We start from the raw sequence: 144,179 nt of genomic DNA, 5'->3' as shown, positions 1-144,179 counted from the left end.
GAGGAATCGCAAAAATGCCTGAAAGAATCGCAAAAATCCCTGAAAGAATTCCAGGAAAACATAAATAAACAAGTAGAAGCCCATAGAGAGGAGACACAAAAATCCCTGAAAGAATTCCAGGAAAACATAAATAAACAAGTAGAAGCCCATAGAGAGGAGACACAAAAATCCCTGAAAGAATTCCAGGAAAACACAATCAAACAGTTGAAGGAATTAAAAATGGAAATAGAAGCAATCAAGAAAGAACACATGGAAACAACCCTGGATATAGAAAACCAAAAGAAGAGACAAGGAGCTGTAGATACAAGCTTCACCAACAGAATACAAGAGATGGAAGAGAGAATCTCAGGAGCAGAAGATTCCATAGAAATCATTGACTCAACTGTCAATGATAATGTAAAGCGGAAAAAGCTACTGGTCCAAAACATACAGGAAATCCAGGACTCAATGAGAAGATCAAACCTAAGGATAATAGGTATAGAAGAGAGTGAAGACTCCCAGCTCAAAGGACCAGTAAATATCTTCAACAAAATCATAGAAGAAAACTTCCCTAACCTAAAAAAAGAGATACCCATAGACATACAAGAAGCCTACAGAACTCCAAATAGATTGGACCAGAAAAGAAACACCTCCCATCACATAATTGTCAAAACACCAAACGCACAAAATAAAGAAAGAATATTAAAAGCAGTAAGGGAAAAAGGTCAAGTAACATATAAAGGCAGACCTATCAGAATCACACCAGACTTCTCGCCAGAAACTATGAAGGCCAGAAGATCCTGGACAGATGTCATACAGACCCTAAGAGAACACAAATGCCAGCCCAGGTTACTGTATCCTGCAAAACTCTCAATAACATAGATGGAGAAACCAAGATATTCCATGACAAAACCAAATTGACACAATATCTTTCTACAAATCCAGCACTACAAAGGATAATACATGGTAAAGCCCAACATAAGGAGGCAAGCTATACCCTAGAAGAAGCAAGAAACTAATCGTCTTGGCAACAAAACAAAGAGAATGAAAGCACACAAACATAACCTCACATCCAAATATGAATATAAAGGGAAGCAATAATCACTATTCCTTAATATCTCTCAATATCAATGGCCTCAACTCCCCAATAAAAAGACATAGATTAACAAACTGGATACACAACGAGGACCCTGCATTCTGCTGCCTACAGGAAACACACCTCAGAGACAAAGACAGACACTACCTCAGAGTGAAAGGCTGGAAAACAACTTTCCAAGCAAATGGTCAGAAGAAGCAAGCTGGAGTAGCAATTCTAATATCAAATAAAATCAATTTCCAACTAAAAGTCATCAAAAAAGATGAGGAAGGACACTTCATATTCATCAAAGGAAAAATCCACCAAGATGAACTCTCAATCCTAAATATCTATGCCCCAAATACAAGGGCACCTACATACGTAAAAGAAACTTTACTAAAGTTCAAAACACACATTGCACCAAAATATACAAAGAACTCAAGAAGTTAGACCGCAGGGAAACAAATAACCCTATTAAAAAATGGGGTTCAGAGCTAAACAAAGAATTCACAGCTGAGGAATGCCGAATGGCTGAGAAACACCTAAAGAAATGTTCAACATCTTTAGTCATAAGGGAAATGCAAATCAAAACAACCCTGAGATTTCACCTCACACCAGTGAGAATGGCTAAGATCAAAAACTCAGGTGACAGCAGATGCTGGCGAGGATGTGGAGAAAGAGGAACACTCCTCCATTGTTGGTGGGATTGCAGACTGGTAAAACCATTCTGGAAATCAGTCTGGAGGTTCCTCAGAAAATTGGACATTGAACTGCCTGAGGATCCAGCTATACCTCTCTTGGGCATATACCCAAAAGATGCCTCAACATATAAAAGAGACACGTGCTCCACTATGTTCATCGCAGCCCTATTTATAATAGCCAGAAGCTGGAAATAACCCAGATGCCCTTCAACAGAGGAATGGATACAGAAAATGTGGTACATCTACACAATGGAATATTACTCAGCTATCAAAAACAATGACTTTATGAAATTCGTAGGCAAATGGTTGGAACTGGAAAATATCATCCTGAGTGAGCTAACCCACTCACAGAAAGACATACATGGTATGCACTCATTGATAAGTGGCTATTAGCCCAAATGCTTGAATTACCCTAGATGCCTAGAACAAATGAAACTCAAGACAGATGATCAAAATGTGAATGCTTCACTCCTTCTCTAAAAGGGGAACAAGAATACCCTTGGCAGGGAAGGGAGAGGCAAAGATTAAAACAGAGACTGAAGGAACACCCATTCAGAGCCTGCCCCACATGTGGCCCATACATATACAGCCACCCAATTAGACAAGATGGATGAAGCAAAGAAGTGCAGGCCGACAGGAGCCGGATGTAGATCTCTCCTGAGAGACACAGCCAGAATACAGCAAATACAGAGGCGAATGCCAGCAGCAAACCACTGAACTGAGAATAGGACCCCTGTTGAAGGAATAAGAGAAAGAACTGGATGAGCTTGAAGGGGCTCGAGACCCCATATGTACAACAAAGCCAAGCAACCAGAGCTTCCAGGGACTAAGCCACTACCTAAAGACTATACATGGACTGACCCTGGACTCTGACCCCATAGGTAGCAATGAATATCCTAGTAAGAGCACCAGTGGAAGGGGAAGCCCTGGGTCCTGCTAAGACTGAACCCCCAGTGAACTAGTCTATGGGGGGAGGGCGGCAATGGGGGGAGGGTTGGGAGGGGAACACCCATAAGGAAGGGGAGGGGGGAGGGGATGTTTGCCCGGAAACCGGGAAAGGGAATAACACTCGAAATGTATATAAGAAATACTCAAGTTAATAAAAAAAAAAAAAAAGAAATACAGGACAACACAGATAAACAGGTGAAAGACCCACCCCATGAGTCTTAACTCAGAGCTGCAATAGGCTTGAACAAGCCCAGGCACGCCCAGATCCCTAGGGCCGAGTCACCATTAAAATTAATAGACCATATAAGGAAAGGAATACAGAACAGACTAGGAGTACCGGATCTGACTCACAGGCCACCTGGCAGGAAGGGAAAAGCCCCTAGCCCCCGACATTCAGGACGTCCCAGCCCGCATGTACTCTCTTACCACGTTACAACCTCATTCGAATATGATTCAAACCTGCCAATGTGTGTAGCTATACCTTATTACCTCATCATGTGAGATAACCAATCATATGTGAACATGTCTATATGCCTTGTTTAAACCCACCAATCCCCGTAACTATGCATCTGCTTCTGTATGCCCGCTTCTGCTTCCCCAAACTCTATAAAAGCCCCATGCTGGAGCTGCTGGGCGCGCAAGTCCTCCAAAGAGACTATGTGCCTGCAGGTACCTGTGTTTTCCAATAAACCCTCTTGCTGATTGCATCCGAGTGGCCTCGGCTCAGTCATTGGGCGGCGCTTGGGTCTCCTCCTGAGGGAAAGGTCCTCTCCGGAGGTCTTTCACAGGTAGAAGGCATTAAAGAAGAAACATAAAAATCCCTTAAAGAATTATAGGAAAACACAACCAAACAGGTGAATGAATTAAACAAAACCATCCAGGATCTAAAAATAGAAATTGAAACAATAAAGAAATAACAAACGGAGACAACCCTGGGGATATAAAACCTAGGAGAGAGATCAAGAGTCATAGACCCAAGCATTACAACAAGAATACAAGAGATAGAAGAAAGACAAAATAAGAAATGCTAAGGGACACATATCAACAGAAACTGAGGAAATTCAAAAAGTCATCAGATCCTACTACAAAAGCCTTTACTCAGCAAAGTTGGAAAACCTGGATAAAATGTACAATTTTTCAGGCAAATACCAGATATCAAAGTTACATCAGGATCAGATAAACTATCTAAATAGTCCCATAACTCCAAAAATAGAAGCAGTTATTAAAAGTCTCACAACCAAAAAAAAAAAAAAATCCCAGGATCAGATGGGTTTAGTGCAGAATTCTATCAGATCTTCATAGAAGACCTCATACCAATACTGCCCAAACTATTCCACAAAATAGAAACAGACGGAGCACTACCAAATTCCTTCTATGAAGCCACAATTACTCTTATACCTAAACCACACAAACACCCAACAAAGAAAGAGAACTTCAGACCAATTTCCCTTAGGAATATCAACACAAAAATACTCAATATAATTCTCACAAACTGAATCCAAGAACACATCAAAATGACCGTCCATCATGATCAAGTAGGCTTCATCTCACGGATGTGGAGATGGTTCAATATACAGAAATCCATCAACATAATTCACTATACAAACAAACTCAAAGAAAAAAATCCACATGATCATCTCATTTAATGTTGAGAAAACGTTTGACAAAATTCAACACCCCATGAAGTAAAAGTCTTGGAAATATCAGGAATTGAAGGCCCATACCTAAATATAGTAAAAGCCATACACAGCAAGCCAGTATCCAACATCAAACAAAATGGAGAGAAACTTGAAGCAATCCCATTAAAATCAGGGAAATGAAATGCCCAATGAGAGAGGTGGAAAGAATGGGTTTCCTCAGAAACTCTTGTCTTTGAATTTTCCTAGATGTATTCAATAATTTATACTTATTTCAGTGCACAAAGGAATCAGACCCTGATTCTTCTCCTTACAGCCAATCAGCCCTGAGATATTTTTAGTCTGGAGGAAAAAGCTCTAAGTACCCAGATTTGGGTGATCAAATGTGGGTGAAAGAGGAGGTTTGTCAAGATGTTGGAGCTACCACATTCTCTGGTGGGAATGACTTACTTCTCTGGTTTGCCTGGATACAACCAAATAGGCCCAAAAGTCAATCAGGGAATAATTCTCCCTCCTTGATGCCTGGATGGTTTTCGCCAGACTCTCATCGAAATGCCACTCATTCTTCTCATACCGATGTTTCAGCTCCTCTTCCATCGCTTGGATATTTCCATTCTTAGAAGAGAAAGGACTGTAAGAGCTTGAAGGGGCTCGAGACCCCATATGAACAACAATGCCAAGCAACCAGAGCTTCCAGGGACTAAGTCACTACAAAAAGACTATACATGGACTGACCCTGGGCTCCAACCTCATAGGTAGCAATGAATAGCCTAGTAAGAGCACCAATGGAAGGGGAAGCCATTTGGTCCTGCCAAGACTGAACAGTGAACGTGACTGTTGGGGGGAGAAGGGTAATGGGGGGAGGATGGGGAGGGGAACACCCATAAAGAAGGGGAGGGGGCGGGCTAGGGGGACGTTGGTCCGGAAACCAGGAAGGGAAGGAAAATAACAATAGAAATGTAAATAACAAATACTCAAGTTTATAAAGATTAAAAAAAAAAAAAAAAAGAATGAACTCAGCGCCCTGGGAACAAAAAGTAATGATAGGCTCACAATCAGAATTTTGACCCAAGAAGCTAGAGAGGGAAAAAAGCATAATGACATTGATTAATTGATTATGACTATTTCCTTGGTGACAAACCAGGGAAAGGATGATTAACTATCATAAAGGAAGTTAGAGATGGTAAACAAGGGCTGGAGTACATGGACAGCTCAGACAGCCTCTGTGGGATTCTTCTAATTAATACATAGGCCGGGGGTGGGGGGGAGTCCCAAACCAGCAGATCCCTGCACGCAGCAGCTCTCTGCTCCCAAACCCCGTGGGAGAGAGACCTCACCGCCTGGTTAGGTGGGCACTCCTGAGGCTGCAGAACGGAAGAGACCACCAACACTGCCCACCCCTGCTCACATCCCTGGCCCAAGAGGAAACTGTATACGGCCTCTGGGTTCCCGTAGAGGAGGGCCCAGGAGCAGCAGGTCCGCTGCATCTGAGACACCACCAGAACCTGAAGGGACAGACTGGATAAACAGTTCTCTGCACCCAAATCCCATGGGAGGGAGAGCTAAACCTTCAGAGAGGCAGACACCCCTGGGAAAACAGAAGAGACTGCACTCTGCACACATCTCTGACGCCAAAGGAAAACACCAAACGCCATCTGGAACTCTGGTGCACAGAAGCTCCCGGAAAGGGCGGCGCAGATCTTCCTGGTTGCTACCGCTGAGGAGAGCTCTTAGGTAGCACCCCATGAGCAAACTTAACTCTCCGGACCACAGGTAAGACCAACTTTTCTGCTGCAAGTGACCTGTCTGGTGAACTCAAGACACAGGCCCACAGGAACAGCTGAAGACCTGTAGAGAGGAAAAACTACACGCCCGAAAGCAGAACACTCTGTCCCCATAACTGGCTGAAGGAAAACAGGAAAACAGGTCTACAGCACTCCTGACACACAGGCTTATAGGACAGTCTAGCCACTGTCAGAAATAGCAGAACAAAGTAACACTAGAGATAATCTGATGGCGAGAGGCAAGCACAAGAAACCAAGCAACACAAACCAAGACTAAATGGCATCATCGGAGCCCAATTCTCCCACCAAAGCAAACAGGGAATATGCAAACACACCAGAAAAGCAAGATCTAGTTTCAAAATCATATTTGACCATGATGCTGAAGGACTTCAAGAAAGACGTAAAGAACTCCCTTAGAGAAACATTAATAAACAAGTGGAAGCCTACAAAGAGGAATCGCAAAAATCCCTGAAAGAATTCCAGGAAAACATAAATAAACAAGTAGAAGCCCATAGAGAGGAGTCACAAAAATCCCTGAAAGAATTCCAGGAAAACACAATCAAACAGTTGAAGGAATTAAAAATGGAAATAGAAGCAATCAAGAAAGAACACATGGAAACAACCCTGGATTTAGAAAAACAAAAGAAGAGACAAGGAGCTGTAGATACAAGCCTCACCAACAGAATACAAGAGATGGAAGAGAGAACCTTGGGAGCAGAAGATTCCATAGAAATCATTGACTCAACTGTCAATGATAATGTAAAGCGGAAAAAGCTACTGGTCCAAAACATACAGGAAATCCAGGACTCAATGAGAAGATCAAACCTAAGGATAATAGGTATAGAAGAGAGTGAAGACTCCCAGCTCAAAGGACCAGTAAATATCTTCAACAAAATCATAGAAGAAAACTTCCCTAACCTAAAAAAAGACATACCCATAGGTATACAAGAAGCCTACAGAACTCCAAACAGATTGGACCAGAAAAGAAACACCTCCTGTCACATAATAGTTAAAACACCAAACGCACAAAATAAAGAAAGAATATTAAAAGCAGTAAGGGAAAAAGGTCAAGTAACATATAAAGGCAGACCTATCAAAATCACAGCAGACTTTTTGCCACAGACTATGAAAGCCAGAAGATCCTGGACAGATGTCATACAGACCCTAAGAGAACACACATGCCATCCCAGGTTACCGTATCCTGCAAAACTCTCAATTAACATAGATGGAGAAACCAAGATATTCCATGACAAAACCAAATTAACACAATATCTTTCTACAAATCCAGCACTACAAAGGATAATAAATGGTAAAGCCCACCATAAGGAGGCTAGCTATACCCTAGAAGAAGCAACAAAACAAAGAGAAGAAAAGCACACAAACATAACCTCATATCCAAATATGAATATAACAGGAAGCAATAATCACTATTCCTTAATATCTCTCAACATCAATGGCCTCAACTCCCCAATAAAAAGACATAGATTAAAAAACTGGATAGGCAACGAGGACCCTGCATTCTGCTGCCTACAGGAAACACACCTCAGAGAAAAAGACAGACACTACCTCAGAGTGAAAGGCTGGAAAACAACTTTCCAAGCAAATGGTAGGAAGAAGCAAGCTGGAGTAGCCATTCTAATACCAAATAAAATCATTTTTCAACTAAAAGTCATCAAAAAAGATGAGGAAGGACACTTCATACTCATCAAAGGAAAAATCCACCAAGATGAACTCTCAATCCTAAATATCTATGCCCCAAATACAGGGGCACCTACATACGTAAAAGAAACTTTACTAAAGTTCAAAACACATATTGCACCTCCCACAATAATAGTAGGAGATTTCAACACCCCACTCTTATCAATGGACAGATCATGGAACCAGAAATTAAACAGAGATGTAGACAGACTAAGAGAAGTCATGAGCCAAATGGACTTAACAGATATTTATAGAACATTCTATCCTGAAGTAAAAGGATATGCCTTCTTCTCAGCTCCTCATGGTACTTTCTCCAAAATTGACCATATAATTGGTCAAAAAAACGGGCCTCAACAGGTACAGAAAGATAGAAATAATCCCATGCGTGCTATCGGACCACCACGGCCTAAAACTGGTCTTCAATAACAATCAAGGAAGAATGCCCACATATACTTGGAAATTGAACAATGCTCTACTCAATGATAACCTGGTCAAGGAAGAAATAAAGAAAGAAATTAAAAACTTTTTAGAATTTAATGAAAATGAAGGTACAACATACCCAAACTTATGGGACACAATGAAAGCTGTGCTAAGAGGAAAACTCATAGCGCTGAGTGCCTGCAGAAAGAAACAGGAAAGAGCATATGTCAGCAGCTTGACAGCACACCTAAAAGCTCTAGAACAAAAAGAAGCAAATACACCCAGGAGGAGTAGAAGGAAAGAAATAATCAAACTCAGAGCTGAAATCAACCAAGTAGAAACAAAAAGGACCATAGAAAGAATCAACAGAACCAAAAGTTGGTTCTTTGAGAAAATCAACAAGATAGATAAACCCTTAGCCAGACTAACGAGAGGACACAGAGAGTGCGTCCAATTTTCAAAATCAGAAATGAAAAGGGAGACATAACTACAGATTCAGAGGAAATTCAAAAAATCATCAGATCTTACTATAAAAACCTATATTCAACAAAACTTGAAAATCTTCAAGAAATGGACAATTTCCTAGACAGATACCAGGTACCGAAGTTAAATCAGGAACAGATAAACCAGTTAAACAACCCCATAACTCCTAAGGAAATAGAAGCAGTCATTAAACGTCTCCCAACCAAAAAGAGCCCAGGTCCAGATGGGTTTAGTGCAGAATTCTATCAGACCTTCATAGAAGACCTCATACCAATATTATCCAAAATATTCCACAAAATTGAAACAGATGGATCACTCCCGAATTCCTTCTACGAAGCCACAATTACTCTTATACCTAAACCACACAAAGACCCAACAAAGAAAGAGAACTTCAGACCAATTTTCCTTATGAATATCGATGCAAAAATACTCAATAAAATTCTGACAAACCGAATCCAAGAGCACATCAAAACAATCATCCACCATGATCAAGTAGGCTTCATCCCAGGCATGCAGGGATGGTTTAATATACAGAAAGCCATCAACATGATCCATTATATAAACAAACTGAAAGAACAAAACCACATGATCATTTCATTAGATGCTGAGAAAGCATTTGACAAAATTCAACACCCCTTCATGATAAAAGTCCTGGAAAGAATAGGAATTCAAGGCCCATACCTAAACATAGTAAAAGCCATATACAGCAAACCAGTTGCTAACATTAAACTAAATGGAGAGAAACTTGAAGCAATCCCACTAAATTCAGGGACTAGACAAGGCTGCCCACTCTCTCCCTATTTATGCAATATAGTTATTGAAGTTCTAGCCAGAGCAATCAGACAACAAAAGGAGGTCAAGGGGATACAGATCGGAAAAGAAGAAGTCAAAATATCACTATTTGCAGATGATATGATAGTATATTTAAGTGATCCCAAAAGTTCCACCAGAGAACTACTAAAGCTGATAAACAACTTCAGCAAAGTGGCTGGGTATAAAATTAACTCAAATAAATCAGTAGCCTTCCTCTACACAAAAGAGAAACAAGCCGAGAAAGAAATTAGGGAAACGACACCCTTCATAATAGACCCAAATAATATAAAGTACCTCGGGGTGACTTTAACCAAGCAAGTAAAAGATCTGTACAATAAGAACTTCAAGACACTGAAGAAAGAAATTGAAGAAGACCTCAGAAGATGGAAAGATCTCCCATGCTCATGGATTGGCAGGATTAACATAGTAAAAATGGCCATTTTACCAAAAGCGATCTACAGATTCAATGCAATCCCCATCAAAATACCAATCCAATTCTTCAAAGAGTTAGACAGAACAATTTGCAAATTCATCTGGAATAACAAAAACATAGGATAGCTAAAACTATCCTCAACAATAAAAAGACTTCAGGGGGAATCACTATCCCTGAACTCAAGCAGTATTACAGAGCAATAGTGATAAAAACTGCATGGTATTGGTACAGAGACAGACAGATAGACCAATGGAACAGAACTGAAGACCCAGAAATGAACCCACACACCTATGGGCACTTGATTTTTGACAAAGGAGCCAAAACCATCCAATGGAAAAAAGATAGCATTTTCAGCAAATGGTGCTGGTTCAACTCGAAGTCAACATGTAGAAGAATGCAGATCGATCCATGCTTATCACCCTGTACAAAGCTTAAGTCCAAATGGATCAAGGACCTCCACATCAAACCAGATACACTCAAACTAATAGAAGAAAAACTAGGGAAGCTTCTGGAACACATGGGCACTGGAAAAAATTTCCTGAACAAAACACCAATGGCTTATGCTCTAAGATCAAGAATCGACAAATGGGATCGCATAAAACTGCAAAGCTTCTGTAAGGCAAAGGACACTGTGGTTAGGACAAAACGACAACCAACAGATTGGGAAAAGATCTTTACCAATCCTACAACAGATAGAGGCCGTATATTCAAAATATAAAGAAGAACTCAAGAAGTTAGACTGCAGGGAGACAAATAACCCTATTAAAAAATGGGGCTCAGAGCTAAACAAAGAATTCACAGCTGAGGAATGCCGAATGGCTGAGAAACACCTAAAGAAATGTTCAACATCTTTAGTCATAAGGGAAATGCAAATCAAAACAACCCTGAGATTTCACCTCACACCAGTGAGAATGGCTAAGATCAAAAACTCAGGTGACAACAGATGCTGGCGAGGATGTGGAGGAAGAGGAACACTCCTCCATTGTTGGTGGGATTGCAGACTGGTACAACCATTCTGGAAATCAGTCTGGAGGTTCCTCTGAAAATTTGACATTGAACTGCCTGAGGATCCAGCTATACCTCTCTTGGGCATATACCCAAATGATGCCCCAACATCAAAAAAAGACACGTGCTCCACTATGTTCATCGCAGCCTTATTTATAATAGCCAGAAGCTGGAAATAACCCAGATGCCCTTCAACAGAGGAATGGATACAGGAAATGTGGTACATCTACACAATGGAATATTACTCAGCTATCCAAAACAATGACTTTATGAAATTTGTAGGCAAATGATTTGAACTGGAAAATATCATCCTGAGTGAGGTAACGCAATCACAGAAAAACACGCATGGTATGCACTCATTGATAAGTGGCTATTAGCCCAAATGCTTGAATTACCCTAGATACCTAGAACAAATGAAACTCAAGACGGATGATCAAAATGTGAATGCTTCACTCCTTCTCTAAAAGGGGAACAAGAATACCCTTGGCAGGGAATAGAGAGGCAAAGATTAAAACAGACACAGAAGGAACACCCATTCAGAGCCTGCCCCACATGTGGCCCATACATATACAGCCACCCAATTAGACAAGATGGATGAAGCAAAGAAGTGCAGGCCGACAGGAGCCGGATGTAGATCTCTCCTGAGAGACACAGCCAGAATACAGCAAATACAGAGGCGAATGCCAGCAGCAAACCACTGAACTGAGAATAGGACCCCTGTTGAAGGAATAAGAGAAAGAACTGGATGAGCTTGAAGGGGCTCGAGACCCCATATGTACAACAAAGCCAAGCAACCAGAGCTTCCAGGGACTAAGCCACTACCTAAAGACTATACATGGACTGACCCTGGACTCTGACCTCATAGGTAGCAATGAATATCCTAGTAAGAGCACCAGTGTGAGTGACCCAAAGGCGGTTCGAGGCGGAGGGATGGTCAGGGGCGCAGCCGCTGCCTTCTCCAGCGCCAGCAGCAGCAGCAGCGGCAGCAGCGGCGGCAGCGACAACAGCAGCAGCAGCAGCGGCCTTGAGGCGCCACTGGATTTGCCTGCAGCCCGGGGAGCTCACTACAAAGCGGGCCCGAGCCTCTCTCTTGTCCGCGCTCATCCGCGCTCGGCTCCGCGTTCCACTTGGCCTCGCGGGGCTTGGCAGCTGGCGGGAAGGCTGCAGGCTCCGCCGGTACCTACGTTCAACCGGTGCTTGCGCCGCCCCCGCGTCCCGGGTGTCCGCGCCGGGCCGAGCTGGCGTTAGGCCCCCAGCAGTCGTCCGGAAATAATGCAAAAGGTGTCTCAAGGCTCCTGACCAGTGAACAGAGATTTGAGAAAGACAGCCAAGCTCATGTTTTCTCCTGATTAAGAAAATCATCCTTCCAAAGCCCCAGTAAAATATGGCGAACTCATTGTCTTAGGGTATAATGGGTCTCTCCCAAAGGGCGACAGAGGAAGGAGGAAAAGTAGGTTTGCTTTGTTTAAAAGACCTAAGGCAAATGGGGTGAAGCCTAGCACCGTGCACATTGCATGCACTCCTCAGGCCGCCAAGGCAATAAGCAACAAGGACCAGCATAGCATATCGTAGACTTTATCTCGAGCCCAGACAGTGGTGGTTGAATATACTCACGACAGCAACACTGATATGTTTCAGATTGGCCGGTCAACTGAAAGTCCTATTGATTTTGTGGTAACTGACACAGTTCCTGGAAGTCAGAGTAATTCCGACACGCAGTCCGTACAAAGCACTATATCGAGGTTTGCCTGTAGGATCATTTGTGAACGTAATCCTCCCTTTACAGCTCGGATTTATGCTGCAGGATTTGATTCATCAAAAAACATCTTTCTTGGGGAGAAGGCTACCAAATGGAAGACGTCCGACGGGCAGATGGATGGCCTGACCACTAATGGAGTTCTTGTGATGCATCCACGCGATGGGTTCACAGAAGACTCCAAGCCTGGAATATGGAGAGAGATATCCGTATGTGGGAACGTCTTCAGTCTGCGTGAAACCAGATCAGCGCAACAGAGAGGAAAGATGGTGGAAATCGAAACCAATCAGCTGCAAGATGGCTCCTTAATCGACCTCTGTGGTGCAACCCTGCTGTGGCGCACAGCAGAAGGCCTTTCCCACACCCCTACTGTGAAACACTTAGAAGCTCTGAGACAGGAGATCAATGCAGCTCGGCCTCAGTGCCCTGTAGGCTTCAACACACTAGCCTTCCCCAGCATGAAGAGGAAAGATGTTGTAGATGAGAAGCAACCATGGGTATATGTGAACTGCGGCCATGTTCATGGTTACCATAACTGGGGAAACAAGGAAGAACGTGACGGCAAAGATCGTGAATGTCCTATGTGTAGGTCTGTTGGTCCCTATGTCCCTCTGTGGCTTGGATGTGAAGCTGGATTTTATGTGGACGCCGGCCCTCCCACCCATGCCTTTAGCCCCTGTGGGCATGTGTGTTCAGAAAAGACAACGGCTTACTGGTCCCAGATCCCGCTTCCTCATGGTACGCACACTTTTCACGCAGCCTGTCCCTTCTCTGCACATCAGTTGGCTGGTGAACAAGGCTATATCAGACTTATTTTCCAAGGACCTCTAGACTAGCAGCTGTCCTCCAGGACTGCATTACAAGTTCATAAGCTAAGTGATTGGGTTTGCCGACCCCTTGTCCGTGTAAGTTTCTCTGCTCTGGTCATTTGCATTAAGATGAAGAATTTTTTTAAATATTTATAATAGCAATTTCTGAGAAAAATTTGGGAAACTCGAGCAAAGGAATATTTGAAAGTTCCAGACTTCTGAATTCTGAGTTTTGAAAATCTATTTTGAGGAGAAAAAGACATAGTCTAATTTGATGCCTTCGTTTAGTGTTCTTGAATCCCTGCTCACCCTCAGTGTTGAGAGGTCGTTCTGTAGAACTGAGGGTCTGTTGGTTCAAACTATGTTAGTTTACAATTTGTTGCAAACATTGTAAAATACAGCAACATGTATATTAATTTTCTATTTATCTTTATCATAGAAAATACCTTAGAATGTTGTGATAGGTAGCATGGTAATGATGGTGTCACACACTTGGTGTGAGTGGTAGGTTAGTGGGCACGCAGCTCAAGGATTTGCAAAGTTAAGGAGAAAGGTAGGAGAGCTCCCCCAGCCCCATACAAGTAGGGGATTTGATGAACTAGAATATTTCATAAAACCAGATAAACATTAATTACCATTGTCTAAAAGGTGTTTGTTTTTAACCACATTGAATTTAACCAGAAAATGGTTTTTTCCTTCATGTTTCTCTCAAGTGTAGTACTATAACAAAAGTTAATGCTAAGAAACGTTTTATATGCTCCTTTGAATATGCAATTAATCTAGATGATCTATTTTTCTCCCATGATAACTGATCTGTTTTTAGTGCCAGCAACATTTGGCAAGTTTATTTTTTTGGATATAAACTGTGGTTCATCTGTTCACTGTTTCTAAAAAAAAAAAAAAGGAAAAAAGAAAAAAAATTCTATGAGAAAGTGAAGAAATTAACAAGAAAATTACATTCGGACTATTGCAGGCATTAGAGCATCCAGAGCTACGAAGGGCTGGCTGCAGCAGCACCTCCCTTTGTAAGCCAGCAGACCAGCCTTAACTGTGGGCTTGACTCCTGTGAGCTGGCCTCAGTGTGACTCAGAAATGTTTGATTAGCAGATGAGAGAGCGAGGACACACCACGAGGGCTGCGTTCTCTTCCTCCAGCGCTGTGCAGGACAGTTTCTTCTCACCCTAGCCTTTTTAAATGCACCAGAAGTACAGACAGTTGCACTACACAAACCCTTTGAACACTTGTAGAAATCAGTCCACCGTAGATTAGACAGAATCACCTTCCAATCCTTTGACTTCTTTTCCTTTCATTTGAACAATTGTATAATAATTGACTATTGTCAAATTTTTGTCTGTGGTAGTATCACTTTAATTTATCTTAGTACATCAACGTTTTGATTTAAAAAAGAATTAAAACAACAAAAAAAGTCACTTAGAAGCCATGAACTTTTTTTTTTGATTGTCAAATTTTCTTGTTTTGAAAATTATCATTTGGGTTCACTCAGGAAATGCATGTCAAGATTTGTATTATAAGTTAGCTGTGATGTATCAGTAACTGCTGGTTATTACCCTTTTTTCAAGGAAATTTAATTGATTTTGAAGTTTTTTGGTCACAACCTCCGTGACTAGGCAAGGAAACCAAGTCCTGTGTTGTGTTTTGTCATTTCTGTTGAGGCTCTATATTGTAGCTTAATTTTTATTTGCAATTAATTTATTCAAACTAAGTAAATACTTTTCAAAATAGATATGTGAATTTGTCTGTGTGGGTTCCTTTTTGCACAGTTGGAAGTATAGGAGTTTCCGTTTACTGAGAGAGACACTGTAAATATCAAAGAGAAGTCGTCATGGCAGTGACAGCGTAGAGCCCTTGTGAGGTTCAGCCTGAGTTCCCCGAATTGTACTTGTGAAGATAGAGTCCATGTTCTTTCCAAAAGCCCTAAATTTTCTCTCCTATCGGCTGAGAAAAGAAAACACAAGATGGTTCATTTTCTATAAAGTTCAGGTTTTTAAACCTTGGGAAATATAAATCACGAGCTGGATCTTTTGTTCAAGCACTTTGAATAGTGCTTCTGCACTCTGTATTAAAGACATTCGGGACTGGACAGATGGCTCAATGGTCACGAGCCCTTGCTGCTCTTGCAGATGGCGGGAGTGTTAGACAACCCCGTTCTCGTGGCTTACACCGCTTGTGGCTGCCTCCAGCGAAGCGAGTGCTCCCTTCTGACCTCTGGGAGTGCCTGCACCTGCACCTGCACACACGTGCACACGCATGCACATAAAATAAATAATATAAAGAAGTGAAAAAAAAAGAGCACCAGTGTAAGGGGAAGCCGTGGGTCCTGCTAAGACTGAAACCCCAGTGAACTAGATTGTTGGGGGGAGGGCGGCAATGGAGGGAGGATGGGGAGGGGAACACCCATAAAGAAGGGTAGGGTGAGCGATTAGGGGGATGTTTGCCCGGAAACCGGGAAAGGGAATAACACTAGAAATGTATGTAAGAAATACTCAAGTTAATAAAAAAAAAAATACATAGGCCAATGAGAGCAAGATGGAAGAAATGTAATGTTAGAATTCTATCAGATTTCTGCTCTTCCTATATCACAGACACAGTCAGGCACCTACTAACAACATAGTCTCTGAGGATCTATTAATATATTTCAAGTTCCAGGAAGCTCCTGGTGAAAAGAGGTTACACTGAAGACATACATCCTGCTTTGCAATTGTTTCCATCATGGGGACTCAGACTGACTGCACCCTGTCTCGTGTGAAATCTTCTTCTGGGACCTATAAAACGGACCCTGACTTTCACACATGAGTCCTGACTTCTGTTCAGAACACACACCATGTTGCCTCTTTCAATCCTGAACTTTTCTGCTATCTGTATGTTGATGGCACTAATAAATTTCAGTTTGAATAAGAATATCTTTAGAACATTAATGTGTTTGAACTGGGACCCCAGTTGGTAGTGCTGTTTGAGAAGGTTTTGGAAACTTCAGGAAGTAGGCTCCTATACAATACATCACCAAGGATATGCTTTGAGGTTTCATACATTTACCTCATTTCTCTCTTCTTTGGTAGAAGATGTGATCTCTCATCTTCCTGCTCCAGCTGCCTTCTGCTATGCCTCACACACTACTATAGTCTCTCCCTTTAAAGCTTAAAACCCAAATAAACTCTTAATTCTGTAAGTCACTTTGGGCATAGTATTTCATCAGAGCAACAGAGAAGTAACTGATATAGTAACTCATGATGAAGTTCAAACCCCACAATCCAAGCCAGTGTCCCCTGGAATCCAACATCTGGGATCGAATCCTAATCCTACACTTGTCAGACAGGCAGATAGTATTTGTTTTTCAAATGAACATCTGTCAAATATGTGACCATTATACCATTTTCTAGCTTGGTTTCTACTGCTGTGATGAAATGCTAACCAAAACCAATTTTCAAAGAAAAAAGTTTATCTGGCTTACTGGCCAAATTGTAACCAAATATGAAAAAAAGATAAAGCATGAACTCTGACAGAGGAGGAATAGATGAAGTATACATGCCCATCTGATATTCAATTCCTCAGTTGAGGATCCTGTTTCCCAGGTGACTGGTTTGTGTGCTGAGTTGACAAAGATACCCACCAGCACAATCATCTTCATAATTAGGCACCAAAAGGAACAATAGGATCAGTCTCATTTTAGAGAGGCAAAGAGAGGCTAAGCATCTTCCTCGGAGATCACACAGGTATTGGAAGGGAACTAGATTTGTTTTCAGATAACCTATCATCTTTACACTTCTTACTTTCTTTATCTTATCTTACATAAACAAACTAAGAACATGGTAGGATAGGGAGAGGTTTTCAAAGGGGAACTCCTTATCAATTCCTGTAAGGAAATTTGATATCAACTGTTTCAGTGTTTAAGATTTTTTAAAATTTGTATCAATGTGTATGCATGTGTCTGTAGACATATGTATGCACAAAGGAATGCAAATGCTCATGGAAGCACAATTAATCCTCACTTCAAGTGTCAAGTGTTGTTTGATTGTGTGTGCATGTATGTGTATGTATATTTGTATATTTTTCTCTATCTATATGTACACGTGTGTAAGGATGAACAAGAAGCCAGGAACAAGTGTCAGATCCTTCAGAGTTACCATGTGTGTCTATGTCTGTGTTTGTGTGAGAGTGCTCATGCACATGCATGGGTGCATTTCTGTATGCACATGTGTGTGAGGGTACCCTCAGAAGCCAGAAGATAGTGTCAGATCTTTCAGAACTTGTGTAAGTGTGTGTTTGTGTGTGTGTGTGTGTGGGTGGGTGGGTGTGTGTTTGAACATGTTTCTCTGTCTGTATACACATTGTGTGAGGATGCTCACAAAAACCTGGAGTGTCAGATCCTTCTGAAGTACAGTTACATTACTGACAGCTCCTTTTCCACATGCACAGTCTCATTAGCACACATTGACACTCATGCATCAAAATAGAAATATGATGTAGACATGAAATATGCATCAGGGTCAACAGGATGGTTTGAGATGTTTTGTGAGTAAAGGGATCTGCTGCCATGCCTGATCAACTGAGTTTAATCACTAAATCCCTCATGGTATAAAAGGAGAACCTACAGTTCTTCTCTGACCTCCATCTGAGTGCTATGGCACATATATGCACATGTACATATACCTCTATGTTCAATAGATAATCATAATGAAATATTTAAAATATGTATCAGCTTTCAAAGACTTGATATGAAAAAAGAATTATCAATTATCAGTTAATTATCATTAATAACTTCTATATTATATGGTGAAGTACTCTTGCACCAAATACCTGAAGGAATTCTTTTGGGTGTAACCTATACTCCAGAGGATGATGCCTCACCCTCATGCACATGGAAGTACTAATGGGACTGAGTCATAATAAAAAGGGGAGCATGAAGTTGGGAAGGAGCTGTGTTGGAAAAGGCCTAGGGTAAGTGGGGAATGGATATGATAAACATATACTATATAAAAATATATGCACGTATATAGTTTTCAACTGGCTGAAAAATGGTTATTATAAAAAGAAGATGTACCTTTACAATTAATGTCACTGAATCTTTTTATGTCTTCAATGAGGCTTTTAGAAAATCAAATGGACTATAGGTGACTCAAGTTATATTTTTATTAGATATCTCCAAATTGATGCTTCCCTGTCACAGAAACGTTGTAAGATGAGAAATGTAATCCTCCTAACATCCCTGGGGATGGCGGTACATAGATGTGACAGCTGGGCTAATATTATCCCTAAATAATTCTCTGTTGGGGTTGTGTGAATGCTATTTGACTGCAAGGCCTGCCTCCTAGTCCCTATAGACACCAATGTAATGTTTAAGCTTTGACAGAAAGTCTATAATACCTATTTCAATAAAACCTCTGGAGTTAGTAAGAAAAAAGTATGGCTCAACCCCAGGCAACACGGCGATGATACTAGACATAATAGTGTATATCTGTGTGTGTGTGTGTGTGTGTGTGTGTGTGTGTGTGTGTGTGTGTGTTTTCTCATGTGCATTCATGGGTGAAAAAGAAGTGCACATGCACATATGTTGCATCCATGTGGAAACTACAGAGCAATATTAGGTGTCATTCCTCAGAAGCCATTTACCTTGGTTTTTGTTTTTTGTTTTTTTGTTTTTTTGTGGTTTTTTTTGGCACATGGTTGCTCACTAGCCTGGACCTCACCGATTTTCATACAATGCTAATTGACTAATGAACCCCAGAGACCCACCTCACTCTACCTCCCCAGTCTTGACTTCACAAGGCTCTACCACAATACCCAGCTTTTTTACTATGATTCTGTGGATCAATCTCTGGTCTTGTACTTACAGTTTACTAACTGAATTATCTTTCTAACCTTGTGATGTTAATCTTCATTGTCAGCCTGAGACAATTTAGAATCACCCAGGAGACACACCTCTGTGTGGCCTGAAAGGGCATTTCAGGAAAGTAGGAAGATACATCAAACAGTGGTTCTCAACATTCCTAATGCTGTGACTGTTTAGTACAGTTTCTTATGTTGTGGTGACCCCCAATCATAAACATGTCTTTGTTGCTACTTCATAACTGTAATTTTGCTACTGTTATTAATCATAGTGTAAATTTTTTGGAGATAGAAGTTTACCAAGGCATCACAACCTACATGTTGAGAAATGCTGACCTAGATGTGGAAGTTCCCAATCCATGGGCTGGTGTCTTGTACTAAATAAGAAGGATAAATGAGCAGTTCACCAGAATTCATCTCTCTATGCTTCTTTCTTTTCAGGTTTGTTTCCATTTTTCCGTTACATGTACACATATTCCTGTGTGTGGATATGGGCACAGGAGTATACCTGTGCCTGCAGAGACCAGAAAGTGTCATTGGAAAGCCACCTGACATGGATGCTAGGAACTGAACTCAAACCTTCTGGAAATGAGGTAAGTGCCATCTCTCCAACCCCTCTCTCTGCTGCTGGAATAAAGATACAATGTGACAAGCTGCCTTATTTTCCTGCTTTCATACCTTCCCTACATGATAGGACATACTCTATTGAACCAAAAACACCTTTACTTCCTTGAATTGCTTTTGTTGAGTATTTTTTATAACAAGAGGAAACAATAACTGATACAACTGATATGTCTCTGTAGGACTTGCCTCACCCTTAAATACTACATTTCTGCTATCCATTACCTCCAAGTACCACTTATTCTCTACACATTCAGTTAAAAAAATCTGTAGCTTTAACTGTTACTAGAAAAGTGCCAAGATTCATTAACAATGTCTGCCCTTGACTGAAAATCAGGAACGATTAGGAGTAATTAATAATGTCTGCCTTGGGCTTAGAAACAGGCTCTAAGACATGGATGTTTCTGAGCACTTTGGAATAATAAAGTCCCACATAGATTTAACACAACAGTCTCTCATAAAGATTAAAAGACCATAAGGAACAATATACACCCACCTAAAATGTAAACGTTGCCTTTAAACATGTAAAACCCTAGAAATGTGGCAGCAGCAGATTGAGAAGCAGAAGGAGATAAATGTAGTAATATAGAGGTTGATATGAACCAAAAAATATATTATATGCATTCTGGAAATATAAAGAACACCTTTTTGGGGCTGGAGAGATGGCTCAGCGGTTAAGAGTACCCGACTGCTCTTCCAGAGGTCATGAGTTCAATTCCCAGCAACCACATGGTGGCTCACAACCATCTGTAAAGAGATCCGATGCCCTCTTCTGGTGTATCTGAAGACAGCTACAGTATACTTATATATAATAAATAAATAAATAAATAAATAAATAAATAAATAAATAAATAAAAAGAACACCTTTTTGTTGTACAACTGATAAACTATTTAAAATGTAACTTTGGGCCTGGGAAAATGAGGAGTAAATAAAACTGCTTGCTAAGCAAGTATAGGACCAGAGTTTGAATCACCAATATTCATGTAAAAAATATTCATGGATCAACATACCTGCACCTATATCACTGGAGAGCAGGCATGAGCAGATCCTACATCCAACTTGACCAAAACTGTGCGCTTGAAACTCATAAAGAGGCCATGTTTCACAGCAATAAGGTAGATATAAACAAAGGAAGACACTTGACACCCCTTCCATGTGATCATACCATTTCCCAGGCTGAACAGAGGTTGAGTAAATAGATGAGTTGAAAAGAAACACCCTCTCTTCACTTCATAGAGGGCCCTTCCCTCTGTGCATTTACAATGCCCTCAAGCTGAGACCTTTCCTTAAGTTGCTTTTGTCAGGTATGGCCCCATACAGCATAAAATAAACAATAATCTTCTGTCCATTTAAGAAAAGGAAAATCAAAGGCAGCATGTATTTAGTGTCTGGAGGAAGACAACATCTCATGCTGATAGTAGAAAACATGGTATATCCTTACATCCAAATACAACACTTACCAAATGGACTCAGAGACCCCTGTGAGGTATGTGACAGCATCCAATAGGCCAGGTTCTTTCATCTCACTCAGCAACCGAAGACAAGCAATGTGGGCTAGAAGTCCCCCACCACAGCCCAGGACAGCAATGACTAGAGCCTGGGCATTGAAGGAAGGACAATTAGTGGACAATGTAATGAACAAGAGAACATTCTGGTTTTTGTGGGGTGATATCTGTCCCATGTTACTGCTCTTGTATGGTTAGTCTGCTCCTATTTACCCACAATTCCCTGCTCATCCTGGAGGAGTTGAGCTGCAGAACCTAGGGACAGCACAGACAATCCCACCAGAGTGGCCCTTAACTTGTACTCACCTGGTCAGCTTGAATGTTCACCTTTTGTAGACCTTGAACACCTTAGAACTGCTTTTGTGCTCAGCTGCCTTTTTTTTCTTACTGGAGTCCAGTGGCAAAGTAAACTCCAGAACTTCTGGAGAAAAGGGGAAAACAGGAAACTTCATAAATTTTTCAGTGAGAAAGAAAGCACAGAAATCACCTCAAGTGGTGTCCCCCAAAGAGCTATCTACCAGTTACAGATTGCTTAGGAGCAAAGGTGGTCAAAAGCTCTGCATTTAAGATGCGTATCAGATACAAAAAACATAAACAAAAGAGCAGTCAAGGGCTAGCCAAGATGACTTTTAAGGTAAAGGTATCTGCCAATCACTCCTAACTACACAGTAAAGGGAGAGAACTGACTTGTCCTAATTGTTCTCTGACCTAAACATGCACTATGGCACATGTGCTCAAGCATGTGGACAAGCATGAACTCACCCACATACACACAAAGAACAGATGATAGACTGATGAATAAATAAATATGTGTAATTTGAGCTGGAGACACAGGTATGTCTCTGAAGAAGCTGCCTCACCCATAATTAAAATCTACATTTCTGCTGTTACCTGCACCTACCATTCATTCCCCACACTGTTATTTCAAAAGCTTGTATAACTTTATCTGTAATTGAAAAGATGCAAGTTCAATTAAGAAAGGAGAGAGAGAGAGAGAGAGAGAGAGAGAGAGAGAAGCAAAGAAACAGAAACAAAGAGGTAAAGAGCTTGCTGAAAATAGCCAGAAATTGGCAACAACCTAGATGTCTCTCAAGCAAAGAATAAAGAAAATGTAAAACATTTGTACAAAGGTGTTTTTCTTTTTTTTTTTCCTTTTTTTTTTTCAGAGCTGGGGACCGAACCCAGGGCCCTGCACTTATATAAAGGTGTTTTATGCAGCAGTTAAAAACAAATAAAAAAACAATAAACAACAACAAAACCCAATAGCTTCACAAAATTTTCAGGCAAATTGATGGTCCTAGAAATAAAATCACTTGAGTGAGAGTAACCCAGACCCAGAAAGACATAGTATGTGCTCACTTGTAAGTGGGTATTAGTTATTAAGAATAATCAGTCCAGACCAGATAAAGAGTTCTCTGCACCCAAATCCCGTGGGAGGGAGAGCTAAACCTACAGAGAGGCAGACACACCTGGGAAACCAGAAGAGACTGCACTCTGCACACATACAGACGCCAGAGGAAAACAGCAAATGCCATCGGGAACCCTGGTGCAAGGAGGCTCCCGGAAAGAGTGGGGCAGATCTTCCCGGTTGCTGCCGCCGAGGAGAGGACTTACACAGTACCCCACGAGCAAACTTGAGCCTCAGAACAACAGGTAAGACCAACTTTTCTGCTGCAAGAAACCTGCCTGGTGAACTCAGGACACACAGAAGCAAAATTCCTCTAGGACCGGGCACTTCCTGTGTTTACCGGAAGTCCCACACCCGCGGATCCCGACCCGCAGCAGCTCTCTGCTCCCAAACCCCGTGGGAGAGAGACCTCACCGCCTGGCCAGGTGGGCACTCCCGAGGCTGCAGAGCGGAGGAGACCACCAACACTGCCCACCCCTGCCCACATCCCTGGCCCAAGAGGAAACTGTATAAGGCCTCTGGGTTCCCGTAGGGGAGGGCCCAGAGGCGGCAGGACCCCTGCGCCTGAGACACCGCCGGAACCTGAAGGAAACAGACTGGATAAACAGTTCTCTGCACCCAAATCCCGTGGGAGGGAGAGCTAAACCTTCAGAGAGGCAGACACGCCTGGGAAACCAGAAGAGACTGCAAGCTGCACACACATCTCGGACGCCAGAGGAAAACACCAAACGCCATCTGGAACCCTAGTGCACGGAAGCTCCTGGAAAGGGCGGTGCAGATCTTCCTGGTTACTGCCGCCACAGAGAGCTCGTGGGCAGCACCCCACGAGCAAACTTGAGCCTCGGGACCACAGGTAAGACCAACTTTTCTGCTGCAAGTGACCTGCCTGGTGAACTCAAGACACAGGCCCACAGGAACAGCTGAAGACCTGTAGAGAGGAAAAACTACACGCCCGAAAGCAGAACACTCTGTCCCCATAACTGGCTGAAAGAAAACAGGAAAACAGGTCTACAGCACTCCTGACACACAGGCTTATAGGACAGTCTAGCCACTGTCAGAAATAGCAGAACAAAGTAACACTAGAGATAATCTGATGGCGAGAGGCAAGCGCAGGAACCCAAGCAACAGAAACCAAGACTAAATGGCATCATCAGAGCCCAATTCTCCCACCACAATAAACATGGAATATCCAAACACACCAGAAAAGCAAGATCTAGTTTGAAAATCATATTTGATCATGAAGCTGGAGGACTTCAAGAAAGACGTGAAGAACTCCCTTAGAGAAACACAGGAAAACATTAATAAACAAGTAGAAGCCTACAGAGAGGAATCGCAAAAATCCCTGAAAGAATTCCAGGAAATCATAAATAAACAAGTAGAAGCCCATAGAGAGGAGTCACAAAAATCCCTGAAAGAATTCCAGGAAAACACAATCAAACAGTTGAAGGAATTAAAAATGGAAATAGAAGCAATCAAGAAAGAACACATGGAAACAACCCTGGATATTGAAAACCAAAAGAAGAGACAAGGAGCTGTAGATACAAGCTTCACCAACAGAATACAAGAGATGGAAGAGAGAATCTCGGGAGCAGAAGATTCCATAGAAATCATTAACTCAACTGTCAAAGATAATGTAAAGCAGAAAAAGCTACTGGTCCAAAACATACAGGAAATCCAGGACTCAATGAGAAGATCAAACCTAAGGATAATAGGTATAGAAGAGAGTGAAGACTCCCAGGTCAAAGGACCAGTAAATATCTTCAACAAAATCATAGAAGAAAACTTTCCTAACCTAAAAAAAGAGATACCCATAAGCATACAAGAAGCCTACAGAACTCCAAATAGATTGGACCAGAAAAGAAACACCTCCCGTCACATAATAGTCAAAACACCAAACACACAAAATAAAGAAAGAATATTAAAAGCAGTAAGGGAAAAAGGTCAAGTAACATATAAAGGCAGACCTATCAGAATCACACCAGACTTTTCGCCAGAAACTATGAAGGCCAGAAGATCCTGGACTGATGTCATAGAGACCCTAAGAGAACACAAATGCCAGCCCAGGTTACTGTATCCTGCAAAACTCTCAATAACATAGATGGAGAAACCAAGATATTCCATGACAAAACCAAATTGACACAATATCTTTCTACAAATCCAGCACTACAAAGGATAATAAATGGTAAAGCCCAACATAAGGAGGCAAGCTATACCCTAGAAGAAGCAAGAAACTAATCGTCTTGGCAACAAAACAAAGAGAAGAAAAGCACAAAAACATAACCTCACATCCAAATATGAATATAACAGGAAGCAATAATCACTATTCCTTAACATCTCTCAACATCAATGGCCTCAACTCCCCAATAAAAAGACATAGATTAACAAACTGGATACGCAACGAGGACCCTGCATTCTGCTGCCTACAGGAAACACACCTCAGAGACAAAGACAGACACTACCTCAAAGTGAAAGGCTGGAAAACAACTTTCCAAGCAAATGGTAGGAAGAAGCAAGCTGGAGTAGCCATTCTAATACCAAATAAAATCAATTTTCAATTAAAAGACATCAAAAAAGATAAGGAAGGACACTTCATATTCATCAAAGGAAAAATCCACCAAGATGAACTCTCAATCCTAAATATCTATGCCCCAAATACAAGGGCACCTACATACGTAAAGGAAACCTTACTAAAGCTCAAAACACATATTGCACCTCACACAATAATAGTAGGACACTTCAACACCCCACTCTCATCAATGGACAGATCATGGAAACAGAAATTAAACAGAGATGTAGACAGACTAAGAGAAGTCATGAGCCAAATGGACTTAACGGATATTTACAGAACATTCTATCCTAAAGCAAAAGGATATATCTTCCTCTCAGCTCCTCATGGTACTTTCTCCAAAACTGACCATATAATTGGTCAAAAAACGGGCCTCAACAGGTACAGAAAGATAGAAATAATCCCATGCGTGCTGTCAGACCACCACGGCCTAAAACTGGTCTTCAATAACATTACGGGAAGAATGTCCACATATACGTGGAAATTGAACAATGCTCTACTCAATGATAACCTGGTCAAGGAAGAAATAAAGAAAGAAATTAAAAACTTTTTAGAATTTAATGAAAATGAAGGTACAACATACCCAAACTTATGGGACACAATGAAAGCTGTGCTAAGAGGAAAACTCATAGCTCTGAGTGCCTGCAGAAAGAAACAGGAAAGAGCATATGTCAGCAGCTAGACAGCACACCTAAAAGCTCTAGAGCAAAGAGAAGCAAATACAACCAGGAGGAGTAGAATGCAGGAAATAATCAAACTCAGAGCTGAAATCAACCAAGTAGAAACAAAAAGGACCATAGAAAGAATCAACAGAAACAAAGGTTGGTTCTTTGAGAAAATCAACAAGATAGATAAACCCTTAGCCAGACAAACGAGAGGACCCAGAGAGTGTGTCCAAATTAACAAAATCAGAAATGAAAAGGGAGACATAACTACAAATTCAGAGGAAATTCAAAAAATCATCAGATCTTACTATAAAAGCTTATAATCAACAAAACTTGAAAATCTACAGGAAATGGACAATTTCCTAGACAGATACCAGGTACCGAAGTTAAATCAGGAACAGATAAACCAGTTAAACAACCCCATAACTCCTAAGGAAATAGAAGCAGTCATTAAAAGTCTCCCAACCAAAAAGAGCCCAGGTCCAGATGGGTTTAGTGCAGAATTCTATCAAACCTTCATAGAAGACCTCATACCAATATTATCCAAACTATTCCACAAAATTGAAACAGATGGATCACTCCCGAATTCCTTCTATGAAGCCACAATTACTCTTATACCTAAACCACACAAAGACCCAACAAAGAAAGAGAACTTCAGACCAATTTCCCTTATGAATATCGACGCAAAAATACTCAATAAAATTCTGGCAAACCGAATCCAAGAGCACATCAAAACAATCATCCACCATGATCAAGTAGGCTTCATCCCAGGCATGCAGGGATGGTTTAATATACGGAAAACCATCAACGTGATCCATTATATAAACAAACTGAAAGAACAGGACCACATGATCATTTCATTAGACGCTGAGAAAGCATTTGACAAAATTCAACACCCCTTCATGATAAAAGTCCTGGAAAGAATAGGAATTCAAGGCCCATACCTGAACATAGTAAAAGCCATATACAGCAAACCAGTTGCTAACATTAAACTAAATGGAGAGAAACTTGAAGCAATCCCACTAAAATCAGGGACTAGACAAGGCTGCCCACTCTCTCCCTACTTATTCAATATAGTTCTTGAAGTTCTAGCCAGAGCAATCAGAAAACAAAAGGAGGTCAAGGAGATACAGATCGGAAAGGAAGAAGTGAAAATATCACTATTTGCAGATGATATGATAGTTTATTTAAGTGAGCCCAAAAGTTCCACCAGAGAACTACTAAAGCTGATAAACAACTTCAGCAAAGTGGCTGGGTATAAAATTAACTCAAATAAATCAGTAGCCTTCCTCTACACAAAAGAGAAACAAGCCGAGAATGAAATTAAGGAAACAACACCCTTCATATTAGACCCAAATAATATAAAGTACCTCGGTGTGACATTAACCAAGCAAGTAAAAAATCTGTACAATAAGAACTTCAAGTCTCTGAAGAAAGAAATTGAAGAAGACTTCAGAAGATGGAAAGATCTCCCATGCTCATGGATTGGCAGGATTAATATAGTAAAAATGGCAATTTTACCAAAAGTAATCTACAGATTCAATGCAATCCCCATCAAAATACCAATCCAATTCTTCAAAGAGTTAGACAGAACAATTTGCAAATTCATCTGGAATAACAAAAAAGCCAGGATAGCTAAAACTATCCTCAACAATAAAAGGACTTCAGGGGGAATCACTATCCCTGAACTCAAGCAGTATTACAGAGCAATAGTGATAAAAACTGCATGGTATTGGTACAGAGACAGACAGATAGACCAATGGAATACAATTGAAGACCCAGAAATGAACCCACACACCTCTGGTCACTTGATTTTTGACAAAGGAGCCAAAACCATCCAATGGAAAAAAAGATAACATTTTCAGCAAATGGTGCTGGTTCAACTGGAGGTCAGCATGTAGAAGAATGCAGATCGATCCATGCTTATCACCCTGTACAAAGCTTAAGTCCAAGTGGATCAAGGACCTCCACATCAAACCAGATACACTCAAACTAATAGAAGAAAAACTAGGGAAGCATCTGGAACACATGGGCACTGGAAAAAAATTCCTGAACAAAACACCAATGGCTTATGCTCTAAGATCAAGAATCGACAAATGGGATCTCATAAAACTGCAAAGCTTCTGTAAGGCAAAGGACACTGTGGTGAGGACAAAACGGCAACCAACAGATTGGGAAAAGATCTTTACCAATCTTACAACAGATAGAGGCCTTATATCCAAAATATACAAAGAACTCAAGAAGTTAGACTGCAGGGAGACAAATAACCCTATTAAAAAATGGAGTTCAGAGCTCATCAAAGAATTCACAGCTGAGGAATGCCGAATGGCTGAGAAACACCTAAAGAAATGTTCAACATCTTTAGTCATAAGGGAAATGCAAATCAAAACAACCCTGTGATTTCACCTCACACCTGTGAGAATGGCTAAGATCAAAAGCTCAGGTGACAACAGATGCTGGTGAGGATGTGGAGAAAGAGGAACACTCCTCCATTGTTGGTGGGATTGCAGACTGGTACAACCATTCTGGAAATCAGTCTGGGGGTTCCTCAGAAAATTTGACATTGAACTGCCTGAGGATCCAGCTATACCTCTCTTGGGCATGTACCCAAAAGATGCCCCAACATCAAAAAAAAAGACACGTGCTCCACTATGTTCATCGCAGCCTTATTTATAATAGCCAGAAGCTGGAAAGAACCCAGATACCCTTCAACAGAGGAATGGATACAGAAAATGTGGTACATCTACACAATGGAATATTACTCACTATCAAAAACAACGGCTTTATGAAATTCGTAGGCAAATGGTTGGAAATGGAAAATATGATCCTGAGTGAGCTAACCCAATCACAGAAAGACATACATGGTATGCACTCACTGATTAGTGGCTATTAGCCCAAATGCTTGAATTACCCTAGATGCCTAGAACAAATGAAACTCAAGACGGATGATCAAAATGTGAATGCTTCACTCCTTCTCTAAAAGGGGAACAAGAATACCCTTGGCAGGGAAGAGAGAGGCAAAGATTAAAACAGAGACTGAAGGAACACCCATTCAGAGCCTGCCCCACATGTGGCCCATACATATACAGCCACCCAATTAGACAAGATGGATGAAGCAAAGAAGTGCAGACCAACAGGAGCCGGATGTAGATCGCTCCTGAGAGACACAGCCAGAATACAGCAAATACAGAGGCGAATGCCAGCAGCAAACCACTGAACTGAGAATAGGACCCCTGTTGAAGGAATAAGAGAAAGAACTGGAAGAGCTTGAAGGGGCTCGAGACCCCATATGTGCAACAATGCCAAGCAACCAGAGCTTCCAGGGACTAAGCCACTACCTAAAGACTATACATGGACTGACCCTGGACTCTGATCTCATAGGTAGCAATGAATATCCTAGTAAGAGCACCAGTGGAAGGAGAAGCCCTGGGTCCTGCTAAGACTGAACCCCCAGTGAACTAGACTGTTGGGGGGAGGGCGGCAATGGGGTTGGGAGGGGATCACCCATAAGGAAGGGGAGGGGGAGGGGGATGTTTGCCCGGAAACCAAAGAATTATTATTAAGTATTAAATAAATTTTTTAAAAAAAAAGTTAAAAAAATAAAAAAGAATAATCAGTCCATTGGTTGGGTGTAAATATCTGTATATGTCTCAGTCAGTTGCTTTTTGTGGCCTCTCAGAGGACAGCCATGCTAGGCTCCTGTCTGTCAGCACACTATAGCATCAGTAATGGTGTCAGGTCTTAGAGTGTCTCCCTGAGATCGATCCCAAGTCAGGCTGGTCACGGGACCACCTGTCCCTCAGAATCTTCTCCATTTTATGCCTAAAGTTCTTATATATAGGAATAATTCTAGGTCAGAATTTTTGACCATAGAATGACAACCCCATCCCTCCACTTGTTGCCCTGTGTTTCTACTGGAGGTAGATTCTACAAGTTCCCCTCTCCCCACTGCTTTGGTCATTTGATATAAGGTCCTTCTCTTTGAGTCCTCAGTCTCTCATCCCCCAGGTCTCTGGTACTTTCTAGAGGGTACCCCCATCTCCCACCCCAGTGGAGCAGAGACTGAGGGAATGATTAAGCAATAATCAGCCCAGCTTGAGATCCATCCCATGGGCATGCACCAATTCCTAACATTATTAATGATACTGTGTTACACTTGTAGACAGGAACCTAACATTATTGTCTTCTAAGAGGCTCCACCAAGCATTAAGTGAAACAGATGCATGTATCTACAGCCAAATGTTGCATGAAGGTCTGGGACTCTTATGGAAGAGATTGGGTAAGGATGGAAGGACCTGAAGGGGAATCCCATGGGAGGACTAATGGAATCAACTAACCTGGATCCCTGGGAGCTCTAAGAGACTGAGCCACCATTCAGAGAACCTACATGGGCTGGAACAAGGCTCTGGCACATATGTAACAGAATTACAGCCCAGTAGACTGACTATGGTATCTGTTTCCCACTGGGGCTGGCTTATCTATCCTCAGTGGAAAAGGATGTGACTAATTGGCAGATGATTGATGTGCCTAGGTAAGAGTATACCCAGGGGGAACCCAACCCTCTCAGAAGTGAAGAGGAAGAGAACTGGAGGAGTGACTCTCTAAGGGAGAACTGAGAAGGACATTTTAGACATAATTAATTAATAGCAGAAAAGAAAGGCAAGATTGTAAGAACCAGATGGGTTTAGACATCACAAGAACAGGGCCTACAAAACCAATTAGACGGGGCTCATAAGAACTCACAAAGAATGAAGTCACAGTCACAGAACCTCCATGAGTCTGCATGAGGTCTGCTGCATATACGTCATGATTGTTTAGCTTGAGGTTTTTATGGGGCTCTGAACAATGTGAGTGGCGGTGTCTCTGACTCTAAGGCCTGCTATTGGGATACTTTTTCTCCTACAGGGTTACCTCATCTAGCCTTGATATGAGGATATGTGCCTAGACTTATTGCATCTTGTTATACTGTGTTTAGTTGCTGTTCCTGGTAGGTCTGATGTTTTCTGAAGGGAAATAGAGGAGTGGCTATGGGGAGTTTTCTTTGATTACTGGGACCAACATGGTAGAAAAAAATTACTCCCCTAAATTATCATCTGATTTCCACATACATGCTGTGACGCTGGCACACCCACTTCATAAATACATGCATACACACACACACACACACACACACACACACACACACACTAAATAAATAAATAAATAAATAAATAAATAGTAATAAACACATTATAAGTTAATTATGTCTGTGATTTACTGCTTTTGCCCTGATTTGGGAGACTCTGCACAGCTCATCTTCCCAACTTCTTCCACTATTTTCAATGTTGCTGTGGTACAATCATGTCCTGCTTTGTGGTGAGAGAGTGGAGTTTTGAGGTCAATATTGGCTCTAGCTGTGGTTTCTGTAGGAATGAACCTAGATAGAAGAATAGCCCTTAAAGCACATTAATCTACCAGTCCAGAGTTACTTTGTAGTGAATAGCTGATAAATGTCATAATGTCATGGATTGAATTCAAATAGCCATTTAAAGAAACGGAAGTCTGGCTCAAGAAAAAAATATATAAATTATGTCCTTGTGGCAAGGTTGTTGAACACACATTGGAAGATTCTGTTCTTAAACCAGATGTTTCTGTCTTTTTACCATTGGCTCCTCAGCCCAGAGGACAATGGTTCCATCCAATTGTGGCTATTGCTATGGCTGCTGGTAGGATGGTAGCTTATCATGAACACACTATCCTCCTCAAGGCTAGTCCACACTGTTTCTCCTCCTCCTACCAGACTCACTGGTGTATACTTGGAATTGGGGTTCACCCCAACCATTAAAGTCAGAGGGCTCTAGGGCTGGCTGTGATTTATGACCAGTCATTGCCTTGCCCCAAACTAGAAATTCCTTCCTGCTGAAAGGTCTTAGATGTTTCAAGTCCTTTGTAGAAGTTGCTAGGAGATGGGCTAAGAGGCCCTGTGACCTGGACCTGTCCACTTTCCCCAAATACATTAATCCACCAAACACTCTTCTCTCCTGTGGGAGGAACAAATAAAAACATACAAATTGTACCAAATTTAGCTCTGGGGAAGGCAACTACCAACTGATATTTGCCATTCTTGGTGACCATAAGCAGTGATATAATTCATGAGTCCTACATAATAGTTGTTTTTAGTTTTGATGTAAAAGGTTGCTTTTATTCTATTTACCAATTCTTCCATTCCTGTACTAGCTGAATTTCTCTAGCAACTTAGCGGGTAGCTGTTGTCTCCAACAAGGACCCATTTGCCCCGGCTGACTGTCAGGGAGTCAGTTTACAGACAGCTTCAGTGACACAAACACATATAAAAGGAAAGACTGGTAAGAAGAGTGTGGTACTTACAGATCCTGATGATGCCCAACAGGCCTCATGCAGAGGAAGGAGATGGGGAAGAGTGGCAACTAGCAATATATACTGAGGGACTAGGTCGTGAGTTGTTTCAAAGTGGCAGGTGCACTTAAAAAAAGCCCAGCCTATGGAGGGAAGGCGAAGGGTGCTTTCTAGTTGTTATCTGTATTACAAGCTGACAGCCTTTGGGCATGGTAAAGGACTAACTAGAAACTGTGTCCAAAGGGAACTAACTGGAAATCTTGTTCCTGGGATCAAAGTCAAATTTACATTAAAAATAGGTAGAAGGATAAACACTCATGTCAGAGTTGTTTTTAAAATTGAAGTGCTTTGTGTCATCCCCCACGGTCACACTGACAGCATGTGTCATCCCCCACGATCACACTGACAAAGCCCAAGCTCACAGTGCCATTCACTATTCAAAGGCATGCTGTCTTTATTTTTAAAAAAATGAAGTGCTTAATAAAAGGTTTTAATCTCCCCAGCTCTTCTTAATTAAGATGTTATTTATGTTACACTTGCTATTCAGAACTGAGATTATTTTCTGTTACTTGTGTCCTTTTAGAAATGACATGGAAACTGCATCTGGGAAACTACAATGCAATGGTTCTTCAAACAAAACTTACAGAATGAAAACTCAAGTTGCCATGGTCCCCCAATGTGAATTGTGGAAATCTCCTGTGGACCCATTGCTACGTGATCTTTCCATGGCTATTGAGAGACAGAGAAAGAGAGAAAGGGAGAGAGAGAGAGAGACAGAGAGAGACAGAGAGACAGAGAGACAGAGAGAGACACAGAGACACAGAGACACAGAGACAGACAGAGACAGACAGAGAGACACAGAGACATGCAGAGAGAGAGGCAGAGAGTCAGTTTTCTCAAATGATAAAATAAATAGGTTATTAAATTGTAAGTTGTCAGCCTTAAGCACATGTACACACAGGCAACATTGATTAGACTAATGAGAGTGTGCCTCTGTGTGGCATATATATAACAATAATAATTAAAGAGATCACATATTTAAAAAAGATATACAGAAAGGATTGGAGTAGTAAGGTGAAGAGGTGAAAATGATGTAAATACAGTGATAACATAAAATTCTCAGAAAAAAAATCCTGATAGGTTGCAACCACAACAGGAGAAGGACAGAGGGAAAGGGAAGGGAAAGGGGGTAGGGGTGGGAGGAGAGGGGAACATGATCTGGCATTAGGTGGGGAGAAAAGGAATGAAGCCCTGAGGTCCAGCATAAAGAATGGAAACATGCAACTTTGGGAGGAAGGAGGTTGTGAGGACCCTCTAGAATGTGCCATAGACCTGGGAAGTGAGAGACTCTCGGGGCTCAAAGGAGGAGGGTGACCCTAAATGAAATGCCCTACAATAATAGGGAGAGAGAACTTTTGAACCTTCCTCCAGCAAAAAGACAGGGCATCAAGTGAGGGATTGGGTTACTATCCCAGTCAAAACTCTGACCCACAATTCTTCCTGTCTGAAAGAAATGCAGAGATGGAAATGGAGAAGAACCTGAGGAAAAGGTCCAGCGACAGGCCCAAAGTGGGTTTCAGCTCAAGGGGATGCCCTAAGATTTGACACCTTACTGAGGTTATGGGGTGTTCACGAAAAGGGACCTATCATGACTGGCGTCCAAAAGACCCAACCAGCTGAAAGAGTCAGATGCAGATATGTGCACCCAACCAATGGACAGAAGCTACGACTCCTGTGTTGAATAAGGGGCAAGCTGAAAGAAGCTGAGGAGGAGGGCGACCCTGTAAGAGGACCATCAGTCTCAAATAACCTGAACCTCCAAGATCTCTCAGACACTGGATCACCAACCAGGCAGCATACACCAGCTGAGATGAGGGCTCCAACACATAAATAGCAGAGGACTCCCGGGTCTGGGTTCAGTCAGAGAAGATGCACCTAACCCTCAAGAGACTGAAGGCCCAGGAAGTTTAGAGATCTGGTGGGGTCAATGGGGTGGGTATGATGGAGACATACTTGTGGATACAGGAGGGTGCCTGGGGGGACAGGGAGGAGGTAGTAGATGTAGAACTGTCACCAGGAGCGGAGAGGGAAGAGGGTGGGCCAGGAGGGGAATAAAATCTGGAGTATAAAAATAAACTAATAAATTAATAATAATAATAATAATAATAATAATAATAATAATAATTCCTGAATGGTTCATCATGTTCCAATAGAAGGACACATAGTCTTGAACATATAGGCAACACAAATGGGAATTGATGGGTCAGGAAAAATTAAAAAGAACTCAAAGTTAGGGAGATAAGGAAGGGTGGATGGATCTGGAAAGAATTAGGCAAGGGTAAATAAAGTCAAAGCACATTGTACAAAATTCACAAAAAATAAAAAGGTTTTAAAACTACATTTGGCTCTTCAGTCAAGGCTGGTTTACATCCATAGGAGGCCTCTCTTTTTCTGACAAGAGAAATAGTGGTAAAGGGGTGAAACAAAGAGACTGGGAGGAGAGGAGGGAGAAGCTACAATTGAGGATATAAAGTAAATGAAATAATAATAAGTTTTGTTCTTTGACAATTCCATGCATACAGATAATGTGATCTGATTATCTCCTTGCCATTCTCTTGTTTTCTTCCCCAAAACACCATCTCTTTACTCTTTACACATCTCCTTCCCATATTTACAAGTTTTTGTTTTGTTTAGTCTCAGCAATGAAGGGGGTGGGGGATTAGCTGGCCTTAACACTTACTCCTGACATACTGGCATCTAACACACTGTAGGAGAGAGGGTGTGACAGTACTCCTCACATGCCTACCATAGAGCATACACCAGGCTGTGAACTTCCAAACTCTGCTCTAGTTTAACTCTGTGAGATTGATGTTGCCCTTCTACCCTGTCCTCCATTCTCCTTTTGATGGCCCCAACATCTTGTTCTCTTATGCTTTCTTTCCCTTCCCTCTCTCTCCAGCCTTTCCCCGTTGGTCTTAATGACTTGCTCTTCACAGTCATTCACTTGGGAGCATTCTTGCTATCTGAGCTTTTCCTCTTTTCTTCCTTCTTTCTCTAAACGTTTTTTCTGTAGTCAGCAGAACCATGAGGTAAAAAGCATCCTGGAAACCAACTGCTGGCTCCAATGTCCCAGAGATCAACCACAAAGCCCCTGCCTGCTATGATTTCCATATAAAATCTCACCACAGGCACATGTGCTTTAACATTTGGTCCTCAGTTGATGCCACTGTTTTAAGAGACTGTAGAATTTTATGTAACAGGACCTAGCTGGAAGATGTAGGACCACCGGAGTGGACCTTCCACATTATGGGCTAGCATCCCTATTAGCCTAGCTCTGTGTTCATTGGACAATTAACAAACTGCACAGTTAATTCCAGCCCCCTATGATGGGGTCCCAGCACCAAGCCTTCCCTACCATGATGGGTTTAATCTTCTCAACAAGTTGATTCTGTCAGGTGTTCTGTCACAGTTATTTGAAAAACAGTTTTTGAGCTCAGATCCTTCACCTTGACAATTGGCAAGTAACTGTGATGTTCAAATGGTAAATGGGGAGCCTACCCAAGGAAACTAAGCTTGCCTCTCATCACACTCCTCCAACCTCTCATGTTCACTCCCTCTCCAGTTTTATCTTCTTTCTCTATTCCTCAGTCAAACACACACCACCAACATAGATACGTTGTAATGTCTTATGTTAGTCTTTGTTAATTTCTCAGGGGGAAGAAACGGCTACTCAAATTATCAGGGTCATGGTCCATTGCCTATAGGCAATTTCTGCCAAAAAAAAATCAATCAATCAAGCAAACAAACAAACAATAAAACCAGTTACTTAACTTGCTAGGCTTTCAAGATCATTGTCCACAAAATAGGTATTATGTTATTTAGTGTTAATTTCTCTAAAAAACACTTACCTTGCCAAGGTCTCAAGGTTATCTTCTGTAAATTTAAGACACTAATGTCTGTCTGATAGTGTATTTACCTTACAACCTAACTTACACTCAGTAAGCAACATCTTTGTGTAAACTGTTAATCATATCAATTATTACTTGGTAGCTGTAAAAGTCAAACATGGCCTCAGTGAATCTGGAGACAAAAACATGTGGTCCAGTGTAATACAGGATTCTGAAACCAGATTCCTTTATCTCAGAGGTCAGTGTGAAGACAATTGACATTCACTGACCATCATTAGGTGTCCCTTGTCTCATGTGCATCATTATAACTTAACACTTCACGGTCTCATATCCCAGCACCTGTGTACACCTCTATCTACATGTTCAAGTCCTCTTCCATAGAGAACCATGGTAATAGTGGATGAGCACCCCTCCACCAATCTTCTCATTTTAATTTGTTCATATCTGTAAAGTCCTCATTTCCTTCTAAGGTCATATATAAACAAACACAAGAGTTTGTAGCATAAACATTATGGGAGAAATAAACAATTCAACACCCAGCAGTCTTTAATGTTTATTGAGTCATCAAGAAAAGTAAAATTACACTGTAGAAAAATGGATAGACCTGGATCACATCATGTTAAACAAAATAAACCAACCCCAAAAACCAAGTATCATGTTTGTTTCATAAGTGTAGCAGGTATCTATCTTCACAATATCTTTTTTCTGTCATTTATTCATTGTTCATCTTATCTATCGACATTATATCTATGATCAATTTATTATTATCTATCTTCTCTGATTACATTGTATCTACCATCTCTTTGTTACCTATTTATCTGTCTTTCTCATATCCACCTTAATGTATTGTACCTGTCATGAAACTACAAAAAGGGTAATTTCTTGGAGGTAAAGAGGTCCAAAGAGTTGGAGAACAAGAAGGACATTGGGAGATGAAAAAGATGAATATTTAATTTGTATTTGTGCACAAATATCAATCTGTGCACACAAACAAGAGGAAGAGGAGATTATTTGAAAGGAGGAAGAAGACCCACAGGGGAAAGAAAGAAGGCCAAAAGGAGGTAATGGAAACAAATATAAACAAAGATCAATTATCTATGTGTATAAAATGCCATGATAAACATCCTTATCTGGAAAGTCATCTAAAAACAGTATGTTTTAACAAAAATAAACCTGCATTTGCTTGGGGAAAAATTAGTAATGCCTCTTGAAAACTTTCTCTGCACCAGAGCAGGACTAAGGTCTTGGGACCAGAGCATAGGCCCAATGCAAACCTATTCTACAGATGAATAAAGTGAGGAACTTGAATGAGGGAACTTTACTGTGTTCTTAGATTGTGGAAGTGAGACCCAAATCAGAAAAGATCCTTTAAGACTGACCATTGAGATACAGATGAAAGGATGGAAAGGGAACAAGGCAGACTAGCAGGAAGAAGGCACTGAGGCAGCAGATGAGACAGGCAAGGTGAATAGCTACCTGAAATACATTGAAGGGAAGATCTTGAGAGAGAACACAAGCCACAACAGCATGGTGGGAAGCAGAGAAATAAAGGATGCATCAAGGTGACAGAGGATACAGGAGATGGTGAAGAACTAATAATTGCATCATCAATCTGTTGGTAAGGAAGCAAGCACTTACAGAACAAGCCTTCTCGGAGTTATTTGGATTTTTTTATTGCCCTGAATAGACGGGCCATAATTTATGCTAAGGGCTCTCCATTAACAGCACAAAACTGGTTAAGACTTGGGGTATAAAATGAGTTGATATAGAATGAGAGACAAATTTAAGATGTTTTGGTTTCAATCAGTACATTCATTTTAGCCACATGGTTGACTTTGGTGATCACTGAGTTGTGTTCTAGCATTAGGGTACCCTGTGGCTTATGAACAAAACACTTTGCCACCTTTAGCTCTGGTAACTCATTGTCCTGAATGATGTTGTCAAAGACTTTCTCTGCAGGTCTCTGGACATTGGTTCAGTTATAATCGCTAAAGAAAATGCAATTTTATCAGTGGCATAGTTGAAGGGAACAGAGAACATCAAGCCAGGTGGACACTTGGGCCCTTGTAAAACAGTACACACAGTGCCCTGGAAGCTACAGTACTTCTTCACAGAGAGACAGCTAATGGTGGATTTTGGAGAGAGCACAGGGGGTGGTTCTCTGCAAGTAGTGCCTGAAAAAGAGGAGGTACAGGTCACTATTGATCTGCACAGGTAGCCTTGGCTCTTGAAGAAGACTAGAATATCTAGATCCATCTTCAGCCCACTGTGTGGGCTCAAAGAAAGCTACTTCTTCCACAAGAAACCTAGATGTAATCCCACTGCTTAGGTAGTATTTCTATTATCTATGCTTACTGTGTGAGTATTTGTTTATCTAATGATGGCAAATCTAGAGGCAACTGTTCAGACCTAAGGCAACTGCTCAGATCCAAGCAAGGAGTTAGTTATTACATCAAATATCATGTATCTGTCAGAGTGCACATCATATTTCATTCCATGTTTTCTGCATCTTCACACTAAGTCACCAAAAAAGAGTTTTCTTCCTGCTTGTTTTACAGGTCAAAGTCATTCAACTCCACATTATGTACATCTGGTTCCCTTTTATATGGAATTCTTTATATGATGCCACAGACTTCAGGACTAGTATTCTTTCCTTGTGCTCTGTAACTCTGATTTACCCAGTTCACAGTTTAACTGCTTGGTAACAAGAAAACTGAGTTCACTGCCTATGAGCAAGGGAGCTGTGAGAAACTGTTCAGCACTGCCATGTGATATGCAGAACACAGTAGGGAGGAGTGTGCCACCATCAAAACAGTGGCACCTACTTCAAGCTTTAAGGAAACCACAATAGTCTGAGAGAAGGAGCAGGTCCTCTAAAGATAAGCTCATTCGGGTGTGAAATTATCAAGGAAAAACTAAAAGTACTGCATTTTTTAAAGTACTGTTGTTGCTAAGCAGCAAAGAATACTTGCTGCATTTTCAGAGGAGCAAGGTTCCATTCTCAGCACATGCATTTCAGCTCACAATCATCTGTTACTCCAGTTCCCCATGATCTAAGGCACTCTTCAGCCTCTGCAGCACAAATAGTACACATGCATATATGCAGGTAAAATACATATTATACACATACACACACCCCACACACACATACACATATACATGTGATAAAAAAATCACTTTTAAAACCAAAATCATTAAAAACTTACTTTAAACTACTATTAGAACACTTGCAGTGACATCATGAAAGGAAAGCTGAGGAGGCTAAAACTGGCTGCATCCATCTGATCTGCCATTACACACTAAGCATTGGCACTGAACTGGAAGCTTCTATAGGACACCCACAGATCACATATGTGGCATGAGGGTGCCGTAGGGCAAAATGTTCGAGTACAAGACAAGAATAAATCTTACAAAGGATCCTTAAAGGTCATGTCTGTGTTGTTGAATATCCTGTACTCTGTCTCCGAAGTAGGCTGACTTGTTCACCCTTAGGAAGTTCCCATGTTTCCTAAGAATGAAATGAAGAGCAACTCTGAATGTCATGTAATAGACATATCTGCGGTCAGCAGTGAGTGAAGACTACTGTCATGTGAGGGCCTGATGGGGTAGTCATTCACTGAATACTCTTTAATTACAAAAAATTTCTCAGCCCTCTGCCCCTCTGGGCCCTCAACAAACATAGCAACCTACTCTACTCTGCTTTCTGCTTCAGGAATCTACCAACTCCAACACTTTACTCTCTGTCTTCTCCTGTAGACAGATGCAAGCTAAAGTGGGAAGAATGGTTTCTCACTTCCCATAACTGCTTAGGTTTTGGAAAGAGGACTAAACCTGGGTCTCATACACACTAAAAAAGTATTGTGCCATTGAACTACACCACCACTACCTCACTAGGGGATTCAAGACAGGGCATCTACCACTGAGCCACATACATACCTCCTCTAGGAAAAGGTGTCTATCACTGAACCAATTTCTCGGTGCCTTAATGGAGGATTCTAGGCAGTGGCTCTATTCTTAGATAAAGGCCAAGGCCCTCACAAAGGAAATTCTAGGCAAGACCTCAGTTTCAAACCACACCCACAACTCTCACAGCAGATTACTAGAACTTAGCTCTGAAACAAGATCCAACTCAGACATCAGAGCAACTGTAGCCTGACACTCACCCAGTGACTTCCCTCATTTCATTGACAATTTTTTCTTTGTTTTTCTGCACATTCTCCTTAGATACCCTCAGCAAATCTGTCACCATGCTCGGAGTGTATGAATCAGATAGTTTCATTGTCTTATATTTTTTTCTCCAAGTCTCAATGTCATCTGAAACAAACCAACATCAAGGAAAACATATGGCAAGTTAGGATTATTGTGGGAAAATTGTGCTAATGAAGGTTGATTTTAAGCTTGACCAGATAGTCTCTGGGCTCCGTGAAAAGTAGAAGAGTCCTTTCTTTGACAGGTTTTCTCCTTCTCTGAACTTGTCTGGAGAATTCTAAGCCCCACATGCTCACCTCAACCTAAGGAATGCCATGTAGTCTCAATTAGGTTATAGGACCAATTTTCTTATCCTCAAAAAACATCTTCACCCAGGACCTGAGGTAACTGAAATGTTACCCCATGCTAATGGTACATTCCAGATATCCTAAGCCATCCTGGATGTCCTGACCCTCAATGCCCCAAAACTTTTTAATCCTTAAATCACCTTAAGTAAAATGAAACTTCATATTGACAAGCAGGTCCTAGTGTGGTCATTCACTGTATATAAAAACAGGGCTTCTGAACCCCATGTTCCACATCTCTGTTCCCACTGCCTCCATGTGGTATGTATTGGCCACCAGTCCATGAGAGTGTGGAGACCCACTTACTGTGTCCATTTATTTCAGGGATTAATAAACTATTTCTGTAGACCAATCCAGCTGGCACACCACTTGGTGTCATCAATAAAGAGGTTATGCATTGCATTATGCAATGAAGCCTATGTCTTACTATCTATCTTCATAACTGCACAAAGAAAAGAGAATGTCTCTTTTTCTGTATTAACTTGTATTGTCTGAAGATATGGCTGATTTAGGTGAATAATAAATATGTCTTGATAGAAGAAAAAGGATTGAAGAAAGAGTGATCCAGAGACTGTCCCACCTGGGGATCCATCCAATATGCTGCCACCAAACCAAGTCACTATTGCTGATGCCAAGAAGTGCTTGCTGACAGGAGTCTGATGTGGGTGTCTCCTGAGAGGCTTTTCCAGATCCTTAGTGATACAGATGAAATGCTTACAACTAGTCATCAGACTGAGCACAGGGATTCCAATGGAGGAGTTAAAGAAAGGACTTAAGGAGCTGAAGGAGTTTGGTACCCCACAGGAAGAAAAATATATCAACAATCCAGACACTCAAGAGCTCCCAGAGACTAAACCAACAACCAAAGAGTACACATGGAGGGCTCCATGGCTCCAGCCACATATGTAGCAGAGGATGACCTTGTGGAACATCAATGGGAGGAGAGGCCCTTGGTTCTGTGAAGACTCGATGCCACAGTGTAGGGGAATGCCAGGGCAGGAGGCAGGAGTGAGTGGGTGGGTTGGGGAGAAGCCTCACAGAAACAGGGGGAGGGAGGGCATAGAAGGGTTAGGGAGAAGAAACCAGGAAAGGAGATAACGTTTGAAATGTAACTAAATAAAATATCCAATAAAAACAACAATATTGGGAAATGGCTCAGCACAACTCATACTGCTCTTTCAGAGGACTGAACTCTAGTTCCCAGTACCCATGTCATAACCATCTGTAATTCCAACTCTATCGAATCCAATGCCTCAGTCTTCATCAGGCATCTGCACTCTCATAAACAGTCTAACACAAACACACATATGTAACAATAATTTTTAAAAACAACCTCAAAAAAGGGGGGGGAGTAGAAACAGGTAAAGCCAAATGTGACTCATGGCTACAATCTCAGCACTTAGAAAGTTGAGGCAATGGGATCCTGAGTTCAAACCTCCCTTGGGTGATAATAGTGAGACATTATCTACAGGAAGAAAAAGACAAGCTTTATACTATGTCCCCTTTAAGGAATCCTGTTCTGAAAGCAGAGTGGTAGAGAGGTCCAGAGAGTCCAGTGTGGTAAATAGCAGAGCTCAGACTAACAGAATCACCATGCTATATGCTAAGCCACATACCATTGTTTATCCAGGACTGAATAATGAAGGTGGATGCCCAGGTGGAAGAAATGAGACATCCAGCTAGTACAAGAATGTTCCAAGAAAAGGAGGAAACAGGAAGAAATGTCCTCAACAGAATCTGAAATATGACACCTTTTTTGAGGCGACAGGTAGACAGTATGAGGCTTCGTACTCATTCTCTTGAGCTTGATATACTGCAATGTGGACCAGGTGTCCCTAAGATATAGCACTGCCAGTTCAATCCCATGATCCCTTGCCACATTTTGCTCACACATCTACCTCCACAGTTGTCTTTGTTGAAGAGAGGAAAGTGCATGACAACAGGTCCTGTTTCCCCTCTGAGGATGTAGCAGCTCTTCGGGGATTTGGCCAACTCCTTCAGCTGATCTTCACTCACTTCAGGAAAAGGGATTTTATGCTGGTGACAGTAGTCTGCTGTGACCCTGATGGTCTGAGAAGGGGGAAAATAAGTGGCCATGAGAAACTCTGCAATCTCAGCAAAGACCTCAGGAGTAGGCTGTAAAGTCCATAGTTGTTTTGGCTTTGGTTTGTACAGAAGAATTCATGCATTCAATGAAGGTCAAAGAACAGTTTCTGCAAGGGTTTAGAATAACCTTGTGGTCTGTATGAAAGACAATGTACTCAGATGAGGGGACACCCACAGATATTCAGAACAGTCAATCTTATTTTCTCCCTGAGAGGCTCCTAATTTTTATAAAATTTATTTATTTCTTCATTCACTTTACATCCCAATATCAGGAGCCCCAATCCGTCTCACACTTCTGCTTTCTCTCCCCATTCAGTCTTCACCTCCTCCTCTGAGAAGGTTACACACACACACACACACACACACACACACACACACACACACACACACAAACCTGCTGCACATCAAGTTACAAAGGACTAAAGGTACAGTCTCTCACTGAGAAAAGACAAGGAGACCCAGTTACAAGAACAGGTTCCATAGGCAGACAACAAATTCAGACAGTCCCTGCTCCAGTTGTTGGGAGACCTACATGAAGATCAAGCTGTACATACATCTTGTACATATGTTGGGGGGTGTCTAGGTGAAATCCATGCTCACTCTTTGGTTGGTGGTCCAATCTCTGGTAACCCCCAGGGGTCCAGTTTGGTTGACTGTGTTGGGCTTCCTCTGGAATATCTATCCTTTCACATCTTTCAATCCTTCCCCAAACTCTTCCACAAGACTCCCAGTACTTCATCTAACGTTTGGCCATGGTTCAGATAATCAGAACCAGCCAATCTCATTTCCTCTCTGAAAGACTCTAACATCTACCTCACTGGGAGAATTAAATGGTGATAGACAAAAGTCAGTTTCCATTACTGAATAACAGAAAAGGAAAGTAAACAACTGAACTCCTTTTAACTAGCCTAATTGCTACAATGGAAGTAAGTCAGTCAACTTTTCACTGCTGTAGGGAACACCCAAGACAATCAGCTTCCAAAGTAAAAGGTTGGTTTGGGGTCACAGGCTTACAGGTTCCCGGCTACATAGTAGGGGTGAATAACAGAGCAAAACTGCTTACGTGACAAAGTCAAGGAGGAGAAAGAGAAAGGATCAGGTTCTTTGAAAGAATGGGCCCAGTGAACTAGAGACCTCTGACCAGACCAGTGGTTCTCAACCTGTGGGTCACAACTCTTTTGGTTTGAGTCGCCCTTTCACAACGGATACCTAGAACTCTCAGAAAACACAGATATTTATATTGCAATTCATAATAATAGGAAATTCTAGGTATGAAGTAGCAATGAAAATGTTATGGTTAGGGGGTCACCATAACATGAGGAACTATATTGAAGGGTCACAGTATTTAGGAAGGGTGAGGAGCACTGCACTAGTTGCATCTCCTCAGAGTTCTAACACTCCCCAATCTCTACACCAAAGGACCAAGTTCTGAAAACATAAGTTTCTGGGGTACACTTCAGATCCAGCTATAGCAGCTAGCCAGAGAAACATAAATGTAAAATATTAATCTTTACCCAACATCAATACAGTTAAGAAGTTACAGAAATTTGCCACAAAGCCTTATGATCTGAGGTTAGGCAAATATACATATACTTTTATGGTTTTGTATGCATTTCTTAAGAAATGTCTATTATGCTAGTGTGGGTTTTAAAGACATATATATTAAATGCACTTACTTAGTGTCATCAAAATACAAGTTAGGAGATCCAACATGAGTCTGGAGGATTGAACTCAGGTTACCAACATGCACCTTTATCTGTTGAGTCATCTTGCCAGTCTGCAAGAATCTTCTAGATTTTTTAAAGTATGATACTTATGTGTGTCCATGCATAATGTTGGGGAAATGCATGCATGCCTAAGTGGCCCGAGACCACAACTGCCCAATACCCACTTCACAGTCATACCTTGAGTTTCTTCCTTCACAGCCCCATCTCTGCCCAAGGCCATCTCAAAAACATAAAAATTTCTTTTCAATTACCTCAAATGGGTCTCCAGCACTGAAGTCAAATGAGAGGATGAGATGAGCTTCACGCACAGGAGTCAGAATAAGTGGGTACGGAGTGTTGATGGCAAGACCAGCGTCCACCAGATGGAGAAACTCCCGGTTGCACATGGTCTCATCTGCAATATTACCTAAACCCAGGAAAAGAACTTGTCTAATCTGAGGCCAGAATGTAGGTATAGGATGTAGTTTTTGCAAACAGAGCTGTTGTCTCAGAGAGGTGAGCAGGGACCCAGGTCCAGCTAGAGTTCATTTCTGCCACTGTCTAGACATGGTTTGAGTGTGCTACTCAGAGTGTTATGCACTTGAAGCTTGGTCAGGAGTGTGAAGTGTAGGGATGGAGGAACCTTTAAGAGAAGGGACTTAGTGGAAGATGAAAGCATCAGCCTAGAAAGGATTTTTGTTGCTCATTGAATTAGCTCTGGAAAGAGCAAAGTATTTATTCATTTAGCCCTATCCATCCATGACTAGGTTTCTTGTACATGTGGCTCCTCCATCACATTATGTTGCAACCACTAGCACTATAATCCAAGGGTGAACAGATGGGACCACCTCATCTTCAACTTTCATCTTCTAATGTTATAAGTTGAATAAATCTCTTTTCTTTATAAAGTACGCAACCAGGAGTATTTTGTTATAACCACTGACCACTGAAAACAGAGTAATATAACGTCTCAAGGCATGTGTACAGCTGAGATTGTAGAACTCATATTCCTAAAGAACTCAACTTTTCCTAAACTACAAAGGCATCAAGGCTCACAAAGATGTTCATAGTAGTAGGTAATGTTATCACAAAAGAAGGGTGGATGAACTTAAAATATGTGGGGATTGGTATGGTCTTGAAAGAGGACATTATACAAGAAGACAGAAGGTTAAATCTTTTAAGGAGCCTTAGAGTAGTCAAGAGGCTCATGTCCATTCTTATGAATGAAGGATGTCAAATCATGAAAGGAGAAACTATGATAGATGTCCAAATCTATTCATAGTCAGAGGAATATGCCAACATGTGAAGAACATTACCATTCCTTCTGCTGATATTGAAAAGACCTCATGTCTCTCACTGTGAACCACTAAGATGGAGAAGTTCCATCACTCTGTCCAGCGAGTACCCTCCTATGTCTAGCATTTACAGGAAATGAATGAGCTAAGTTCAGCCCATGTTCTCCACAGCCTACTCCAGCCCATGAGGGATTAGAAAAATGAAAAGAGGAGATTCTCACCGTGTTTATAAAGGAAGTTGTAAACTGTTCCCCACTGCCACTCCCAAAGGCACATTCCAGTTTTTCTCACAAAAGTTAGAGCATCATAGAATAAATCTACATGCAGAAACCAAAAGTTACAAAGTAAGCATCATAGGATGGCACATGCTGTCATTCCTCTGCAATCCTATGGTGAAGCACAGAACTTCAAGGTGACAAGTTTTAACTGAGTGTAGAAGACCCACAGATGCAACCCAAAGATAGACAATCTTTCTACTCTGCCTGCCTGCGTCTCTTCCCCCTTCCCTCCCCCTTCTCTGCTTCCTCACACTCCTGCTATAATAAATAGTACATCCTCAAACCATGAGTCAAAATGAAGCAATCTAATTGGCTTCTGCCATGTACTTTGTCACAGGGGTTAAAAAAAGTGTAATGGACACCAGTGGGACAAGAGAGGAGGAGTTTGATGGTGCTAGCATTTACCCCCAATCCAGTTCCCGATACTCCTCAAGCTGTATGTGATGGGCTCTTGTGGCTTCTTCAAGTAATCCAACAGATAGTCCAGAAATTGCTCCTTCTTCTCTGGGGAAATCTCATTCCAATTCTGGATGATCTCAGCCATCTCTTTGCCAAACTCACCTGCCTCAAGAAACCAAGATGATTACACACTGAGGAAAAACCTGTACCACCTGCTGACAGCCACTGTTTAACCAACTCTATCTAACTCTTATGAAGACCTGGCAGTGGATTTTTCATAGAGCAGTTTCCTCTGAGAAAAAAAAACATTCCATCATTTAGGGAAGCCAATGAAAACTCAGGAAATACCAGGGCATCAGGGCTTAGTGGCATACACATTGAACTGTAGAAGGGGCAGTGAAGGAGAAAAGAAGGCCACAACTCTATGCAGGCCACCTGCCTGTTTGCTCTAACCCCCCACCCCACCACCACTCCCATTTCCTCATGCTCTCCACCTGATTAACATGCTCACAGTAGTTGGCAAGTATGTCCTCATGCACAAACCTGTCTCAGGACCCAGGGCCTGCTGCATGACACAGAGCTTATCCTTGATGCTAGGGTCATCCTGATCTATGGCATAAGCCATCAGTAAATCCAAGAACATTTCATCCACATCCATTTGTTCTGCATTTGAGTATGTCACTGTTTTAGCCCCTGTTAAGAAATAAAAATACCAACAATAAGAGAGTGGCACTACCATAATTGCTCTCCCCCACAAAAATCTCATCTGGACACTGCTGTATGTACCCAGTACAGCTTCTACCTGTTTTACTTGCAAAGACTCACAACAACAATTCCTTAAAAACTGCATGGTCCTCCTAGGCCACTAGCATGTACAGGACAGAGGCCCACCTCCCTCATTCCAAGTGGCACAGGAACACTCAAGATAGGTTTCTTAACCTCCCACATTACAGGTTTCTGAAACATTATGGATCTCTCTCTCTCTCTCTCTATCTCTCTCTCTCTCTCTCTCTCTCTCTCTCTCTGTGTGTGTGTGTGTGTGTGTGTGTGTGTGTGTGTGTGTGTGTGTGTGTACATATGTGGAGACCCTTTTTCTATGACTTTCTTTACCTTGTATGAACATGGAGTTTATTAATTCTACTCAAACACTAGGATCTGATCAGATCTTCAATATCCACTAATATGACACCAATTCTAATTCCACCAATGATGGAGGACATAGGGACATCCTGAAGATTTCTTGGACAGTCAGTCTACCCTAGTAATAAACTCCATGTTCACATAAAGTAGAGTCATAGAAGAAGATACCAGATATCATCTTCTGGACTCTACACATGTACACATGTGCAAATATATACATGAGTCACACAAACACACACAGAGAGAGAGAGAGAGAGAGAGAGAGAGAGAGAGAGAGAGAGAGAGAGAGAGAGAGAGAACATTGAGCAGTTGAGGCAGAAACAGCACTCCGGAATGTGACAGTAAGCATAACTGTGACATTTTGATACCTATGGTTGACTTATGCAACTTCTTATCCATGCCTTCATCAGTGGTTCAAAACAAATTGTGTACTTACCTCCTCTATGCAGGTATTTTTTCTTCAGTTTTTCATGCATGTCCTTGAAATAGTCTGTAAGAAGGGGAAAATGCACAATTTTTATCTGTACAAGACAGACTCTGGCTATGGTGTGGGATGTTTTACTTTTCTTCTTAGGTATTTAGCACAGTGTTTCATATTGACTGGACTGGTCTCAAACTCACTACATAAACAAAGATGTCCTTGAACTCCTGGTCCTCCTGCTGGGATAACAGACATATACTGTCTTAAGTTCTGTATTAAGTATATCCAAGGCAAGTTTCTCTATAGCAGTTCCTTTGTAAGACTGGCCACATTAGGCTGGAGCTTTACTGATACTGAATCTCAAGACCTAACTCCATGCCTCCCTCCCAACTCTGCCTCTAGTGAACCCACATTGGTAACTTGGGGCAATACACACCACTACAAAACAAGGCTCTTTCTTCTAAAGAGCAAGTCTAATTTAACTACTAAGAAAATAAAATATGACCTAACTTCTAAATCTAGCCAATGGATACAAAGAAATATTCCCTTTTTCCCCCTTTCTCTCATTCTTTCTTTTTTTTGGTATTGTTTTGTTTTTTTGAGACTGGGTTTCTACCTATTTTTTGGCTGTCCTGGAACTCTCTCTGTAGACCAGGCTAGCCTCAATCTCAGAGGATGACCTACCTGTACCTCTGGATTGTGGAGATTAAAGTGTGAGCCATCAGGCCTGATTCTAGACTCATTGAATTTGCATTTAACTAACACATGATAAACGTCATTTTCAAGGAGCACTGTAAAAACAAAAAATATGACTTGGCTATAAGTTGGTATTATGTGAAGAATCAATTCTAAGGAGTATTATATTTGAGTAATTATCATTACTTTCAGCAGCTACACTGAGGCAGGCAGCCTGGGAAGTCAAGAGATTCTTGTGTATATAATTCTCCTTCAGAAAGTTCTTTGCTTTTGCTGTAACTAGGACCTTGGAGAAAGAGATTTTTTGCCTTATTCAGGGCCTACACCAGGTCAGCTCACACAATATCATCAAACAATTGCCCAGCACTGTGGCACTAGATGAAGTCAACCATTTTTACCATGAAAGCTAAGGAAATCCGCAGCATTCCTGCCCACCTTCTTTAATCAAGTTTTAGGTACCCACATATATTCCGAACATTCATTGTTTCCTCTTAAATTTAACCTTAAACTGAGTACTCACAATAGGAACATTTTACTTATTTTTCACCTTCTGCCATTTGTGTGTATGTGTGTCATTGATGTAAGCCAAATTAGGGGGACATAGGTGTGAGAAGATAGACATCCAATGTGTGTATGTTGTGTGTGGGGGTTACTGTTTACCCTAGGAATTATCCTCTGGTGCTTTCTACATTATTCATAGATGCAGGGTATTCAATAAAATACAGAGCAAATCAATATGACTATATTAGTTCCTAGTTTGCTTAAAGGGTTCCCATGCCTCTGGGATCTTAGGTTGGATTTACAGGAAGGCTGTCATGCCCACCTGATATTTACATGGGATCTGGAGATCCAAACTCCGGTTTTCAAGCTTGCATGGCAAATGCTTCAACCACTAAGCTACCGCTCTAGCTCTACATCTTTAATTACCCCTGCCCAGAATGTGCCCACTTCTGAAATGCTTTCCCAAATAAATACTCACAACCTCTCTAAATGAGTGGTCACATTTTTTGAAAAGGTCATCACTTTGTAGTCAAGCCTGAATCTACTTCTTTATACTGGTAATAGGAGAGGCCTCGCTCATGTCACCCTTGGCTGTGGGTTTTGTTTTCAGTCACCAAGATGCAAATTCATTCTGTATGGTTACATTACTGGTGTTATATATTAGTCAGGCATTATTATTCTAGACAGGCTTTGCTCTAAGACCCATACACACAGTGGGTCATTTAAAATTCATCTCTAACACATGAGGCTGGGTATACTATTGTCTCCATTACAATAGACATTGTTTCAAAGAGGATTTGGCTTGCCAAACCATATATCACACTAATCAAAGCTTTGATGTGGCTCCAGGAACAAACTGCCATCCAGTCCTACATCAATGTTCATTGAATAGTGAAAGCAGCAAAAGAAGTCAGCATTCTCATGGCCCACTTGCTATCAAAAAGAAGCTTAAGTTGGAGACTGGAGAGATGGTTCACTTTCAAATGACCCAGGTTCAATTCCCAGCAGCCCTATGACAGCTTAAAACAACTCTAACTCCAATTCCAGGAATTCTGATGCTTTCCTCTGGCCCCTGCAGCCACAAGGCACACATGTGGTACATAGACAAACATACAGACAAAACACCTATATGCATTTAAAAAATGATATTTGGGGGTTAGTTTTTGTTTATTTTGTTTTATTTCAGGTATTTGTTGTTTTGTTGATTTGTTTTGACAGAGTCTTTCTATGTAGTCCTGGCTATCCTGGAATTCCCTATGCAGAATTAGTTGGCCTCAAACTCATAGAGAACTTCTTCCTTGCCTCCAAAATGCTGGGATAAAAGGTATACACCACTATGCCTGGCAAAACAAATAAAACTTTGAATTCAAGTGATTGTACCGTCCATTCCTTGGGATTGTTGTATGGATTATGTAATAGAACAGATAATAATTGCTAAGGTCTCCTGGTGCTTTTACTGATCAGGCATCATGCTGAGCTGTCTACAGGAATTCACTCTCTGAACCTTTACAACCACTGCTGTCATCATCAGTGTGGGGTGGACATTGCCACTGAGGTACAGAGAAGCAGGGTAACAGAGGTCGCTTATAACTTAGGCTCCCTTCACCATGCTACTACACAGCCATTCTGAGTGCCCTCATGGAGGCTTAAGAGAAAGCAGTCATGTCAAGACAATGGCAATACTTTCCTCTTCTGTCACAAGATAGAAAGTGCAGAGACGTTTCTTCAAAAGAGATATCTCTAAGATCAGTACCTGGAATCCCCTCAAATACTTACCCATAATAAATGCCTTATCTTCTTTAATATCAGCAAGGGCACTTCCCCATAAACCTGTTAAAAAAAGAGAAAAAAAACTAAGACTTCTTTTAATTGATGTGAACCAATAGGGTTATGTTATTGCATTTCAGCCCTGTTGCTGTAATAGACAGAGGCAGACATGAAATGTGTATAAAAGTCATGGGGTTAGCAGTTCTATGCTCTAGACAATGGTAGCTCAGATCCTGTAAATGGTAATCAGAGGAGTTATAGCCAAACTGAAAATATATAAAAACTATTATAAGACCCTACTTCACTGACTAGATAGATGAAAGTGCCAGTTTCAGAGGAAGATGATAGGGAAAAGTACCAGTCTTGTCTCTGTTTCTATCTATGCAGAACAAGGCTTCAGTGATGGTCTTCAGAATGTATCATAAAATTATAAGCTGACTGGCCATAGTTATGTACACCTATAATCCTAGAACTTGGATGCAAAAAAATAAGAGTTCAAGACTACCCTCAGTCCCATAGTTTTAGTTCAAGTTTACAATGAAATACATGAGACCCAGTCTCAAAGAACAGAAAATATTATTTGGTAAATAAATAAATATATACCAATCTTTGAAAACCTAGGACGTGCCAGTCCAGGACTACTGTTTTAGAGATAACATTGCTGTAACTCCCACAGCCACATTCAAAATCTGTTTATCAGAACCTGTAACCTTAGATTGGGGAATCTCCTAGAACATTTAGTAATTGGCCAGGTACCCAGCATCTCCTTCAAGATGCTTAAAGTGTTACTCTGGAAGCCCAGACACCTACCCTTTTTCCCCTAGCAATGAAGGAGTAGGGCAAAGCTACAATCTCTGGGAGGTCATTCTTGCCCGATATCAACTTCCCATCTCGACTGAACTCCATCTGATCCCATACTTACCTCTCAAGAAAGTCAAGTCTCTCTCAGGCTCAGGTCTAACCAGTTTTCCATTTTCAAATCTGCTTCCAAACTCTGTGATGGGGACATAAGCCCTAAGTGCAGGATATCCAGCATGATGAGGAGTGAATTCAAACCAGGAATCTGAGAAGGAAAAAGGAAGGTAAACTACAAGCTCTGAGCCTGAAACAGTAGATGCTGGATGTGGGAGCATGTGGAATGCCAACCAAGAGACTACAATATAGCAATGAACCAATTGATCTCAAATTATTGGGGATCCATCCCCATATGTCTAAGTGTCTATTCAGATGGAAACAAGTCATTATTTCAAGAGAATTCAGGATGTTTGGGAAGAGTGTAGGTATTCACATATTCTTCCCTAAATAACTGTCTTCCTTATGAGGGAAAGCCATCCTGTCCTAACCAGTACATAGCTCAGAAGAGACATGTATAGAGGAGATAAGGAGGAGGGGACCTCTTGATTAGCCACCAAGATTAGTCAGGTCCACTCTGATAATCAATGGGGTGACAGATGTTAAGACCAAATTAACCTTACCTCTGGACTGCCAGGGGAGGGTCTATGGAAACGAGAAGGTTAGCTGTTTGCACTTGAGAGGGAAAACCATACAAAGACTATGCTGATAAATTTCAACCTTCAACCTGACATAGCACAGATTACCTGCTAAAAGGTTTTAAATGACTAAGAGGTCACGATATTCTATGGGCATATCAGTGGGAATATTTCTTGATTTCTGATATGGAAAAATCCAGACCATTGTAAGTATCACTATTCCCTAGACAGAATCAATATAAATGGAAGTAAAGCCAGCCCAGAACGCACAAGAAAATAAGGATCCACATATCTGTTCTTGATTGTGGATGTGATATGTTGTATTCCTGACTTGACTTCCATATAACAATGACCATAACCTGGAATTGCAAACCTAATGAACCCTTTGCTTCCTAGTTTGTTTTTCATGACATTATCAAGGAGCAACACCAGTTGGAAAGAAATGGAACAATAATGCTAGGAACTTCTGAACTTTAGGATGCTAGGGTGAGAGAGCACCTGGAACATTGCCTGATGGATACTGAGCAACAAGGGCATACTCATCAAACAAATAAAGACATTTTATATTAAGTAAATTGGATAAAAAGGTCTTGACAGCAGGGCAAAGACTGTGGCTTGAAACACAAATGGAACTCTAGGAAAGCCAGCAGCACTAGGGTCATTATTGGAACCATTGAGAAGATGACAGGTAAATAACAATAATGCCACTGCATATCTAGCTTTGACCCCTCACCTATCCCACATTATAGCAGCTTGCTTCATCACCTAAAACAATTGTCAGCCCTCTGATGATTTCTGAGACTGCTTCGTTTGCTCTTTTATGATCTGAGCATCCTATCCTGAAAGCCCCCTTTCCATAAATCCTTGGCTCCTGGGCTTCCCAAGAGGCAGTCTAGGGGAAACATCCACACATTCCACCTGTCTATACATACATTCACTGTTCAGTGCCTTCCATTCCCTTGCCATCTCCACTCTGCTCCAATTTTTTGCTTACTTTGAACTTTTTTCTCCCTCCAATCATCCTGAAGGTCATCATCAATGGCTGCAAAGATGGGATAGGGCAACACTCCTTCTTCCACTTGCTTCTTGAAGCCGGACAAATTTGAATCATGAAGCTTTGAAGAAAAAAGCACCATCCAGATTGAATGGGGAAGAAGCACACAGTTTAGAGGAATACAGTTTTGTCTTTCCAAACTGGGTAGAATCCTTGTACACTGTGTACCTAGTTCCGGAATATAGTTCTTTCTTTCTTCTTCATCTAGAAAGCCTACTTCCACATGTGTGGAAGTCAGAGGACAACTTACAGGAGTCAGTACTCCATCAACCATGTGGGATTCAGAGATCAAAATTAGACCTTCAGGCTTGACTGTGGTGTCTTCCTTCACTGAACTATCATTATACCCCTCTGTTCTTACTTTTCAGTATAGAGAACAGACAAAGTAAAGTGAGGAACCCTTAAAAGATGTGAGTGGATAAGAGTCAGAAAGACCACTTCAGAGGAAAGTAGTCTCACAAGGTTAGAGTGAACACAGAGATAATGTCCCTATTTATCTGGCTGAAAGTCATCCTCCTTCAAGAAACAGTGCTAATCTGCCTCTGCCTCAAGGCACTGAACACCAGTATTATGTCCTCCATTTCTGTGAGTTTTACTATCTTTGATGCCTCAAATGAAGTGGAATCATATGAATGGCCTGTGTCACTTAGTATAATGAAGGGACCAGATGTCATATAAAGTATTCTTAATACTCACCTCACACAATTAAAAAAACATGAGAAGAAACAAAAGAAATTTCTGCAGGAGATGAATATGCATAGTACTTTGATTATGAGATACTTCGCAGGCAAGTGCATGAGTTCAAACTCATCAAAATGTGCTTGAAATATATTCATGTGTTGAGCTCTTTTTCAGTTATATTTCAACAAAGCCTTAAAAAATATGTTAAACTGTGAGAGTTAAGGAGGAAAGAAGGGGAAATGGAAACAGACTTGGGGAAGAGCAAGAGAGATCAAAGTATGGGGAAGAAAGAGAGGAGTTTGGAAAGAAGGCTTAGAGATTATAAGCATTTTCTGAGGACCAGGGTTCAGTTGCCAGCACCCATGAGGGAGCTCATAACCAGCGGTACATAAAGTTCCAAGGAATACAGTTCCCTCCTCCAGTTTCCATGCATGTAGCACACATAAATACAGGGGGGCAAAACACAAATATGTAAATAAAATAAAAATAATTTTAATGGAGAGGAGAGAGAAGAGTATGATTGACACAAAAGATAGTAAAAACCAAAAATGAACAGAGAGGAAGGCAGAGACAGATGGGGGGTGGAGAATACTGTAGGTATCTTATCCACTTTGACATTTTTAAATAACATCTGTTACCCTAAGACCGACAGTCTGGAAGGAATCTAATAGTATCATTGGAAACATCCAATTTCTTTTCTCTTTTTATGCCAATGTCACAGTCCAGGCTGTTTGTCCCTCTGATTTCTAAGAAAAGAACAATGTTCAACCCCATCCAATCAAACTATAAACATGAGAAGACATTCACTGGAGAAAGAACTCCCTTGGGAATGACTCCCCAGTGCTATCCTCACTCTCCTATGAGGAATGTACCCATGAGGCATTCAATCTGGTGGTCACAGACATTTGGATCATAATAGCCATCTGATTTGAATTAAGCTCATCAGGTGCTAGCTGGCTGGAGGGTCTGAGGTAAAGAAAATTGTACTCTGGGGCTGGGGAAAATATTTCCCACTAAGAACCTGGGGATTAGAACTAAATTGAGAATTCACAACAGAGAAATCTCAAATGGCTGAGAAGCACCTAAAGAATTGTTCAAAGTCCTTAGAGATCAGAGAAATGCAAATCAAAATGAACCTGAGAGTCTACCTTACACCAATCAAAACTGCAGGTGACAACACATGTTGGCAAGGATGTGGAGAAAGAGGAACACAACTCCACTGCTGGTGGGATTGCAACCACTCTCGAAATCAATTTGGAGGTTCCTCAGAAAATTGGAAATACACCTACCTAAAGACCCAGAAATAGCGCTCTTGGGAATATACCCAAAAGATGCCCCACCATGCCACCAGGCACATTTTCCATGACTTTTATAGGGGCCTTATTTGTGATAGCCAGTAGCTGGAAACAACACAGATGTTCCTTGAGAAAAGAATGGATACAGAAAATATGGTTCATTTACACAATGGAATACTACTCAGCTGTTAAGAACCAGGGCATCCTGAGTTTTTCAGGTAAATGCATGGAACTAGAAAATACCATCCTGAGTGAGGTAACTCAGAACCAAAAGGTTCTGTATGGTATAAAGGTCAATAAGCAAAAGGTCCCAAGTAAAGACACCTCAGTCCCACTTGGGACAGAGAAGAAAGCAATCACAAGGAGGGAAGGGCTAGGAGAGGGAAAGAGAGTTGGGGAATAGGGAAACATGATACAGTATTGTGTAGGGAGAAAGGAATGAAGACCTGAGGGCGAGCAAAAGAATGGAAACAGGCGACCTCGGAAGGAAGGAGGTTGGGAGGACACTCTAAAATATACCAGCGACCAAGGAAATGGTAGGATCTCAGGACACAAAGGAGGGACCTTAGGTGAAATGCCCTACAGTGAGGAGAGGGAACTTATTGGACCCATCTCCAGCAGAAAGAGTGATCATCAAGTGAGGGATGTGGCTGCTATCCCACAGTGAATGCTCTGACCCATAATTGTACCTGTCTGAAAAAAATGCAGTGATGGAAATGGAGAAGAGCCTGAGGAAAAGAAGGTCTAGTGACAGGCACAAAGTGGAGGCCCTAAGACCCGACATGATTACTGAAGCTATGTGGCATTCACACAAAGAGACCTATAATGACTTCCCTCCGAAAGACTCCACAAGCAGCTGAAAGAGTCAGATACAGATATGTGCACCTAACTAATGAACAGAAGCTTCAAACCCTCTGGTCAAATAAGGGAAAAGCTGGAGCAGGCTGAGTGGAAGGGTGACTCTATAAGAGAGCCAGCAGTCTCAAATAACCTGGACCCCCGGGATCACTCAGACACTGTTTCATCAACAAGGCAGCCTTCACCAGCTGAGATGAGGCCTCCAACACATATACAACAGAGGACTCCCAGGTCTGGGTTGAGTCAAAGAAGATGCACCTAACCCTCTAGGGACTGGAGGCCCAGGAACTTTAGAGGTCTGGTGTGGTGGACTGCAGGGAGGGACACCCTTGTGGAGACATGGACTGGGGAAATGTGGAACTATTCAGGGTAGATCAGGAGGACTACAATATCTGGAGTGTAAAAATAAATAAACAAACAAACAAACAAACATGGAAATGCAAAAACACCATTCTTTCTATAGTAAAGAATAAAATATCAATATGAAAAGAGAGAAAAGTAAATTCAAAATAAGAAGTGACTAATGACAGAGATGGAGAAACAGGTTCCTCAGAATCTCTTGTCTTTGAATGTTCCTAGATGTAGCCAATAATTTCTACTTATTTTACTGCACAAAGGAGTCAGAGCCTGATTTTTCTACTTACAACCAATTAGCCCTGAGATATTTTTAGTCTGGAGGAAAAAGATCTAAGTGCACAGATTTGGATGATGTGAAAGAGAAGGGTGGTCAAGTTGTTGGGGATGCCCCATTTTCTGGTAGGAATGACTTACCTCTCTGGTTTGCCTTGAAACAACCAAATAGGCCCAAAAGTCAGTCAGGGAATAATTCTCCCTCCTTGATGCCTGGATGGCTTTGTCCAGGCTCTCATCAAAGTGCCACTCATTCTTCTCATACCGATGTTTCAGCTCCTCTTCCATCCCTTGCATATTTCCATTCTTGGTATAGAATGAAGACAGTGCCCTGGGAAGAAAGAGAAGTGAAAAGTTCAAAATCAGAATAATGACCCATAAAGTTAGAGAGGGGAAGAGGCAGGATGATATTGATTAAGACAATTTCCCTGGTGACAAACAGGGTAAGGATGATTAACTGTCATAAAGGAAGTGAAAGGGCTGGAGTACATGGACAGCTCAGACAGCCTACATGTGATACTTCTACTTAATATATAGGCCAATGAGAACAAGATGAAGAAATGTAATGTTAGAATCTAGGAGACTGCTGTTCTTCCCATGTCCCAGACCCAGTCAGGCACCTACTAAGAGCATAGTCTATTAAAATCTAATTAGCATATTGCCAAGTTCCAGAATATCTCACCTGGAGAAGGGGGTTTACATTGAAGACACACATCCTGCTCCCTAACTGCATCCACAATTGGGAGTCACAGGCTGCACCCTGCCTCATGGTGAAACCTTTTTCTGGGACTTCCAAGAACCCTGATTCTGGCACGTGAGTTCTGACTTCTGCTTCATGAGGTCCCTTTTATCAATTCTTGAACTTAGAGCCTGAACTACTGGGATTCTCTTTTTAAAAATTCCCCCAACCCGCCCCCTCACCAATGAGTTTGGGGCTTTTTCACACTTTTTCTTCTATTTTGATTCAGTATATCTGGTTTTATGTTGAGGTCCTTGACCTACTTGGACTTGAGCTTTGTGCAAGGTGACAAAAATTGGTATATTTTCATTTTCCTACATACAGACTGCCAATTAGACTGGCAACATTTATTGAAGATGCTTTCTTTTTACCATTGTATATTTTTGGCTAGCAGCATTCAGATGAAGATATAGAACTCTCGCTCCTCCTACACCATGCCTGCCTGGATGCTGCCATGCTTCCACCTTGACAACGATAGACTGAAACTCTCAACCTGTAAGCCAGCCCTTATTAAATGTTGTTTTCATGAGACTTGCCTTGTTCATGGTGTTTGTTCACAGCAGTAAAACTCTAATGAAGACACAAATCTTTCACTTGTTTGGTTAGAGTTACCCCCAAGACATTTTATATTACTTGTGACTATTGTGAAGGGTGTTGTTTCTCTGTTTTCTATCTCACCCTGTTTATCATTTGTGTAAAGGAAGGCCACTAATTTGTTTGAGTTAATTTTATATCCGGACACTGTGCTGAAGTTGTGTATCAGCCGTAGAAGTTCTCTGGTAGAATTTTTGGAATCATTTATGTATACTGACATATCATCTACAAAGAGTAATACCTTTACTTCTTTGCCAATTTGTATCACCTTGATCTCCATTTGTTGTATTGCTCTATCTAGAACTTCAAGTACTATATTGAATAGATATGGGGAGAGCAGGCACCCTTTTCTTGTCCCTAATTTAATGCTTCAAGTATCTCTCCATTTAATTTGATATTGATTGTTGGTTTTCATATTTTTATATTTGTTTAGGGATGGGCCTTGCATTTCTGACCTCTCCAATACTTTTAACATGAGAGGTGTTGTATTTTGTCAAAGGCTTTTTCAGCATCTAATGAGATGATCCTGTGATTTTTTTTCTTTGACTTTGTTTAAATGGTTAATTACATTAATAGATTTTTGTATATTGAACCAACATTGCATCCCAGGGATGAAGCCTCCTTGTTCGTGGTGACTAATGGTTTTGATGTATTCTTGGATTCAGTTTGCTAGAATTTTTTGAGTATTTTGCACCAATATTTATAAGCTAAATTAGTCTGAAGTTCTTTTTCTTTGTTGGGTCTTTGTGCGATATCAGAGTAATTGTAACTTCAGAGAATGAATTAAGTAGTATTCTTCCATGTTGCCTGTCTCATTCCTGAGTCCTGAACTCTGCTGACATCTCTGTGTCAATAGCATTTGAACTGGGTCCTCAATCTGTGGCACTGTTTGAGAAGGTTTTGGAACATTCAGTCAGTAGATTCTTGCTGTAAAATGCATCATTGAGGATGAGCTTTGAGGCTTCAACCTTTACTCCAATTCTCTCTACTTTGTGTTGGGGTTGAAGATGTGATGTCTCATCTTCCTGCTCTAGCTGCCTTCTACTATGCCACAAACTTTCCCTTTGAAGCTAGAAACTCAAATAAACCCTTTCTTCTGTGAGTCATTGTGGGCATAGTATTTTATCACAGCAAAAGAGAAGTAACCCATATAGTAATGTATGATGAAGTTCTAATGCAACAATCCACCTCAGTGTTCCCTTAAAGCCCACACCTGGGACTGAATCCCAATCCTATACAGCCAAGCAAATAGATTTTTTTCAAATGAACATCTGTCAAATTTGTGACAATTGCACCATTTATCTAGCTTTTTTTCTATTGCTGTAATAAAATGCTAACAAAAACCAACTTTCAGGCGAAAGATTCTTTTGGCTTACAGTCCACATTATAAACCATTGCTGAGGGAAGATAAAGCAGGAACTCTGACAGGGAAGAGTTCATAAAGACTTCATGGAAGAGTGCTTGAACTCCATGGTTTGCTCAGCCTGCTTTCTTATGTAAACAAGGTCTAAAGTCCAGGGGTGACACTGTCTGCAGTAGGCTGGGTCCTCACACATTAAACATTAACCAAGAAAATACCATCATAGAATTGTCTACATGCCAATCTGATACCCAAATGCTCAGGTGAGGGGCCCTCTTTCCAGGTGACTATGATTTGTATTGAGTTGACAAAACACAACCAGAACAATCATCTTCATAATTAGCCATCAAATGGAACAAGAATATCATTCTTAGTTTAAAGAAGCAGGAAGAAGCTAAGTTCATCATCACGATCAGATAGGTATCTAAAAGAAACTGTATTTATTTTCAAATAACCTACCATCTTTACACTGTTAATTTTCTTTAGTGAATTATCTTTCTAGCCCTTGTGATATTAATCTTCCTTTCAGTTTGACATGGTTTAGAATCATCCAGGAGACACATCTATGAGTGGCCTGAAAGGGCATTTCAGGGAAGTAGGAAGATGCACCAAACAGTGGTTCTCAACATTCCTAATGCTGTGATACAGTTGTACAGTTCTTCATGTTGTGTTGACCCCCAACAAGAAAATTATTTTTTTAGTTCATAATTGCAAGTTTGCTAGTTATTAATCATAATGTAAATATTTTTGGAGATTTACAAAGGCATGACAAGCTGCAGATTGAGAACTCTTGACCTAAATGTGGAAGGCACCAATCTATAGGCCTGTGTCTTAGATTGAATAAAAAGGATAAAGTGAACAGATTGCCATAATTCATCTCTCCATGCTTCTTTCATTCTTTTCAGCTTTCTTTCTATTTTTAATTACAAGTATACATATATCTGTGTGTTGGTATTTGTGCACATGAGTATAGGTGCCTCCAGAGACGAGAATACTGTCAGACCCCCTGAAGAGTTATAGGTCATTGTGAAACCACTTGACATGGGTGCTAGAAACTGAACTCAGACCTTCTGGAAACAAGTTAAGTTCCATCTCTCTAGACCCCCTCTCTGCGTAAGAAATGAAGTTACACTGTGACAAGCTGTCTCAAGATCTTGCTGCCATGTTTTCCTTACTATAGTGGACCACACATCTGCAAATTAAACAAACCAAAAACCCTTTCCTTCCTTGCGTTACTTTGGTTGAGTACTTTCCACAGAAAGGACAGAAAATAATTGAGTACAACAGGTATGTGTCTGAAGGAACTGCCTCACCATTAAGTACTACGTTCCTTCTGTTACCTCCATGTATCATTCATTCTCCACACATTTAGTTCAAAACCTTGTATAACTGTATCTGTTACTGAAAATGTCCAAGGTTAACAATGTCTGCCCTGGGCTCAGAATAAAGCTAGAATGCATGAGCCCTTTAGAGTAAGAAATTCCTACACAGGTTTAACACAATAGTCTCTCATAAAGACTAAAATATCATAGGGGTTGTATTCCATAAACCTAAAATATAGACACTGCTGTTGAACCTGTAAAACCCTAGAAATGCTGAAGCAGCAGAGTGAGAAGCAGAAGGAGATAAATGTAACAATAGAGATGTTGATATGAAAAATTGCATTATATGCTGTTATGGAAATATAACAAACCCCTTTCTGTTGTACAATTGATACACTATCTGAAAAGGAACTTTGGGTCTGGGAAAAGGCTGAATAAATAAAACTGCTTGCTATGCAAGTATGGGACCCGAGTTTGAATCAAGAATACTCATGCAAAAAGTATGCATGCATAACATGCCTCTATCTGTAGCAATGGAGAGCAGAAACAGGTGGATCCTACATGCAGTCTGGCCAAAACTGTCTACTTGAGGCTTGTGAAGAGGCCATGTATCACAGCAATAAGAACAGATATGAACAGAGGAAGACACTTGATGTCTGCCTTGCTCTAACCTCAACATGTCTCCATGGGAGCGTCCACAGCCCACACAACCCAACACCCCAGACAAATCTCTGGGTATCTATGATGGTGTTCACAGAGACATTTAAAAAGGGATAAGAAGACACCCTTTGAATGCTATCATACCACTTCTCAGACTGGACCCAGATTGAACACATAGAAGCTAAGCTGAAAATCAGCACACTTCCCTCTGTTTTACATAGGGCCCTCCCTGCCATGACAATGTTCTCAAACTGAAAACCAATGTAAACCTTTCATTCTCTAAGTTGCTTTTTGCTGTTATTTTGTTACATTAAGAGGAAAGAAAATAAAACTGAGCAGTACAGAACAAATCCTATACTGAAATATCATACCATGGAGCATGAAATAAACAATTATATTTGTCTATTTAAGAAAAGGAAAATCAAAGGCAGCATGTATTTGGTATCTTGAGGATACACCATCTTATGTTGATAGTAGAAACCATTATTCCCTCTCCTCCAAACACAACACTTACCATGTGGATCCAGAAACCCCTGCGAGGTATGTGACAGCATCCAACAGGCCAAGTTCTTTCATAGCACTCAGCATCCCAAGACAAGCGATATGGGCTCGAAGCCCCCCACCAGAGCCCAGGACAGCAATGACTGGAGCCTGGGCATTAAAGGAAGGACAATTAGTAGACAATGTAAGGAACAAGAGAGTACCTAACGTCCTGTTTTCATGGAATGAAATCTGGCTGCTCTTGTATGGTTAGTCTGTTACTATTTACCCGCAATTCCCTGCTCATCCTGGAGGGGTTGAGCTATAGAACCTAGGGACAGCACAGACATTCCCACCAGCCTGACCTTTCACTTATACTCACCTGGTCTGCTTGGATGTTCAGCTTTTTTAGACCCTCCAACACCTTGAAACTGCGTTTGTGCACAGCCCCCTTTTCTTCTTCCTGTAGTCCAGTGGCAAAATAAACCCCAGAGCTTCCAGAGAAATGGGGAAAACAGGAAACTTCAGAAATTTGTCAGTGAGAACAAAAGCATAGAAATCAACTTGAGTGGTGCCCTCCAAAGAGCAAGTTTCTTAGGAGCAAAGGTTGTCAAGGGCTCTGCATTTAAGATGTGTATCAGATACTAACAACATAAACTAAAGAGCAGCCATGATGGCTTTTAAGGTAAGGTGTCTGTCAGTCACTCTGACGACCTAACCACACATTAAAGGGAGAAAACTCACTTGCCCTAGTTGTCTTCTGACATAAACATGCACTGAGACAATGTGTGCAATCATGTGGGCAAGCATGCACTCACCCACATGCACACAGAAAACAGATGATAGATTGATGTATAAATAAATAAGTTTAATTTGAGTTGCAGACACAAATGTCTCTGAAGGAGCTGCCTTGACTGTAATTAAATACTACATTTCTTCTATCTGTTACCTCCACCTTCCATTCATTCCCCAAAACGTTACTTCCAAAGCTTGTGTAGCTTTATCTGTTACTGAAAGTGTACAAGACTGATTGAGAGGGAGGGGGAGAGAGACATGGAGGAAGAGAGGGAGGGAGAGGGGAAAAAGGGGAGAGAGAGAGAGATAGAGAGATAGAGAGAGAGAGAGAGAGAGAGAGATTGCTGATAATAGCCAGGAACTAGAAACAACCTAGATTTCCCTAAACCAAAGAATGGATTTTTTTAAAAGTGGCTCATTTATACAATAGAATTTTAGTCAGCAGTTAAAAACAAAAACTAAAACAAAAATGTCTTCATAAAGTTTTCAGGCAAACTGATGGAACTAAAAAAGCGTGACCTGAGGTAACCCAAATCCAGAAAGACAGACATACTGTGTACTCACTTATAAATAGGTATAAGCTATTAGCAGACCCAGAAAGTCTAAATAACAAGAAAGTCTGTAGGGGGTGACTCATGGATCTCCCTGGAAGAGAAATAGGATAGATTTTTGTGGTGAGCTGGAGGTAGATAGAAATGGGACCAGCGGATCAGGTAGGGGACAGAAGGATGAATGGAGGGGCATTTGAGGGGCAATTTGGACCCTTAGTACAGGGAAAATGTCCAGGAATCTATGAGAGTTATACTAGTGAGGATTGCTAGTGATGGAGGATGAAGAAACTGAACCAGCCATCTCCTAGAACCAGGCAAGACTTATAGTGCTGAAACTGAAACACCAACCCTACAACCCTAGCCTAGTGCAATCGCAAGCTATGAGAGAGACCATAGCAGACACTGTCTGGATGGCCAGGAACTGGAAGTTGGATAGTCCAGAGACCTATGGCAGAATTAAACAGGACTGGCCAAATGGGGAGTGTCAATGAAATTATTCTAATCTAGTCATAGATTGGACACTAGTCCAATTGTACGTAAAAAGGCTTCACCTAGCAACTGATGGGAGAGGATGCAAAGACCCACAGCCAAACATTAGGCAGTAAGGAAAGAAAGGAAGGATTATAGGAGCAGATGGGTTAAGACACTGCAAGAACATGGCCCACAGAACTAACAACTTAGGGCTCATAAGCGCTTAGAGAAAATGAGGTGGCTGTCACACAACCAACACGGGTCTGTGCCAGGGCCACTGAATATGAAATGGTTGTTTAGCTTGGGATTTTTATGAGACTCTGAAGAGTGGGAGTGGGGGTGTCTCTTATTCTTGAGACCCTTTACCTTCTACTGAGTTGCCTCATCCAGCCTCGGTATGAGGATTTGTGCCTAGTCTTATTGCATCTTTTTACTCTGTGTTCAATTGCTATCCCTGGGAAGTTTGGTGCTTTCTGAATGGAAACAGAGGACAAGTGGATCTGGGGAACTAGGGTTTGATTCCTGCAGCCCACATGGGAGAAAAAACTACTGTCATAAGTTATCCTTTGATTTACACAAATGTGCCATGGCACAAACACACCATTTCTCACATACACAAAATAAATATCATTTAAAAAAACATTAAAAGTTAATCATCCCCATGACTCACCGCTTATGTTGTGACTTGGGAGACTCTGCACAGCTCATCTTCCTGACTTCTACCACTTTCAATGTTGCTTTCACCTGTGGTACAATCACGCCCTGCTTTGTGGTGAGATAGTGGAGTTCAGTGGTCAATGCTGGTTCTAGCTGTGGTTTCTGTAGGAATGAGCCTAGATAGATAGATAGATAGATAGATAGATAGATAGATAGATAGATAGATAGATAGATAGATAGATAGATAGATAGTCCTTATGGCACATTAATCCAACAGTCTAGAGTTACTTTATAGTGAATAGCTGATAAATGTCATAATGTCATGGATTGAATTCAAAGAGCCATTTTAAAAAATGGAAAAAAGGAAATATAAATTACATCCTTGTGGCAAGGTTGTTGAACACACATTGGAAGATTCTGTCTTTAAACCAGATGTTTCTGTCTTTTCACCATTGGCTCCTCAGCCCAGAAGACAGTGGTTTCATCCAATTGTGTCCATTGCTATGGCTGCTGGTAGGATGAGGTTAAGCTTATCATGAGTACGCTATCCTCCTCAAGGCTAGTCCAAACTGTTTCTCCTTGCCCTAGCAGACTCCCTGGGGTATACTGAGGATGAGGTTCACTGTAACTTCACCCCAACCATAAAAGAGCAGTGTGCTCTAGGGCTGGCTGTGACGCCTGACCTGTCATTTGCCTTGCCCCAAACTAAAAGTTCCTTGCTGTTGAAAGGCCTTAGATGTTTCAAGTCCTTTGAAGAAGTTGCTAGGAGATGGGCTAAGAGACCTGTCCACTTTCCCCAAACACATTCATCAACCAAACATTCTTCCCTCCGGTGGGAGTAACTGATGAAAACAGACAAATTGCACCAAATTTAGCTCTGGGGAAGGCAACTACCAACAGATTTGCCATTCTTGGTGACCGTCAGCAGTGATAGAACTCATGAGTCCTACATAACAGTTGTTTTTAGTTTCAATGTGATAGGATGCTTTTATTGTATTTACCAATTCTTCCATTCCTGTACTTGCTGAGTTTCTCTAGCAACTTAGCTGGTAGCTGTTGTTTCCAAAAGGACTCATTTGCCCCTGCTGACTTTGAAGGAGTCAGTTTATGGACAGCTTCAGTGACCAAAACACATATAAAAGGAAAGATTGGTAAGAAGACTGTGGTACTTACAGACCTTGATGATGCCCAGCAGGCCTCCCGTAGAGGAAAGATAGATAGGGAAAAATGGCAACCAGCAATATATCCTGAGGGACTAGGTCATGGGTTGCTTCAAAGTGGCAGGCAAATGCCTGGATGGTGCATTTAAAGGAAGCCCAGCCTACAGCGGGGAGGGGAAAGGTGCTTCCTAGTTCTAATCTTTATTGTAAGTTGGCACCCCTTGGGTGTGGTAGAGAACTAACTGAAAACTCTGTAAAAAGGGAAATAACTGGAAATCATTTTCCTGGAATTAAAATCAAGTTCACATTAAAAAGAGGTGGAAGGGTAAACATTCATGTCAGAGTTGTTTTTAAAACTGAAGTATGTATATGCAATTTTCTCAAAGGGCACACATTATTCCCACTTCTACCTGATTTTTCTGACTTTTTTCAAAACACTGTTGGATATGTATTCATGATTTATAGTTTGCAAACCCCTCCTAGCTTTTGTATAATAAAAAGTTATACTTAAAGTGGAAATATGGTATCTATGTTACACTTTCCATGCAGAAATGAGATTATAATTGTTATTAATTAAATGTGTTCTTTAGACATGACAGATAAACTTTACCTATGAAACCTCAATGTAATCATTTTCCAAACATGACCATCATGATAAAATCTCTAGTTGACATGAAAATGTGGATGGGGGAAATTTCATAAGGCTCAACCCCTAGACAAGTTACAGCCATTTAATGGTTATTGATAAAGGAAGAGTTCGTATCCTCAAAGGATAAACCAAGTACATTATTAAATCCCAAGTGCTCAACCCTATGAACATGTACATACAAGCATCTGCTCCCATCAGCTTCTAGATGAATACTCTTTGATTATGATTGAGATAGGGACCAATCTATTACTATTGTAGAAAAATGTAGAATCATTTCATTGATTTTTATTTCTTCATCGTGCTTAGTTCTGCCATAGGTCTCTGGTCCTTTCCCCTTTGGTCTTCTTAATGTCTTGCTCCTCACAGCCATTCACTTGGGAGCACTCTCACTATCTGCACTTTTCCTCTTTTCTTCCTTCTTTCTCTGAACTTTTTTCTGTACTCAGCAGAACCCTGGAGAAAAAAGCAGGCTTGAGACCAAATGCTGGCTCCAGTGACACAGAGATAAGCCAACAAGCCCCTGCCTGTTATGATTTCCATATAAAAATGTCTCCACAGGCACAGGTGTTTTGACGTTTAGTCCTCAGTTGATGCCACTGTTTTAAGAGACTGTGGAAGTTTTAGGTAACAGGACTTAATGACCACCAGAGTGGGCCTTCCACATTATGGACCAGCATCCCTCTTAGTCTAGGTTTGTGTCCATGGGACAATTAGCAAACTTCAAGCTCAATTCCCACCCAATATGAGAAGGTCCCAGCACCAAGCCTTCCCAGCAGGATGGGTTTATATTCTTAAACAATGGGTCAAAGGAAGTCTTCTCCTCACATTGAATGTGTAAGATTTTCTGTCACAGCTATGTGAAATACAGTCTTTGAGTTCAGATCCCTCACCTTGAGGTAGGAAATTAATTGTGATGTTCAAACGGTAAATGTGGAGCCTACACCAGGACTCAGCTGCACACTAAACTTGTTTCTCACCCCATTGCTCCAATCTCTCCTGTTCACTTCCTCTCCTGTATTCTCTCCCTCCCTCCTCCTTAGTCAAACACACAGCACCTATATAGGTGAGTTGTAATGTCTTGTGTTAGTCTTTGTTAATTTCTCAGGAAAAAAATATTTACTTAACTCACCAGGGTCACAGCCAATCACTTATAAACAAGAACTTTACTCCATCAATTTCTGCAGAAAAGGAACTTGCCAGGACAGAAAACAAACGTGCCAGCATCTCAAATAGAATGGGTATTATGTTACTTCCTGCTAATTTCTCCAGAAAATACTAAACTAGCCAAGGTCTCAAGACTAACATCTGCAAATAGCAGATAATAGCATCTGACTCATGGCATACTTATATTGTAAATGAATGTAATCACTAACAACCTACCTTGGAATCAGTAAGCAACATCTTTGTGTAAATCATTAACCTTATTCATTATTATCAGATGGTAATAAAAGTTAAACATAAAAAGGAATTAATATGAAGTCTTCCTTCTATTCTATTGGTTTGATTTTTGTTGTTGTTATTGTTATTATGGTTTTGTTGTTGTTTTGTTTTGTTTTGTTTTTTGTTTTCTGAGATAGGGTTTCTCTATGTAGTCCTAGCTATCCTGGAACTCTACTGTAGACCAGGTCAAGATGGCTTCAAACTCAGGTCCATTTGTTTTTGTCTCCCAAGTACGGGGGATTAAAGTTATGTACCACAACCACATGGCCTGTCTCCAATTTTTAACAATCTACATTTTCTCAACCTTCAGTATTCCATGTCTTTCCAGAATAAGCAATTGCAAATAGTCAATGTATCTGTTATATATATACATACTAATATATGTACATATATACTACACAGACAAATGTATACACATTATATATACACTCTATAGGCACATACTATATACACATTTACCCACTACATATACAGTATACACACACAGCATATACATACCATACACACTACATATACATATTACATATACACACATAATACTATAAACATGCACACACTATAACTACTATATACATTATTTACATATATACTACATGTATACATACCATATACACATGTATACATATAAGTATTCAATAAAATATATACATAATACATCTACATTAATGGACATACAACCATCTACTCAAATTATTTATATATATATGCTATATATACACATATGCTAGACATTTACATATATGTAAAATCCACACATCTACACACAATATATACCATTACATACACTATATCGGCATATATAGTGATATATGTGTACACATACACTTATAACATATATACTACATATTTAAATATATGCAACATACATACATATATATATCACATATGTCACGTGTTGTTCTAGTATACATTCACCAATTTTGGGAGCTATGCCCTTAAAACCCTCCATTATTGATGTTAATATTATAGTCAGAGTTAAGTATGACTGGGTTCATTAGTGGCCAGACCTTTAACACTCGATCACAGAAGGAGAGTGTTCATTAAGAGAATGTTTGTAGAGAGTCTGTCTTTCTCCCCTTATCTGCTGACCAGGAGAGGAATAGGTCTTTGGCAGTGTTAAGTCACCTTCAGTCATTATTGGCATGGAGAGTGCCTCTGATCCTATCCCCAAAGCAGCAAGTTTCTGCCACTGTGGTCAAAATGCCCCATGTTAGCAGGCAGGGGATCCCCTAAAGCAGATCCAGGAAGAGTCTGCAGCAGGTTGAGAGGATCTTTGTTTTGCCAGACAGAATACAAAGCAGGCTTTGGCTGGGTTTACCCTAAAATGATATCAGGAAGAAATCTTGGCACGAGCTCTTTAGCCTACTCCAACTGAAACCTCTGGCCAAGGTCAGAATCAATGTTTTCTATTCCATGGACCTCTAACCCAGTGAGACAGCTTGGTGAAGGGTTGGTGACTGCTGCTGGAGTCCTGGAATTCAGAGGCACAGGGAGGGCTGTAGTTCTATTAAAAGTCAGTACTTCAGTGTAGCAATCTCTTTATTGGACATAAGAGGCAGAGAGCCCATCTCAACTGTGACTCCTGCTTCAGATATGGCAGCGGAAAGAGTCATTATAGCCCTAGGCAAGCCAGTTATTTCTGACCATAGCTTACTCTTTGATACCCGAGGCTTCACTCAGATCACACCTCCCTGGGCAAGCCTACTTTCAATACTCTAGAGGCTCAGATGCTATTTTTCTCCTGGTCTCTTGGCTCAAGTCCATCAGGCATGCCTGGCAGCCTGGAAGAGACTGCCTCCTAAATCTGGCTTTTCTTCTGCACTCACCAAGGTGCTCCAGGGAGCTGACGAGTCATACAATTCTTTTGTCAGCCATTTCACTGAGACAGTGGAGCACGTATTTGGTGTCCAAGAGACTGAAAACCCCTTTATTAAACAAATTGCTTTTGAAATGCCAACCATTCTAGGGGATTCTTCCTTCCAGATGCTGGGCTGTCTAGGCTCCAATCATGCCCAGTGCTCTCCCAACCAGTCCAACTAGAGCTGCCCTGGAGCCAGACCTCCAAGTTTTGCATGTGATCCTAGGCAGGGCTATGACAGTGCAGTCCCTAGGATTGCTGGGTCTGTCATAATTCCCCAGCTTCTGGACACTCACCCCAAGAAGGAGCCCATGGAGGTGCTGAACATGGTGCAGGGCACACGCGACTTCATCTACAGCCTGCACTCCACCGAGAGGAGCTGCTTGCTCAAAGAGCTACACCGCTTCAAGTCCATTGCCATCGCACAAGAAAACTTGGAAGCTCTACCACCCACTATAGGACAACTGAGATATGTATTCTTCCACAATGGGATATCTTTCTTGGCATCCCTTCTGTGATATTTCACGGTAAACATTCAATTTTTAAACTTCCACGTCTGTCCAAAATGGAGCAGTGTTTTAAGTATACCTGACTATTTTAATTTTGACCCACACTGTCTTTAAGCGTCAGAGGTTAATCAGAAAAAAAACAATTGTCTGGCCCCCTTTTACATAAACTATACATGCTAACAACTGTACTTATTTCTGATTGGCTTCTTACCTTTCATTTCCCAACTTTGAGCAATCACACTGAATTCTGGTTTGTGAGAGAAAGGCAGTGCTTGGATACTTCCTATGCCTTAGAATATGATTAAAGAGAACATGAAAAAGGTCAGAGAAGGCGTAGAAAAGAGAAAATGAGAAAGAGAAAAGGCTGAGAGCTGGAATAAAAGTTAGTTCTTGCCTCCCCTTGGTTGTTTACCCTGCTTCTATCCCCTTTGGGCCCCCTGGTAGGCCTCCTATTACTTAAACCTCTTGGCCCTTGGGCATTTAATCATTTAACCAGCTTTATTAAACAACAGGTAGATAATATGGCAGCAAAACCTATTCAGGTATATTATCATAGGCTACCTATGGAGGATGCCTTTGATGATGGCCAAGCTTACCTACAAATCTCTTCCCATCTCAGACAAGGACCTTTATATCTTTGGGACAAACAAAGCCTATATACTGTTCTTGCCTGCTGTCCTGATGCCTTTGCTGAAACATCAATGAATCATCACCCCTGCATGCTGATCTGGGCAGTCAAAGACAGGTAAAAGAGCAATATATTCATGAAAAAGGAGCCTAAGAAAGGAAGGCCGCCATTAGCTGCTGCCTTATCCCATGATGGATTCTGGCCATGAGATTCTCTTGGCCATGTGATGAATATCACTCCAACCTAAGACAGGTGCAGTTCCCAAAGGACTTATTCCAGGAGAGCACAGCCATTGGTCACTCTTTCATTTGATTATAAGGAAGGGGGAAATGTTGGGAGCTATGCACTTAAAACCCTCCATTATTGATGTTAATATTATAGTTAGAGTTAAGCATGACTGGGCTCATGAAGAAGTCAGGACGTTGAAAAATTCCCAGCCAGGAGCAGAAGGCTAATACATCTGGTGGTCAGGATGCCTAATGATATCACAAACTTGTAATTTTTCTAAGAAATACATCTATCTGATGGTCAGGTTGCATACTGGTATGACAAACTTGTGATCTTTCTAAGAAATCAACATTCTGCCGACATCAGATGACCATAGGAACACAGTGTACTTGTCCTATGGAAATATTTCCCACTTCCCCCCTCCCTCTGTTAAACCAGCTCTGGGGTATCTGGATGGTTGATATTATTTTTCATCCTGTAGGGTACCAAACTACTTCAGCTCCTTAAGTCCTTTCTTTAACTCCTCCATTGGAATCCCTGTGCTCAGTCTGATGACTAGCTGCCAGCATCTTCATCTGTATCACTAAGAATCTGGCAGAGCTTCTCAGGAGACACCCACATCAGACTCCTGTAAGCAAGCACTTCTTGGCATCAGCAATAATGACTTGGTTTGGTTGCAGCCTATGGGATGGATCCCAGGTGGGACAGTCTCTGGATGACCTTTTCTTCAATCCTTTTTCTTCTATAAAGAAATATTTATTATTCACCTAAATTAGAAATATCTTCAGACAATACAGGTTAAGATGGAAAAGGAGATATTCTCTTTTCTTTGTGCAGTTATGAAGATAGTAAGACATGAGCTTCATTGCATAATGCAATGTATAACCTCATTATCAATAACACCAAGTAGTGAGCCAGCTGGATTGATCTAGAGAAATAGTTTATCAATCCCTGAAATAAATGGACACAGTAGGTGGATCTCCACACTCTCATGGATTAATGGCCAATACATACCACATGGAGACAGTGGGAACAGAGATGTGGAACATGGGGTTCAGAAGCCCTGTGATTATACATGGTGAATGACCACACTAGGACCTGCTTGTCGATATGCAGTTTCATTTTAAGGTGATTTAAAGCTTAAAAAATTTTGGGTGATTGAGGGTAGGGACATCCATGATGGCTTAGGATATCTGAATTGCCCCATTAGCATGGAGAAATATTTCAGGCATCTCAGGTGCTCAGTGTAGACGTTTTTTGAAGATAAGAAAATTGGTCCTCATTGGATACATTTTTTTCTCAGATGCCAAAAAACTAACTGATGGGTTATATTAGAATTCTAGGACTCCGATTTTTGTAATTTTCTTGATCCAAGTCTCAATAACACCCAAGGAAGCTAGCTATAAATAGTTGTTATTATGGTTAATCAGATTATTGAGGAGAAAGTTTCAGTGACTTGGCATACACATGCATGCAGGCACGTGCACATGGTCTAGCTCTTTAAGGAATTGAAAAATTGATTTAACTAATTACAAGTCTACTATTACTCTCTTTGATCCTAAAACTGAGAAAAAGTAAGAAATTCTCAAAACATAGTTAAATGGTAAAAACAAAAAGAATAAATGCTTAGACACCGTGAGATAGTAAAATTTATTGGTCCTTTTAATGAATGTAACTGTTTTAGTCAAGTCATATATTTGGTAATTAATGGAAAACTATTTTTTCTTAGTAGGCAGTTAAGACACTTAATTCCTTCATTTATATACAAATTAAACAAGTGCAAATGAAGTGATAAAAAGGTTTGTTTGATCATGGGGTATGAGAATGGGGGTGGTTTAGAGAATATTCCCAAAGGAATTTGAGTCTACTATTGTCCTAAAGGGAAGTTTAACCTCAAATTGAAAACATTTGGGGCTTAATAAAAGGAGAGTTTGTATGAAAAAAAAAAGAAAGAAAATTGGTCCTATAAACTAATTGAGACTAAATGGCATTCCTCAGGAAAGGTAAGTATGTGGAATTTAGAATTCTCCAAACAAGATAAGGGATGCTTAAAATGTAGAAGGGATGCTTCTACATTTCACCAAGCCCAGAGGCTATCCAGTCATGCTTAACTTCAACTTTAATTAGCAGAATTTTCTCACAATAATCCTTACTTGATATATGATTTTCTGGATGTTGGTGTATTTCAGATGATGTTGAGACTTGGAGAAAAAAAAATGTAAGACAATGAAATTATCTAATTCATACACCAAGCATGGTGACAGATTTGCTGAGGGTATCTAAGGAGAATGTGCAGAAAAACAAAGACAATGTTGTCAATGAGATGAGGAAAGTCACTGGATGAGTGTCGGGCTACAGTTGCTCTGATGTCTGAGTTGGATCTAGTTTCAGAGTTAAGTTTTAGTAATCTGGTGTGAGGATGGTGGGTGTGGTTGGCAATTGAGGTCTTGCCTATAATTACCCTTGTGAGGGCCTTGGGCTTTGTCTAAGGATAGAGCTGCTGCCTAAAATCCCCCATTAAAGCACTGAGAAATTGGCTCAGTGATAGACACCTTTTCCTGGAGAGGCTAAGTGCATGGCTCAGTGGTAGATGCCCTGTCTTGAATCCCCTAGTGAGATAGTGGTGGTGTAGTTCAATGGTACAATACTTGTTTAGTGTGTATGAAACCGAGGTTTAATCCTCTATCCAATAATAAGCAGTCATGGGAAGAGAGATACCATATTTCCCACTTTAGCTTACATCTCTCTACAGGAGAAGACAGAGAGTAAACAGTGTGGGAGTGGTGGATCCCTGAAGCAGAAAGCAGAGTAGAGAAGGTTGCTATGGTTCTTGAGGGCCCAGAGGGTCAGAGGGCTGAAAATTTTCTTGTAACCAAAGAGTATTCAGTGAATGGCTACCCCATCATGCCCTTAACTGACATTAGTCTTCACTCACTGCTGACCGCAGATATGTCTATAACATGACATTCAGAGCTGCTTTTCATTCCACTCTCAGGAAACATGGGAACTTTCCAAGGGGAACAATGTACTCTACTTTGGAGAGAGTACAGGAAGTCCAAGGACTCCCAGACTGTGGAGATCAAGATACCCAACAACAAAGACATGACATTTAAGGATCCATTGTAAGTTGTATTCTTGTCTTTTCCTCCCACATCTTGCCCTAAGGCACCCTCATGCCACATATGTGATCAGTGGGTGGCCTGTACAAGCTTCCAGTTCAGAGCCAATGCTTAGTGTGTAATGGCAGATCAGATGGATGCAGCCAGTTTTAGCCTCCTCAGCATTCCCTTCACGATGTCACTGCAAGTGTTCTAATAGTAGGTTAAAGTAAGTTTGTAATGATTTTAGTTTTAAAAGTGATTTTTATCTCACATATATGTGTCTATCTGTGTGTGGGTGTGTATTTGTATATATATGTATTTTACAGCACATACACATGTATACTATTTGTGCTGCAGAAGCTGAAGAGGGCCTTAGATCCTGGGGACCTGGAGTTACAGATGATTGTGAGCTGAAATACATGTGCGGAGAATGGAACTCTGCTCCTCTGAAAATGCAGCAAGTGTTCTTTGCTGCTGAGCAACAACAGTACTTTAAAAAAATGTAGTACTTTAAGTGGTCCCAAAAGTTCCACCAGAGAACTACTAAAGCTGATAAACAACTTCAGCAAAGTGGCTGGGTAAAAAATTAATTCAAATATATCAGTAGCCTTCCTCTACAGAAAAGAGAAACAAGCTGAGAAAGAAATTAGGGAAACAACAACTTCATAATAGTCCCAAATAATATAAAGTACCTCGGTGTGACTTTAACCAAGCAAGTAAAATATCTGTACAATAAGAACTTCAAGCCTCTGAAGAAAGAAATTGAAGAAAACCTCGGAAGATGGAAAGATCTCCCATGCTCATGGATTGGCAGGATTAATATAGTAAAAATGGCCATTTTACCAAAAGCCATCTACAGATTCAATGCAATCCCCATCAAAATTCCAATCCAATTCTTCACAGAGTTAGACAGAACAATTTGCAAATTCAACAGGCATAACAAAAAACCCAGGATAGCTTAAACTATCCTCAACAATAAAAGGACTTTAGGGGGAATCACTATCCCTGAACTCAAGCAGTATTACAGAGCAATAGTGAAAAGACTGCATGGTATTGGTACAGAGACAGACACATAGACAAATGGAATAGAACTGAAGACCCACAAATGAACCCACATATCTATGGTCACTTGGTTTTTGACAAAGGAGCCAAAACAACCCAATGGAAAAAAGATAGCATTTTCAGCAAATGGTGCTGGTTCAACTGGAGGTCAACATGTAGAAGAATGCAGATCGATCCATGCTTATCACCCTGTACAAAGCTCAAGTCCAAGTGGATCAAGGACCTCCACATCAAACCAGATACACTCAAACTAATAGAAGAAAAAGTGGGGAAGCATCTGGAACACATGGGCACTGGAAAAAATTTCCTGAACAAGACACCAATTGCTTACGCTCTAAGATCAAGAATCGACAAATGGGATCTCATAAAACTGCAAAGCTTCTGTAAGGCAAAGGACACTGTGGTTAGGACAAAACAGCAGCCAACAGATTGGGAAAAGATCTTTACCAATCCTACAACAGATAGAGGCCTTATATCCAAAATACACAAAGAATTCAAGAACTTAGACCGCAGGGAGACAAATGATCCTATAAAAAATGGGGTTCAGAGCTAAACAAAGAATTGACAGCTGAGGAATGCCGAATGACTGAGAAACACCTAAAGAAATGTTCAACATCTTTAGTCATAAGGGAAATGCAAATCAAAACAACCCTGAGATTTCACCTCACACCAGTGAGAATGACTAAGATCAAAAATGCAGGTGACAGCAAATGCTGGCGAGGATGTGGAGAGAGGAACACTCAACCATTGTTGGTGGGATTGCAGACTGGTACAACCATTCTGGAAATCAGTCTGGAGGTTCCTCAGAAAATTGGACATTGAACTGCCTGAGGACCCAACTATACCTCTTTTGGGCATATACCCAAAAGATGCCTTGACATATGACAAAGACATGTGCTCCACTATGTTAATAGCAGCCTTATTTATAATAGCCAGAAGCTGGAAAGAACCCAGATGCCCTTCAACAGAGGAATGAATAAAGAAAATGTGGTACATCTACACAATGGAATATTACTCAGCTATCAAAAACAATGACTTTATGAAATTCATAGGCAAATGGAGGGAACTGGAAAATATCATCCTGAGTGAGGTAACCCAATCACAGAAGAACACACATGGTATGCACTCATTGATAAGTGGCTATTAGCCCAAATGCTTGAATTACCCTAGATGCACAAAACACATGAAACTCAAGACGGATGATCAAAATGTGAATGCTTCACTCCTTCTTTAAAAGGGGAACAAGAATACCCTTGGCAGGGAATAGGGAGGCAAAGATTAAAACAGTGGCAGAAGGAACACCCATTCAGAGCCTGCCCTACATGTGGCCCATACATATATATCCACCCAATTAGACAAGATGGATGAAGCAAAGAAGTGCAGGCCAACAGGAACTGGATGTAGGTCTCTCCTGAGAGACACAGCCAGAATACAGTAAATACATAGGCGAATGCCAGCAGCAAACCACTGAACTGAGAATGGGACCCCCGTTGAAAGACTCAGAGAAAGGACTGGAAGAGCTTGAAGGGGCTTGAGACCCCTTATGAACAACAATGCCAAGCAACCAGAGCTTCCAGGGACTAAGCCACTACCCAAAGATTATACATGGACTGACCCTGGGCTCCAACCTCATAGGTAGCAATGAATATCCTAGTGGATCACCAGTGGAACGGGAAGCCCTTGGTCCTGCCAAGACTGAACCCCCAGTTAATGTGACTGTTGAGGGGGAGGGTGGTAATGGGGGGAGGTTGGGGAGGGGAACACTAATATAGAAGGGGAGGGGGAGGAGTTAATGGGATGTTGGCCCGGAAACCGGGAAAGGGAATAACAATCGAACTGTAAATAAGAAATACTCAAGTTAATAAAGAAAAAAAATGAAGTACTTTTAGTTTTTCCTTGATAATTTCACACCGGAATGAGCTTATCTTTAGAAGACCTGCTCCTTCTCTCAGACTATTGTGGTTTCCTTAAAGCTTGAAGTAGGTACCACTGTTTTGATGTTGGGACACTCCTCCCTTTTTGGGGCTGCATATCACATGGCAGTGCTGAACACAGTTTCTCACAGCTCCCTTGCTCACAGACAGTGAACACGAATTTCTTCTTACCATGCAGTTAAATTGTGAACTGGGTGAATCAGAGTTACAGAGCACAAGGAAGGAATGCTAACCCTGAAGTCTTTGGCATCATATAAAGAATTCCATATAAAAGGGAACCAGATGTACATAATGTGGAGTTGAATGACTTTGACCTATAAAACAGGCAGGAAAAAAAACCTCTTTTTGGTGGCTCAGTGTGAAGATGCAGAAAACATGAAATGAAATATGATGTGCACTCTGACAGATACATGATATTTGATGTAATAACTAACTCCTTGCTTGGATTTGATCAGTTGCCTTGGGTCTGAACAGTTACCTCTACATTTGCCATCATTAGATGAACAAATACTCACACAGTAAGCATAGATAATAGAAATACTACCTAAGCAGTGGGATTACATCTAGGTTTCTTGTAGAAGAAGTAACTTTCTTTGAGCCCACACAGTGGGCTGAAGATGGATCTAGATATTCTAGTCTTCTTCAAGAGCCAAGGCCACCTGCGTAGATCAATAGTAACCTGTACCTCCTCTTTTGCAGGCACTACTTGCAGAGTTGGCATGTATTAGTGGAACCACCCCCTGTGCTCTCTCCAAAGTCCACCATTAGCTGTCTCTCTGTGAAGAAGTACTGCAGCTTCCAGGGCACTGTGGGTACTGCTTTACCAGGGCCCAAGTGTCCACCTGGCCTTGATGTTCTCTCTTCCCTTCAACTATGCCACTGATAAAATTGCATTTTCCTTAGCTATTGTAATTGAACCAATGTCCAGACACCCGCAGAGACAGTCTTTGACAACATCATTCAGGACAGTGAGTCACCAGAGCTAAAGGTGGCAAAGTGTGGTTTTCATGTGCTACAGGGGACACTAATGCTGGAACACAACTCGCTGGTCATCAAAGCCATCCATGTGGCTAAAATGAATGTAGTGATTGAAACAAAAACATCTTAAATTTGTCTCTCATTCTATACCGCTCATTTTATTTCCCAAGTCTTAACCAGTTTTGTGCTGTTAATGGCGAGCCCTTAGCATAAATTATGGCCCATCTATTCAGGGCAATAAAAAATCCAAATAACTCTGAGAAGGCTTGTTCTGTAAGTGCTTGCTCCATTACCAACAGATTGATGATGCAATTATTAGTTCTTCACCATCTCCTGCATCCTCTGTCACCTTGATGCATCCTTTATTTCTCTGCTTCCCACCATGCTGTTGTGGCTTGTGTTCTCTCTCAAGATCTTCCCTTCAATGTATTTCAGGTAGCTATTCACCTTGCCTGTCTCATCTGCTGCCTCAGTGCCTTCTTCCTTCTAGCCTGCCTTGTTCCCTTTCCATCCTTTCATCTGTATCTCAGTGGTCAGTCTTAAAGGATCTTTTCTGATTTGGGTCTCACTTCCACAATCTAAGAACACAGTAAAGTTCCCTCATTCAAGTGCCTCACTTTAATCATCTATGGAATAGGTGTGCATTGGGCCTATGCTCTGGTCCCAAGACCTTAGCCCTGCTCTGGTGCAGAGAAAGTTTTCAAGAGGCATTACTTATTTTTCCTCAAGCAAATGTAGGTTTCTTTTTGTTAAAACATACTATTTTTAGATGACTTTCCAGATAAGGAATGGCATTTTATACACATAGATAATTGATCTATGTTCATATTTGTTTCCATTACCTTTTTGGCCTTCTTCCTCTCCCCTGTGGGTCTTCTTCCTCCTTTCAAATAATCTCCTCCTGCTCTTGTATGTGTGCACAAATTGGTATTTAAATAAATTCTGCATGGAAAATACGAATGTAATGTTCACCATTTTCGTCTCCCAATGTCCTTCTTGTTCTCCAACTCTTTGGACCCATTTACCTCCAGGAAATTGCCCTTTTTGTAGCTTCATGACAGATACAATATATTAAGGTGGATATGAGAAAGATAGATAAATAAATAACAAATAGGTGGTTGATACAATGTAATCAGTTAAGATAGATATTAATAAATTAACGATAGATATAAGGTTGATAGATAAGATGGACAATGAATAAATGACAGAAAAAAGATACTAGATAGATAGGTAGATACCTGTTACACTTATGAAGCAAACATCATACTTGTTTTTTGGGATTGGTTTAGTTTGTTCAACATGACGTAATCCAGGTCTATCCATTTTTCTACAGTGTAATTTTACTTTTCTTGATGACTCAATAAATATTAAAGACTGTTGGGTGTTGATTTGTTTATTTCTCCCAAAATGTTGATGCTACAACTTCATGTGCTTGGTTATCTATGAGGACTTTACAGATATGAACAAATTAAAATGAGAAGATTGGGGGAGGGGTGCTCATCAACTGTTACCATTGTTCTCTATGGAAAAGGACTTGAACATGTAGATAGAGGTGCACACAGGTACTGGCCTATGAGACTATGAAATGTGAAGTTACAATGCTACACACTGAGACAAAGGACACAAAATGATGGTCAGTGAATGTCAATTGTATTCATACTGACCTCTGAGATAAAGGAATCTGGTTTCAGAATCCTGTATTACACTGGACCACATGTTTTTGTCTCCAGATTCACTGAGGCCATGTTTGACTTTTATGGCTACCAAGTAATAATTGATATGATTAACATTTTACACAAAGGTGTTGCTTACTAAGTGTAAGTTAGGTTGTAAGTGAAGTACACTATCATGCAGACATTAGTGTCTTCAATTTACATATGATAACCTTGAGACCTTGGCTAGGTAAGTGTTTTTTTTGGAGAAATTAGCACTAAATAACATAATACTCAATTTAAGACAATGATTTTGCGACCATGGCAAGGTAAGTAATTGGTTTTTTTTTGTTTGTTTGATTGATTGATTGATTGATTGATTGACTTTTTGGCAGAAAATGATGGAATAAAGTCTTTGGCTATAGGCAATGGCCTGTGACCCTGATAATTTGTGTTTCCATTTCTTCCCCCTGAGAAATTAACAAAGACTAACACAAGACATTACAACCTATCTATATTGGTGCTGTGTGTTTGACTAAGGAATAGAGAAGAAGATAAAACTGGAGAGGAAGTGAACGTGAGAGATTGGAGGAATGGGATGAGAGGCAAGCTTAGTTTCCTGGGGCAGGCTCCCCATTTACCATTTGAACATCACAGTTACTTGCCGATTGTCAAGGTGAAGGATCTGAACTCAAAAACTGTATTTCAAATAACTGTGACAGAACACCTGACAGAATGAACTTGCTGAGAGGATTGAACCCATCATGGTAGGGAAGGCTTGGTGCTGGGACCCCATCACAGGGGGCTGGAATTGACTGTGCAGTTTGTTAATTGTCCCATGAAGACAGACCTAGAGTAAAAGGGATGCTGGCCCATAATGTGGAAGGTCCACTCTGGTGGTCCTACATCTATCTTCCAGCTAGGTCCTGTTACATAAAAGTTCCACAGTCTCTTAAAACAGTGGCATCAACTGAGGAACACATGTGAAAACAGATTTGCCTATGGTGACATTTTATGTGGAAATCATAGCAGGCAGGAGCTTTGTGGTTGATCTCTGGGTCACTGGAGCCAGCAGTTGGTCTCTGGGCTGCTTTTTACCTCATGGTTCTGCTAACTGCAGAAAAAAGATTAGAGAAAGAAGGAAGAAAAGAGGAAAAGTGCAGATAGCAAGAATGCTCCCAAGTGAATGGCTGTGAAGAGCAAGTCATTAAGAAGACAAATGGGGAAAGGATGGAGAGAGAGGGAAGGGACCTTTAGCATAAGGGAATAAGATGTTGGGGCCATCAAAAGGAGATGGAGGAGAGGGCAGAAGGGTAAAAATCAATCTCACAGAGTTAAACTAGAGCTGAGTTTTGAAGTTCACAGCCTGGTGTGTGCTCTCTGGTGGGTATGCAAGGAGTACTATGACACCTCTCTTCCACAGTGTGTTAGATGCCAGTATGTCAGGAGTAAGTGTTAAGGCCAGGTAACCCTTCATTGCTGAGACTAAACATGAAAATGTGTAAATGTGGGAAGGAGATGTGTAAAGAGTAAAGAGATAGTGTTTTGGGGGAGAAAAGAAGAGAGCGGACAAGAGGATAATCACACCACATTATACATGTGCATGGAATTGTCAAAGAATAAAACTTATTATGTTATTTACTTTATATCCCCAATTGTAGCTTCTCCTACCTCTCCTCCCAGTCTCTCTGTTTTATCCCCTTAACCCTGGGCACCCAACCAATGGACAGAAGCTGTAACCCCTGTGTTCAATTGGGAAAAGCTGAAAGAAGCTGAGGAGGAGGGCAACCCTGTAAGAGGACCAGTAGTCTCAAATAACCTGGACCCCAGAGATCTCAGACACTGGATCACTAACCGGGCAGCATATACCAGCTGAGATGAGGCCACCAACACATATATAACAGAGGACTCCCAGGTCTGGGTTCAGTCAGAGAAGATGCACCCAACCCTCAAGAGACTGGAGGCCCAGGAAGTTTAGAGGTCTGGTGGGTGGATGGGGTGGGTGGGGTAGGGACATACTTGTGGTGATAGGAGAGCACCTCAGGGGTCGGGGAAGGATGTACTGCATGTGGAACTGTTGCGGGGGGGTGTTTGGACCGGGAGAGGAACAAAATATGGAGTGTAAAAATAAATAAATAAGTAAATAAAAAACAAATAATTATATTTGAAAAAAATAATAAAATTCCTGTTAGGTTCATCCTGTTCCAATAGAAGGACACATAATCATGAGCATATAGGCAACACAAATAAGAATTGATGGATGAGGTAAAATTAAAAAGAACACAAACTTAGGGAGATAAGGAAGGGTGGATGGATCTGGGAAGAGGTGGGCAAGAGTAAATAAAGTCAAAACAAATTGTACAAAATTCACAAAAAAATAAAAATATTTTAAAACTACATTTGGTTCTTGAGTCAAGGCTGGTTTTTAATCCATAGGAGTCCTCTCCTTTTCTGACAAAAGGAGAAGGGTTAAGGGGATAAAACAGAGAGACTGGGAGGAGAGGTAGGAGAAGCTACAATTGGGGATATAAAGTAAATAACATAATAAGTTTTATTCTTTGACAATTCCATGCACATGTATAATGTGGTGTGATTATCCTCTTGTCCGCTCTCTTCTTTTCTCCCCCAAAACACTATCTCTTTACTCTTTACACATCTCCTTCCCACATTTACACATTTTCATGTTTAGTCTCAGCAATGAAGGGTTACCTGGCCTTAACACTTACTCCTGACATACTGGCATCTAACACACTGTGGAAGAGAGGTGTCATAGTACTCCTTGCATACCCACCAGAGAGCACACACCAGGCTGTGAACTTCAAAACTCAGCTCTAGTTTAACTCTGTGAGATTGATTTTTACCCTTCTGCCCTCTCCTCCATCTCCTTTTGATGGCCCCAACATCTTATTCCCTTATGCTAAAGGTCCCTTCCCTCTCTCTCCATCCTTTCCCCATTTGTCTTCTTAATGACTTGCTCTTCACAGCCATTCACTTGGGAGCATTCTTGCTATCTGCACTTTTCCTCTTTTCTTCCTTCTTTCTCTAATCTTTTTTCTGCAGTTAGCAGAACCATGAGGTAAAAAGCAGCCCAGAGACCAACTGCTGGCTCCAGTGACCCAGAGATCAACCACAAAGCTCCTGCCTGCTATGATTTCCACATAAAATGTCACCATAGGCAAATCTGTTTTCACATGTGTTCCTCAGTTGATGCCACTGTTTTAAGAGACTGTGGAACTTTTATGTAACAGGACCTAGCTGGAAGATAGATGTAGGACCACCAGAGTGGACCTTCCACATTATGGGCCAGCATCCCTTTTACTCTAGGTCTGTCTTCATGGGACAATTAACAAACTGCACAGTCAATTCCAGCCCCCTGTGATGGGGTCCCAGCACCAAGCCTTCCCTACCATGATGGGTTCAATCCTCTCAGCAAGTTCATTCTGTCAGGTGTTCTGTCACAGTTATTTGAAATACAGTTTTTGAGTTCAGATCCTTCACCTTGACAATCGGCAAGTAACTGTGATGTTCAAATGGTAAATGGGGAGCCTGCCCCAGGAAACTAAGCTTGCCTCTCATCCCATTCCTCCAATCTCTCACGTTCACTTCCTCTCCAGTTTTATCTTCTTCTCTATTCCTTAGTCAAACACACAGCACCAATATAGATAGGTTGTAATGTCTTGTGTTAGTCTTTGTTAATTTCTCAGGGGGAAGAAATGGAAACACAAATTATCAGGGTCACAGGCCATTGCCTATAGCCAAAGACTTTATTCCATCATTTTCTGCCAAAAAGTCAATCAATCAATCAATCAATCAATCAAACAAACAAAAAAAAACCAATTACTTACCTTGCCATGGTCGCAAAATCATTGTCTTAAATTGAGTATTATGTTATTTAGTGCTAATTTCTCCAAAAAAAACACTTACCTAGCCAAGGTCTCAAGGTTATCATATGTAAATTGAAGACACTAATGTCTGCATGATAGTGTACTTCACTTACAACCTAACTTACACTTAGTAAGCAACACCTTTGTGTAAAATGTTAATCATATCAATTATTACTTGGTAGCCATAAAAGTCAAACATGGCCTCAGTGAATCTGGAGACAAAAACATGTGGTCCAGTGTAATACAGGATTCTGAAACCAGATTCCTTTATCTCAGAGGTCAGTATGAATACAATTGACATTCACTGACCATCATTTTGTGTCCTTTGTCTCAGTGTGTAGCATTGTAACTTCACATTTCATAGTCTCATAGGCCAGTACCTGTGTGCACCTCTATCTACATGTTCAAGTCCTTTTCCATAGAGAACAATGGTAACAGTTGATGAGCACCCCTCCCCCAATCTTCTCATTTTAATTTGTTCATATCTGTAAAGTCCTCATAGATAACCAAGCACATGAAGTTGTAGCATCAACATTTTGGGAGAAATAAACAAATCAACACCCAACAGTCTTTAATATTTATTGAGTCATCAAGAAAAGTAAAATTACACTGTAGAAAAATGGATAGACCTGGATTACGTCATGTTGAACAAACTAAACCAATCCCAAAAAACAAGTATGATGTTTGCTTCATAAGTGTAACAGGTATCTACCTATCTATCTAGTATCTTTTTTCTGTCATTTATTCATTGTCCATCTTATCTATCAACCTTATATCTATCGTTAATTTATTAATATCTATCTTAACTGATTACATTGTATCAACCACCTATTTGTTATTTATTTATCTATCTTTCTCATATCCACCTTAATATATTGTATCTGTCATGAAGCTACAAAAAGGGCAATTTCCTGGAGGTAAATGGGTCCAAAGAGTTGGAGAACAAGAAGGACATTGGGAGACGAAAATGGTGAACATTACATTCGTATTTTCCATGCAGAATTTATTTAAATACCAATTTGTGCACACATACAAGAGCAGGAGGAGATTATTTGAAAGGAGGAAGAAGACCCACAGGGGAGAGGAAGAAGGCCAAAAAGGTAATGGAAACAAATATGAACATAGATCAATTATCTATGTGTATAAAATGCCATTCCTTATCTGGAAAGTCATCTAAAAATAGTATGTTTTAACAAAAAGAAACCTACATTTGCTTGAGGAAAAATAAGTAATGCCTCTTGAAAACTTTCTCTGCACCAGAGCAGGGCTAAGGTCTTGGGACCAGAGCATAGGCCCAATGCACACCTATTCCATAGATGATTAAAGTGAGGCACTTGAATGAGGGAACTTTACTGTGTTCTTAGATTGTGGAAGTGAGACCCAAATCAGAAAAGATCCTTTAAGACTGACCACTGAGATACAGATGAAAGGATGGAAAGGGAACAAGGCAGGCTAGAAGGAAGAAGGCACTGAGGCAGCAGATGAGACAGGCAAGGTGAATAGCTACCTGAAATACATTGAAGGGAAGATCTTGAGAGAGAACACAAGCCACAACAGCATGGTGGGAAGCAGAGAAATAAAGGATGCATCAAGGTGACAGAGGATGCAGGAGATGGTGAAGAACTAATAATTGCATCATCAATCTGTTGGTAATGGAGCAAGCACTTACAGAACAAGCCTTCTCAGAGTTATTTGGATTTTTTATTGCCCTGAATAGATGGGCCATAATTTATGCTAAGGGCTCGCCATTAACAGCACAAAACTGGTTAAGACTTGGGAAATAAAATGAGCGGTATAGAATGAGAGACAAATTTAAGATGTTTTTGTTTCAATCACTACATTCATTTTAGCCACATGGATGGCTTTGATGACCAGCGAGTTGTGTTCCAGCATTAGTGTCCCCTGTAGCACATGAAAACCACACTTTGCCACCTTTAGCTCTGGTGACTCACTGTCCTGAATGATGTTGTCAAAGACTGTCTCTGCGGGTGTCTGGACATTGGTTCAATTACAATAGCTAAGGAAAATGCAATTTTATCAGTGGCATAGTTGAAGGGAAGAGAGAACATCAAGGCCAGGTGGACACTTGGGCCCTGGTAAAGCAGTACCCACAGTGCCCTGGAAGCTGCAGTACTTCTTCACAGAGAGACAGCTAATGGTGGACTTTGGAGAGAGCACAGGGGGTGGTTCCACTAATACATGCCAACTCTGCAAGTAGTGCCTGCAAAAGAGGAGGTACAGGTTACTATTGATCTACGCAGGTGGCCTTGGCTCTTGAAGAAGACTAGAATATCTAGATCCATCTTCAGCCCACTGTGTGGGCTCAAAGAAAGTTACTTCTTCTACAAGAAACCTAGATGTAATCCCACTGCTTAGGTAGTATTTCTATTATCTATGCTTACTGTGTGAGTATTTGTTCATCTAATGATGGCAAATGTAGAGGCAACTGTTCAGACCCAAGGCAACTGATCAAATCCAAGCAAGGAGTTAGTTATTACATCAAATATCATGTATCTGTCAGAGTGCACATCATATTTCATTTCATGTTTTCTGCATCTTCACACTGAGTCACCAAAAAAGAGTTTTCTTCCTGCTTGTTTTACAGGTCAAAGTCATTCAACTCCACATTATGTACATCTGGTTCCCTTTTATATGGAATTCTTTATATGATGCCACAGACTTCAGGACTAGCATTCTTTCCTTGTGCTCTGTAACTCTGATTTACCCAGTTCACAGTTTAACTGCTTGGTAACAAGAAAACTGAGTTCACTGCCTATGAGCAAGGGAGCTGTGAGAAACTGTTCAGCACTGCCATGTGATATGCAGAACACAGTAGGGAGGAGTGTGCCACCATCAAAACAGTGGCACCTACTTCAAGCTTTAAGGAAACCACAATAGTCTGAGAGAAGGAGCAGGTCCTCTAAAGATAAGCTCATTCGGGTGTGAAATTATCAAGGAAAAACTAAAAGTACTGCATTTTTTAAAGTACTGTTGTTGCTAAGCAGCAAAGAATACTTGCTGCATTTTCAGAGGAGCAAGGTTCCATTCTCAGCACATGCATTTCAGCTCACAATCATCTGTAACTCCAGTTCCCCATTATCTAAGGCACTCTTCAGACTCTGCAGCACAAATAGTACACATGCATATATGCAGGTAAAATACATATTATACACATACACGCACCCCACACACACATACACATATACGTGAGATAAAAAAATCACCTTTAAAACCAAAATCATTACAAACTTACTTAAACCTACTATTTGAAAACTTGCAGTGACATCGTGAAGGGAAAGCTGAGGAGGCTAAAACTGGCTGTATCCATCTAATCTGCCATTACACACTAAGCCTTGGCTCTGAACTGGAAGCTTCTACAGGACACCCACAGATCACATATGTGGCATGAGGGTGCCTTAGGGCAAGATGTGGGAGGAAAAGACAAGAATACAACTTACAGAGATCCTTAAATGTCATATCTGTGTTGTTGTATATCTTGGTCTCCACATTCTGAGAGACATTGGACATCCTGCACTCTGTCTCCAAAGTAAGCCACCTTGTTCATCCCTGGAAAGTTCCCATGTCTCCTGAGAATGGAATGAAAAATAGCTCTGAATGTCATGTGATAAACATATCTGCAGTCAGCAGTGAGTGAAGACTACTGTCATGTGAGGGCATGATGGGATGCCATTCACTGAATACTCTTTAATTACAAAAAATTTCTCAGCCCTCTGGCCCTCTGGGCAGCCTCAACAACCATAGCAACCTACTCTACTCTGCTTTCTGCTTCAGGAATCCACCTACTCCAACACTGTTTACTCTCTGTCTTCTCCTGTAGAGAGATGCAAGCTAAAGTGGGAAGAATGGTTTCTCTCTTCCCATGACTGCTTATTATTGGATAGAGGATTAAACCTGTGTCTCATACACACTAAACAAGTATTGTGCCATTGAAATACACCACCACTATCTCAGTAGGGGATTCAACGCAGGGCATCTACCACTGAGCCATACACATAACCCCTCTAAGAAAAGGTATCTATCACTGAAACCAATTTCTGAGCCCTTTAATAGGAGATTCTAGGCAGAGGCTCTACCCTTAGATAAGCCCAAGGCCCTCACAAGGGTAATTCTAGGCAAGACCTCAATTTCCCACCACACCCACCACTCTCACACCAGATTACTAAAACTTATCTCTGAAACTAGATCCAACTCAGACGTCAGAGCAACTGTAGCCTGACACTCACCCAGTGACTTCCCTCATCTCATTCACAATTTTGTCTTTGTTTTTCTGCACATTCTCCTTAGATACCCTCAGCAAATCTGTCACCATGCTCGGTGTGTATGAATCAGAGAGTTTCATTGTCTTATATTGTTTTCTCCAAGTCACAATGTCATCTGAAATACACCAACATCAAGAAAAACATATGTCGTTAGGATTATTGTGGGAAAAGTCTGCTAATTGAGGTTGATGTTAAGCTTGACTGGATAGCCTCTGGGCTCGGTGAAATGAAGAACAGTCCCATCTTTGGCAGGGTTTCTCCTTCCCTGATGTTGTCTGGAGAATTCTAAGCCCCACATACTCACCTCTACCTGAGGAAGGCCATGTACTCTCAATTAGTGTATAGAACCAATTTCCTTATCCTCAAAAAGCATCTTCACCTATCACCTGAGATGCCTGAAAAGTTTCTCCATGCTAATGGGGCATTCCAGGTATCCTAAGCCATCCCAGATGTGCCTACCCTCAGTACCCCAAACTTTTTAAGCCTTAATTCACCTTAAGTAATATGAAACTGCATAAAGACAAGCAGGTTCTAGTGTGATCATTCACCATATATATTCACAGGGCTTATGAACCCCATGTTCCACATCTCTGTTCCCACTACTTCCGTGTGGTATGTATTGGCCATCAATCCATGAAAGTGGGGAGACCCACTAACTCTGTCCATTTATTTCAGGGGTTGATAAACTATTTCTGTAGACCAATCCAGCTGGCTCACCACTTGGAGTCATCAATAAAGAGGTTATGTACTACATTATGCAATAAAGCCAATGTCTTACTATCTATCTTCATAACTACACAAAGAAAAGAGAATGTCTCCTTTTCCATATTAACCTGTATTGTCTGAAGATATGGCTGATTTAGGTGAATAATAAATATGTCTTGATAAAAGAAAAAGGATTAACAAAAAGGTCATCCAGAGATGGTCACACCTGGGGATCCATTCTATATGCTGCCAACAAACCAAGTCACTATTGCTGATGCCAAGATGTGCTTGCTGACAAGAGTCTGATGTGGGTGTCTCCTGAGAGGCTCTGCCAGATCCTTTGTGATAAAGATGAAGATGCTTGCAGCTAGTCATCAGACTGAGCACAGGGATTCCGATGAAGGAGTTAAAGAAAGAACTTAAGGAGCTGAAGGAGGTTGGTACCCCACAGGAAGAAAAACAATGTCAACCATCTAGACAACCCAGAGCTCACAGAGACTAAACCACCAACCAAAGAGTACACATGGAGGGTGCCATGGCTCCAGCCACATATGTAGCAGAGGATGACCTTGTGGAACATCAATGGGAGGAGAGGCCCTTGGTTCTGTGAAGACTCGATGCCACAGTGTAGGGGAATGCCAGGGCAGGAGGCAGGAGTGAGTGGGTGGGTTGGGGAGAAGCCTCACAGAAACAGGGGGAGGGAGGGCATAGAAGGCTTAGGGAGAAGAAACCAGGACAGGAGATAACGTTTGAAATGTAACTAAATAAAATATCCAATAAAAATAACAATATTGGGAAATGGCTTAGCACAACTCATACTGCTCTTTCAGAGGACTGAACTCTAGTTCCCAGTACCCATGTCACAATCATCTGTAATTCCAACTCTATCGAATCCAATGCCTCAGTCTTCATCAGGCATCTGCACTCTCATAAACAGTCTAACACAAACACACATATGTAACAATAATTTTTAAAAACAACCTCAAAAGGGAAAAAAGGGCAGTAGAAACAGGTAAAGCCAAATGTGACCCATGACTACAATCTCAGCACTTAGAAAGTTGCAGCAATGGGATCCGGAGTTCAAACCTAGCTTGGGTGATAACAGTGAGACATTATCTACAGGAAGCAAAAAGACAAGCTTTATACTATGTCCCTTTTAAGGAATCCTGTTCTGAAAGCAGAGTGGTAGAGAGGTACAGAGAGTCTAGTGTGGTAAATAGCAGGGCTCAGACTAACAGAATCACCATGCTATATGCTAAGCCACATACAATTGTTTATCCAGGACTGAATAATGAATGTGGATGCCCAGGTGGAAGAAACAAGACATCCAGCTAGTACAAGAATGTTCCAAGAAAAGGAGGAAACAGGAAGAAATGTCCTCAACAGAAACTAAAATATGAGACCCTTTTGGAGGCTACAGATAGACAGTATGAGGCTTCCTACTCATTCTCTTGAGCTTGATATGTTGCAATGTGGACCAGGTGTCCCTAAGATATAGCACTGCCAGTGCAGCCCTATAACCCCTTACACCATTTTGTTCACCTCCACAGTTGTCTTTGTTGAAAAGAGTAAAGTGCATGACAACAGGTCCTGTTTCCCCTCTGAGGATGTAGCAGCTCTTCGGGGATTTGGCCCACTCCTTCAGCTGATCTTCACTCACTTCAGGAAAAGGGATTTCATGCTGGTAACAGTAGTCTGCTGTGGCCCTGATGGTCTGAGTAGGGGAAAATAAGTGGCCTTGAGACACACTGAAATCTCAGCAAAGACCTCAGGAGTAGGCTGTAAAGTTCATAGTTGTTTTGGGGTTTGGTTTGTACAGAAGACATCGTGCATTCAATGAAAGTCAAAAAACAGTTTCTGCAATGGTTTACAATAACCTTGTAGTCTGTATAAATTACAATTTATATTACACTTCATGACAATGTGCTCAGATGAGGTGACAACCACCTCATCTGATTTCAGAACCAGTCAATCTTATTTCCTCCCTGAGAGTCTCCTAATTTTTATAAAATTTATGTATTTCATCATTCACTTTATATCCCAATATCAGAAGTCCCAATCCCTCTTATCCATTCAGTCTTCACCTTCTCCTCTGAGGAGGTTACACATACACACACACACACACACACACACACACACACACACACACATGTGCTGCACATCAAGTCACTGTAGGACTGAAGGTATGGTCTCTCACTGAGACCAGACAAGGGGACCCAGTTACAATACCAGGTTCCATAAGCAAACAACAAATTCAAATAGCCACTGCTCCAGTTGATGGGAGGTCCACATGAAGACCAGGCTATATATCTGCTACAAATGTGTGTGTGTGTGGGGGGGGGGGGGTAAATCCAGTCCACTCTTTGGTTGCTAGTTCAATCTCTGGTAACCCCAAGGGGTCCAGGTTACTTGGCTGGGTTGGGCTTCCTGTGGAATATCTATCCTTTTACACCACTCAATCCTTCCCCTAACTCTTCCACAAGACTCCCAGAACTTCATCTAATGTTTGACTGTGGGTCAGATAATCAGAAACAGCCAATCTCATTTCTTAGACTCTGACAGACTCTTTAACATCTACGTCACTGAGAGAATTAAATGGTGATAGACAAAAGCCAGTTTCCATTACTGAATAATGAAAATGGAAAGTCAACCACTGAATTCCTTTTAACTAGCCTATTGTTACAATGGGAGTAAGTCAGTCAGCCTTTCACTGCTGTAGGGAACACCCCAGATAATCAGCTTCCAAAGTAAAAGGTTGATTTGGGATCACAGGCTTACAGGTTCCAGGGATATGGTAGGGGTGTATGACGGCAAACTGCTCATGTGAGAAATAAAGGAGAAAGAAAAAGGATCTTGCTGTTCTTTGAAAGAATGGGCCCAGTGAACTAGAGACCTCTGACCAGACCAGTGGTTCTCAACCTGTGGGTCACAACTCCTTTGGTTTGAGTGGCCCTTTCACAACGGACACCTAAGACTCTCAGAAAACAGATATTTATATTACAATTCATAGCAATAGGAAATTCTAGGTATGAGGTAGCAATGAAAATGTTATGGTTGGTGGTCACCATAACATGAAGAACTATATTGAAGGGTCACAGTATTTAGCACTGCACTAGTTGCATCTCCTCAGTGTTCTAACACTCCCCAATCTCTACACCAAAGGACCAAGTTCTAAAAACATAGGTTTCTGGTGTACACTTCATATCCAGCTATAGCAGTTAGCCAAGAGAAACATAAATGTAAAATATAAATCTTTACCCAGCAGCAATACACTTAAGAAGCTACAGAAATTTGGCACAAAGCCTGATGATCTGAGATTGATCAAATATACATATACTTTTATGTTTTTTCATGCATTTCTTAAGAAATGACTATTATGCTAGTGTGGATTTTAAAGACATATATATTAAATGCACTTATTTAGTGTCATCAAAAGACAAGTTATGAGATCCACAATGAGTCTGGAGGATTGATCTCAGGTTACCAACATGTACCTTTATGTTGAGTCATCTTGCCAGTCTGCAAGAATCTTCTAGATTTTTTAAAGTATGATACTTATGTGTGTCCATGCATAATATTGGGGAAATGCATGCATGCCTAAGTGGCCCGAGACCACAACTGCCCAATACCCACTTCACAGTCATACCTTGAGTTTCTTCCTGCACAGCCCCATCTCTGCCCAAGGCCATCTCAAAAACATAAAGATTTCTTTTCAATTACCTCAAATGGATCCCCATCACTGAAGTCAAATGAGAGGATGAGGTGAGCTTCACGCACAGGAGTCAGAATAAGTGGGTAGGGAGTGTTGATGGCAAGACCAGCGTCCACCAGATGGAGAAACTCCCGGCTGCACATGGTCTCATCTGCAATGTTATCTAAACCCAGGAAAAGAAATTGTCTAATCTAAGGCCAGTATGTAGGTATAGGAAGCAGTTTATGCAAACAGAGCTGTTGTCTCAGAGAGGTGAGCAGGGACCCAGGTCCAGCTAGAGTTCATTTCTGCCACTGTCTAGACATGGTTTGAGTGTGCTACTCAGAGTGTTATGCACTTGAAGCTTGGTCAGGAGTGTGAAGTGTAGGGATGGAGGAACCTTTAAGAGAAGGGACTTAGTGGAAGATGAAAGCATCAGCCTAGAAAGGATTTTTGTTGCTCATTGAATTAGCTCTGGAAAGAGCAAAGTATTTATTCATTTAGCCCTATCCATCCATGACTAGGTTTCTTGTACATGTGGCTCCTCCATCACATTATGTTGCAACCACTAGCACTATAATCCAAGGGTGAACAGATGGGACCACCTCATCTTCAACTTTCATCTTCTAATGTTATAAGTTGAATAAATCTCTTTTCTTTTTTTTTTTTTTTTGGTTCTTTTTCGGAGCTGGGGACCGAACCCAGGGCCTTGTGCTTCCTAGGCAAGTGCTCTACCACTGAGCTAAATCCCCAACCTAAATCTCTTTTCTTTATAAAGTACGCAACCAGGAGTATTTTGTTATAACCACTGAAAACAGTAATATAACATCTCAAGGCATGTGTACAGCTGAGATTGTAGAACTCATATTCCTAAAGAACTCAACTTTTCCTAAACTACAAAGGCATCAAGGCTCACAAAGACGTTCATAGTAGTAGGTAATGTTATCACAAAAGAAGGGTGGACGAACTTAAAATATTTGGGGATTGGTATGGTCTTGAAAGAGGACATTATACAAGAAGACAGAAGGTTAAATCTTTTAAGGAGCCTTAGAGTAGTCAAAAGGCTCATGTCCATTCTTATGAATGAAGGATGTCAAATCATGAAAGGAGAAACTATGATAGATGTCCACGTCTATTCATAGTCAGAGGAAAATGCCAACATGTGAAGAACATTACCATGCCTTCTGCTGATATTGAAAACACCGCATGTCTCTCACTGTGAACCACTAAGATGGAGAAGTTCCATCACTCTTTCCAGTGAGCACCCTGCTATGTCCTGCATTTACAGGAAATGAATGAGCTAAGTTCAGCCCATGTTCCCCACAGCCTACTCCAGCCCATGAGAGATTAGAAAAATGAAAAGAGGAGATTCTCACCGTGTTTATAAAGGAAGTTGTAAACTGTTCCCCACTGCCACTCCCAAAGGCACATTCCAGTTTTTCTCACAAAAGTTAGAGCATCATAGAATAAATCTACATGCAGAAACCAAAAGTTACAAAGTAAGCATCATAGGATGGCACATGCTGTCATTCCTCTGCAATCCTATGGTGAAGCATAGAACTTCAAGGTGACAAGTTTTAACTGAGTGTAGAAGACCCACAGATGCAACCCAAAGATAGACAATCTTTCTACTCTGCCTGCCTGCCTCTTTTCCCCCTCCCCTCCCCCCTCTCTGCTTCCTCACACTCCTGCTATAATAAATAGTACATCCTCAAACCATAAGTCAAAATGAAGCAATCTAATTTGCTTCTGCCATGTACTTTTTTACAGGGGTTAAAAAAAGTGTAATGGATACCAGTGGGGCAAGAGAGGAGGGGACTGATGGTGCTAGCATTTACCCCCAATCCAGTTCCCGATACTGATCAAGCTGTATGTGATGGGCTCTTGTGGCTTCTTCAAGTAATCCAACAGATAGTCCAGAAACTGCTCCTTCTTCTCTGAGGAAATCTCATTCCAATTCTGGATGATCTCAGCCATCTCTTTGCCAAACTCACCTGCCCCAAGAAACCAAGGTGATTACCCACTCAGGACAAACCTGTACCACCTGCTGACAGCCACTGTTTAACCAACTCTATCTCTCATGAAGACCTGGAAGTGGATTTATCATAGAGCAATTTCCTCTGAGAAAAAAAAATTCCATCATTTAGGGAAGCCAATGAAACCTCAGGAAATACCAGGGCATCACGGCTTAGTGGCATACACATTGAATTGTAGAAGGGACAGTGAAGGAGAAAAGAAGGCCACAACTCTATGCAGGCCACCTGCCTGTTTGCTCTAACCCCCCACCCCACCACCACTCCCATTTCCTCATGCTCTCCACCTGATTAACATGCTCACAGTAGTTGGCAAGTATGTCCTCATGCACAAACCTGTCTCAGGACCCAGGGCCTGCTGCATGACACAGAGCTTATCCTTGATGCTAGGGTCATCCTGATCTATGGCATAAGCCATCAGTAAATCCAAGAACATTTCATCCACATCCATTTGTTCTGCATTTGAGTATGTCATTGTTTTAGCCCCTGTTAAGAAATAAAAATACCAACAATAAGAGGGTGCACTACCATCATTGCTGTCCCTCACAAAAATCTCCTGTCTGGATGCTGCTGTATGTACCCAGCACAGCTTCTATGTGTTTTACTTGCAAAGGCTCACACCAACAATTCCTTACAAACTGCATGGTCCTCCCAGGCCACTAGCATGTACAGGACAGAAGCCCACCTACCTCATTCCAAGTGGCACAGGAACACTCAAGATAGATTTCTTACCCTCCCCCATTACAGGTTTCTGAAACATTATGTAACTCTGTGTGTGTGTGTGTGTGTGTGTGTGTGTGTGTGTGTGTGTGTGTGTGTGTGTACATGTGTGGAGACCCTTTTTCTATCACTTTATTTACCTTGTATGAACATGGAGTTTATTAATTCTACTCAAACACTAGAATCTGTGTTCAGATCTCGAATATCCACTAATATGACATACAACTCTAATTCCACCAATGATGGTGGACATAGGGACATCCTGAAGGTTTCTTGGACAGTCAGTCTACCCTAGTAATAAACTCCCGGTTCACATAAAGTAGAGAGTGATAGAAGAAGGTACCAGACATCATCTTCTGGCCTCTACACATGTGCAAATATATACATGAATCACACACACACACACACACACACACACACACACACACACACACACACACAGAGAGAGAGAGAACATTGAGTAGTTGAGACAGAAACAGCACTTCAGAATGTGACAGTAAGCATAACTGTGATATTTTGATACCTATGGTTGATTTATGCAACTTCTTATCCATGCCTTCATCAGTGGTTCAAAACAAATAGTGTACTTACCTCTCCTATGCAGATATTTTTTCTTCAGTTTTTCATACATGTCCTTGAAATAGTCTGTAAGAAGGGGAAAATGCACATTGTTTATCTGTACAAGACAGACTCTGGCTATGGTGTGGGATGTTTTACTTTTCTTCTTAGATATTTAAGACAGTGTTTCATATTGACTAGACTGGTCTCAAACTCACTACATAAACAAAGATGTCCTTGAACTCCTGATCCTCCTGCTTCTTTCTCCCAAGTGCTGGGATCACAGACATATACTGACTTAAGTTCTGTATTAAGTATATCCAAGGCAAGTTTCTCTATAGCAGTTCCTTTGTAAGACTGGCCACATTAGGCTGGAGCTTTACTGATACTGAATCTCAATACCTAACTCCATGCCTCCCTACCAACGCTGCCTCTAGTGAACCCACATTGGTAACTTGGGGCAATACACACCACTACAAAACAAAGCTCTTTCTTCTGAAGAGCAAGTCTAATTTACCTACTGAGAAAATAAAATATGACCCAACTTCTAAATCTAGCCAATGGATACAAAGAAATATTCCCCCTTCCCCCCTTTCTTTCATTCTTTCTTTTTTTTGGCATTGTTTTGTTTTTCTGAGACTGGGATTCTACATAATTTTTTGGTTGTCCTGGAATTCTCTCTGTAGACCAGGCTAGCCTCAATATCAGAGGTCGACCTACCTGTACCACTGGATTGCCAAGATTAAAGTGTGAGCCAACAGGCTTGATTCTAGACTCACTGAATTTGCATTTAACTAACACATGATAAATGTCATTTTCAAGGAGCACTGTAAAAACAAAAAGTATGACTTGGCTATAAGTTGGTATTATGTGAAGAATCAATTCTGAGGAGTATTGTCTTTCAGTAATTATTATTACTTTCAGCAGCTACACTGAGGCAGGCAGCCTGGGAGGTCAAGAGATTCTTATGTATTTAATTCTCCTTCAGAATGTTCTTTGCTTTTGTTGTAACTAGGACCTTGGAGAAAGAGATTTTTTCTTTTATTCAGGGCCTACACCAGGTCACCTGACACAATATCATCAAACAATTCCCCAGAAGTGTGGCACTAGATGAAGTCAACCATTTTTACGATGAAAGCTAAAGAAATCCACAGCATTCCTGCCCACCATCTTTAATCAAGTTTTAGGTACCCACATATATTCCGAAAATTCATTGTTTCCTCTTAAATTTAACCTCAAACTGAGTACGCACAATAGGAACATTTTACTTATTTTTCACCTTCTGCCATTTGTGTGTATGTGTGTCATTATGTATTATGTATTATGTATTATGTATTATGTATTATGTATTAAGTAAGCCAAATTAGGGGGACATAGGTGTGAGAAGATATACATCCAAAGTGTATATGTTGTGGGTGGAGGGTTACTGTTTACCCTAGGAATTATCCTCTGGTGCTTTCTACATTATTCATAGAAGCAGGGTCTTCAATAAAACACAGAGCAAATCAATATGGCTATATTAGTTCCTAGTTTGCTTAAAGGATTCCCATGCCTCTGTCATCTTAGGTTGGATTTACAGGAAGGCTGTCATGCCCACCTGTTATTTACATGGGATCTGGAGATCCAAACTCCGGTTTTTATGCTTGCATGGCAAATGCTTCAACCACTAAGCTACCACTCTAGCTCTACATCTTTAATTACACTTGCCCAGAATGTGCCCACTTCTGAAATCCTTTCCCAGATAAATACTCACAACCTCTCTAAATGAGTAATCACATTTTTTGAAAAGGGCATCACTTTGCAGTCAAGCCTGACTCTACTTGTTTATACTGGTAGTAGGAGAGGCCTCCCTCATTTCACCCTTGGCTGTGGGTTTTGTCTTCAGTCACCAAGATGCAAATTCAGTCTGTATGGTTACATTACTGCTGTTATATATTAATCAGGCATTATTAATATAGTCCAGGCTTTGCTCTAAGATCCTCACACACATTAGGTCATTTAAAATTCATCCCTAGATCTGGAACCCTGGTGCACTGAAGCTCCCGGAAACGGCAGCACAGATCTTCCTGGTTACTGCCGCCGCAGAGAGCTCGTGGGCAGCACCCCGCGAGCGAACTTGAGCCTCGGGACCACAGGTAAGACCAACTTTTCTGCTGCAAGAGACCTGCCTGGTGAACTCGGGACACACAGAGGCAGAATTCCTCTAGGACCGGGCACTTCCTGTGTTTACCGGGAGTCCCACACCCGCGGATCCCGGCCCGCAGCAGCTCTCTGCTCCCAGCCCCCGTGGGAGAGAGACCTCACCGCCTGGTCAGGTGGGCACTCCTGAGGCTGCAGAGCGGAAGAGACCACCAACACTGCCCACCCCTGCCCACATCCCTGGCCCAAGAGGAAACTGTATAAGGCCTCTGGGTTCCCGTGGGGGAGGGCCCAGGAGCGGCAGCACCCAGCCGCCTGAGACACCAAGGGCTTATGCTCTAAGATCAAGAATCGACAAATGGGATCTCATAAAACTGGAAAGCTTCTGTAAGGCAAAGGACACTGTGGTTAGGACAAAACGGCAACCAACAGATTGGGAAAAGATCTTTACCAATCCTACAACAGATAGAGGCCTTATATCCAAAATATACAAAGAACTCAAGAAGTTAGACCGCAGGGAGACAAATAACCCTATTAAAAAATGGGGTTCAGGCCCCTGGGCAGCACCCCACGAGCGAACCTGAGCCTCGGGACCACAGGTAAGACCAAATTTTCTGCTGCAAGAAAGCTGCCTGGTGAGCTTGGGACACGGAAGCAGAATTTCTCTAGGAGGCACGGTCTCTGTTTACCAGAAGTCCCACACCCGCGGATCCCGGCCCGCAGCAGCTCTCTGCTCCCAGACCCGGTGAGAGAGAGACCCAACCGCCTGGTCAGGTGGGCACTCCTGAGGCTGCAGAGCGGAAGAGACCACCAACACTGCTCACCCCTGCCCACATCCCTGGCCCAAGAGGAAACTGTATAAGGCCTCTGGGCTCCCGTGGGGGAGGGCCCAGGAGCGGCAGGACTTCTGCGCCTGAGACACCACCGGAACCTGAAAGAAACAGACCAGATAAACAGTTCTCTGCACCCAAATCCCGTGGGAGGGAGAGCTAAACCTTCAGAGAGGCAGACAAGTCTGGGAAACCAGAAGAGACTGCTCCCTGCACACACATCTCGGACGCCAGAGGAAAAAGCCAAAGACCATCTGGAACCCTGGTGCACTGAAGCTCCCAGAAGGGGCGGCACAGGTCTTCCTGGTTGCTGCCGCTGCAGAGAGCCCCTGGGCAGCACCCCACGAGCGAACCTGAGCCTCGGGACCACAGGTAAGACCAAATTTTCTGCTGCAAGAAAGCTGCCTGGTGAACTCAAGACACAGGCCCACAGGAACAGCTGAAGACCTGTAGAGAGGAAAAACTACACGCCCGAAAGCAGAACACACTGTCCCCATAACTGACTGAAAGAGAGGAAAACAGGTCTACAGCACTCCTGACACACAGGCTTATAGGTCAGTCTAGCCACTGTCAGAAATAGCAGAACAAAGTAACACTAGAGATAATCTGATGGCGAGAGGCAAGCGCAGGAACCCAAGCAACAGAAACCAAGACTGCATGCCATCCTCGGAGCCCAATTCTCCCACCAAAACAAACATGGAATATCCAAACACACCAGAAAAGCAAGATCTAGTTTCAAAATCATGTTTGATCATGATGCTGGAGGACTTCAAGAAAGACATGAACACACTTAGGGAAACACAGGAAATCATTAATAAACAAGTAGAAGCCTACAGAGAGGAATGGCAAAAATCCCTGAAAGAATTCCAGGAAAACACAATCAAACAGATGAAGGAATTAAAAATGGAAATAGAAGCAATCAAGAAAGAACACATGGAAACAACCCTGGATATAGAAAACCAAAAGAAGAGACAAGGAGCTGTAGATACAAGCTTCACCAACAGAATACAAGAGATGGAAGAGAGAATCTCAGGAGCAGAAGATTCCATAGAAATCATTGACTCAACTGTCAAAGATAATGTAAAGCGGAAAAAGCTACTGGTCCAAAACATACAGGAAATCCAGGACTCAATGAGAAGATCAAACCTAAGGATAATAGGTATAGAAGAGAGTGAAGACTCCCAGCTCAAAGGACCAGTAAATATCTTCAACAAAATCATAGAAGAAAACTTCCCTAACCTAAAAAAAGAGATACCCATAGGCATACAAGAAGCCTACAGAACTCCAAATAGATTGGACCAGAAAAGAAACACCTCCCGTCACATAATTGTCAAAACACCAAACGCACAAAATAAAGAAAGAATATTAAAAGCAGTAAGGGAAAAAGGTCAAGTAACATATAAAGGGAGACCTATCAGAATCACACCAGACTTCTCGCCAGAAACTATGAAGGCCAGAAGATCCTGGACTGATGTCATACAGACCCTAAGAGAACACAAATGCCAGCCCAGGTTACTGTATCCAGCAAAACTCTCAATTAACATTGATGGAGAAACCAAGATATTCCATGACAAAACCAAATTTACACAATATCTTTCTACAAATCCAGCACTACAAAGGATAATAAATGGTAAAGCCCAACATAAGGAGGCAAGCTATACCCTAGAAGAAGCAAGAAACTAATCGTCTTGGCAACAAAACAAAGAGAATGAAAGCACACAAACATAACCTCACATCCAAATATGAATATAAAGGGAAACAATAATCACTATTCCTTAATATCTCTCAATATCAATGGCCTCAACTCCCCAATAAAAAGACATAGATTAACAAACTGGATACGCAACGAGGACCCTGCATTCTGCTGCCTACAGGAAACACACCTCAGAGACAAAGACAGACACTACCTCAGAGTGAAAGGCTGGAAAACAACTTTCCAAGCAAATGGTCAGAAGAAGCAAGCTGGAGTAGCCATTCTAATATCAAATAAAATCAATTTCCAACTAAAAGTCATCAAAAAAGATGAGGAAGGACACTTCATATTCATCAAAGGAAAAATCCACCAAGATGAACTCTCAATCCTAAATATCTATGCCCCAAATACAAGGGCACCTACATACGTAAAAGAAACCTTACTAAAGCTCAAAACACACATTGCACCTCACACAATAATAGTGGGAGATTTCAACACCCCACTCTCATCAGTGGACAGATCATGGAAACAGAAATTAAACAGTGATGTCGACAGACTAAGAGAAGTCATGAGCCAAATGGACTTAACGGATATTTATAGAACATTCTATCCTAAAGCAAAAGGATATACCTTCTTCTCAGCTCCTCATGGTACTTTCTCCAAAATTGACCATATAATCGGTCAAAAAACGGGCCTCAACAGGTACAGAAAGATAGAAATAATCCCATGCGTGCTATCGGACCACCACGGCCTAAAACTGGTCTTCAATAACAATAAGGGAAGAATGCCCACATATACGTGGAAATTGAACAATGCTCTACTCAATGATAACCTGGTCAAGGAAGAAATAAAGAAAGAAATTAAAAACTTTTTAGAATTTAATGAAAATGAAGATACAACATACTCAAACTTATGGGACACAATGAAAGCTGTGCTAAGAGGAAAACTCATAGCGCTGAGTGCCTGCAGAAAGAAACAGGAAAGAGCATATGTCAGCAGCTTGACAGCACACCTAAAAGCTCTAGAACAAAAAGAAGCAAATACACCCAGGAGGAGTAGAAGGCAGGAAATAATCAAACTCAGAGCTGAAATCAACCAAGTAGAAACAATAAGGACCATAGAAAGAATCAACAGGACCAAAAGTTGGTTCTTTGAGAAAATCAACAAGATAGATAAACCCTTAGCCAGACTAACGAGAGGACACAGAGAGTGCGTCCAAATTAACAAAATCAGAAATGAAAAGGGAGACATAACTACAGATTCAGAGGAAATTCAAAAAATCATCAGATCTTACTATAAAAACCTATATTCAACAAAATTTGAAAATCTTCAGGAAATGGACAATTTCCTAGACAGATACCAGGTATCAAAGTTAAATCAGGAACAGATAAACCAGTTAAACAACCCCATAACTCCTAAGGAAATAGAAGCAGTCATTAAAGGTCTCCCAACCAAAAAGAGCCCAGGTCCAGATGGGTTTAGTGCAGAATTCTATCAAACCTTCATAGAAGACCTCATACCAATATTATCCAAACTATTCCACAAAATTGAAACAGATGGAGCCCTACCGAATTCCTTCTACGAAGCCACAATTACTCTTATACCTAAACCACACAAAGACACAACAAAGAAAGAGAACTTCAGACCAATTTCCCTTATGAATATCGACGCAAAAATACTCAATAAAATTCTGGCAAACCGAATTCAAGAGCACATCAAAACAATCATCCACCATGATCAAGTAGGCTTCATCCCAGGCATGCAGGGATGGTTTAATATACGGAAAACCATCAACGTGATCCATTATATAAAAAAACTGAAAGAACAGAACCACATGATCATTTCATTAGATGCTGAGAAAGCATTTGACAAAATTCAACACCCCTTCATGATAAAAGTCCTGGAAAGAATAGGAATTCAAGGCCCATACCTAAACATAATAAAAGCCATATACAGCAAACCAGTTGCTAACATTAAACTAAATGGAGAGAAACTTGAAGCAATCCCACTAAAATCAGGGACTAGACAAGGCTGCCCACTCTCTCCCTACTTATTCAATATAGTTCTTGAAGTTCTAGCCAGAGCAATCAGACAACAAAAGGAGATCAAAGGGATACAGATCGGAAAAGAAGAGGTCAAAATATCACTATTTGCAGATGATATGATAGTATATTTAAGTGATCCCAAAAGTTCCACCAGAGAACTACTAAAGCTGATAAACAACTTCAGCAAAGTGGCTGGGTATAAAATTAACTCAAATAAATCAGTTGCCTTCCTCTATACAAAAGAGAAACAAGCCGAGAAAGAAATTAGGGAAACGACACCCTTCATAATAGACCCAAATAATATAAAGTACCTCGGTGTGACTTTAACCAAGCAAGTAAAAGATCTGTACAATAAAAACTTCAAGACACTGAAGAAAGAAATTGCAGAAGACCTCAGAAGATGGAAAGATCTCCCATGCTCATGGATTGGCAGGATTAATATAGTAAAAATGGCCATTTTACCAAAAGCAATCTACAGATTCAATGCAATCCCCATCAAAATACCAATCCAATTCTTCAAAGAGTTAGACAGAACAATTTGCAAATTCATCTGGAATAACAAAAAACCCAGGATAGCTAAAGCTATCCTCAACAATAAAAGGACTTCAGGGGGAATCACTATCCCTGAACTCAAGCAGTATTACAGAGCAATAGTGATAAAAACTGCATGGTATTGGTACAGAGACAGACAGATAGACCAATGGAATAGAATTGAAGACCCAGAAATGAACCCACACACCTATGGTCACTTGATTTTTGACAAAGGAGCCAAAACCATCCAATGGAAAAAAGATAGCATTTTCAGCAAAAGGTGCTGGTTCAACTGGAGGGCAACATGTAGAAGAATGCAGATCGATCCATGCTTATCACCCTGTACAAAGCTTAAGTCGAAGTGGATCAAGGACCTCCACATCAAACCAGACACACTCAAACTAATAGAAGAAAAACTAGGGAAGCATCTGGAACACATGGGCACTGGAAAAAATTTCCTGAACAAAACACCAATGGCTTATGCTCTAAGATCAAGAATTGACAAATGGGATCTCATAAAACTGCAAAGCTTCTGTAAGGCAAAGGACACTGTGGTTAGGACAAAACGGCAACCAACAGATTTGGAAAAGATCTTTACCAACCCTACAACAGATAGAGGCCTTATATCCAAAATATACAAAGAACTCAAGAAGTTAGACCGCAGGGAAACAAATAACCCTATTAAAAAATGGGGTTCAGAGCTAAACAAAGAATTCACAGCTGAGGAATACCGAATGGCTGAGAAACACCTAAAGAAATGTTCAACATCTTTAGTCATAAGGGAAATGCAAATCAAAACAACCCTGAGATTTCACCTCACACCGGTGCGATTGGCTAAGATCAAAAACTCAGGTGACAGCAGATGCTGGCGAGGTTGTGGAGAAAGAGGAACACTCCTCCATTGTTGGTGGGATTGCAGACTGGTAAAACCATTCTGGAAATCAGTCTGGAGGTTCCTCAGAAAATTGGACATTGAACTGCCTGAGGATCCAGCTATACCTCTCTTGGGCATATACCCAAAAGATGCCTCAACATATAAAAGAGACACGTGCTCCACTATGTTCATCGCAGCCTTATTTATAATAGCCAGAAAATGGAAAGAACCCAGATGCCCTTCAACAGAGGAATGGATACAGAAAATGTGGTACATCTACACAATGGAATACTACTCAGCTATCAAAAACAACGAGTTTATGAAATTCGTAGGCAAATGGTTGGAACTGGAAAATATCATCCTGAGTGAACTAACCCAATCACAGAAAGACATACATGGTATGCACTCATTGATAAGTGGCTATTAGCCCAAATGCTTGAATTACCCTAGATCCCTAGAACAAACGAAACTCAAGACGGATGATCAAAATGTGAATGCTTCACTCCTTCTTTAAATGAGGAAAAAGAATACCCTTGGCAGGGAAGGGAGACGCAAAGATTAAAACAGAGACTGAAGGAACACCCATTCAGAGCCTGCCCCACATTTGGCCCATACATATACAGCCACCCAATTGGACTAGATGGATGAAGCAAAGAAGTGCAGACCGACAGGAGCCGGATGTAGATCGCTCCTGAGAGACACAGCCAGAATACAGCAAATACAGAGGCGAATGCCAGCAGCAAACCACTGAACTGAGAATAGGTCCCCTATTGAAGGAATCAGAGAAAGAACTGGAAGAGCTTGAAGGGGCTCGAGACCCCAAAAGTACAACAATGCCAAGCAACCAGAGCTTCCAGGGAATAAGCCACTACCTAAAGACTATACATGGACTGACCCTGGACTCTGACCCCATAGGTAGCAATGAATATCCTAGTAAGAGCACCAGTGGAAGGGGAAGCCCTGGGTCCTGCTAAGACTGAACCCCCAGTGAACTAGTCTATGGGGGGAGGGCGGCAATGGTGGGAGGGTTGGGAGGGGAACACCCATAAGGAAGGGGAGGGGGGAGGGGGATGTTTGCCCGGAAACCGGGAAAGGGAATAACACTCGAAATGTATATAAGAAATACTCAAGTTAATAAAAAAAAAAAATGGGGTTCAGAGCTAAACAAAGAATTCACAGCTGAGGAATGCCGAATGGCTGAGAAACACCTAAAGAAATGTTCAACATCTTTAGTCATAAGGGAAATGCAAATCAAAACAACCCTGAGATTTCACCTCACACCAGTGCGATTGGCTAAGATCAAAAACTCAGGTGACAGCAGATGCTGGCGAGGATGTGGAGAAAGAGGAACACTCCTCCATTGTTGGTGGGATTGCAGACTGGTAAAACCATTCTGGAAATCAGTCTGGAGGTTCCTCAGAAAATTGGACATTGAACTGCCTGAGGATCCAGCTATACCTCTCTTGGGCATATATCCAAAAGATGCCTCAACATATAAAAGAGACACGTGCTCCACTATGTTCATCGCAGCCTTATTTATAATAGCCAGAAAATGGAAAGAACCCAGATGCCCTTCAACAGAGGAATGGATACAGAAAATGTGGTACATCTACACAATGGAATATTACTCAGCTATCAAAAACAACGAGTTTATGAAATTCGTAGGCAAATGGTTGGAACTGGAAAATATCATCCTGAGTGAGCTAACCCAATCACAGAAAGACATACATGGTATGCACTCATTGATAAATGGCTATTAGCCCAAATGCTTGAATTACCCTAGATCCCTAGAACAAACGAAACTCAAGACGGATGATCAAAATGTGAATGCTTCACTCCTTCTTTAAATGAGGAAAAAGAATACCCTTGGCAGGGAAGGGAGAGGCAAAGATTAAAACAGAGACTGAAGGAACACCCATTCAGAGCCTGCCCCACATGTGGCCCATACATATACAACCACCCAATTAGACAAGATGGATGAAGCAAAGAAGTTCAGACCGACAGGAGCCGGATGTAGATCGCTCCTGAGAGACACAGCCAGAATACAGCAAATATAGAGGCGAATGCCAGCAGCAAACCACTGAACTGAGAATAGGTCCCCTATTGAAGGAGTCAGAGAAAGAACTGGAAGAGCTTGAAGGGACTCGAGACCCCAAAAGTACAACAATGCCAAGCAACCAGAGCTTCCAGGGACTAAGCCACTACCTAAAGACTATACATGGACTGACCCTGGACTCTGACCCCATAGGTAGCAATGAATATCCTAGTAAGAGCACCAGTGGAAGGGGAAACCCTGGGTCCTGCTAAGACTGAACCCCCAGTGAACTAGTCTATGGGGGGAGGGCGGCAATGGGGGGAGGTTTGGGAGGGGAACACCCATAAGGAAGGGGAGGGGGGAGGGGGATGTTTGCCCGGAAACCGGGAAAGGGAATAACACTCGAAATGTATATAAGAAATACCTAAGTTAATTTAAAAAAAATAAAATAAAATAAAATAAATAATTCTTTAAAAAAAAAAATGGAAAGCTTCTGTAAGGCAAAGGACACTGTGGTTAGGACAAAATGGCAACCAACAGATTGGGAAAAGATCTTCACCAATCCTACAACAGATAGAGGCCTTATATCCAAAATCTACAAAGAACTCAAGAAGTTAGACCGCAGGGAGACAAATAACCCTATTAAAAAATGGGGTTCAGAACTAAACAAAGAATTCACAGCTGAGGAATGCCGAATGGCTGAGAAACACCTAAAGAAATGTTCAACATCTTTAGTCATAAGGGAAATGCAAATCAAAACAACCCTGAGATTTCACCTCACACCAGTGAGAATGGCTAAGATCAAAAACTCAGGTGACACCAAATGCTGGCGAGGATGCGGAGAAAGAGGAACACTCCTCCGTTTTTGGTGGGGTTGCAGACTGGTACAACCATTCTGGAAATCAGTCTGGAGGTTCCTCAGAAAATTGGACATTGAACTGCCTGAGGATCCAGCTATACCTCTCTTGGTCATATACCCAAAAGATGCCCCAACATATAAAAAAGACACGTCCTCCACTATGTTCATCGCAGCCTTATTTATAATAGCCAGAAGCTGGAGAGAACCCAGATGCCCTTCAACAGAGGAATGGATACAGAAAATGTGGTACATCTACACAATGGAATATTACTCAGCTATCAAAAACAATGACTTTATGAAATTCGTAGGCAAATGGTTGGAACTGGAAAATATCATCCTGAATGAGCTAACCCAGTCACAGAAAGACATACATGGTATGTACTCATTGATAAGTGGCTATTAGCCCAAATGCTTGAATTACCCTAGATCCCTAGAACAAACGAAACTCAAGACGGATGATCAAAATGTGAATGCCTCACTCCTTCTTTAAAAGGGGAACAAGAATACCCTTGGCAGGGAAGAGAGAGGCAAAGATTAAAACAGAGACTGAAGGAACACCCATTCAGAGCCTGCCCCACATGAGGCCCATACATATACAGCCACCCAATTAGACAAGATGGATGAAGCAAAGAAGTTCAGACCGACAGGAGCCGGATGTAGATTGCTCCTGAGAGACACAGCCAGAATACAGCAAATACTGAGGTGAATGCCAGCAGCAAACCACTGAACTGAGAATAGGACCCCCATTGAAGGAATCAGAGAAAGAACTGGAAGAGCTTGAAGGGGCTCGAGACCCCATATGTACAACAATGCCAAGCAACCAGAGCTTCCAGGGACTAAGCCACTACCTAAAGACTATACATGGACTGACCCTGGACTCTGACCTCATAGGTAGCAATGAATATCCTAGTAAGCGCACCAGTGGAAGGGGAAGCCCTGGGTCCTGCTAAGACTGAACCCCCAGTGAACTAGACTGTTGGGGGGAGGGCGGCAATGGGGGGAGGGTGGAGAGGGGAACACCCATAAGGAAGGGGAGGAGGGAGGGGGATGTTTGCCAGGAAACCGGGAAAGGGAATAACACTCGAAATGTATATAAGAAATACTCAAGTTAATAATAAAAAAAGAAATATATCTAATAAAAATTTTTAAAAAAGAAAAAAAAAGGAATTGGTTAAATAAAATTAGGTGTTGTTTTGTTGTCCGACTTAGGTACTAAGATTAAATTGACTTCTAAAGCTGTATTTGCATTGCTAATCTTAAAATAATATTCATATGAGAGAATAATATAATAACTTTAATTTTGCTGAAACTTAACTCATAACAGTATTTGAGTTTGGCAGCATATTCATGGACAAAATTCACATACTGATTCTTTTTTTAATTGTAGAATTCATCTAGATTTTGTTTTGATCACAATTCATCAAATCATTAATTTGTATTGTTCAATAATTTTGCTTTTTCAAAATAATTCCTTATGTATGAAATTGTATAAACTACTCACCTTATAAAAAGTTTCTATTCACCCTTAAAAAAAAAATTCATCTCTAGCACATGAGGCTGGGGATACTATTGTCTCCATAACAATAGACATTGTTTCAAAGAGGATTTGGCTTGCCAAACCATATATCACACTAATCAGAACTGTGATGTGGCTCCAGGAACAAACTGCCATCCAGTCCTACATCACTGTTCATTGAATAGTGAAAGCAGCAAAAGAAGTCAGCATTCTCATGGCCCGCTTGCTATCAAAAAGAAGCTTAAGTTGGAGACTGGAGAGATGGTTCACTTTCAAATGACCCAGATTCAATTCCCAGCAGCCCTATGACAGCTCAAAACAACTCTAACTACAATTCCAGGAAATCTGACGCTCTCCTCTGGCCCCTGCAGCCACAAGGCACACCTGTGGTACATAGACAAACATGCAGACAGAACACCCATATGCATTTAAAAAATGATGCTTTGGGGTTGGATTTTGTTCGTTTTGTTTTATTTGTGGTTTTTGTTGTTTTGTTGATTTGTTTTGACAGAGTCTTTCTATGTAGTCCTGGCTATCCTGGAATTCCCAATGCAGAATTAGTTGTCCTCAAACTCATAGAAACTTCTTCCTTGCCTCCCAAATGTAGGGATAAAAGGTATACACCACTATGCCTGGCAAAACAAATAAAATTTTGAATTCAAGTGATTATACCGTCCACTCCTTGGGATTGTTGTATGGATTATGTAATAGAACAGATAATAATTGCTAAGGTTTCCTGGTGCTTTTACTGATCAGGCATCATGCTGAGCTGTCTACAGGAATTCACTCTCTGAACCTTTGCAACCACTGCTGTCATCATCAGTGTGGTGTGGACATTGCAACTGAGGTACAGAGAAACGGGTTAACAGAGGTCGCATATAACTTAGGCTCCCTTCACCATGCTTCTATGAAGCCATTCTGAGTGCCCCCATGGAGGCGTAAGAGAAAGCACTCATGTCAGGACAATGGCAATACTTTCCTCTTCTGTCACAAGAAAGAAAGTGCAGAGATGTTTCTTCAAAAAATAGATCTCTAAGATCAGTACCTGGAATCCCCTCAAATACTCACCCCTAATAAATGCCTTATCTTCTTTAATATCAGCAAGGGCACTTCCCCATAAACCTGTTAAAGAAAGAGAAATAAAACTAGGACTTCTTTTAATTGATGTGAACCAATAGGGTTATAGTATTACATTTCAACCCTGTTGCCTGTAATAGACAGAGGCAGACATGAAATGTGTATAACAGTCAAGAGATTAGCAGTTCTAGTCTCTAGACAATGGTAGCTCAGATCCTGTAAATGGTAATCAGAGGAGTTATAGCCAAACTGAAAATATATAAAACGTATTACAAGACCCCACTTCACTAACTAGATAGATGAAAGTGCCAGTTTCAGAGGAAGATGATAGGGAAAAGTACCAGACTTGTCTCTGATTCTATCTATGCAGAACAAGGCTTCAATGATGATCTTCATAATGTATCATAAAGTTATGAGCTGACTGGCCAGGGTTATGTACACCTATAATCCTAGAACTTTGATGCAAAAGAAATAAGAGTTCAAGACTACCCTCAGTCCCATAGTTTTAGTTCAAGTTTACAGTGAAATACATGAGACCCAGTCTCAAAGAACAGAAAATATTATTTGGTAAATAAATAAATATATAGCAATCCTTTAAATCCTAGGACGTGCCAGTCCTGGACTACTGTTTTTCAGAAAACATTGCTGTAACTCCCACAGCCACATTCGAAATCTGTTTATCAGTACCTATAACCTTAGATTCAGGAATCTCCTAGAACATTTATTAATCGGCCAGGTATCCAGCATCTCCTTCAAGATGCTTAAAGTGTTACTCTGGAAACCCAGACACCTACCCTTTTTCCCCTAGCAATGAAGGAGTAGGGCAAAGCTACAATCTCTGGGAGGTCATTCTTTCCCAATATCAACTTCCCATCTCCACTGAACTCCATCTGATCCCATACTTACCTCTCAGGAAAGTCAGGTCTCTCTCAGGCTCAGGTCTAACCAGTTTTCCATTTTCAAATCTGCTTCCAAACTCTGTGATTGGGACATAAGCCCTAAGTGCAGGATATCCAGCATGATGAGGAGTGAATTCAAACCAGGAATCTGAGGAAGAAAAAGGAAGGTAAACTACAAGCTCTGAGCCTAAAACAGTAGATGCTGGATGTGGGAGCATGTGGAATGCCAACCAAGAGACTACAATGTAGCAATGAACCAATTGATCTCAAATTATTGGGGATCCTTCCCCATATGTCTAAGTGTCTATTCAGATAGAAACAGGTCATTATTTCAAGAGAATTCAGGATGTTTGGGAAGAGTGCAGGTATTCACATATTCTTCCCTAAATAACTGTCTTCCTTATGAGGGAAAGCCATCCTGTCCTAACCAGTATATAGCTCAGAAGAGACATGTATAGAGGAGATAGGGAGGAGGGGACCTCTGGATTAGCCACCAAGATTAGTCAGGTACACTCTGATAATCAATGGGGTGACAGATGTTAAGACCAAATTAACCTTACCTCTGGACTGCCAGGGGAGGGTCTATGGAAACGAGAAGGTTAGCTCTTTGCATTTGAGAGGGAAAACCATACAAATACTTTGCTGATGAATTTCAACCTTCAACCTTACATAGCACAGATTACCTGCTAAAGGTTTTATATTACTAATAGGTCACTATAGTCTATGGGCATATCTGTGGGAGCATTTCTTGATTTCTGATATGGAAAATCCAGACCATTGTAAGTATCACTATTCCCTAGACAGAATCAATATAAATGGAAGTAAAGCCAGCCCAGAATGCACAAGAAAATAAGGATCCACATATCTGCTCTTGATTGTGGATGTGATATGTTGTATTCCTGACTTGATTTCCATATAACAGTGACTATAACCTGGAATTTTAAACCTAATGAACCCTTTGCTTCCTAGTTTGTTTTTCATTACATTATCAAGGAGTCACACCAGTTGGAAAGAAACAGAACAATAATGCTAGGAACTTCTGAACTTTAGGATGCTAGGGTGAGAGAGCACCTGGAACATTGCCTGATGGATACTGAGCAACAAGGGCATACTCATCAAACAAATAAAGACATTTTATATTAAGTAAATTGGATAAAAAGGTCTTGACAGCAGGGCAAAGACTGTGGCTTGAAACACAAATGGAACTCTAGGAAAGCCAGCAGCACTAGGGTCATTATTGGAACCATTGAGAAGATGACAGGTAAATAACAATAATGCCACTGCATATCTAGCTTTGACCCCTCACCTATCCCACATTATAGCAGCTTGCTTCATCACCTAAAACAATTGTCAGCCCTCTGATGATTTCTGAGACTGCTGCATTTGCTCTTTTATGATCTGAGCATCCTATCCTGAAAGCCCCCTTTCCATAAATCCTTGGCTCGGGGCTTCCCAAGAGGCAGTCTAGGGGAAACATCCACACATTCCACCTGTCTATACATACATTCACTGTTCAGTGCCTTCCATTCCCTTGCCATCTCCACTCTGCTCCAATTTTTTGCTTACTTTGAACTTTTTTCTCCCTCCAATCATCCTGAAGGTCATCATCAATGGCTGCAAAGATGGGATAGGGCAACACTCCTTCTTCCACTTGCTTCTTGAAGCTGGACAAATTTGAATCATGAAGCTTTGAAGAAAAAAGCACCATCCAGATTGAATGGGGAAGAAGCACACAGTTTAGAGGAATACAGTTTTGTCTTTCCAAACTGGGTAGAATCCTTGTACACTGTGTACCTAGTTCCGGAATATAGTTCTTTCTTTCTTCTTCATCTAGAAAGCCTACTCCCACATGTGTGGAAGTCAGAGGACAACTTACAGGAGTCAGTACTCCATCAACCATGTGGGATTCAGAGATCAAAATTAGATCTTCAGCCTTGACTATGGTGTCTTCCTTCACTGAACTATCATTATAGCCCCCTGTTCTTACTTTTCAGTATAGAGAACAATGTAAAGTGAGGTACCCTTAAAAGATGTGAGGGTATAAGAGTCAGAAAGACCACTTCAGAGGAAAGTAGTCTCACAAGGTTAGAGTGAATAGAGAGATAATGTCCCTATTTACCTGGCTGAATGTCATCCTCCTTTAAGCATCAGTGCTAATCTGCCTCTGCCTCAAGGCACTGAACACCAGTATTCTGTCCTCCATTTCTGTGAGTTTTACTATCTTTGATGCCTCAAAGGAAATGGAATCATATGAATGGCCTGTGTCACTTAGTATAATAAGGGACCAGATGTCATATAAAGTATTCTTAATACTCACCTCACACAATTAAAAAAACACGAGAAGAAACATAAGAAATTTCTGCAGGAGATGAATATGCATAGTACTTTGATTATGAGATACTATGCAAGCAAGTGCATGAGTTCAAACTCATTAAAATGTGCTTGAAATATATTTATGTGTTGAGCTCTTTTTCAGATATATTTCAACAAAGTTTTAAAAATATGTTAAACTGTGAGAGGTAAGGAGGAAAGTACGGGGAAATGGAAACAGACTTGGGGAAGAGCAAGAGAGATCAAAGTATGGGGAAGAAAGAGAGGAGTTTGGAAAGAAGGCTTAGAGATTATAAGCATTTTCTGAGGACCAGGGTTCCGTTGCCAGCACCCATGAGGCAGCTCATAACCACCAGTACATAAAGGTCCAAGGAATACAGTTCCCTCCTCTGGTTTCCATGCATGTAGCACACATAAATACAAGGGGGCAAAACACTCCTATGTAAATAAAATAAAAATAATTTTAATGGAGAGGAGAGAGAAGATTATGATTGACACAAAAGATAGTAAAAACCAAAAAAGAAGAGAGAGGAAGGCAGATACAGATGGGGGGTGGAGAATACTGTAGGTATCTTATCCACTTTGACATTTTTAAATAACATCTGTTACACTAAGACCCACAGTCTGGAAGAAATCTAATAGTATCATTGGAAACATCCAATTTCTTTTCTCTTTTTATGCCAATGTCACAGTCCAGGCTGTTTGTCCCTCTGATTTCTAAGAATAGAACAATGTTCAACCCCGTCCAGTCAAACTATAAAAATGAGAAGACATTCACTGGAGAAAGAACTCCTTTGGGAATGACTCCCCAGTTCTATCCTCACTCTCCTATGAGGAATGTACCCATGAGGCATTCAATCCAGTGGTCGCAGACATTTGGATCATAATAGCTATCTGATTTGAATTAAGCTCATCAGGTACTAGCTGGCTGGAGGGTCTGAGGTGAACACAATTGTACTCTGGGGCTGGGGAAAACATTTCCCACTAAGAACCTGGGGATTAGAACTAAATTGAGAATTCACAACAGAGAAATCTCAAATGGCTGAGAAGCACCTAAAGAATTGTTCAAAGTCCTTAGAGATCAGAGAAATACAACTCAAAATGAACCTCAGAGTACTCCTTACAGCAGTCAAAACTGCAGGTGATAACACATGTTGGCAAGGATGTGGAGAAAGAGGAACACAACTCCATTGCTGGTGGGACTGCAAACTGGTACAACTACTCTAGAAATCAATTTGGAGGTTCCTCAGAAAATTGGAAATATACCTACCTAAAGACCCAGAAATAGCACTCTTGGGAATATACCCAAAAGATGCCCCACCATGCCACAGGGGCACATGTTCCATGACTTTTATAGGGGCCTTATTTGTGATAGCCAGAAGCTGGAAACAACCCAGATGTCCCTTGAGAAAAGAATGGATACAGAAAATGTGGTTCATTTACACAATGGAATACTACTCAGCTATTAAGAACCAGGGCATCCTGAGTTTTTCAGGTAAATGCATGGAACTAGAAAATACCATCCTGAGTGAGGTAACTCAGAACCAAAAGGACATGTATGGTATAAAGGTCAATAAGCAGAAGGTCCCAAGTAAGGACACCTCAGTCCCACTTGAGACAGAGAAGAAAGCAATCACAAGGAGGGAAGGGCTAGGACAGGGAAAGGGAGTTGGAGAATAGGGAAACGTGATATGGTATTGGGTAGGGAGAAAGGAATGAAGACCTGAGGGCCAGCACAAAGAATGGAAACAGGCGACCTCGGAATGAAGGAGGTTGGGAGGACACTCTAAAATATACCAGCAACCTAGAAAATGGGAGAATCTCAGGTCTCAAAAGGGGAACCTTAGGTGAAATGCCCTACAGTGGGGAGAGCAAACTTATTGGACCCATCTCCGGCAGAAAGAGTGAGCATCAAGTGAGGGATGTGGCTGCTATTCCACAGTGAAAGCTCTGACCCATAATTGTACCTGTGTGAAAAAAAATGCAGAGATGGAAATGGAGAAGACCCTGAGGAAAAGAAGGTCCAGTGACAGGTGCAAAGTTGGTTCCAGCTCAAATGGAGGCCCTAAGACCCGACATGATTACTGAAGCTATGTGGCATTCACACAAAGAGACCTATAATGACTTCCCTCCAAAAGACTCCACAAGCAGCTGAAAAAATCAGATACAGATATGTGCACCTAACTAATGAACAGAAGCTTCAAACCCTCTGGTCAAATAAGGGGAAAGCTGGAGCAGGCTGAGTGGAAGGATGACTCTATAAGAGGGCCAGCAGTCTCAAATAACCTGGACCCCTGAGATCACACAGACACTGTTTCATCAACAAGGCAGCCTTCACCAGCTGAGATGAGGCCTCCAACACATATACAGCAGAGGACTCCCAGGTCTGGGTTGAGTCAAAGAAGATGCACCTAACCTTCTAGAGACTGGAGGCCCAGGAACTTTAGAGGTTTGATGTGGTGGAGTGCAAGAGGGACACCCTTGTGGAGATATGGACTGGGGAAATGTGGAACTATCCAGGGTAGATCAGGAGGACTACAATACCTGGAGTGTAAAAATAAATAAATAAATAAATAAATAAATAAATAAATAAATAAATAAATAAATAAATAATAAAAGAACATGGAGATGCACAAAACTCCATTTTTTCTATAGTAAAGAATAAAATATCAATATGAAAAGGGAGAAAAGTAAATTCAAAATAAGAAATGACTAATGACAGAGATGGAGAAACAGGTTCCTCAGAACCTCTTGTCTTTGAATGTTCCTAGATGTAGCCAATAATTTCTACTTATTTTACTGCACAAAGGAGTCAGAGCCTGATTTTTCTACTTACAACCAATTAGCCCTGAGATATTTTTAGTCTGGAGGAAAAAGATCTAAGTGCACAGATTTGGATGATGTGAAAGAGAAGGATGGTCAAGTTGTTGACGATGCCCCATTTTCTGGTAGGAATGACTTACCTCTCTGGTTTGCCTTGAAACAACCAAATAGGCCCAAAAGTCAGTCAGGGAATAATTCTCCCTCCTTGATGCCTGGATGGCTTTGTCCAGGCTCTCATCAAAGTGCCACTCATTCTTCTCATACCGATGTTTCAGCTCCTCTTCTATCCCTTGCATATTTCCATTCTTGGTATAGAATGAAGACAGTGCCCTGGGAAGAAAGAGAAGTGAAAAGTTCAAAATCAGAATTATGACCCATGAAGTTAGAGAGGAGAAGAGGCAGGATGATATTGATTATGACAATTTCCCTGGTGACAAACAGGGTAAGGATGATTAACAATCATAAAGGAAGTTAGGGATGGTAAACAAGGGCTAGAGTACATGGACAGCTCAGACAGCCTACATGTGATACTTCTTCTTAATACATAGGCCAATGAGAACAAGATGGAGAAATATGATGTTAGAATCTAGGAGACTGCTGTTCTTCCCATGTCACAGACCCAATCAGGCACCTACTAAGAGCATAGTCTCTTAAAATCTAGTTGGCATATTGCCAAGTTCCAGAATATCTCACCTGGAGAAGGGGGTTTACATTGAAGACACACATCCTGCTCCCTAACTGCATCCATAATTGGGAGTCAAACGAGCTGCACCCTGCCTCATGGTGAAACCTTCTTCTGGGACCTCCAAGAACCCTGATTCTGGCACGTAAGTTCTGACTTACGCTTCATGAGTTCCCTTTTATCAAGTCTTGATCTTAGAGCCTTAACTACTGGGATTCTCTTTGTAAAAATTCCCCCAACCCGCCCCCTCACCAATGAGTTTGGGGCTTTTTCACACTTTTTCTTCTATTTTGATTCAGTATATCTGGTTTTATGTTGAGGTCCTTGACCTACTTGGACTTGAGCTTTGTGCAAGGTGACAAAAATTGGTATATTTTCATTTTCCTACATACAGACTGCCAATTAGACTGGCAACATTTATTGAAGATGCTTTCTTTTCACCATTGTATATTTTTGGCTAGCAGCATTCAGATGAAGATGTAGAACTCTCACTCCTCCTACACCATGCCTGCCTGGATGCTGCCATGCTTCCACCTTGACAACGATAGACTGAAACTCTCAACCTGTAGGCCAGCCCTTATTAAATGTTGTTTTCATGAGACTTGCCTTGTTCATGGTGTTTGTTCACAGCAGTAAAACTCTAATGAAGACACAAATCTCACTTGTTTGGTTAGAGTTACCCCCAAGACATTTTATATTACTTGTGACTATCGTGAAGGGTGTTGTTTCCCTGTTTTCTATCTCACCCTGTTTATCATTTGTGTAAAGGAAGGCCACTAATTTGTTTGAGTTAATTTTATATCCAGACACTGTGCTGAAGTTGTGTATCAGCCGTAGAAGTTCTCTGGTAGAATTTTTGGAGTCATTTATGTATACTGACATATCATCTACAAAGAGTAATACCTTTACTTCTTTGCCAATTTGTATCACCTTGATCTCCATTTGTTGTATTGCTCTATCTAGAACTTCAAGTACTATATTGAATAGATATGGGGAGAGCAGGCACCCTTTTCTTGTCCCTAATTTAATGCTTCAAGTATCTCTCCATTTAATTTGATATTGATTATTGGTTTTCATATTTTTATATTTGTTTAGGGATGGGCCTTGCATTTCTGACCTCTCCAATACTTTTAACATGAAGGGGTGTTGTATTTTGTCAAAGGCTTTTTCAGCATCTAATGAGATGATCCTGTGATTTTTTTCTTTGACTTTGTTTAAATGGTTAATTACATTAATAGATTTTTGTATATTGAACCAACCTTGCATCCCAGGGATGAAGCCTCCTTGTTCGTTGGTGACTAATGGTTTTGATGTTTTCTTGGATTCAGTTTGCTAGAATTTTTTGAGTAGTTTGCACCAACATTCATAAGCTAAATTAGTCTGAAGTTCTTTTTCTTTGTTGGGTCTTTGTGTGATATCAGAGTAATTGTAACTTCAGAGAATGAATTAAGTAGTATTCTTCCATGTTGCCTGTCTCATTCCTGAGTCCTGAACTCTGCTGACATCTCTGTGTCAATAGCATTTGAACTGGGTCCTCAATCTGTGGCACTGTTTGAGAAGGTTTTGGAACCTTCAGTCAGTAGATTCTTGCTGTAAAATGCATCACTGAGGATGAGCTTTGAGGCTTCATACCTTTACTCCAATTCTCTCTGCTTTCTCTTGGGGTTGAAGATGTGATCTCTCATCTTCCTGCTCTAGCTGCCTTCTACTATGCCACACACACTGCTACAGACTTTCCCTTTGAAGCTAGAAACCCAAATAAACCCTTCTTTCTGTGAGTCATTTTGGGCATAGTACTTTATCACAGCAACAGAGAAGTAACACATATAGTATTGTATGATGAGTTTCTAAGGCAACAATCCACCTCAGTGTTCCCTTAAATCCCACACCTGGGACCTGACAGCCAGGCAAATAGATTTTTTTCAAATGAACATCTGTCAAATTTGTGACAATTACACCATTTTTCTAGCTTGGTTTCTACTGCTGTAATAAAATGCTAACAAAAACCAACTTTCAGGCAAAAGGTTCTTTTGGCTTACAGGCCACATTATAAATCATTGCTGAGGGAAGATAAAGCAGGAACTCTGGCAGGGAAGAGTTTATAAAGAGTTCATGGAAGAGTGTTTGAACTCCATGGCTTGCTCAACCTGCTTTCTTATATAAACCAGGACTAAAGTCCAGGGGTGACACTGTCTGCAGTAGGCTGGGTCCTCACACATTCAACATTAACCAAGAAAATACCATCATAGACTTGTCTACATGCCAATCTGATACCCAAATGCTCAGGTGAGGGGCCCTCTTTCCAGGTGACTATGATTTGTATTGAGTTGACAAAACACAACCAGAACAATCATCTTCATAATTAGCCATCAAATGGAACAAGAGGATCATTCTTAGTTTAAAGAAGCAGGAAGAAGCTAAGTTCATCATCACGATCAGATAGGTATCTAAAAGAAACTGTATTTATTTTCAAATAACCTACCATCTTTACACTGTTAATTTTCTTTAGTGAATTATCTTTCTAGCCCTTGTGATATTAATCTTCATTGTCAGTTTGACATGATTTAGAATCATCCAGGAGACACATCTCTGGGTGGCCTGAAATGGCATTTTGGAGAAGTAGGAAGATGTACCAAACAGTGGTTTTCAACATTCCTAATGCTGTGACACAGTTGTACAGTTCTTCATGTTGTGTTGACCCCCAACAATAAAATCATTTTTATTAGTTCATAACTGCAATTTTGCTAGTTATTAATCATAATGTAAATATTTTGGAGTTTTACAAAGGTATGACAAGCTGCAGATTGAGAACTCATGACCTAGATGTGGAAGGCAACGATCTATAGGCCTGTGTCTTGGACTGAATAAAAAGGATAAAGTGAACAGATTGCCATAATTCATCTCTCCATGCTTCTTTCATTCTTTTCAGCTTTCTTTCTATTTTTAATGACAAGTATACATATATCTGTGTGTTGGTATTTGTGCACATGAGTATAGGTGCCTCCAGAGACGAGAATACTGTCAGACCCCCTGAAGAGTTATAGGTCACTGTGAAACCACCTGACATGGGTGCTAGAAACTGAACTCAGACCTTCTGGAAACAAGTTAAGTTCCATCTCTCTAGACCCCCTCTCTGTGTAAGAAATGAAGTTACACTGTGACAAGCTGTCTCAAGCTTTGCTGCCATGTTTTCCTTACTATAGTAGACCATATGTCTGCAAATTAAACAAACCAAAAAACCCTTTCCTTCCTTGAGTTACTTTGGTTGAGTACTTTCCATAGAAAGGAGAGAAAATAATTGAGTACAACAGGAATGTGTCTGAAGGAACTGCCTCACCATTAAGTACTACGTTCCTTCTGTTACCTCCATGTATCATTCATTCTCCACACATTTAGTTCAAAACCTTGTATAACTGTATCTGTTACTGAAAATGTCCAAGATTAACAATGTCTGCCCTGGGCTCAGAATAAAGCTAAAATGCATGAGCCCTTTAGAATAAGAAATTCCTACACAGGTTTAACACAATAGTCTCTCATAAAGACTAAAATATCAAAGGTGTTGTATTCCATAAACCTAAAATATAAACAACTGCTGTTGAACCTGTAAAACCCTAGAAATGCTGAAGCAGCAGAGTGAGAAGCAGAAGGAGATAAATGTAACAATAGAGATACTGATATGAAAAAATTACATTATATGCTGTTATGGAAATATAACAAACCCCTTTTTGTTATACAATTGACACACTATCTGAAAAGGAACTTTGGGTCTGGGAAAAGGCTGAATAAATAAAACTGCTTGCTATGCAAGCATGGGACCCGAGTTTGAATCATGAATGCTCATACAAAAAGTTTGCATGTATAACATGCCTCTACCTGTAGCAATGGAGAGCAGAAACAGGTGGATCCTACTCCCAGTCTGGCCAAAACTGTCTGCTTGAGACTCGTGAAGAGGCCATGTTTCACAGCAATAAGAACAGATATGAACAGAGGAAGACACTTGGTACCTACCTTGTTCTAACCTCAACACATCTCCATAGGAGCGTGCACAGCTCACAGAACCCAACAGCCCAGACAAATCTCTGGGTGTCTATGACAGTGTTCACAGAGACATTTAAAAGGGATGAGAAGACACCCTTTGAATGCTATCATACCACTTCTCAGACTGGACCCAGATTGAACAGATAGAAGCTGAACTGAAAATCAGCACACTTCCCTCTGTTTTACATAGGGCCCTCCCTGCCATGACAATGTTCTCAAGCTGAAAACCAATGTAAACCTTTCATTCTTTCTTTAAGTTGCTTTTTTTCTGATATTTTGTTACGTTAAGAAGAAAGAAAATAAAACTGAGCAGTACCGTTCAAATCCTATACTGAAATATCATACCATGGAGCATAAAATAAGCAATTATATTTGTCTATTTAAGAAAAGGGAAAGTCAAGGGCAGCATGTATTTGGTGTCTTGAGGATACACCATCTTATGCTGATAGTAGAAACCATTATTCCCTCTCCTATCCAAACACAACACTTACCAAGTGGATCCAGAAACCCCTGCGAGGTATGTGACAGCATCCAACAGGCCAAGTTCTTTCATAGCACTCAGCACCCCAAGACAAGCGATATGGGCTCGAAGCCCCCCACCAGAGCCCAGGACAGCAATGACTGGAGCCTGGGCATTAAAGGAAGGACAATTAGTAGATAATGTAAGGAACAAGAGAATACCTAACGTCCTGCTTTGATGGAATGAAATCTGGCTGCTCTTGTATGGTTAGTCTGTTACTATTTACCCGCAATTCCCTGCTCATCCTGGAGGGGTTGAACTACAAAACCTAGGGACAGCACAGACAATCCCACCAGCCTGACCTTTCACTTCTACTCACCTGGTCTGCTTGGATGTTCAGCTTTTTTAGACCCTCCAACACCTTGAAACTGCGTTTGTGCACAGCACGCCTTTCTTCTTCCTGGAGTCCAGTGGCAAAGTAAACCCCAGAGCTTCCAGAGAAAAGGGGAAAACAGGAAATTTCAGAAATTTGTCAGTGAGAACAAAAGCATAGAAATCAACTTGAGTGGTGCCTTCCAAAGAGCAGGATTCTTAGGAGCAAAGGTGGTCAAGGGCTCTGCATCTAAGATGTGTATCAGATATTAATAACATAAAATAAAGAGCAGCCACGGTGGCTTTTAAGGTAAAGGTGTCTGTCAGTCACTCTGACGACCTAAACACATAGTAAAGGGAGAGAACTGAGTTGCCCTAGATGTCCTCTGACCTAAACATGCACTGAGACACTGTGTGCAAGCATGTGGCAAGCATGTGGCCAAGCATGCACTCACCCACATACACACAGAAAACAGATGATAGATTGATGTTTAAATAAATAAGTTTGAGACACCGCCGGAACCTGAAGGAACAGACTGGATAAACAGTTCTCTGCACCCAAATCCCGTGGGAGGGAGAGCTAAACCTTCAGAGAGGCAGACACGCCTGGGAAACCAGAAGAGACTGCACTCTGCACACATTACTGATTCCAAAGGAAAACACCAAACGCCATCTGGAACCCTGGTGCACTGAAGCTCCCGGAAATGGCGGCGCAGATCTTCCTGGTTGCTGCCGCCGCAGAGAGCTCCTGGGCAGCACCCCGCGAGCAAACTTGAGCCTTGGGACCACAGGTAAGACCAACTTTTCTGCTGCAAGTGACCTGCCTGGTGAACTCAAGACACAGGCCCACAGGAACAGCTGAAGACCTGTAGAGAGGAAAAACTACACGCCCAAAAGCAGAACACTCTGTCCCCATAACAGGCTGAAAGAAAACAGGAAAACAGGTCTACAGCACTCCTGACACACAGGCTTATAGGACAGTCTAGCCACTGTCAGAAATAGCAGAACAAAGTAACACTAGAGATAATCTGATGGCGAGAGGCAAGCGCAAGAACCCAAGCAACAAAAACCAAGACTACATGGCACCATCAGAGCCCAATTCTCCCATCAAAACAAACATGGAATATCCAAACACACCAGAAAAACAAGATCTAGTTTCAAAATCATATTTGATCATGATGCTGGAGGACTTCAAGAAAGACGTGAAGAACTCCCTTAGAGAACAAGTAGAAGCCTACAGAGAGGAATCGCAAAAATGCCTGAAAGAATTCCAGGAAATCATAAATAAACAAGTAGAAGCCCATAGAGAGGAGTCACAAAAATCCCTGAAAGAATTCCAGGAAAACACAATCAAACAGTTGAAGGAATTAAAAATGGAAATAGAAGCAATCAAGAAAGAACACATGGAAACAACCCTGGATATAGAAAACCAAAAGAAGAGACAAGGAGCTGTACATACGAGCTTCACCAACAGAATACAAGAGATGGAAGAGAGAATCTCAGGAGGAGAAGATTCCATAGGAATCATTGACTCAACTGTCAAAGATGATGTAAAGCAGAAAAAGCTACTGGTCCAAAACATACAGGAAATCCAGGACTCAATGAGAAGATCAAACCTAAGGATAATAGGTATAGAAGAGAGTGAAGATTCCCAGCTCAAAGGACCAGTAAATATCTTCAACAAAATCATAGAAGAAAACTTCCCTAACCTAAAAAAAGACATACCCATAGGCATACAAGAAGCCTACAGAACTCCAAATAGATTGGACCAGAAAAGAAACACCTCCCGTCACATAATAGTCAAAACACCAAACGCACAAAATAAAGACAGAATATTAAAAGCAGTAAGGGAAAAAGGTCAAGTAACATATAAAGGCAGACCAATCAGAATTACACCACACTTTTCGCCAGAAACTAGGAAAGCCAGAAGATCCTGCATAGATGTCATACAGACCCTAAGAGAACACAAATGCCAGCCCAGGTTACTGTATCCTGCAAAACTCTCAATTAACATAGATGAAGAAACCAAGATATTCCATGACAAAACCAAATTTACACAATATCTTTCTACAAATCCAGCACTACAAAGGATAATAAATGGTAAAGCCCAATATAAGGAGGCAAGCTATACCCTAGAAGAAACAAGAAACTAATCATCTTGGCAACAAAACAAAGAGAATAAAAGCACACAAACATAACCTCACATCCAAATATGAATTTGGCAGGAAGCAATAATCACTATTCCTTAATATCTCTCAACATCAATGGCCTCAACTCCCCAATAAAAAGACATAGATTAACAAACTGGATACGCACTGAGGACCCTGCATTCCGGGAACACAACTCAGAGACAAAGACAGACACTACCTCAGAGCGAAAGGCTGGAAAACAACTTTCCAAGCAAATGGTCAGAAGAAGCAAGCTGGAGTAGCCATTCTAATATCAAATAAAATCAATTTTCAACTAAAAGTCATCAAAAAAGATAAGGAAGGACACTTCATATTCAACAAAGGGAAAATCCACCAAGATGAACTCTCAATCCTAAATATCTATGCCCCAAATACAAGGGCACCTACATACGTAAAAGAAACCTTACTAAAGCTCAAAACACACATTGCACCTCACACAATAATAGTAGGACACTTCAACACCCCACTCTCATCAATGAACAGATCATGGAAACAGAAATTAAACAGAGACGTAGACAGACTAAGAGAAGGCATGAGCCAAATGGACTTAACAGATATTTATAGAACATTCTATCCTAAAGCAAAAGGATATACCTTCTTCTCAGCTCCTCATGGTACTTTCTCCAAAATTGACCATATAATTGGTCAAAAAACAGGCCTCAACAGGTACAGAAAGATAGAAATAATCCCATGCGTGCTATCATACCACCACGCCCTAAAGCTGGTCTTCAATAACAATAAGGGAAGAATGCCCACATATATGTGGAAATTGAACAATGCTCTATTCAATGATAACCTGTTCAAGGAAGAAATAAAGAAAGAAATTAAAAACTTTTTAGAATTTAATAAAAATGAAGGTACAACATACCCAAACTTATGGGACGCAATGAAAGCTGTGCTAAGAAGAAAACTCATAGCGCTGAGTGCCTGCAGAAAGAAACAGGAAAGAGCATATGTCAGCAGCTTGACAGCACACCTAAAAGCTCTAGAGCAAAAAGAAGCAAATACACGCAGGAGGAGTAGAAGGCAGGAAATAATCAAACTCAGAGCTGAAATCAACCAAGTAGAAACAAAAAGGACCATAGAAAGAATCAACAGAACCAAGAATTGGTTCTTTGAGAAAATCAACAAGATAGATAAACCCTTAGCTAGACTAACAAGAGGACACAGAGCGTGTGTCCAAATTAACAAAATCAGAAATGAAAAGGGAGACATAACGACAGATTCAGAGGAAATTCAAAAAATCATCACATCTTACTATAAAAGACTATATTCAACAAAACTTGAAAATCTGCAGGAAATGGACAATTTCCTAGACAGATACCAGGTACCAAAGTTAAATCAGGAACAGATAAACCAGTTAAACAACCCCATAACTCCTAAGGAAATAGAAGCAGTCATTAAAGGTCTCCAACCAAAAAGAGCCCAGGTCCAGACGGGTTTAGTGCAGAATTCTATCACACCTTCATAGAAGACCTCATACCAATATTATCCAAACTATTCCACAAGATGGAAACAGATGGAGCACTACCTAATTCCTTCTATGAAGCCACAAATACTCTTATACCTAAACCACACAAAGACCCAACAAAGAAAGAGAACTTCAGACCAATTTCCCTTAGGGATATCGACGCAAAAATACTCAATAAAATTCTGGCAAACCGAATCCAAGAGCACATCAAAACAATCATCCACCATGATCAAGTAGGCTTCATCCCAGGCATGCAGGGATGGTTTAATATATGGAAAACCATCAACGTGATCTATTATATAAACAAACTGAGAGAACAAAACCACATGATCATTTCATTAGATGCTGAGAAAACATTTGACAAAATTCAACACTCCTTCATGATAAAAGTCCTGGAAAGAATAGGAATTCAAGGCCCGTACCTAAACATAGTAAAAGCCATATACAGCAAACCAGTTGCTAACATTAAACTAGATGGAGAGAAACTTGAAGCAATCCCACTAAAATCAGGGACTAGACAAGGCTGCCCACTCTCTCCCTACTTATTCAATATAGTTCTTGAAGTTCTAGCCAGAGCTATCAGACAACAAAAGGAGGTCAAGGGGATACAGATCGGAAAAGAAGAAGTCAAAATATCACTATTTGCAGATGATAACATAGTATATTTAAGTGATCCCAAAAGCTCCACCAGAGAACTACTAAAGCTGATAAACAACTTCAGCAAAGTGGCTGGGTATAAAATTAACTCAAATAAATCAGTAGCCTTCCTCTACACAAAAGAGAAAGAAGCCGAGAAAGAAATTAGGGAAACGACACCCTTCATAATAGACCCAAATAATATAAAGTACCTCGGGGTGACTTTAACCAAGCAAGTAAAAGATCTGTACAATAAGAACTTCAAGACACTGAAGAAAGAAATTGCAGAAGACCTTAGAAGATGGAAAGATCTCCCATGCTCATGGATTGGCAAGATCAATATAGTAAAAATGGCCATTTTACCAAAAGCAATCTACAGATTCAATGCAATCCCCATCAAAATACCAATCCAATTCTTCAAAGAGTTAGACAGAACAATTTGCAAATTCATCTGGAATAACAAAAAACCCAGAATAGCTAAAACTGTCCTCAACAATAAAAGGACTTCAGGGGGAAACACTATCCCTGAACTCAAGCAGTATTACTGAGCAATAGTGATAAAAACTGCATAGTATTGGTACAGAGACAGACAGATAGACCAATGGAATAGAATTGAAGACCCAGAAATGAACCCACACACCTATGGTCACTTGATTTTTGACAAAGTAGCCAAAACCATCCAATGGAAAAAAGATAGCATTTTCAGCAAGTGGTGCTGGTTCAACTGGAGGTCAATATGTAGAAGAATGCAGATCGATCCATGCTTATCACCCTGTACAAAGCTTAAGTCCAAGTGGATCAAGGACCTCCACATCAAACCAGACACACTCAAACTAATAGAAGAAAAACTAGGGAAGCGTCTGGAACACATGGGCACTGGAAAAAAATTCCTGAACAAAACACCAATGGCTTATGCTCTAAGATCAAGAATCAACAAATGGGATTGCATAAAACTGCAAAGCTTTTGTAAGGCAAAGGACACTGTGGCTAGGACAAAACGGCAACCAACAGATTGGGAAAAGATCTTTACCAATCCTACAACAGATAGAGGCCTTATATCCAAAATATACAAAGAACTCAAGAAGTTAGACCGCAGGGAAACAAATAACCCTATTAAAAAATGGGGTTAAGAGCTAAACAAAGAATTCACAGCTGAGGAATGCTGAATGGCTGAGAAACACCTAAAGAAATGTTCAACATCTTTAGTCATAAGGGAAATGCAAATCAAAACAACCCTGAGATTTCACCTCACACCAGTGAGAATGGCTAAGATCAAAAACTCAGGTGACAGCAGATGCTGGCGAGGATGTGGAGAAAGAGGAACACGCCTCCATTGTTGGTGGGATTGCAGACTGGTAAAACCATTCTGGAAATCAGTCTGGAGGTTCCTCAGAAAATTGGACATTGAACTGCCTGATGATCCAGCTATACCTCTCTTGGGCATATACCCAAAAGATGCCTCAACATATAAAAAAGACACGTGCTCCACTATGTTCATCGCAGCCTTATTTATAATAGCCAGAAAATGGAAAGAACCCAGATGCCCTTCAACAGAGGAATGGATACAGAAAATGTGGTACATCTACACAATGGAATATTACTCAGCTATCAAAAACAACGAGTTTATGAAATTCGTAGGCAAATGGTTGGAACTGGAAAATATCATCCTGAGTGAGCTAACCCAATCACAGAAAGACATACATGGTATGCACTCATTGATAAGTGGCTATTAGCCCAAATGCTTGAATTACCCTAGATCCCTAGAACAAACGAAACTCAAGACGGATGATCAAAATGTGAATGCTTCACTCCTTCTTTAAATGAGGAAAAAGAATACCCTTGGCAGGGAAGGGAGAGGCAAAGATTAAAACAGAGACTGAAGGAACACCCATTCAGAGCCTGCCCCACATGTGGCCCATACATATACAGCCACCCAATTAGACAAGATGGATGAAGCAAAGAAGTGCAGACCGACAGGAGACGGATGTAGATCGCTCCTGAAAGACACAGCCAGAATACAGCAAATACAGAGGCGAATATCAGCAGCAAACCACTGAACTGAGAATAGGACCCCTGTTGAAGGAATCAGAGAAAGAACTGGATGAGCTTGAAGGGGCTCGAGACCCCAAAAGTACAACAATGCCAAGCCACCAGAGCTTCCAGGGACTAAGCCACTACCTAAAGACTATACATGGACTGACCCTGGACTCTGACCCCATATGTAGCAATGAATATCCTAGTAAGAGCACCAGTGGAAGGGGAAGCCCTGGGTCCTGCTAAGACTGAACCCCCAGTGAACTAGACTATGGGGGGAGGGCGGCAATGGGGGGAGGGTTGGGAGGGGAACACCCATAAGGAAGGGGAGGGGGGAGGGGGATGTTTGCCCGGAAACCGGGAAAGGGAATAACATTCGAAATGTATATAAGAAATACTCAAGTTAATAAAAAAAAAAAAAGAAATTAGGGAAACGACACCCTTCATAATAGACCCAAATAATATAAAGTACCTCGGTGTGACTTTAACCAAGCAAGTAAAAGATCTGTACAATAAGAACTTCAAGACTCTGAAGAAAGAAATTGAAGAAGACCTCAGAAGATGGAATGATATCCCATGCTCATGGATTGGCAGGATTGGCAGGATTAAAATAGTAAAAATGGCCATTTTACCAAAAGCGACCTACAGATTCAATGCAATCCCCATCAAAATAGCAATCCAATTCTTCAAAGAGTTAGAGAGAACAATTTAAATTCATCTGGAATAACAAAAAACCCAGGATAGCTAAAACTAATCTCAACAATAAAAGGCCTTCAGGGGGAATCACTATCCCTGAACTCAAGCAGTATTACAGAGCAATAGTGATAAAAACTGCATAGTATTGGTATAGAGACAGACAGATAGACCAATGGAACAGAATTGAAGACCCAGAAATGAACCCACACACCTATGGTCACTTGATTTTTGACAAAGGAGCCAAAACCATCCAATGGAAAAAAGATAGCATCTTCAGCAAATGGTGCTGGTTCAACTGGAGGTCAACATGTAGAAGAATGCAGATCGATCCATGCTTATCACCCTGTACAAAGCTTAAGTCCAAGTGGATCAAGGACCTCCACATCAAACCAGATACACTCAAACTAATAGAAGAAAAACTAGGGAAGCATCTGGAACACATGGGCACTGGAAAAAATTTCCTGAACAAAACACCAATGGCTTATGCTCTAAGATCAAGAATCGACAAATGGGATCTCATAAAACTGCAAAGCTTCTGTAAGGCAAAGGACACTGTGGTTAGGACAAAATGGCAACCAACAGATTGGGAAAAGATCTTCACCAATCCTACAACAGATAGAGGCCTTATATCCAAAATATACAAAGAACTCAAGAAGTTAGACCGCAGGGAGACAAATAACCCTATTAAAAAATGGGGTTCAGAGCTAAGCAAAGAATTCACAGCTGAGGAATGCCGAATGGCTGAGAAACACCTAAAGAAATGTTCAACATCTTTAGTCATAAGGGAAATGCAAATCAAAACAACCCTGAGATTTCACCTCACACCAGTGAGAATGGCTAAGATCAAAAACTCAGGTGACAGCAAATGCTGGCGAGGATGCGGAGAAAGAGAAACACTCCTCCATTGTTGGTGGGGTTGCAGACTAGTACAACCATTCTGGAAATCAGTCTGGAGTTTCCTCAGAAAATTGGACATTGAACTGCCTGAGGATCCAGCTATACCTCTCTTGGGCATATACCCAAAAGATGCCCCAACATATAAAAAAGACACGTGCTCCACTATGTTCATTGCAGCCTTATTTATAATAGCCAGAAGCTGGAAAGAACCCAGATGCCCTTCAACAGAGGAATGGATACAGAAAATGTGGTACATCTACACAATGGAATATTACTCAGCTATCAAAAACAATGACTTATGAAATTCGTAGGCAAATGGTTGGAACTGGAAAATATCATCCTGAGTGAGCTAACCCAATCACAGAAAGACATACATGGTATGCACTCATTGATAAGTGGCTATTAGCCCAAATGCTTGAATTACCCTACATGCCTAGAACAAATGAAACTCAAGACGGATGATCAAAATGTGAATGCTTCACTCCTTCTTTAAAAGGGAACAAGAATACCCTTGGCAGGGAAGAGAGAGGCAAAGATTAAAACAGAGACTGAAGGAACACCCATTCAGAGCCTGCCCCACATGTGGCCCATACATATACAGCCACCCAATTAGACAAGATGGATGAAGCAAAGAAGTTCAGACCGACAGGAGCCGGATGTAGATCGCTCCTGAAAGACACAGCCAGAATACAGCAAATACAGAGGCGAATGCCAGCAGCAAACCACTGAACTGAGAATAGGACCCCCGTTGAAGGAATCAGAGAAAGAACTGGAAGAGCTTGAAGGGGCTCGAGACCCCAAAAGTACAACAATGCCAAGCAACCAGAGCTTCCAGGGACTAAGCCACTACCTAAAGACTATACATGGACTGACCCTGGACTCTGACCTCATAGGTAGCAATGAATATCCTAGTGGATCACCAGTGGAAGGGGAAGCCCGGGGTCCTGCTAAGACTGAACCCCCAGTGAATTAGACTGTTGGGGGGAGGTCGGCAATGGGGGGAGGGTTGGGAGGGGAACACCCATAAGGAAGGGGAGGAGGGAGGAGTATGTTTGCCCCGAAACCGGGAAAGGGAATAACACTCGAAATGTATATAATAAATACTCAAGTTAATAAAAAAAATGGAAAAAAAGAAAAGATACACATAAAATAAATAAATACATAAGTTTAACTTGAGCTGGAGACACAAATGTCTCTGAAGGAGCTTCCTCGACTGTAATTAAATACTACATTTCTTCTATCTGTTACCTCCACCTTCCCTTCACTCCCCACACTGTTACTTCAAGAGCTTGTGTAGCTTTATCTGTAACTGACAGGGTACAAGACTGATTGAAGAGAGAAGAGGGAGAGTGAGGGAGAGGGAGAGAGGCTAAAGGAGAGAGAGAGAGAGGGAGAAAGAGAGAGAGAGAGAGAGAGAGAGAGAGAGAGAGAGAGAGAGAGAGAGAGAAAGCTTGCTGCTAATGGCCAGGAACTAGAAACAACCTAGAAGTCCCTAAACCAAAGAATGGATTTTTAAAAAAGTTGCACATTTATACAATGGAGTTTTAGTCAGCAGTTAAAACTAAAACTAAAACAAAAAATGCCATCATAAAATTTGGAGGTAAATTGATGGAACTAGAAAAATATGACCTAAGGTAACCCAGATCCAGAAAGACAGACATACTGTATACTCACTTATAAGTAAGTATTAGCTATTAAGAATAGTCAGACCCAGAAATGCTAAATAACAAGAAAGTCTGTAGGGGGTGACTCATGAATATCCCTGGAAGAGAATGCAACTGATGAACTGAAGGTGGGTAGAGATGTGACCAAAAGGGACCAGGTAAGGGACAGAAGGTTGAATGGAAGGGCATTTGAGGGGCAATTAGGTCCCCTAGTACAGGGAACACTTCCAGGAATCTATGAGAGTTATACTAGTGAGAGTTCCTAGTAATGGAGGATGAAGAACCTGAACCAGCCATCTCCTAGACCCAGGCAAGACTTATAGTGCTGAAACTGGAACACCACCCAGAAAAAGAAATTTGACCTACAACCCTGGCCTAGCCCAATCACAAGGTATGAGAGAGACCACAGCAGACACTGTCTGGATGGACAGGAACTGGAAGTTGGATAGTCCAGAGATCTATGGCAGAACTAAACAGGTCAGGCCAAACGGGGAGTGTCAATGAAATTATTACTAATATTCTACTCTAGTCATAGACTGGACACTAATCCAATTATATTTTAAAAGGCTTCATCTAGCAACTGATAGGAAAGGATGCAAAATCCCACAGCCAAACATTAAGCAGTGAGGAAAGAAAGGAAGGATTATAGGAGACAGATGGGTTAAGATAACACAAGAACATGGCCCACAGAACTAACAACTTAGGGTTCATAAGAGCTTAGAGAAAGTGAGGTGTCTGTCACACAGCCAACATGGGTCTGTGCCAGGGTCACTGAATATGAAATGGTTGTTTAACTTGGGATTTTTATGGGACTCTGAAGAGTGGGAGTAGGGTGTGTCTCTTATTCTTAAGACCTTTTTCGGGCTGGGGATTTAGCTCAGTGGTAGAGCGCTTACCTAGGAAGCGCAAGGCCCTGGGTTCGGTCCCCAGCTCTGAAAAAAAGAACCAAAAAAAAAAAAAAAAAAAAGACCTTTTTCCTTCTACTGAGTTGCGTCATCCAGTCTCGGTATGAGGATTTGTGCCTAGACTTATTGCATCTTGTTATTCGGTGTTCAATTGCTATCCCTGTGAAGTTTGGTGCTTTCTGAATGGAAACAGAGGACAAGTGGATCTGGGGAATTAGGGTTTGATTCCTGCAACCCACACGGTAGAAGAAAATCACTCTCATAAGTTATCCTTTGATTTAGACAAATGTGCCATGGCAGAAGCACACTACTCCTCACATACACAAAATAAATGTCAATAAAAAACATTAAAAGTTAATCATGCCCATGACTCACCGCTTATGTTGTGACTTAGGAGACTCTGCACAGCTCATCTTCCTGACTTCTACCACTTTCAGTGTTGCTTTCACCTGTGGTACAATCACGCACCGCTTTGTGGTGAGAGAGTGGGGTTCAGATGTCAATGTTGGCTCTAGCTGTGGTTTCTGTAGGAATGAACGTAGATAGATAAATAATCCTTATGGCATATTAATCCAACAGTCTAGAGTTACTTTGCAGTGAATAGCTGATAAATATCATAATGTCATGGATTGAATTCAAATAGCCATTTAAAAAATGGAAGTGTGGCACAGAAAAAAGGAAATATAAATTACATCCTTGTGGCAAGGTTGTTGAACACACACTGGAAGATTCTGTCTTTAAACTAGATGTTTCTGTCTTTTCACCATTGGCTCCTCAGCCCAGAGGACAGTGGTTCCATCCAATTGTGGCCATTGCTATGGCTGCTGGTAGGATGATGCTAAGCTTATCACTATCCTCCTCAAGGCTAGTCAACACGGTTTCTCCTCCTCCTACCAGACTCCCTGGTATATACTGGGGATGAAGTTCACTGTAACTCCATCCCAACTATTAAAGATCAGAGGCTGTAAGGTTGGCTGTGACTTATGATGTGTCACTGCCTTGCCCCATACTAAAAATTCCTTACTGCAGAAAGGCATTAGATGTTTCAAGTTCTTTGTAGATGTTGCTAGGAGATGGGCTAGGAGGCCCTGACACCTGGACCTGTCCAGTTTCCCCAAACACAATCATCTACCACTCTTCCCTCCTGTGGGAGTAACTGATGAAAACAGACAAATTGCACCAAATTTAGCTCTGGGGAAGGCAACTACCAACTGAGATTTGCCATTCTTGGTGACCATCAGCAGTGATATAATTCATGAATCCTACATAACAGTTGTTTTTAGTTTCAATGTGATAGGTTGCTTTTATTCTATTTATCAATTCTGCCATCCCTGTACTTGCTGAGTTTCTCTAGCAACTTAGCTGGTAGCTGTTGTCTCCAAAAGGACCCATTTGCCCCTGCTGACTGTCAGGGAGTCAGTTTACAGACAGCTTCAGTGACACAAACACATATAAAAGGAAAGATTGATAAGAAGATTGTGGTACTTACAGACCTTGATGATGCCCAGCAGGCCTCCTGTAGAGGAAAGATAGATAGGGAAAAATGGCAACCAGCAATATATCCTGAGGGACTAGATCATGGGTTGCTTCAAAGTGGCAGACAAATGTCTGGATGGTGCATTTAAAGGAAGCCCAGCCTACAGAGGAGAGGGGAAAGGTGCTATCTAGTTCTAATCTTTTTTGCAAGTTGGCACCCCATGGGTGTGGTAAAGAACTAACTGAAAAATCCGTAAAAAGGGAACTAACTAGAAATCTTTTTCCTGAAAGTAAACTGAAGTTCACATTAAAAATACATGGAAGGGTAAACACTCTTGTCAGAATTGTTTTTAAAACTGAAGTGTGTATGTTCAATTGTCTCAAAGGGCACACAGTATCCCCACTTCTACCCGATTTTTCTGACTTTTTTCAAAACACTGAATAACTATTCATGTTTTCTACTTTTCAATCCCCCCTAGCACTTCTATAATAAAAAGTTATACTTAAAGTGGAAATATGGTACCTATGTTACACTTGCCATGCAGAAATGAGATTATAATTTTATTAGTTAAGTGTGTTCTTTAGACATGACAGAGAAACTGCACCTCAATGTAATCATTTTTCATACACGACCATCATGATAAAATCTCTAGTTGACATGAAAATGTGGATGGGAGAAATTCCACAAGGCTCAACCCCTCGACAAGCTACAGCCATTTAATGGTTATTGATAAAGGAAGAGTTGGTATCCTCAAAGGATAAACCAAGTGCATTATTAAATCCCAAGTGGTCAGCCCTATGAACATGTACATATAAGCATCTGCTCCCATCAGCTTCTAGATGAAGACTCTTGGATTATGATTGAGCTAGGGTTCAATCTATGATTATTGTAGAAATATTTTGAATCATTTCATTGACTTTTATTCCTTCGCCGTGTTTAGTTCTGCCATGGCTCTCTGAAATACATCCTTTTCCCTTTGGTCTTCTTAATGTCTTGCTCCTCACAGCCTTCTCTTGGGAGCACTCTCACTAGCTGTGCTTTTCCTCTTTTCTTCCTTCTTTCTCTAATATTTTTTCTGTAGTCAACAGAACCCTGAGGAAAAACGCAGGCCAGAGACCAACTACTGGCTCCAGTGACCCAGAGGTCAACCACAAAGCCCCTGCCTTTTATGATTTCCATACAAAATGTTGGCCACTCTTTTAAGAGACTGTGGCAGTTTTAGGTAACAGGACCTAACTTGAGGATGTAGGACCACCAGAGTGGGCATTCCACATTATGGGCCAGCATCCCTTTTAATCTAGCTCTGTGTTCGTGGGACAATTAGCAAACTGCACAGTCAATTCCCACCCACTATGAGAGGGTCCCAGTCCCAAGCCTTCCCTACCAGGATGGGTTTATATCCTTAAACAATGGGTCAAAGGAAGTCCTCTCCTCAAGTTGAATGTGTAAGGTGTTCTGTCACAGCTATGTAAAATACAGTCTTTGAGTTCAGATCCCTCACCTTGAAGTAGGAAAGTAACTGTGATGTTCAAATGGTAAATGTGGAGTCTGCCCTAGGACTCAGCTGCACACTAAACTTGCTTCTCACCCCATTGTGCCAATCTCTCCTGTTCACTTCCTCTCCTGTATTCTCTCCCTCCCTCCTCCTTAGCCAAACACACAGCACCTATATAGGTGAGTTGTAATGTCTTGTGTTACTCTTTGTTAATTTCTCAGGAAAAAAAATGTTTACTTAACTCACCAGTGTCACGGACAATTACCTATAAACAAAACCTTTACTCTGTCAGGTTCTGCAGAAAAGGAACTTGCCAGGGCAGAAAACAAACTTCCCCAGGTCTCAAATAGAATGGGTATTGTGTTACTTCCTGCTAATTTCTCCAGAAAATACATAACTAGCCAAGGTCTCAAGGCTAACATCTGCAAATTGCAGATAATAGCATCTGACTCATGGCATACTTACATTGTAAAGGAATGCAATCACTAACAACCTACTTTATACTCAGTAAGCAACACCTTGTGTAAATCATTAACCTTATTAGTTATTATCAGGTGGTAATAAAGGTCAAACTCAATAAGGAATTGATATGAAGTCTTCCTTCTATTCTATTGGCTTAGTTTTTGTTGTTGTTATTGTTGTTATGGTTTTGTTGGTTTTTTTTTTGTTTTGTCTTGTTTTTTGTTTTCTGAGATAGGGTTTCTCTATGTAGTCCTGGCTATCCTGGAACTCTACTGTAGACCCGATCAGGCTGGCTTCAAACTCAGGTCCATCTGTTTTTGTCTCCCAAGTACTGGGGATTAAAGTCATGTACCACAACCACATGGGCTCTCCCATTTTTAAAGAATCTACATTTTCTCAAACTTCAGTGTTTCATGTCCTTCCAGAATAAACAATTGGAAATAGTCTATTTATCCAGTATATACATATACACTAATAAACATACATATATAGTACACAGACAAATCATAGACATTATATATACACTCTGTAGGCACACACTATATACACATTTACCCACTATATATAGTATACACACGCAGCATACACATACCATACACACTACATATATATATTACACATACACACATACAAACTATAAACATGCACACACTATAACTACTATATATATTATTTACATATATACTACATATATACATACCATATACACATGCATACACATAAGTATTCAATAATATATATACATCAATGTATATTTACATCTATATTAATGGACATATAACCCATCTACTCAAATTATTTATATATATGCTATATATATACATATGCTAGACATTTACATATATGTAAAATCCACACATCTACACACAATATATACCACTACATGTACTATATTTGCATATATAGTGATATATGTGTACATGTACACTTATAACATATATGCTACATATTTAAATATATGAGATATATATTAAATATATGTATGTATGTATGTATATATATATATATATCTCACATATATGTCACGTGTTGTTCCAGTATACATTTACCAATTTTGGGAGCTATGCCCTTAAAACCCTCCATTATTGATGTTAATATTATAGTCAGAGTTAAGTATGACTGGGTTCATTAGTGGCCAGACCTTCAACATTTGATCACAGAAGGAAAGCGTTCATTAAGAGAATGTTCTTTGAGGGCACCTGCCTCCCTCCCCTTATCCGCTGACCCTACTCCAGGAGAGGAATAGGTCTCTAGAATTAAGTCACCTTCCCTCTCAGTCAACATTGACATGAAGAGTGCCTCTGCTCCTATCCCCACAGCAGCCAGTTCCTGCCCTGTAGTCAAAATGCCCCAGGTTAGCAGGCAGGGGAGCCCCTAAAGTAGTTCCAGAAAGAGTCTGCAGCAGACTGAGAGGAACTTTGTTTTGCCAGACAGAATTCAGAACAGGCTTTGGCTGGGTTTACCCTAGGATGATATCAGGAGAAAGTCTTGGCATGGGCTCTTCAGCCTACTCCAACTGAAAGCTCTGGCCAAGGTCAGAATCAATGTTTTCTTTTCCATGGACCTCTAACTCAGTGAGACAACTTGGTGAATGGCTGGGGACTACTGCTGGAGTTCTGGAATTCAGAGGCACCAGGAGGGCTGCAGTTCTATTAAAGTTCAGTACTCCAGTGTTAGCAATCTCTTTATTGGATGTAAGAGGCAGGAATCCCAGTTCAACTGTGATTCCTGCCTCAGGAATGGCAGCAGAAAGAGTCCTTATAGCCCCAGGTGAGGCACTTATCTCTAACCATAGCTTACTAATACCTGAGGCTTCAATCAGATCACACCCCCCTTGGCAAGCCTCCCTTCAATACTCTAGAGGCTCAGATGCTATTTTCTCCTGGTCTCTTGGCTCAAGTCCATCAGGCATGCCAGAAAGAGACTGCCTCCTAAATCTGACTTTTCTTCTACGCTCACCAAGGTGCTCCAGGGAGCTGACAAGCCATACAATTCTTCTGTCAGCTGTTTGACCGAGAGGGCGGAGCACTTATTTGGTGTCCAAGAGCCTGAATACCCCTTTATTAAACAGCTAGCTTTTGAAAGTGGCAATCCCTCTAGGGGGTTCTTCTTCCGGGCGCTGGGCTCCCTAGGCTCCGAGCATGCCCAGTGCTCTCCCAACCAGTGCCACTAGAGGTGCCCTGGTGCCAGAGCTTCAAGTTTTGCTTGCAATCCTAGGCAGGGCCAGGACAGTGCAGTCCCTAGGACTGCCGGGTCTGTCAGAATTCTCCGACTTCTGGGCACTCACCCGCAGAAGAAGTCCATGAAGGTGCTGAACACAGCACAGGGCACACGTGACTTCATCTACAGCCTGCACTCCACCGGGAGGAGCTGCTTGCTCAAAGAGCTGCAGGACATCTGAGAAATGTATTCTTCCACAATGGGATGGATACCTTTCTTAGGATTTGGCCTTTCGGATAACACAATTATGATTATGGCAGAAACCCAAATTGAATTGTCTATTGGAATTATTTTGAGAATTTAAACATTGGCAGTCAGCATGTTATTTTTTCCTTCTATGTATTAATATGTTATTTAACTTTCAGTCATTGATACTACACTGTCTGACTTGGCTTTGCTTATTTCTTACATAACATGCACGGGGTACCTACTTATGCCTTTATTTTTTTTCCTGATGGTTATAATTCAATGCTTATTCAATTCAAAATTATTTAAAATGTTTAATATCAGTTAAAATTATAATTCCCTGCCTGGTGGCATCCTTTCTGTGATATTTCAAGGTAAACATTCACAATTAAATAAATTCATTCATTTTTTAAACTTCCACGTCTACCCAAAGTAGAGCAGTGTTTTAAATATACTGACTATTTTAATTTTGACCCACACTGTCTTCATGAGTCAGAGGTTAATCAGAAAGAAAAATTGTCTGCCCCCCCTTTTACATAAACCATACATGCTAACAATTGTACTTATTTCTGATTGGTGTTTTACCTTTAATTTCCCAACTTTGAGCAATTAACTGAATTCTGGTTTGTGAGAGAAAGGCAGTGCTTGGATACTTCCTGTGCCTTAGAATATGGTTAAAGAGAGCATAAAAAAGGTCAGAGAAGGCTTAGAAAACAGAAAATGAGAAAGAAAAAGCTGAGAGCTGGTATCAAAATTAGTTCTTGCCTCCTCTTGGTTGTTTACCCTGCTTCCATCCCCTTTGGGCCCCCTAGTGAGCCTCCTTCTGTTTAAATCTTTTGCCCCTTGGGCATTTATTCATTTAACCACCTTTATTAAACAACAGGTAGATAATATGGCAGCAAAACCTATTCAGGTATATTATCATAGGCTACCTATGGAGGATGCCTTTGATAATGGCCAAGCTTACCTACATATCTCTTTCCAGCCCAGGCAAGGACCTTTTTATCCTTGGGCCAAATGAGGCCTATATTCTTTTCTTGCCTGCTGTCCTGATGCCTTTGCTGAAATATCAATGAATCATCACCCCTGCATGCTGAGCTGCACAGTCAATGACAGGTAAGAGAGCAATACACTCAGGAAAAAAGGGCCTAAGACAGAAGGGCCGCCATTAGCTGCTGCCTTATCCCATGACGGACCCTGGCCATGAGATTCTCTTGGCCATGTAATAATTATCTCTCCAACCTAAGACAGGCACAGTTAGCAAGGGGCTCATTCCAGGACAGCACAGTCATTAGTCACCCTTTCAATTGATTATAAGGAAGCGGGAGATGTTGGGAGCTATGCCCTTAAAACCCTCCATTATTGATGTTAATATTATAGATAGAGTTAAGTATGACTGAGTTCATTAAGAGGTCAGGATGATGGAAAATCCCCAGCCAGCTGCAGAAGGCTAATACATCTGGTGGTCAGGTTGCCTAATGGTATGACAAACTTTTGACCTTTTTGAGAAATACATCTGGTGGTCAGGTTGCCTAATGATATGACAAACTTGTGACCTTTCTGAGAAATCAGCATCTTGTTGACATCAGTTGACCACAGGAGCACAGTGTCCTTGGGCTGCATAAATGTTTCCCACTCCCCCCCCCTCCCGCTGTTACCCCAGCTATGGTATAAATTTAGCCTTGGAAAAAACTAAAATTTGTCACCTTGAAAAACGGACTCTTGTCTTGGTGTCCTTCTTCAAGTCTCTTGCTCCCCATTCTCTCCTAGGTGGTCCCCAACCTCTGCTGTCTGCCCTGCAGGTCAGGGCATACCAACTATCTTTCTGTCGTGGGAAGCCATTACCTAACTTGACTTCTGGGGATTAATACATACTATGAGCCCCAGTTTGATAGCAGAGACCCTGACTTGCAGCACCTAGTAGTTCCTGTGGTAAGCCACAGGTGATTTCAAGCTACCATCATGAGCAAGAGGGCCAGGCAAAGAAGAGGAAGGAGATCAGCAGGTCAAGTAGAGAAACAGGGGTTTGGGTGTGGGAGTCAGGACAGAAGGGAGCAAAAAACAATTTTGTATAGAAACATCACAATGAAACATATTTCTTTGAATGTCAAATTTAAAAATTAATTTTTAAAAAGGTAAAAGCCTCTTTTTTAATAGCTGAATAGTATTCCATTGTATAAATGAATCACATTTCCTGTATCCATTCTTCAGTTGAGGGATAGCTGGGCTGTTTCCAGCTTCTGTCTATTACAAACAAGGCTGCTATGAACATAGTGGAACATGTGTCCTTGTGGTATGGTAGAGCATCTTTTGGGTATATGCCTGGGATTGGTATAGCTGGGTCTTCAGGTAGAACTATTTCCAAGTTTCTGAAGAACCTCCAGTTTCATTTCCAGAGTAGCTGGATGGAACTAGAAAATATCATCCTAAGTAAGGTAACCCAGACTCAAAAGAACACACATGTTATTCACTCATTGATAAGTGGATATTAGACAAAAAGTTCAGAATACCTATGATACAACTCATAGACCATATGAAGTTTAAGAAGAAAAAAGGCCCAATTGTGTCTACTTCAATCCCACTTAGAGGGAGAAAAAAATAATCATCAGAGGCAAAGGGAGGGAGGGACCAGGATGGGAAAGGGGAGGGACAGGGGAAAAGAGGGGAAGGGGCAGGTATGAGTCGGGGGAGAAGCACAGAAGGCCAAGAGAATTAATTTAAAAAAAGCAGCATGTGGCATGGGGATGGTAATAACCTTGAGAAAGCCCCAGACATGAGGGATGTGAGAGGCTCCCAGTACCCAATGGGAATTGACCTTAGGTGAAATGGCAACAGTGGGAAGATGAAACCTAAAGAGACCACCTCCAGTAGGTAGATATGGACCCCATTTGAGACATGGCACCACCTACCCATCTTCAAAATTCTTGACCCAGAGTTGTTCCTGACTACAGGAAATGCAGGGAGAAAATTAGAGCAGAGGCTGAATGAAAGGTCAACCAGAGACTGGCCCACTTGGGATTCATCCCATGTGCAGGCCCCAATCCCTGACACTATTACTGATGACACTATTATTCTGCTTGCAGACAGGAGACTAGCATGGCTGTCCTCTGAGGGGCTCGACCAGCAGCTGACTGAGACAGATGCAGATACTTACAGCCAACCATTGGACTGAACCTGGGGACCCCTATGGAAGAGTTAGGACAAGGACTGAAGGAGGTGAGGGGATTATAACCCCATAGGAAGACTAACAGTGTCAACTAACCCAGACCCCTCAGAGATCAAGAGGCTAAGCCAGCAACCAAAGAGCAAACCTGGACTGGATCAAAGGACTGCCTTGTCTAGCCTCAGTGGGAAATAATATGCTTAATCCTGTAGAAAGTTGATATCTCAGAGAAGGGGGATGCTAGAGGGATGAGGTGGGAGTGGGTGGGTGTATGGTGGAGTGCCCTCTCAGAATCAAAGAGGGATGGAAGTGAAGAACTTATGGAGGGGAAGCCCAGGAAGGGGAGGCAACATTTAGAATGTAAATAAATAAATAAAATAATTTTTTCAAAAAAAAGTAAACAGTCCCTGAGGGCCAATGAGATCAGGCTTTAGCCCAACACCTACAATAACACATAAACAATCACACACACACACACACACACACACACACACACACACACAGAGAGAGAGAGAGAGAGAGAGAGAGAGAGAGAGAGAGAGAGAGAGAGGCATAGAGGGGAAGGAGGGAGGGAAAAAGAGAGACAGAGACAGAAAAGAGAGGCAGAGAGAACATGCACAAAACCTATTTGGGTTTTTAAAGTCCCTTTATCCTAAGATAAGAGAAAGTAGGATTCGAGTTGAGAATATAAAGGACTATATAATTCTAGACACTTCTCCAGTCATCCAGAATAGAGTGAGAAACTTAGTGTCTGGTCATTTACTGGTGTGACAGTCACAAAATCTGAATAAGCCTGACAGCTATGAGTTACTCTTCTTCTGGAACCATCCACCATGATAGCAGAGGAAAAAGAATAAAGGTATCCCAGGAAAGTCGGTCTTATATTAATAGTTTCAAGCCAGCATTCCTCAAATGATTAACCAGAGTTGCTGGCCAAGGGCACTGTCAAGACTCCATAGGAAAGGTGCAAAGGTTTGTTACCATAACCAAGATCTGAGAGACTGAAAACAGCTCAGCACACTCCAAACCAGCATTCTGTACTGTCCATTACCAGCAAGTAACAACACAAGTGAAGCAAAGGCGTTGATTTGGGTTCTCCATCAGCTCATCAGCACTCACACACTTTTCTCCACCCAACTACGGGTATCAACAGTAATGGGATTCCTACCCTATAACATTGATGGAACGGGGCAACAACACTTTCCACTGCCAATCCTTAAAAAGTATGCCTTTTAGTACACCTTATGTATTAACAAAATTCTCAGGATCTTTAGCGGTTATTTTTATGAGCATAAAATGTGGTTCTCTTTTGTTCCCATTTTACAGAGAAAGACTCAAAGACAATGAGAGCAAATGACTTTTCAGTACAGAATACTGGTACCTACTCCACATGCTCAACACTGCCCATCATTCACCCAGCTGATATTTCATACTTGTGTCTACTGCAGGCACGATTATCAACTTATAGGTAGGAAAAACGGATTTTCAGTGAGGTCACAAGACTTACCAAAACCCTTCACAGGCAAGCATCAATGTCGTGATTCATTAGAGTCAAGAGTTCCTGCTTACCCAAACTAATAAACACAATATGGAAACAGCACACAACCCCTCCAGTTGCAGCCACCCAATTTTTGACAAAGATGCCAAATTCATATACACTAGGAAAAAAATGCCTCTTCAATAAGCAGTATTAGAATAACTGGGTATTCACATGCAAAAGAATAAAGCTAGATTTCTATTTCTCACCTTCTACAAAGGTCTTTTCTAAATGGATCAGACATCTTTGTAAGAAAAGTGAGGCAGAGAAGAGCCAGACTCCACCTAATAGGCTGAAACTGACTTATTGGATCCAGCCTTTCCAGAGGATGAAGGTTGATCACCTTTGAGGTCATTACCCAACAATTTTAAGACCTGAAATCCTGTTAGAGAAAGAAATTAGGGTAATCATTTTAAGGAACAAGAATCTTATGAGAAGATACAGGGATTTCTGAGGGTTCCAACTACTCAGTAAATAATGCTGAGAATTAACAAATAAGACTACAAACTTTCAAAGCTGTGTATAGCAAAGAAATAGGAGTGAAAAGGCACCCCACAGAATTAGAGAAAATCTTTGCTAACTACATCTCAGATGGAAAATGAACATCTACAATACATAAATAACTAAAGAAACAAATGCCAATAAATCAAACCCAATCAATAAAATGGGCAAATGAAATGAACAGTTCTCAAAAGAGTAAGTATAAATAGCCATGTAATTAAAAAAACACTAGCCATTGAGTAAATGTAAATTAAAACAACATTGAGAGTCTACCTCATTCCAGCCAAATGGCAGTCATTAAGAAAACAAGTTAAGGAGCTCGAGGGACTCAGGAGCCACCGGGCAGCCTGTGATAGGACTCTTCCAGTCTACATCAGTGCCCAGAACTGGGGCTGTCCCACAGCCCTCCAGACCCAAAACCTGCCCTAAGAGAGCTGGTCTCCTAGGAGTATTCTTGCTCCTAACATCTCAGGCTAACAGACCCACAAGAGGAACAATCTCCAGTAAGAGACAGCAACACCAACTAACATCAGAGATAACCAGATGGCAAGATGCAAGCACAAGAACCTAAGCAACAGAAACCAAAACTACTTGGCATCATCAGAATCCAGTTCTCCCACCACAGCAAGTACTGGATGTCCCAACACACCAAAAAAGAAAGATTTGGATTTTTTAAAGTCACATTTTATGATGATAATGGAGGACTTTAAGAACGACATAAATAACTCCTTTAAAGAAATGCAGGATAACATAGGTAAACAAGTACAAGCCTTAAAGAGGAAACACAAAAATCCCTGAAAGAATTATAGGAAAACAAACCAAACAGGTGAAGGAATTGAACAAAGCCACCCATGATGGAAATAGAAACAATAAAGAATTCAAGAAGGGAGACAACCATGGAGATTGAAAACCTAAGAAAGAGATCAGGAGTCATAGATGGAAGCATCACCAACAGAATGCAAAAGATTGAAGAGAGAATCTCAAGGGCAGAAAATACCATAGAAAACACTGACACAATATAAAAGAAAATGCAAAAGCAAAAGCTCCTAACCCAAAACATCCAAGAAATCCTGGACACAAGAAGATCACACCTGCAATAATAGGTATAGAAGAGAGCAAAGATTCCTAACTGAAAGGGCCAGTAAATATCTTCAACAAAATTATAAAAGAAAACATGCCTAATGTAAAGAAAGAGATGCCCATGAACATACAAGAACTCCAGAACGAGAACCTACAGAACTCCAAACAGATTGGGAAGAGAAAAGAAATTTCTCCTCCTGTCACATAATAGTCAAAACACCAAATACATAAAACAAAAAAAGAATATTGAAAGCAATAAGGGGAAAAGGTCAAGTAACAGAATTACACCAGACTTCTCAACAGAGACTATGAAAGCCAGAAGATCCTGGGAAGATGTCATACAGACCCAAAGAGAACACAAATGCCAGCCCAGGCTACTC

General features: G+C 41.1%; 1 protein-coding gene and 1 pseudogene across 1 annotated transcript; one reads left to right on the top strand and one right to left on the bottom strand.

Annotated features, from left to right (window-relative positions):
- On the top strand, positions 12,036–14,415 carry Peli1-ps1 (pellino 1, pseudogene 1; annotated as a pseudogene).
- Pla2g4c (phospholipase A2 group IVC) lies at positions 36,953–133,278 on the bottom strand. Its single transcript, NM_001393690.1, has 17 exons — positions 133,172–133,278; positions 132,054–132,202; positions 121,194–121,305; positions 120,846–120,982; positions 115,775–115,964; positions 112,047–112,167; positions 110,488–110,628; positions 109,573–109,626; positions 48,327–48,380; positions 47,294–47,443; positions 46,757–46,912; positions 46,295–46,390; positions 45,051–45,205; positions 42,865–43,036; positions 40,577–40,727; positions 39,825–39,921; positions 36,953–38,587 (listed from the first exon to the last, which is right to left on the bottom strand). Exons 2-16 carry the CDS (start codon positions 132,089–132,091, stop codon positions 39,834–39,836), a joined length of 1,815 nt encoding a protein of 604 aa, NP_001380619.1. The 5' UTR covers positions 132,092–132,202; positions 133,172–133,278; the 3' UTR covers positions 36,953–38,587; positions 39,825–39,833.
- Positions 133,279–144,179: the final 10,901 nt, after the last annotated feature.

This window comes from Rattus norvegicus, chromosome 1 (assembly GCF_036323735.1).
Source record: "Rattus norvegicus strain BN/NHsdMcwi chromosome 1, GRCr8, whole genome shotgun sequence".
NCBI classification, from domain to species: domain Eukaryota; kingdom Metazoa; phylum Chordata; class Mammalia; order Rodentia; family Muridae; genus Rattus; species Rattus norvegicus.
This window is presented reverse-complemented; position numbering and strand designations above follow the sequence as displayed.

Excerpts from the sequence above, each read along its gene's own strand:
- Pla2g4c (NM_001393690.1), bottom strand. The coding sequence starts at position 132,091 with ATGAGCTGTGCAGAGTCTCCTAAGTCACAACATAAGCG. Across the intron at positions 120,983-121,193 it reads TGAACATCCAAGCAGACCAG|GCTCCAGTCATTGCTGTCCT; the intron begins GTGAGTAGAAGT and ends TTTAATGCCCAG. Across the intron at positions 40,728-42,864 it reads CAACAAAGACAACTGTGGAG|ATGACATTGAGACTTGGAGA; the intron begins GTAGATGTGTGA and ends GGTTTGTTTCAG.